We start from the raw sequence: 144,179 nt of genomic DNA, 5'->3' as shown, positions 1-144,179 counted from the left end.
CACAACCACACACAACTGCACACACACAACCACACACACAACCACACACAACCACACACGCAACCACACACACAACCACACACACAACCACACACAACCACACAACCACACCCACACACACAACCACACACAACCACACACACAACCACACACATCCACACACACAAGCACACACACAACCACAACCACACACACAACCACACACAACTGCACACACACAACCAACCACACACAACTGCACACACACAACCACACACACAACCACACACAACCACACACACAACCACACACAACCACACACACAATCACACACACAACCACACACACAACCACACACAACCATACACACAACCACACACACACACACAACCACACACAACTGCACACACAACCACACTCACACCCACAACCACATGCACACAACCACACACACAGAACCACCACCACACACACATACAATACACACACAACCACAACCATACACACAACCACAGACACACACACACACAACCACACACAACTGCACACACACAACCACACACAACCACACACACAACACACACATACACGTGTTACCATCCATGTGGGGACTATGTGTGAACACCTGCCTTGTGGGGACTAACCTTTCCCAATGTTTTAAAAACATACCAATGACAGAAAAATTCATTATATAGGATCCTGCTTCAAATCTGCAAATATATTGCTATTTAATCGCGTGCACAGAACCATCTTTGTGGGGACTTGAACATGTGTTACCATCCTTGTGGGGACTTACTCAATAATTATCATTTCTGAATGAATACATTCACAAACAAATGGCTAAATGTTGTTTTTCTTTGCTTCATGATAGTGTCAACATATGTGAATGCTTCTTTTTGTTCAAGGAGCATCCAACAAATGATTTTAATGATAATGCATTTCTCAGTAGAAAAATATAGTATATAAAGTCCACGTAAAGGGATTTACAGATATCTAGTCTTTTGCTGAGTTCTCACAAGCATTGAGGGAAAGAAAACAATGAATAGTTAAATTCCAGTAAAGGCCAAAAAGCATGCAGTGTGGTCAGATGGGAAAACCAAGTTGAGATTACCTTTTTGTTTTTGCATCTACTTCATCATTACCTTGGAATAGCTGTACAATAATAGTCCCCTAAGATATGGTGTGCAAAATGTTCTAGAGCTGACAGAGGTAGTGTGTTATAGTCATTTTCAAGCCCCCACAGAGATAGTGCATGATTATATTGATGCCCTGGTCTCTCTCATTATAGTCATGCTCAAATCCTCCAAAATATAGTGTCTGAATATTATAGCCATGTCCAGGTTCCTAGAGATATAGTATTTACTTATAATCCGTTTCAAATTCCCATAGAGAAAGAGTGTGATTATATTCATATTCAAGTTCCCCTCAGTGATAGTGTATAGTTGTGGTTATGTTCAAGTCTTCAGAGAGTGGGTGGGTACAATCATATTCAAGTCCCCATATAAAAAGTGTTATGATAGTCATGTTCAACTCACTAAATAAAGCGAGTTATGATATAAAGATTCAGGTTCCTGGAGAAATTGTGTATTATATTAGTCATGCTCAGATTCCAGCAAAAATGGTCTGTGATTAGAGTGATGATGAGGTGGAGTCACAGATATACGTGTGATTATAGTAATGCTCAAGTCCTGCAGAGGTATTGTGAGATTATAGTGAAGCACAGGTCCCCACCGAGATAGTGTGTGATAGCACTCATGTTTATTTCCCCACAATGAATAGTGTGCCAAGGATTATATTTGATGTCCAGGTCGCCACAGAGATAGTGTGTGATTATAGCATTACCACTGTCCCTAAAGAGATAGTGTGTGTTATTTCCAGGTCCCCACAGAGGTAGTGTGTGATTATAGGGATGTCCAGGTCCCCACAGAGATAGTGTGTGATTATACTCATGCCCAGGTCCCCACAGAGATGGTGTGTGACTATACTATTATCATGGTCATTAAAGAGAATGTGTGTTATTATAGACATGCCCAGGTTCTTGCAGAGATGGTGTGTGAATAAAGACATGCCCAGGTCTCCACGGAGATAGTGTGTGATTAAAGATATACCCAGGTCCTCACAGAGACAGTGTGTGAATATAGGGATGTCCATGTCCCCACAGAGATAGTGTGTGATTATTGACATGTCCAGGTCCCCACAGAGATAGTGTGTGATTATAGATATGTCCATGTCCCCAAAGAGATGGTGTTTAACTATAGTATTACTATGGTCGTCAAAGAGAAGGTGTGTGATTTTAGACATGCCCAGGTTCCCGCAGAGATAGTGTGTGATTAAAGACTTGCCCAGGTTCCCGCAGAGATAGTGTGTGATTAAAGACTTCCCCAGGTCCCAACGGAGATAGAGTGTGATCAAAGATATACCCAGGTCCTCACACAGATAGTGTGTGGTTACAATCATTTTCAGGTCCCCATATAAAAAGTATTATGATAGTGATGCTCAACTCACTTGATAAAGCGGGTTATGATAGAAAGATTCAGGTTTCTGGAGAAATTGTGTATTATATTAGTCATGCTCAGATTCCTGCAAAAATGGTCTGTGATTATAGTGATGCTGAGGTGGAGTCACAGATATGTGTGTGATTATAGTCATGCTCAAGTCCTGCAGAGGTATTGTGGGATTATAGTGAAGCACAGGTCCCCACAGAGATAGTGTGTGATAGCACTCATGTTTATTTCCCCACAATGAATAGTGTGCCATGGATTATATTTGATGTCCAGGTCCCCGTAGAGGTAGTGTGTGATTATAGCATTACCACTGTCCCTAAAGAGATAGTGTGTGATTATAGGGATGTCCAGGTCCCCACAGAGATAGTGTGTGATTACAGACATGCCCCGGTCCCCACAGAGATAGTGTGTGATTATACACATGCCCAGGCCCCCCACAGAGATGGTGTGTGACTATACTATTATCATGGTCATTAAAGAGAATGTGTGTGATGATAGACATGCCCAGGTTCATTCAGAGATGGTGTGTGATTAAAGACATGCCCAGGTCCCCACGGAGATAGTGTGTGATTAAAGATATACCCAGGTCCTCACAGAGACAGTGTGTGATTATAGGTATGTCCAGGTCCCCACAGAGATAGTGTGTGATTATAGACATGCCCTGGTCCCCACAAGATACTGTGTGATTATACAAATGCCCAGGCAGTAGTGGCCCATCGTGGGAGTGCTAACGGTTCCTGACGTGGGGCGGGGAGGGGCAAGGTGGGGGTAGTAAAGTATGGATTACGGACTTTTAGAGGTAAGTAAACATATAAATAAATAAAACGAATTTCGTAGCACGTGCTGCATCGCCAAATGCGATGCGGCGCGTGCAACAAAATTGGTTTTATTTATTATGTTTACTTACCTCTAAAATTCCGTAATCCATACATTACTACCACCCACCCTGCCCCTCCCCCGCCCCATATCAGCGCCCGTTAGCACTCCCACGACGGGCCACTACTGTGCCCAGGTTCCCACAGAGATAGTGTGTGATTATATGTCCATGTCCCCACAGAGATGGTGTTTAACTATAGTATTACCATGGTCGTCAAAGAGAAGGTGTGTGATTATAGACATGTCCAGGTTCCCGCAGAGATAGTGTGCGATTAAAGACATGCCCCGGTCCCACGGAGATAGAGTGTGATCAAAGATATACCCAGGTCCTCTCAGAGATAGTGTGTGGTTACAATCATTTTCAGGTCCCCATATAAAAGTGTTATGATAGTCATGCTCAACTCCCTATATAAAGAGGGTTATGATAGATATGTTCAGGTTCCTCGAGAAATGGTGTTTTATATAAGTCATGCTCAGATCCCTGAAAAAATGATCTGTGATTATAGTGAGTCACAGATAGTGTTTGATTATAGTCATGCTCAAGTCCTGCAGAGATATTGTGGGATTATAGCGAAGCACAGGTCCCCACAGAGATAGTGTGTGATAGCACTCATGTTTAATTTCCCACAAAGACAGTGTGTAATGGATTATAATGATGTCCTGGTCCCCAGAGATAGTGTGTGCTTATAGCATTACCACTGTCCCCAAAGAGATAGTGCGTGATTATTAACATGCCCAGGTCCCCACAGAGATAGTGTGTGATTATAGAGCTGTCCAGGTCCCCACAGAGATGGTGTGTGACTATGGTATTACCATGGTCGTCAAAGAGAATGTGTGTGAATATAGATATGCCCAAGATCCCACAGAAATAGTGTGTGATTATAAACATGCCCCGGCCCCCACAGAGATAGTGTGTGATTATACACATGCCTAGGTTCCCACAGATATAGTGTGTGATTATAGGGATGTACAAGCCCCCACAGAGATAGAATGTGATTATAGACATGTCAAGGTCCCCACAGAGAAAGTGTGTTATTATGGACAACCCCAGGTCCCCACAGAGATAGTGTGTGATTATAGGGATGCACAGATCCCCGCAGAGATAGTATGTGATTGTAGGTGTGCACAGAGAGATTACACAGACAGTGTGCGATTATAGTTATGCTCAAGTCTCCACAGTGATGTGTGTAATGATAGGGATGTTGAAGAACCCACACGGATCATATTGGTCTGGCGGCTTATTAAACTAATGAATCTTCCTGACTGATACGTGTTTGACCTCTCTCTCACATGTTAGGATTCTTGTGTTTCCACTCAGCCTTTCATACTTGCAAGGTTCATACAATAAGTACCATTTACTTGAATATCAATAAACATATGGTAGTCAGCACCTAGATATCCATAGGTGTGATTGTGTACTTTATATATACATATGAGATGATGTGATGTGATAATAGTGGTACTTAAGCCACCACCAGAGATAGACTGGAACTATCCCATATCTATCAATCCCAATTCAAGCACAGCATTTACTGATTTAAACTGTGGACCTTCCTTAAAACTCAAAGTATCTGAATTCTCATTCTCTTTTCTAGCTGCCATATTATGAAATCTAGTCTCCATCAGGACGATAAAACTGTATTTCTGATTGCAATAAACTCCCCATGCTGATTCATTCCGACCCTTTAGGATTATTCCAATTGAGAAATAGATTTAAGAACTACCACATCTTTATAATTTCTGTCTCTATAATTCAAGAATGTGATGGTCCTCTCCTCGTAAAGCTCTTGTTTCTCTCAAAGAATTTCTTCTACCTGCTCTTGTGGCTCTTTCTAGCTACCCAGGCTCATACTCAACAAGTATGTATATATGTTCATAAACCTTGTTTAACAAACTTAAAATATTTAATGTGGGTGCCCTGTCCTTTGTGCAAGAGTAGAAAAACGTCACATTGGCAGTGCTACATCCGCCTTTTTATGGTAAAAGACACATTCTCAAAATGTGCCCCGGTGAAACATGGGAAACTTTCACAAAGTTGAAACATCCATTTGAGAACCAACCTTTTATATTTGGAGTGTAGAATAGAAATTATCAAACCAGGCTTGTGTTTTTTGTAGCAGAGTAGAGAAAGGTAGTTTGGCCGCATGGTGCAACAGTCTTCTTTATGGAAAAAGGCACCTTCTCAGAAGTGCCCAAGTCAACTACAACAGACCTTCTCAGTGTGTAAGGTCTTGTTGGAAGGGCAAATCATATACAAGAGTCTTACAAATTGTTTTCCTGAACTGAACTTGCATGCTCCTTGTGTAAGTGTACAGAAAGTTACTTTGGCTGATGTACAGCTGTCTTTTTCATTGGAATATAAACCTCAGAATACTCCTACTTTAGTTACAGGAGTCTTTTGCAATGTTAACAAAAACATTTTTGAGGGGTGAGGCCAAATGTTGTACATCGGGGTGTGTGGGGTATACAACTAGTTTTCCTAAAAGGGGCTGGTGAATCCTTTGTTCAGGAAAAGAGAAACATGATTTGATAGTCATGCACTAGCTGTTTTTGTGCAAAAAGAATCCTTAAAATGTGCCCATGTTAAAGATAGGAGTCCTTCACAAAGTTGAAAAACATGTTTTCAGCAGTGTGTATTTTGTACATAGAGTCTTAAACACACATTTTTCAGTTAGGTTTGTGATTTCTTTTTACCGGAGTAGAGAAATTCACTTATAGTTGTATAACTATACTTTTTATGTGAAAAGGGACATTTTCAAAATGGGCGAATGTTAAATATGGTCAATGAAACACATATTGATTCCAAAATATGTGACATAAACATGCTGTCAAAAATATCACCTCTGTAAAAATATAGTGGGACAGAATATCAAAAGTAAGAATAGAGGTTTTATCATACCATTATACAATACTGTTATGAAGAAAATTGTAATTAATATTAAATTTGTAATAAACACTGATTTTAATTGAATATGTATATACTAATAATATTAGTATAACTGTCTTTTTTTAATATAGTTTGTAATATTCATTGAGTAATGTAATTTTTTTAATGTAATTAGTAGTTTGTAATTTAGTAGCGGTTATTTAGTTTGTAGGGTAATATGGTGGTAAGTTAAATACATTTTAAATAATTGCTTTTTAATGTTAAGTAATATAAGGTAAATTAAATACTTAATTGGTTCTTATGTAAATGTTTACATTTTTTAATTGTTCTTTCATATATTTGGGTTTAATTTTGGATTTATAATTTAAATTTTGTATAGTAGGATTAGTCATCCATAATTTAGTAGAATGTTGTATGGTTTGTAGGGGAATAGAGTGAGATATTATTTAAATCAAAATAGTTTTCTTTGTTTTATGTTATATAAATATTAAATTTATAAATCATTATATAATTATTTCCTTGATTATTTAATATGTAAAATTGTTGTTTTACTTAGACTATGTAAGAAATATGTAATAATATTCATAAACAAGTCCATATTGTATCTATCATTTATTATTTTTATATGTTTCTTTTATGTTAATTGTATTCTTGTTTTATTTATATTTCAATTTATCTTTTTGGTGTTTGCTGTATTTGTTCAGTGGTGGCAAAAGAAGTAAATGCTATGTATGTTTATTTCAATATTTCATTTATTTATACATTTATTTTGTATATTTATAATACATTTTGCATCTTATTTAAATTTGTCAAATATATATTTTTTAGTTTAAATATGGTTAATCATGTTATGTTTTTAGATATATATTTTCCCTCCCTAAATCCAAAACCTTCCCTACGTTTGCCTAGACCAGAGTGGGAATAGTAATTCCAACCCTTCTGAAGTCCAATACTTTCCGTACTGTTGCTTAGATTGGAGTGGTAAACGTAGCCTCTCTGAAGTCCAAAATGTTTTCTTGGGTTGCTTAAATACGAGTGGGAATACTAAATTCAACCTCTCCGAAATCCAAACATTTCTTTACTGTTGCTTAGATCGGAGTTCGGAGTCCAATATCTTCAATGGGTTTGTTTATGTTAAGTAGGAGTAATAAATGTAACACCTTTCAAGCGAAACACTTTTCATACTTTTATTTGAATTTGAGTTGGCTAATTTATTTTTGCTGTTTCTTTGACTTGCTGTTACATGTTTTACATTATATATCTCTTTCTATGTTTGTCATTGTTTAAATAATCTATTTTTGTATGAAATGTATATTTGTATTATTTTTATTTATTTACCTAATTCTGTTATGTTTTTAATGTTTTCTACAATTATTTTCATTAATGTTAATATTATTCATGTACCTGAACATTTTTGCACTACTTAAAAAAACGTTCAGTTCACCCTAAACTCCTATAGAATATATAGAAATGTTCAAAGAAATTTCCATCTATTACCAGTTAAATAAAGTGGTAATAGATAGTGAACATGAATAAAACCTAATACTTACCTATAAGTAACACCCTAACCTAGAATGCAGTGAAACACAGACTGCAGAAACCAGCAAAACTATAATAAAAACTACATGACTGCTTTTTACCTTTGGTAAACACAGAAATTAGCAAATCACATATACACTTCAAAGCCCCTGTACTGTTGTATTCCGTGAACATACCACGGTATAACGCGGCACAATATATAAGTACATTTTTTTAAAGTTATAAGTTTAGCGCTATATACACTATTTACACTATTCCACTTTATGTCAGTCCATTATACACCACTACACTATATGCTAATCCTCTATACACCACTCCGCTGTACTCCACCCCACTCCACTCTAGGCCTCTACCAAAAATGAACATTTACACATTAAAATGTATATTCCTGACACGTGACATTTACATTCATTCACACACTTTCACACTATGTCTGTTTCAATTAACACACTCCACTCTGACACCTCACTTTACACCACTCCACTCTACACTATTCCACTCTACACCATTCCACTTTATGTCAGATCATTATACACCACTACACTGTACGCTAATCCTCTGTATGCCACTCTTCTAAACTCCACCTCACTCCACTCTAGGCCACTCCATGCTACTCTGCTCTTCTTTATGCTATTATACTATACACCCCATTATTCTATTATACTCCAATCTATGCCACTTTACTGTACCCCCTCCACTGTACACCTCTCCATTGTCCGCCATTACCCTGTATGCTACTCCACTCTGACAGTACATTCTATCATGCTACTCTATGCCATTCCACTCTGTGCCACTTCATGGTACATCACTCTACGCTATTCTACTAGATGCCACTCCACTCAACGGCACTCAACTATACTCAACAGCACTATACCCCCCTCCACTATGCCACAATCCACTGTATACTACTACACTGTACAACACTACATTGTACGCCACCTCACTGTATGTCACTACACTCTAAGCTACTACAGTCTAAGCTATTCCACTGTATGAACCTGTATTCTATGCTATTCCACGATATGCCACTCCACTGTACATCACTGGACTTAATGCCTTTAAACAAAACACTACTCCACTGTATGGCACTCCACTCTATGCTACTTCACTATACTCAACAGTAGTCTACGCTATTCCACTCTTCCACACTCCAGTGTATACTATTCTGCTGTATGCCATTCCACTGCACGCCACTCTATGCTACTTGATTTTATGCCACTACACTGTACCTCACCCCACTCTATGCAAGTCCACTCTACACTACTCGACTGTACGCCTTGCCACTCTATGCCACTCCACTCTACGCTATTCCAGTCTACGCCACTACACTGTATGTGGGTCTACTCAATCATACTTCAGTGTACGCTAATGCACTGTATGACATTCCAGTATATGCTATTTCAATGTATGCCACTACACTGTACAACACTCCAATCTATGGCACTCCACTGTACGCAAACCCACTTTACACTATTCCACTGTATGCAACTCCACTGTACCACTCTCCACTGTATGCTATCCCACCCTATACCACTCCACTCCACTATATGCCACTCTACATATACGCTGTTCCTTTGTACATTAGTCCACTATATGCCACTCTGCTGTCCGCCACTCTACCCCACTTCACTGTTTGCCACTCCACTCTATGCCACTACGCTCTATGCCACTTTAGTGTATCTCATTCCACTCTACTCCACTCTACGACACTATACTGTACAAAAGTATACTTTACAACACTATTCTCCACTGTTCTGTACCACACTCCATTTAATGAAACACAGGTTTAAGATAAGATATAGTTAGGAGAACTTGATTTTTTTGCACACAAACCAAACAAACTACACAAACATTACAAATTCTAAAGTTAGAGTTATAACTTCAATTTGTAATTTGCGCACCACGTTCCAATTACTATACATCATAGTTATAACTCGCATTTATACTTACGCACCAACTTCAAATTTCTAGAAGTCATGCACTCTGTCTTGTCACCTCATTCAGACTAATGCACAAAAAAAGCCCTGAACACCACATGCATACTCAATGCCAGTACCATGTACTGGACTTTACAATGGAACTTTACATGATAGGGATTAGTAAACTGAGCGCTCTCTGAATCAAAAAGAAGGTCTGGATACACTATTGTGAAAAATATGGCATGTGCCACCACTGCTTTATGTGATGCACCCATGACAGGGACAGTAGTCCGCTGTTTATAAGACCAAGCGCCTCTTCAGAGGGCAGAAAATGTTCCTCATATTATCAGGCACAGGCCTAAACCTCTGCCATGACACCAGGACCAGAAGACAAGTCAGGATACCAGTTTCTTCTTCAACTGGGCACTCAGGCAGGAGATATCACCTGTGCACGATTCAAGGGGCCTTCTCGTCCCAGCACCCACACTCAGAACCACCTCACACTGGAACACTTGTCTATCTCAGTAGAAAGCCTAGAAGTGAATGAGAGACCACCAGATGTCACTGTCTCCTTCCAGACCAGGTTTTATGTGCAATGTTGGTAGCATAACACCCCACGCCTTCCATCCCCTCAAGTTCTAGGACATTCATTATGACTGCTTTGATCCCTTTCAACAAATTCAAATTGGTAAAAGTGGTTAGAGCCATTCACTTTCACAGTGCATACTTTATATTTAAAAAATGCCATATCTCTTGTCATGTATTATGATGCCTGCAGTAATGTAGCTAATGTTAACCCTGGGTGTAGTTGGCGTAGTGGGGCTAAGTGGAGGTCCACGGAGTTGCAAACAAACTCTGTGGAACTCCGCTCCGCTCTACCACCCGCCTCCACCCCCCCCCCAATTAGCAATGAATTCTATATTAATTAAAAGTAAATTAAAAACCATTTACCTGTACTGTGGTGTTCCCGGCCTGCCCTCCTCCTCTTCCTCGCCGTCTCTGGTGATCCTTGAGAAAACTGTGAATGCTCGAGCACCCGCGCATTTCTTGCGAGAAATGCGCAAGCGTGGGTGCGTGCGCATGTGCAGTTTTTGTAAGGATTACCAGAGACGGCGAGGAAGAGGAGGAGGGCAGCCTGGGGACGCTGCAGTACAGGTAAGTGGTTTTTAATTTACTTTTAATTAATTTACAATTAATTGTTAATAGGTGGGGTGGAGGCGGGGGCTAGCCAACTCCGCTCCGCTGCCGAGTGTGCAGAGATGTGCCTTCTCCGTGGAACACGGAGTAGGCAAATCTCGGCACACTCCGCTAGCTAAGGTGACATGGGCCCTAGTGCAAAGAAGAAAATAGATCCACAGGATGCTACTTGAATGATAAAGTAGCACAAAAATCAAGGTTATCGATCTGACTGCTAGATTAAAATACCGATGGTCGGAGCAATTTGGGCAGGGAGGAAGTCCCCCACATCCGACAGGCTGGAGGAGCACGTCGGGGCCACGGCAGTCAGATCTTAATCCTTACAATGAAGGCATGCCTGCAGAGGCACCGCCGTAGCAATTAAGATGTCAGTTTCCGACAGCCTTTTCATGGACTTCCTACTGGCATACAAAGGCTGTCAGAAATTGATTCTGGTGGCACCTAGCACAGCCTCAGTGTGCCTCCGCTATGTGGGCAGACTGGTACAGTTGATGCCCCCTGAAACATCCATGCACCGTGCATGGATGTTTAAAAAAAAATCCTTTTACTACTTTGGCTTGTGCTGCAGCCCTTTTCCAGGCCTCAGCACATGCCACAATAGTAAAAGTCATGTTTCTTACCGCCTACATGATGGTCGTATCGCAATTGGGCTTTTGGAGCTGATGACTCCTTGTCGGACGGTCTCTTGCCAGAAATGATGGCAGTCAAATGCTTGCCCGACTGCCATCGTAATGAGTCCCATAATTATTAATCAAATATATATTAATTTCATAGTAAAAAAAATATTCAACATAAAAATTAAAATAATTATAATTTAACTAACAGCCAATTACTATAGTATTAATTACTAACATCAATGTAAAAATTAAAATATCCATTAAATTTAACAAATTAAACTTAAATAAAATAACAATTAAACAACATACACAATTAATGATGCATTAAATATTACATAAACATTTTATTAAAATTAAAATTAAATTAATTACAAGTGAATTTACTTCCCACCCTATTTATCTGTACCACGTTATTTTTGCCCATTATTTATGGTACATGATAATTTTAATCTGATGTTTGTGTAATTTACCCAGCAGAATTTAAGATACACTAGGACTACTGTGCTGAGAATACCTTCAGCGATATGAAGCCAGAGAGAAGCTACTAAATTAGCTTGGCAACATTTCAATGCTGTGATGTGGAGACATACACTGAAAAGAAACTCTAAACTGTGATGCACGGTACTTGGTAGGGCTAATTGTTTCATTTTAAAAATATTTTCTCTTAATAAAATATATAATGTTAAAAAGGCAAACCTGCAAAACGTCCTTAACTGCCTGGCTTTGGAGTCAACCTCGGTGGTCCTCGGAAAAAGCTCTTGTCAAAGGAAGATCAGAAAAACTGCAAAAATAATAAAGAGAAAAGTCTGCTCTGTGATTTACACACTCACATCAAAGACCATCTCCTCCTGCTAAAAAGAAACAGCAAAATTGATCTCCATCTGAACTCCGAGAAGACTGCGCCTACCATCGCTGAGTGCTCTTTTATACGCAGGGCGTCCTCGTACCTTTTCCATGTCAGGCCTTCAAATAAGCCCTCAGACTCTAGAAACATTCTTGCTCCAATGACCTACAGAGTAGAAGAAGAAGAAGCAGTAACGACCAGCAAGGCATCAAGCCACTGACTTAGATCAATGTCAGCCCGTGGACCACCTGAATGAAGTATTGTCTGCAGGACCTACTAGAAGGAGGTGGGCGGAATGGAAAAGAATACCATCCTGGCCTATCAACTCTGCTATAATTCCTGGCATCAGGTTATGAGGTAGAGGTGGTTAAGGCAGTGGATAAAATAAGGAAAACATACAAAGTACAACAAGGTGCAAAAGAGGTTGCATGATTAAATCTATACATGTGAAGCTGTCCCTCAGTTTGAGATGCTACATATTTTATATATGTGCTAGACCTGGGTACAAAATACAACTTGGCGATGGCTGGAATATCTGAATTGATCCCAACCAATAATAACACCGGGCTGTATTCTAGTCCATTGCTTTTACCCACCGTACCTTTCTAGACAGAGGACCCTTTATCCAAATCAGTATTGACCCTGCTCCACATAGGAACAGTATATTCCAAACTGGAAGGCAGGGTCCCCTTCAGAATGGAACACAAGCAACCCCTACACTGGTTTCAGCCTATCTCAGTCGGGTGCAGCTTGAGTCTCATGGCACAGTGAGCATGTGATCCATGTCTGGGAATACCTGTCAAACTTTGGGTGTCAACTACAAAAACCAGTACAGTGATGAATGGAATGTCTGAATTAATTTCAGCCACTGGTGATCGCTCAGGGTAGCATTCTGGTCTATTAATCACCTGGGCATGAAGCATAATAACACCACTGAAACCTGTAAGATTCTGCCTAGGCCTACAAGGCTGTATATGGCATATAATGGTGGCAGCTTTCCACATGACAATATATTAGCTTACGCAAATGCATGTTTCTCATGCCAATTTGCTGCATTCTATCAAAAGAAAGCAGGCATGATCAATGTACAGTTGTCCCCTACCACTTTTTAATGTCAGCCATAGCTATTCCATCTTTTTTTACTAACCACTGCTCTGCCAAACCAAACTTACAAATTATGGGCCAAGTTGGGGTGAGATGCTACTAAAGGGATTTTTTTTTAATTCATCTTTTATTTGCTCCCTATTGTTGCTGCAATAAGGCTAACACTTTCTGCTATCATTGCAGTCTTCAAGTACCCATCATCTGTTCATATTTAGCTCTTTTGCAATGATTTGTATGCAGGCAGCAGGTGCTGATCCGAAGAACTTCTTTCTCTACTGGGAGAATGACTTGTTGTACAGTGAGCCTAGGTTTGCTGAGCCCAGTGGATCACGTACCCTGGTGGTACCCGCAGGGTTCAGAGACTTCCTACTGGGTCTGGCTCACGACGTGCCTCTTGCAGGACATCTCGGGCAGGACAAGACCCGACAAAGGCTTGCCACCCACTTCTACTGGCCCGTGATGAAGACGGACGTCGCTTCCTTTTGTAACTCATGCCAGACTTGCCAGGCAAGTGGCAAGGCTGGAGGAAAATGCAAAGGCCCTCTCCAGCCTTTTCCTGTAGTGAGCACCCCTTTCGAGCGGGTGGGGATAGATATTGTGGGGCCACTGGACCCCAGGACCGCCTTAGGCAACAGGTTCATCCTGGTCCTGGTGGATCATGCCACCTGGTACCCGGAGGCTATCCCTCTCAGGACAACCACAGCCCCGCTGGTGGGCCGTGCGTTGATGGGGATCTTTTCCCGTGTGGGTTTCCCCAGAGAGGTGGTATCTGACCGGGGTACCAACTTCATCTCCAGATATATGAAGTCTCTGTGGGAGGAGTGTGGGGTAACTTATAAGTTCACCACTCCTTACCACCCTCAAGGAAATGGGTTGGTTGAAAGGTTCAACCGGACCCTGAAGGGCATGATCATGGGGCTGACAGAGCCCATGAGACGGAAGTGGGACGTCTTTTTGCCATGCCTATTATTTGCCTACAGGGAGGTACCACAAAAATCTCTAGGGTTCAGTCCCTTTGAGCTTTTGTACGGGCACCCTGTTAGAGGACCTCTCAGTCTGGTGAAGGAGGGTTGGGAGTAATCCCCTGGGAAAACCCCCCAGGATGTGTTCAGCTATGTACTGGCCATCCGCAACCAGACACAGCGCTTCCGGGCCCTCGCTCAGGCGAACCTGGAAGCCAGCCAGGATGAGATGAAGAGATGGTATGACCAGCATACCACTCTGGTGGAATTTCAACCTGGGCAGATGGTGTGGGTGATGGCGCCAGTGGAGCCTTGCGCGCTCCAAGACAAGTGGACTGGGCCATATGAGGTGGTGGAGCGCAAGAGTGAAGTGACCTACCTGGTCAACTTGCGGTCTCCAAGGAACCCCATGAGGGTCCTACATGTGAACCGCCTCAAACGCCATTTTGAGAGGTCTGAAATAACAATGCTACTTGCTACAGATGCAGGGATGGAGGAGGATAGCGATCCTCTTCCTGACCTCCTGGAAGCTAAGGAGCAAGATGGGTCAGTGGATGGAGTGGTCCTCTCGCCCACCCTGACCCCAGAACAGCAGAGGGACTGTCGCCATGTATTGGGTCAGTTTACATCTCTGTTCTCCCTGACCCCCGGTATCACCAACTGGTGTGTCCATGATGTGGACACGGGAAACAGCATGCCTGTGAAACAAAAGTTTTACCGGGTGGCTGACAAGGTCAGGGCCAGCATCAAGAAGGAGGTTTCTAAGATGTTGGAACTAGGGGTGATTGAGCCCTCCAGCAGCCCCTGGGCTAGCCCAGTGGTACTCGTACCAAAAGCTGCTGCGCCAGGTGCCACTCCAGAACTTAGGTTTTGTGTGGACTACCGTGGGCTCAATGCGGTCACGAAGACTGACGCACACCCCATCCCCAGAGCTGATGAGCTTGTGGATCGGTTGGGAGCTGCCAACTACCTCAGTACGTTTGATTTAACTTCTGGGTACTGGCAGATTGCCTTAACTGATGGGGCCAAGGAGAGGTCTGCGTTTTCAACGCCAGAGGGGCACTTCCAGTTCCGTGTCATGCCCTTTGGGTTGAAGAACGCCCCTGCCACATTCCAGATGCTGGCCGGGCTGGAGCAATTCAGCGCCGCATATCTGGATGACATTGCTGTGTTCAGCTCCACTTGGGAAGAACACTTGCAACACCTCTGCGCAGTGTTGAAGGCTCTGCACAGTGCAGGCCTCACTATCAAGGCCAGTAAGTGCCAGATATGGCAGGGTTGGGTGGTGTATTTGGGACACCAAGTAGGAAGCGGCCAGGTGGCGCCCCTACAAGCCAAGATAGATACCATCCGGGCCTGGGAACCCCCCAAGACCCAGACAGCGGTGAGAGCCTTCTTAGGACTCACCGGGTACTATCGCCGTTTTGTTAAGGGGTATGGCACCATTGTTGCTCCCTTGACAGAACTAACTTCCAAGAAGTTACCGAAGAGAGTGATTTGGACCAGTGCCTGCCAAGAAGCTTTTGATGCCCTGAAGGAGGCCATGTGTACAGCACCTGTACTCAAGGCGCCTGACTTCTCCAAGGAATTCATAGTGCAGACAGACGCTTCTGAGCATGGAGTGGGAGCAGTGCTCTCACAACTAAATGATGAGGACTTGGACCAACCTGTAGCTTTCATTAGTAGGAGGCTACTTCCCAGGGAACAGAGGTGGAGTGCGATTGAAAGGGAAGCTTTTGCTGTGGTCTGGGCTCTGAAGAAGCTGAGACCCTACTTGTTTGGTTCTCACTTCCGGGTTCAGACGGACCACAGGCCCCTTAGATGGTTGATGCAGATGAGGGGTGAGAATCCGAAGCTGTTGAGGTGGTCCATTTCCCTACAGGGGATGGAATTTACGGTGGAACACCGCCCCGGTACAGAACACGCCAACGCTGATGGTCTGTCCAGGTTTTTCCGCCTTAGCGATGAGAACTCCCAAGAGGGTGGGTAGTTCTCCCCACTTTCAGCTGGAGGGGACACGTGTTAGACCTGGCATCTTTGGCGTGGTTACCCCTGACTTTTTGCTTCTACCACCTGTATTTTTGATGCTATGCTGGATTTCGTTTTTGCTGGTTTAGATGCTTTGGGCACTTTGCCACTGCTGACCAGTGTCAAAGTGCAAGTGCTCCCTTGGTAAATTGTTATATTGATTGGTTATCCATGATTGTCATATTTGTTTCACCTGTTAGCCCCTAGTAAAGTGCACTGGGTGTGCCAGGGCTGGTGATTCAAATGCTACTAGTGGGCTGCAGCACTGATTGTGCCACCCACAGGAGTAGCCCTAAAATGGTGTCTTAGGCCTGCTTGCAGTGCCTATGTGCAGTCCAGGACTGCCATGTCGACCTGGCCAGTGCACCCACTGACCAGGCCTTATCCTTCCCTTTCTGTACATGTCAGGCATCCCTATGGTGGCCCTAGGTACCCCCCTGGGCTGGGTGCAGTGTATCTGAAAGGTAGGGCATGTACTGAGGTGTGTAACATGCCCTGGTAGTGAATTACAGCCATTTTCGTTTTTCACTACTGAGAGGCTATCTTGCCCATAGGACAGAATGGGAGAGGCTGTTTACGTGCCTATCTTCCCATAAGGGCAAGATAGAAAATCCAAGTTTGGTATCTTTGCGTTCAGAATTTAATTATACATATTTTTAGCAAGATGGTTTTTAAATTCACTGTGAGTTCACTGTGAGAATAGCACTTTTTAGAAATTAGCTATTCTCCTGTTTAACTTTCCTGTGTGCCTGTGTGCGGGTTGGCTGACTGGTGTCATGTGATGGGCTAGGTGGCTCCAGGAGTCTGGATGAGTCAGCAGCAGGGTGAATAGGGAGATCTGCTTTAGATGGGTGGGAGGAGTAGCCCCTGGGTTTGAGTAGGGCTGCCTCTGCCAGCACAATGCTGGCTCCACCCCCTGCTGGCCAGGCTGAGGACTCTGCCTCTGCCAGCACAAAGAAGGCTCCACCTCCTGCTGAGCGTCTAACGACCCTGCCCCTCACTCTGAAAGGAACCAGGTGCTCCAGGGCAGAGCACACCCAGGAACCGGTTTGAGCAGGGGAATCCCCCCACTGAAACAAAGAGAGACAAAGACTTGGAGGGGTATAAGAAGAGGACCCCAGACACCTAAAATTTAGATCACTGTGGAACTAAGAAGGAACCTCTGCCAAAGGAGAAAGCTGGAAGGAACTGAAGAGGAGAAGACTGCCTGCTTGCTGTGTTGCTTTGCTGCCAAGGAGAGGGGAAGGACTTTGCTGTGTCCCCTTCTTTCGATTCTGATCTCCAAGGGCCTGAGAAGAGCTGGCTCCCTGTTAAGAAGTCCCAGGAACAAAAGGACTTCACCACCAGCTCCCCTGGAACTCTGCTGAGGGAGTTTTGACCTGCCTTGGAGTGCTTGCCTAGTCTTGGGGCCTCAGGAGGTCGTTTTGCTGTGTTTGGGAGCTGGAAAGCAGAAGAGTGAACAAGAGTAACTGGTACCCAACGCATCATCCGATTGCGAGTCGCAAGAGCGAGAGTGCGAGAAGAATTTCATCGCGGCGTCATCGCAGCACCCGGAGTCCCCGCATCGCCGAGTGCGTCGAGCATCGTCAAGGTGCGTGAAGATTCCTGACGCTGCGAGGGTCGTCGCGGAACCAGTTTGCGGGCTGCACCACTGCCGGTGCGTGAAAGTATCCAGTCGCTGCGTGTGTCGACGCAGAGTCCCGTCCCGTGACACATCGAGGGTTGCGGTGCCAGAAGTCAACGCCGCGCACCGCGACGCATCGAGGGTTGCAGCGCCAGAAGTCAGCGCTGCGCCGCGCATTGCGCCGCACCGAAGATCATCGCATCGTACCTGTGCGTGAAGCTTCCCCCTAAGAAACCTACGCAACGAAACCCAAAGTCATCGCATCCTCCCCCTACAGATCGGAGCCGGCGCATCCAACTCTGCTGCGTGAAGCAGGGCTGCTGCAAAGCCTCCCCAAGATCTCAGGAGTATCGCATCGCCTTTGCCATCTTCCTTGTTATAGCTTTTGGGAACCTTAACGCAACTACAGGTACTGTTGGGCACGAGAGTGTCGCATTTTGTGCATTGAGAGTCGCATTGTGCAGGACACTGATTTTTACATCCTGGAGTACTTTCTGCAAACTCTTGAACTATATTTAAAGTAACCTTTTTAATTGTATGTTGGTTTTTCTGTAGTATTTGGTCTTGTGAAGTTTTTAGTAAAGATACCTTATTTTTCTAAAACTGGTGTGGAGTAAATCTGTGGTGTTTTCACTGTGTTACTGTGAGTGTTGGTACAAATACTTTACACATTGCCTTTGATAGCCTAGACTGCTCAGGCCAAGCTACCTAGAGGGTGAGCAGGGGTTATCTTAACAGTGTATCCCCCTTTCCCTGACTAGAAGCAAGGGTCCCTACTTGGACAGTGGTACCTACCCTGCCAACTAGAGACCCCCAGATCTAACAATCCACTTAATAGATCAATGTAACAAGAGCTAACCTGCAGAGTCTTTTCCTTTCATCTTCCATCATATCTTTGTAAAATTGCACCTATATGTGGAATTATACCACACACTTCTATCAACCTAATGGATTGATGTACAAAGCCATTCAGTGGTTGCAAATCTTGCAATTGTGCATGGTGGGCAACCGCTAAGGGATTTTTTGAGAGGCTGAACTGAACCCTAAAAGGTATGATTATGGGTGTACCAAAACCCATGGGGAGTTAAGTGGGATGCCCTCCTGCCATGCCTTTTGTCTGCATACAAAGAGGAACTGCAGAAAGGGGTTAAATATCTGTATGGGCACACTGGGAGAGAGCTTCTCGGTTTGGTAAATGAGGGCTGGGAGCAAGCTCCTGGGAGAGCCCCCCAGGATGTGGTCAGCTACATCCTACCCCTTTGCAACCTAATAGACTGGTTCCGTAAACTTGTCCAGGAAAATCTGAAAACTAGCCAGGAGACATGAAACACTGGTATGGCCATAATGCGACTCTGGTTGGGTTTCAGACTAGCCAAAAGTGTGGGCAATGGAGACTGCGAAGCCCTGTGCTCTGCAAGACCACTGGTCTGGGCCCTGTGAGGTGATGGAGCGCATGAGCGATGTCACCTACTTGGGTGACCTTAAAACTCCTAGGAACCCCTTTAGGTTCCTGAATGTTAATTGCCTCAAGACCCACTTTGAGAGGTCTGAGATCACCATGCTCTTGGTAACGGATGATGGAGCAAGATGGGCCAGTGGAGGGTGTCAGCCTCTCCCCAACACTGACCCTAGATCAACAGGAAGACTTCCGCCAGTTGCTGGGGCAGTTTGCCTCGTTTGTTCTCCCTTACCCCAAAACTCACTTCATGGCGTCCCCATGATATTGATCCTGGGGACAGCACACATGTACAGAACAAACTTTACAGGTTGTCTGATAAGGTGAGAGTGAGCATTAAGGAGTAAGTCTACAAGATGCTGACATTAGAGGCAATTGAGCCCTCAAAGAACCCATGGTCCAGCCCAGTGGTGTTGGTTCCCAAGGCTGCCCCTCCAGGTGTCACACCTGAACTTAGGTTCTGTGTGGACTACGATGGGCTCAATGTGTTTACTAAGACTGATGCACTCCACATCCCCAGAGCTGATGATCTCATAGATCAGCTTGGAGTTGCCAAGTTCCTCAGCACATTTTATCTGAAATTGGGGTATTGGCAGATTGCCTTGACCAATGGGGCTAAAGAGAGATCTGCATTCTTTACACCAGAAGGTATCTTCCAGTTCGGGGTCATGCCCCTCTGGTTGTAGAATGCCCCTGCCACCTTTCAGAGGTTGGTGAATAAGGTCCTGGCTGGTTTGGAGAACGTTTATGCCGCTATCCAGATGACATTGCAGTCTTCAGCTCTAGCTGAGAGGAACACCTGTGCAACCTCAGAGAAGTGCCTCATGCTCTGCAGAGTCCAGGCCTGACTATGAGGGTCAGAAACCACTAGATTTGACAGGGTTCTATGGTCCACTTGGGTCACAAAGTGGGAGATGGCAAGATTGGGCCATTCTTGCTTGCGAACCACCCCAAGAGCCAGACAGAAGTGAGAGCCTTCTTAGGCCTCACTGGTTAGTACAGGAGATTCATCAAGGGGTATGGCACCATTGTAAACCCCCCTTGACAGAGCTGACTTCTAGGAAGCAGCCACATCATGTGATCTGGAAAGAGTCATGCCAGAACGCTTTTCACACTCTGAAGGAGGCCATGTGCATGGCACCTGTGCTCAAGGCTCCAGACTTCTCCAAAGAATTAATTGTTAAGACAGACACCCCACAGAATGGTGTAGGGGGCGTGCTCTCACAGCTAACTGAAGAGGGCTGGAACAGCCTGTAGCCTTCATTAGTAGGAGGCTACTTCCCAGGGAACAGAGGTGGAGCGCAATAGAAAGGGAAGCCTTTGCTTTGGTCTGGACGCTAAAGAAGTTAAGACCATACCTGTTTGACACTCACTTCTGGGTTCAGACAGACCACAGTGCCCTCAGAATGTTAGTGCAGTTGAGGGGTGAGAATCCCAACTATGGAGGGGGTCCATTTCTCTACAGGGAATGGACTTTATGGTGGAACATCGCTCTGGAACAGACCATGCCATTGCTGATGGACTCTCTGGGTTCTTTGCCCTTAGTGAATAGAACTCCCAAGGGGTGAAGTAGCTCTCCCACATTCAGCTGAGAGAACACGTGTTAGACCTGGCATCCTTAGGAAAGGTTTCTTCAGACACTTTTGCCCTCTGACCTCCTGTTTTACTAATTTCATTTTTGCTGGCCTTAGTGCGCTCAGATTACAAAAAGAAATTATGACACAGAAAAAAGGTCACTTGGATTTGAACATAATACCTACTTTATCACATCTCTTTGAAAGGATTTCCGGTTTCACTGTCATGGTGCCTCCTAGCGAAACACCTAAATATGTAATAGTAATATTTCGTAATGGAAAAAGGTGCATCCAACGGCTGTATAACATGAACACAGGATAAACTCGAGACACATTTTTAAACAGAAATAAGCACACATTTTATCACCGGTATGTATGTTCACGGAGGCATGTTTCCATGTGCAACATAAATGTTTTACAGAAACTATTGTAATCTAAGAGGTAGAAAGAACAGCATTAATAAAATGGTGTGCATGTATTAAACGGGTTTTGTGTATCACATATAAGAACACCCATTATTGTGAACAGAATTGGCTGAGTATCCTGTGGATTTTCTATATACACTGTATTGTGAGTCACAATGTCAAAATTGCTCAATAATAAGGCAATTGAACGGGCTGCATAGTTTGCTTTGATTTGCATAAGATGCCTCATTTTTGTTGCTGCATTATTGGTCTATTCATGGCGCAAAATTTGGTGAACCCTGACGGGAATCTTTCCTCCTCAGTACCTTTCCTTCGGTGGCCCTGTTTATATGCTCTTTACACTGTGTTCATTAATTCAGCATGCAGTTCTGTCTAATGCTGCTCTGATAGACGAGCTCCTTATTGGACATGCGGAGCATCACATCAGGCCTTCTGCACATCTTATTAATTATAAAGCAGAATATATAACAAATCCTGACTGCCCCACGTCTAGCGACTAGCTAATATTGTGTGATTGTACTGTAAATACAGCACAAAATAAAAATTAAATGTTTTTTCATTTTAATGAACTTTTTATTGGCTAGGAATTGGAAGAGGGGGACCCGAGAAGCAAAAGCACAAGAGAAGGCTGCAACTAATCCAGCAAATATCCTGCAATTATTTTTGTGATAAGCAACAGAAAATATTCTTTGCGACAATTTCACATCACATGATGCCCTGGCCAATATTGGGTACGTTAGGACTTCTGACTGTAAAATACTATGGACGTGTCCCAAGAGTTCTCCCAGTGATAAGAAGAGTATGTAACTCAGAAATGTGTCAATGTCTGCAGTAAAGAAATACAAATTTTAAAGCAAAGAGGCTTACAAGCTGGAAAAATAAGAAGACATTCTGGCTTCTGAAGAATCTGAGGTAACAAGGGACTTCTTGACAAGTGTCACTGGGCTTGTGAGAAGCTGCACCAGGAACTGGAGAACCTGAGCTTAGGGGGACTGAAAGTCAGCCAGAAGAGCACTGAAAGTCTGAAACAGACTGATGCTCTGGTTTGGCATCTGAAACTTTGCCTTCCCCAGAGCATGAGTTTGATTTCAGATTACCCAGAAGCACCTGCTCATTTTTAGGTCTCGCCTGACCCAGCACATGCGCTGGTCTGGCGAGACTTATTGAGAGGGCTCCAAAAAGTGCTACCAGGCCAGCAAAGAGCTACTGTGCATGTGCGCGGGCGCGCGCGCCGCGCTTCACCGCGATTACTTTCACTTTCGATTTGATGTTTGATCGCGATCACTTTCGCAGGGCCGCATTGCATTGCCAATAGGTCTCGCTTTTGGGACCTTATAAGTTTTTAGTTATGCAACTGTTGCATGGCTAAACACTTATAAGGTCCCAAAGGCGAGACCTATTGGCCATGCCAATGCTTGTTACAATTCCAACACATTTGCAATAAGTCTACTGTGCCTTCCATCACACTCCTTAAATAGTCTTTTCCTCTTGCCTCAGCCCAACCATTGAATGAAAATTGTAACTGAAGTATGCACTGGTTATGAAGTTCTTCTGCAGCTGTTATTGAGTGTCGCACATTCCTTTTTTCTGCTGGTGGGGAAATACAACGACTTTGCTAAGTTTTCTGATTTCAACAGCTTTGAGAAAAAGGCGAATATTTCCTCAAAACATTTGTAGAGACATATTTATCTTGGGAATCATTTTTCCCCATGAGAAGGCTTACATAAAAACAATATTGGCGTCAACTTCTCCAGCTAAAGTAGGTTTCTAATGGATACTGCTCAGTAGATCTCTTAAGTGAACACCCCCAGACACCAGAGTGGATTTCCATTTTTTTTGTTGCGGTTCAGAGACACCAATATCAGTTAGGGCACTCGGTGTTCCAAACAAAGTCTTGTGACCCAATGGAAAGTGACATATATTGGGTATGAAAGGCACTCGGCCGTTGGTGACAATAGGCCTTTTTTCCATGTCTCCATTGACTTGGGTTCCAATGGAACCAATATTTCTTCAGTCCTATTTTTTGTCTTTACTTCAAATTTGGGGAAATGTCCAATTTGATGTCTTTGGACTTCAAGGCCTGTGCAGCCGCTCCTCATTTATGGATCCGCAGTTGGGGGGAGATTCATCATTTTTTCAATTTACACAATGGAGCAAGACACCTTGCTGCGCTGCACTGTGTGAAAGGCAGAGAGCAGGAATGTGCCATATCTATCAAGATATGGTGCATTCCTGTCCTCTTCTTGCACTGGTGCACTCAGTGGTGCCTATCACTAAAGTAGGCACCCTTGCACCATGGTGCAAGGGTTCCTGCTTTATAGGCAGGGTTGTTTTTGTGTAGGAAAGGACACCTTCTTGCACAAAAAGAAATCCTTAGAGACCATTTCCTCTTCCTAAGTGTGCTGCAGTACACTTAGAAAGAGGAAACAATGAGGAGAAAAAATTATATTTCTCCTTGTTACGCCTCTGGTGGGAAGGCGTACAATTCTGATGCATTCCTAGGTCTACCTGTGTTGGCAAATCTGAGAATTCATCAGCATGAGTTGTGGATGCATGCGAATACCCACGACCCACTCATGTAATGCCTCCACTACACAGTGTAAAACAAGGCAGGGTGCCCTATCATGGCTTTGAATTTAGGTTTTGTGTTGCCCTGACAAAACATTTATAAATCTGCATCAAGGAGTGGATTCAACATCTTGAGTACTGTTATATTGCCTCAATTGTTCTTTCAGATCAGATCAAATTTAACTTTATTTATTTTGGGTTGCAACCCAAGCCTAGCAACACCATATATTCTCTATAAAATCAATTTCAATCAAAATGGAAATAAAAGCAGTTGTTTACATGACATTCTGATAGGCTTTGATTTCCGAAGTGAAAAAGATTATTAATCGCCATTGATAAATAAAAATATACAAAATTCATTAATAATGTAAAAGCAAAAATATGTTTTTGCTGCCAGCCATGCTAGTAAAATATGACATACATACTGATTTTAAATAGGGGTGGGCCTAGATGGCATAACCCAGCATAATTACCACGAAATTTCGAGTAAATATGCAAGAAGCATAATCCAGCACTAAATGCTACTTGACACAAACAGCAGTAGCCACTCACTCTGTCTTAGTTTGCTATTCCTGTGCTCCTGGGGTAGACGTGTTGCCCAAATTTACGCAAGCTAACATAATGGCGTAATTTTGCATCACAAGAATAATGCATAATTACTGAAATTACTCTGGCGTAATTAAAATTTTGCTCAGGCCTTATTTGAAACAGAAACCTTTAAACAGAACAATCCATTTCTTTCCTTTTTAACTGCTAAATTCATACATTGCAGAATATATGTTAGTATCCGTGGATGTAGGAACAGAAAAAGTGCATACAGTGGGAAGGAAATCCTACTAAATGAAGAAAAAATATTCTTAAAGCTGGCAGAACACACACACCTACAATTTGGGGTTAGCCAGGTTACGCTCTTCCAGGTTCTATGTCCACAACCTTGGTGAAGAGAAGGCAGTAACAATAGTTATTGGCATTACGTAAAGTCTAGCGGATTCGCTTTTGTTTGATAGTCCTCATAGGCCTCTGACTTACTTTGAGGGACATTGAACCAAAGTCTGCTTCTTGTGTGAGTCAAAGCAGGCACTGAACCTCCCAAATGGAAGAGGACAGAAGCAAGCCTAATTCTAGGAATAATCAAAGAGAACAATGACTTGAAATGGGGAACAATCAAAAGTGTAAAACATTGGGTTATTTAGTTTTTGCTTTTGCAATTTTTCTTGCTATGAAGACTTTAGCAATGTTTAATTTGGTAGGGAGTGTACGGGACCAAAAACATAAGGAAGATCACTATGTTTGTGACACTTAGAGGTAGGCAGTGGCAAATGACTGAATATTGATCAGGGGGCTCAACTCACTAACCACACACCAAAAATGTTGGCACTAATTAAGAAACATAATATAGACATGAAATTCCTAGAAGCAACCCATTTGGGGGACCCAACATGGATGCCCCTGTCTCCATTCTTTTTTAGTTTTATAAATAGATCCTCTAGCATCTGTGATAAAGCAGAACACATATTTAGTAGGCATTCCTTTCGAGTGTGAACATAAGATTAGCTTATTCTCAGATGACATGCAAATTAACTCTGAGGCAGACCAAAAGAGGATGAAGTATAGAGACTTTCCTTCTCAATTCTAATCCTCGAATGCATCCAAGACAACAAGCGTAGCAATAATGGCCAAACCTACCTTTTTTTACGGCAGGCACCTGGAAGGTAAGTAAACGCTCAGCATGTATGCTAATAATATAGGACAGTACCCATACATAAATCGTCCCCCCACTACCCCACCTGTTAGGGAAGAGGTGTGGCGCAGCGGCCAGGGCGACTGACACCGGACGCTGGGGATCACGGTTCGATCCCTGGCACCGGCGGCAGGTCAGCCCAGCACCATGTGACTCTGGGCGATAGTTCGCTTAATCTTCCCGACGGCCCCCAGCACTGGGATGTCTATGGGTAGTGTTATAATGAAGAAAAGTCTTAAGCAGGTAAGTTCAAGCGTCTTTATTCTGTCATCCACTCTCCGCAACTGACAGTCTGTCAACATTCCAATGTGAACTCTGGTGGAACGTTCCAAGAGGGAGGAGGGGCGGGGGAGAGAGAGAGGAAGCTACCACTGGAGAAGGAGAAGAGATTACAACACATCTCCCTACGGAGGGAAAGGAAAAACAGGGGAAAAGCTGGGAGAGAAAAGAGGAGGAGAGAGGGCATGGGAAACCTGTGAAGTAACAAAGCTTAACGTGTAGGATGGGAACCCCTAAATCTGGGAGGCTGGGGCGCCAGCAGACAGGGAAGGGGAAAAAACACCCAGATACACATTAAGAAACATTTAACTTGAAGGACAAATCAGGGGTTTATATAGTTGGCAATCGGATCTCTTCCCCTGATGGAAGCAAAAGGGGTAACCCCCGTTCTCCAATCAGCAGAGGTGTGATATGCCCAAATGCTTTCTCTTAACACCTTATCTACGTCCATATTGTTGGTACAAGCTAGATGAGTGAGATTTTTGATCCAAAGCATTGACATCCGAATGGGGTCATTGTCCCCTTGGCCATATTCAGTAGATTCCTCATGCTTGATGCCAAACTCACCAAGGAATGTCTTCATTTCATGGGATGAGAATTTGATGTCGTTGTTGGTGACTATGCAAGCTGGCACACCTTCGCAAGCGAATGAGTCTCTTAAAAAATCGATAAGGACTTTTGTCGATACCCGTGAGACACACTTGTATTTATTCCAGTGTGATGTGAAATCCATGAGAACAATCAAGAATCGCTTTACGACTCCTGTTTGTTCCCTGGGACAGATTATCTCCAATGCCAACTTAGTCCATGGAGTTTTTGGAACTGCTGTGGAATTGTTAGACAGATTACACATATATATTCTCTGCAGGCAACCTTTTCACAACATCCGTTCCTGATACACCATGAACCAACTCTGGCACCCCCCCTTCTACGGGGGTTTTGGCACTTTGTCTAGAAATGTTATACACTCCTGTGGGAGGTACGTCGCAGGCAATGCTATTTACTCTTTGGCCTATTCTAGTGAACAACTCAGAAGAATTGTATACATCCCTGCTGGTTTCATCCACCTCCTCAGCTACAAGAACTTGATCTTTACTGTTCGGGTCGAGTACAACCCCCAGCTCTCTTTGATGATGCCAACCGAACAGATTAGACCCTTTGCTTACCATGTAAACTTTGCCCCTTGTCGCTCTTCCTTTGAATTTAATACACACACTCATCATCCCTACTAAAGGAATATTCTCATCAGCGTACCCTACTGCTGAAATGTCAGGTTCCAACATTTTGAGACAAGAGGTATCAAAAATTTCATTTATGACATCAACATTGATTAAGGTAACCGGGGCACACGAATCGGCCAACACATCTATAGGCTTATCATTCACAAAGATTATTTATTTATTTATTTAAAACATTTATATAGCGCAGCTATCATCTTACAGGTATCCTGGCGCTGAAAGATAACTCCTAAAATAGATGCATTGGGAGCTAACAGTAGGATAGTGAACAATTAACTTTCAGGAAACAGCCAAGTTTTGACCCGTTCCCTGAAAGGAAGAAGTTCACTTGTTTGACGGACATCCAAAGGCAAACTGTTCCAAAGTTTAGTTGCTGCAACCTTAAATGATCTTCCTCCTGTCCTGACCTTTTTAAATCTTGGTACTTTGACAAGATAGGCCGCAGCAGAACGAAGGGCTCTGGTTGGAATGTACCAGTCAACTATAGCTTGTAGGGTGCCGGGCCCGACTCCATGTAAAGCTTTAAAGACAAGACAGAGAGATTTGAAAGCAATTCGCTGTTTCATAGGGAGCCAGTGAAGCTCGGCCATTGCCGCAGTAGCCGAAGCTCTCCTAAGCCAACCCAGGGCCAGTTTAGCCGCAACTGTTTGAACTCTTTGGAGTCTGTCTAGCAACACGGACGGGGCCTCGAGCAACAACGCATTGCAATAGTCAAGGCGACTAAGAATGGTACACCTGACTATTAAGGCCCGGGCCTGTGAGGGAAGGAGTGGCAAGATCTTGCGAAGCGAACGAATAAGGGCCGAGCAGGTGGACACTGTTTTCGCAACCTGGGCTTCCATGCTGAGTTTGTTATCCATCATAACACCCAGATTGCGAACCGTGGTGACCGGCTGTGGCTTTTCCGAAGTTTCAGGGGGCCAAAACTCCGCCGGGAACGGGCGGGCAATCCGACTTCCGGCACAGAACAAGACCTCGGTTTTGGAGGCGTTGAACTGTAGAGAATTATTATGTAGCCAGCCAGCCGTGTCTCGCAGACAGACATGAAACGATTCCAAAGGAATCAATTCCTCACCCTCCCAAGAGAGGATGAGCTGAGTATCGTCGGCGTAATTAATTACTTTTAGCCTGTGGGATTTTATTAACGTGATCAGTGGTTTTAGGTAAATGTTAAATAAAATTGGGCTGATGGACGAGCCTTGAGGCACTCCATGGATCACCGGGGAGAAGGCCGATTGAAACGGGGGGAGGGACACAGCCTGCTTCCTATCCCGCAGGAAGGAGTGAAACCAATGCAGGGCAGTGCCACCCACCCCGGCCTCTCTTAGTCTCTCCAATAGAATCACGTGATTGACCGTATCGAATGCGGCAGACAGTTCCAACAGGATCAAGGCTACTGCCTGGCCCCTGTCTGCACGCATACGAAGATCTTCCATGGCAGTAAGTAGAGCTGTTTCGGTGCCATGGGCTGGACGGAAGCCAAATTGTATTTCGTCCAGGAAATGATTCTGCTCCAGATGTTTTGAGAGACACGAGCTCACCCAGCGCTCGGCAATTTTTGCCGGGAATGGTAGCAGAGAGATGGGTCGATAATTCTGTAGACACTCAGGGTTCAGAGAGGGTTTCTTCAACAGTGGCCTAATGAGCGCCTGCTTCCAGGGAGCAGGCACTAAGCCACTACGCAGGGATTGATTACAGATCCTGCAGAGAGTGGGAAAGAGTTTCTCTCCGGATGTCTTCCAGTTTTTAGGGGGAATAGGGTCGAGAGGAGAGCCCGAGGAAATCCCTTGAGCCAGTTTATCGAGTTCCACCTCAGTAATGGAGGGAAACTCCCACAAGCAGTCCATAGGCTGGCACCCTGGGCTCACCACTCCATAATCAGAGAAGACGACCTCAGGGATGGGTGAGCCAACCAATGTGGGGGAGGTGCTCAGGTTTCGAATGATAGTCTCAATTTTTTCTTTAAAAAACAGCGCAAGATTGTCGCAAAGGGGTTGTGTAGGAGGGATTGACTTTTTAGCGCAGTCAGGGTGAGTGAGGCTGTTCAGAATCTGGAAAATACTTTTGGAACTGTTGGTGGCTGCACAAATTGTAGAACAAAAGTAAGCAGATTTAGATTTCATAATCTCAGTTTTGTATTCCAAGAGTTTGGTTCTCCAGAGTTGCTTATTGTCATCGAGATAACCCTGTCTCCATTTTCTTTCAGCCTGCTTACAGGCCAGTTTAAGGGCCTTTAACGAATCATCAAACCAAGGGGCAGATACTCTACCCTTGTGCTTGCATTTCTTTAATGGAACTAAAGAGTCAATGGTTGTCGATATCCTAAGACAAAAAGCCTCATAGTTATCCTCAACAGGACAATTTGGAGAGAAACTGTCCTCCACTTGAAACACGGCACCAGTAGTTCTCCGCCTTTCCAGAGCTTTCCAGTCTCTGTACATGAATTCAGAGGAGGTACTGCGTGCCGGCATTTTAGCCCCCTTACAGTTGATGTAGAATTTAAGGAGGGAGTGGTCAGTCCAGCCCATAGGCAGGATATCATTCAGGTGTACTAGCTGAGGGGTGGAGAAAATGAGATCAAGTTGATGCCCTGCTTTATGAGTGGGTTCCCTGACTAATTGTTGCAGCCCCACGCTCTCACAAGAGAGCAAGAGATTATGCAATCCAGCATCTAAAGGACCGTTCGGCCATAAGTTAAAGTCCCCTAGCATAATTAGCTTATTGTGAGAAATCGTCATATTGGAGAGAGAAGTAAGTAGCGATTGTTGATGCTGAGCGCTGAAGGCCCCCGGTGGACGATAACAGATAGTTACCGTAAAAGTAGCTCCTAAGTGACTATTAATTGAGAGGCCGAGGAGCTCGGTCCCGACAACCGGGTCCATATCTAGGATGTTAACGTGCCAGGAGGCTCTATAGATAATTCCCACCCCACCCCCCCCGACCTTTGGGTCTGGATAGATGCAGGATTTTATAATCCTGCGGGCATGCCTGTTCAAGTTCGATTTCACAATCAGAGTGGGTCCACGTCTCGGTACAAAAAAGAGCATCTAGCTGATGAGTTTCTACTAATAGTTGAATTTCAGTAGCATGCTTCGGCAATGATCTTACGTTAAGAAGTCCGCCCACTAGCAGACCCCTGATCGCAAAATCATTCAATGGGAGAGCAGTGTCAGCGAAAGAGAGAAGTCCTTCATACGCATACTCACTCAGATTGAGCAGAGTCTCCCGAGAATAAACTAAGGGGGAAGCTCCTTGACTTATGGTAAGTTGGGCAGAGTGGGCCGCGTTCGCAGCGGCCTGGTCGCGGACGGGCGCAGACGGGCTTGCCTTAAGCGCGCCTTTGGCGCGCTGCCGGCGCGCCCGCTGCGCTCGTCCGCTGCGCTTCCGAGTAGTGGGCATTCTTATTGGTAGAGAAGGAGGTGCGTGGCCTATCGTCTCGAGGGTGATGGCGGCGCTGTAGTGACCCTCCCTGCAACAGCGCTGGAACCGCTGTGCAGGTAACCCCAAGACTCAAGGAGCAGCAATGAACAAGAGCAAGTAAGCAGACAAGTGTTAAAATCAACAATAGTGCAAATAAGCAATTTTAAAAATATATCCAATGTGGCTCCCGGCTTCCGCCTCAGGAGAGCTATCTAAACGACGGCTCGTAAGTCAGCGCGACGTTTATAGTGCCGAAAAGGGGCGTGGCTTATTGGGGGGGGGGGCGTGGCCTATCGTCTCGAGGGTGATGGCGGCGCTGTAGTGACCCTCCCTGCAACAGCGCTGGAACCGCTGTGCAGGTAACCCCAAGACCCAAGGAGCAGCAATGAACAAGAGCAAGTAAGCAGACAAGTGTTAAAATCAACAATAGTGCAAATAAGCAATTTTAAAAATATATCCAATGTGGCTCCCGGCTTCCGCCTCAGGAGAGCTATCTAAACGCCGGCTCGTAAGTCAGCGCAACGTTTATAGTGCCGAAAAGGGGTGTGGCTTATTGTGGGGGCGTGGCCTCTCGTCTCGAGGGTGATGGCGGCGCTGTAGTGACCCTCCCTGCAACAGCGCTGGAACCGCTGTGCAGGTAACCCCAAAACCCAAGGAGCAGCAATGAACAAGAGCAAGTAAGCAGACAAGTGTTAAAATCAACAATAGTGCACATAAGCAATTTTAAAAATATATCCAATGGGGCTCCCGGCTTCCGCCTCAGGAGAGCTATCTAAACGCCGGCTCGTAAGTCAGCGCGACGTTTATAGTGCCGAAAAGGGGCGTGGCTTATTGTGGGGGCGTGGCCTATCGTCTCGAGGGTGATGGCGGCGCTGTAGTGACCCTCCCTGCAACAGCGCTGGAACCGCTGTGCAGGTAACCCCAAGACCCACGGAGCACCAATGAACAAGAGCAAGTAAGCAGACAAGTGTTAAAATCAACAATAGTGCAAATAAGCAATTTTAAAAATATATCCAATGTGGCTCCCGGCTTCCGCCTCAGGAGAGCTATCTAAAGATGGTGCATTTAGGATGTTCATTAGGCCTGTAGTCACTGAAATGCTCTTGAGAACTTGGGGAAGCTTGACAGTCCCTAGCTTTTACTTGGAAAACATACTTGGGAACCAAGTCCTCTCCACTGTGTACTACTTTTACTCGATGGTTTTCACTGTTGTTGCACACTCTACCCAGGTGCACCTTCTTGTTACATTTTACACACGTGTCATTCCGGGCAGTACAACGTACATCATTTGCAAGGTGATTACTGCTGCCACATCTATAGCATTTCAAGCTTCCCTTTTCACTGACAGGTTGGTCATCTTTGACATCTCCGGGTCTAAAATTGAATACTTCATTATCACGTGGATTTGCCTGTGCATCACTGCTATTGCGAACATTGGCAACCATGTCATTAGGAGTCTTCATCTCTTTGATACACATAGCAGTGTGTTCCACAGAGACTGCTATACTAACCGCTTCTTTTAAAGTGGGGTTTTTTGCCAGGAGCTTTTCTTGGATACGACTATTGTTTGTGCACCTAACAAGTTGGTCCCTGATGAGTGAGTCAGTAAGCTCACCAAAGTCAAATAGTTGAGTCAAACCTCTAAGTGCTGCAATATAATTGATGACCGATTCCTGCTTACCTTGGATGCGGCTAAAGAACTTATGTCGCTCCAAAACTACGTTTACTCTATCATCAAAATGTGTTTCTAACTTTAACAGAGTGACTTTAAACTCATCCGTGTCCTCTTCATCCTCTTCTAGATCTGGTTCAGGTAAGGTGTCGTAAATCTTCCTACCTTGTACTCCTAGGTTATGCAACAATATGTGTTGTTTGCGAACTGGTGAATACCTTTCACCGCCTATGGCAATGAGGTATGAGGCGAATAAATGTATCCATTCCTTCCAGTGAATTTCTGGCTCCCCGATTTCATTGAGGAACGGAGGAGGTTGGCTCATAGCTTGTACCGCCATAGTGGGAGGAGTGGGCTATCCAGGAAGGCTGCACCGGACTACCCACTGGACAGAAGGTGGCACCAGAACCTAGATATAAAAAGGGCGGAAAAGCAGGGCACATACGCCAGGACAGGGAGAGAGAAATAGTATAGCTCTCTCAATGCGTAAAAGACAACTACGTGAAGTACAATCTGGGCAAACGCAGCAAGGTCAGGTAGGTACCCTACTATACTCTAATTACACTCTAACCTGAAGCATGCAGGAAAATTTAGCATGTAGGAAGTACTCACAAGTCTAATACTCTGTATATACTCTAGACAATTGAACATGTAAGAAACTTAGTTATTCACACAGAACCCAGTAAGCACAACACACCCTCAGCGGCTCATCGCAACATGGTAATATTCACTTCTTGACACTCTAGGTGAAAAAACAAGCATGGAATTATAGATGATCAGTGGTCCAATGATGAAGGTGTGGAAGGTGTGCGTGTCACCGTGTAGTGGTGCACACACAGTGCTCAGACCAAGGAGGACAGCGACGTAGGACACAGTTGTACGGACAAGGAGTCCTCCCCTAACTGTGAGGGATAACACCCTAGGGGAACGAAACTGGAAGGAGAAATACTCTTCAGTGACTACGCAAAGGGTAATTAACTCTTTCATAAGCAGTGCAAAGTTGGTGTGTGTATCACCGCAGTAACCACACAATACAGTAACAGAATATGGCTAGTCTAAGTTAATATGGCCCAGAACGTTCCCCAAATGTACCCTCTTACTTAGGGCTGCCGCAAACCTCGTAATGTCAATTGCATGAATGGTGAAGTTGTCTGTCTCCTCTCCGTTGGCTTCTGATCAGTAGCGTGGGCAGTGCAGATGTACCCAAACTCAATCTGAGGCAGTTGAAACACCCTGCTTCCCCAGGAACTCACGCTGAAGGAGGCAACCACAGGACCGCCCACAGTATAGAAATGAAGTGAAGGTTGACGGTTCACACACGGCTGGGGCGCCGGACCTCCAGAGTGCACTGCGAGCTTACCGTGTAGCAGCACGGCCCTCAGAAGCTGGAGCGCCGGCCCCTCAGAGAGGAAATTACCTCACAGGACGTCCGCCGCCTTTGAAACTCCAGAGAAATATTTTCTCTATGAAGAGCTGCTGCAGCGCTGGCTCAATGGGGTGAACAATATGTAGTGTCCCCACACGGCGCTTGCCTCAGCGCGTCCTCAGATTAAGAAATGCCCACCGGGAAAACTAAAGCTGCGCAGGTTCAAGGACGCACACATCCACAGCCCTCACAGCAAAAGTCCAATACAGTGGCGCAGGAACACCCCCACCTTCCGCGGACTCCTGGGGGTGAGAGCGACGGCAGCGCACCTCACAGGAATGAGACCCACAGGCTTCAGCTCAAATTTCACTAAGGGATAAATCCTTTCTCCTTACCGCAGAATCAAAACAGCAAAGCAGTCTCAGAGCTATGCAGAGGGCTGAGAAATAAATGTAGCAGTCAGTGAAATCAACCAGACCCTTGCCCCAGGAAGAACTGTAAGGAATAAACTGGGGTGTCCCCTCGTAACGATACTTGTGGTGACCAACGCACAATAGTACTCAGCAACGGATCTGTAATGTAGCTGGAGACAGAGAGAAGACACTCTGGAAATACCTCGCAGCAGGTTCGTCGGATCCACGATGGTCTGGGGTCAAGTCAGGAACTCCCATGTACTTCATAAATTAGCCGGTAATAGTCCCAACTCAGCCTCCTCACAGGCACTGACCTGAAGAAATTCTCATCCGAATGCAGAAAGGAGAGAGCACTGAAAGGGGAGATGACAGGAGAGGCCCCCTTCGCCAAATCGTCGCCAGTGTTATAATGAAGAAAAGTCTTAAGCAGGTAAGTTCAAGCGTCTTTATTCTGTCATCCACTCTCCGCAACTGACAGTCTGTCAACATTCCAATGTGAACTCTGGTGGAACGTTCCAAGAGGGAGGAGGGGCGGGAGAGAGAGAGAGGAAGCTACCACTGGAGAAGGAGAAGAGATTACAACAGGTAGCTGTGCACTTTACAAATACTGGATTTATATTTTCGTTACACCATTCCCCTCCCCTGTGTTGCTTTGCCAATCCCCCCCACTCCCCAGTGTTGCTTCTGTTCATCCTGCCCGCCTGCATTAAAAAAAATACTTTTGGGTGTTTTATTGTCTATTTAGTTACTGATTCAACTTGGATTGTTAACTAAAAAGACAGAAAATTGTCGGAATCATTTTATAGGCTAGTGCATGCGTCGTGCATCGCACATGCTCTTCAGGTCAGCTACAAACCACTGGAAAAGTCAATAGGTTACAAATGTGAGACCTATTGACTTTGCCAATGCTTGTTATAAAGTGCCACCATACCACCTTACAGAATCCTCAGAGGACATAGACACGTGTGTCTACAGGACGCAGTCAGTACAATGTTATATGGAGCACTTACACTCCCTTGAAAACACAGCTTTCCCAGTGTTCGGACATGGCTCACTTTAAAATGTACTAGTGATGTTTAAAAGTTTGATTACAATTGAAATTCTATCTGCGTTGAAGAAAACTATAAGCCTGCATTTTAAAAGAAAGTGCCTCTATTGACTCAAACCGAAGCATGAAGAACAAAATAGGCCACTTAACCTGTTATCATTGGTGTGGAACTTTATTCACTGATTGTTTTAGGAGTTACTGGGATGGGAAAGTTTTGGATATAATAGATGAAAATTAGCTTCCGACGGGCTCAGAAACATTGAAAGACATAACACGTATGTATCCTCACTCATTGCTACCTCCTTATATAGATGCAGCTGGTAAAGACATGTTCTTCAATTCTAAAATAACTTCTGCTACAGCAATAACGTCTTCGGAAGCGTTTGCTACTTGCACTTCTAAACAGATATGTTGTTTTATTTGGGAAATAACTAGGCCTGGGCGAAGCACTACGCTACGCTCGCGTAGTTTGCGAAGTTCGCGCTACTTCGCACTACGCGAACTGCACGTAGCACAGTGCGAACACGCGTAGCGTAGTGTTGCGTAGTGCTGCGGTCATTTTTTGCTTGCTCGCGGTCCTCAACGTCAAGTTGGCGACCGCGAGCAAGCAAAATGACATCCTGGCGAGACTTTTTCCCTTGTTCGCGATCGCGAGCATGGAAAATAAACCTCCCGGCGAGATTCCCAACGCGAGGAGGTCAGGTTTCTCATTGCGAGGGGTCGCGTATGCTCGCGACCGCTCGCGATGAGAAACTACCAGTTCGCGTTGAGAAAGCTGCAGCTCGAGTAAAAATCTACTCGAGCAGCAGAAAACTACAGCTCGCACTGTGCAAGATGCCATTTTCAATGATTGCACAGTGCCGGTTGCTTGTCCGCACTGTGCAATCATTGAAAACAACATCTTGCACAGTGCGAACATGTTACTTCGCAGTTCGCGAAGTGCTACGCGTAGCTCGCGTAGTGCGAACTTCACTTTGCGTAGCTTCGCGAAGTGCTACTTCGCGAACTACGCCCACCCTTAGAAATAACTCTGCCCAGAAGCCTTGGATCAGAGAAAGCCCCTGCTTGGGCGCTTCAGCCTTCAGGCTGCTCCTCTGCAGAAAGGTGAGCTCTTTGATGAGGGGCCCATCCCCCAGGGTGAAAGAGGCATGAACTCCAGCAGCCGTCAGCGCGCAGGTCTCTTGTCCTGCTAATGCGCCTTTTGTCATGCGCAATTGCGCATTTGCAAGTCTGTGGCCCATCCTGAAGCCTTGTCTCGTGTTTGTTTGCAGGCAATAGTGTACTCGTCCCCTCTCCAGACACAGAGGAAAGGGCTAGGTAAAAAAGAGACGATTCATTTCCTGTCATGGAATTGTTTCTCGTTTTTGCAGAGTCGTGTTTACACTTACACCACCTGCATTGTTCTCAAAGGATTAGCTATTAACAGGCCCGAATTTCAAAGCAAGGATTTCAAGTTCGAAAGAATCCTGAACATCATGCATCTCCTTTTAATGACCGGTGTGAATGTTAAAATGTTTTTTAATCAGACTCGCATAGATATCACACGCACATTGAAGTAAAGTGTGCAATAATGTTCTGCAGGGTTGTTTAGAAAATATGGAGGTGCTTCCAGAGGTCCTACAGTACAGACACTCGGAAATTCCTAGACTGGTTGATTTTGATGGCAAGGTTACACAACTAGGAGGCGCATGTACTGCATTGTATTGTAATTGCATTTATGTGGCGCTTACTACCCCTAACAAGGCATCGACGCGCTGGGTGCACTTACAATCATGTTCATTACCTTCTTTTTAATTCAGCATAGATTGCAGTAGATTCACACAAGCTGCAGGTGCATTAAAAAAAAACACATGGGAGAGTTTTATCACAGATGTTTAATGAGTGCGTGCATTTGCCAATCCTAGTAGAAACATAGCACAACACTACAATCCCACCACTGTAAAAATGTAATGTTATAGTGTTTGCTCGAAAGACTTTTCTATGCTCAAATACCTATATTTACATATGTCTAAAAAGGACATCACTTATTTACTTGCTTTGTTTTCAGCTCATGGCCTACTCTCTAAATATAAAGACAAATGGTAGTCAAGTGCACTTTTAGCAGGCTCATTCTTATAGAATTTTGATGGGGTAATAATTTATTTGCTATGGCGTAGCAAAGTTGTCATGAGCCCTGATGCAGGCAAGAAAAACATCTTCCATTTATCAATGGTTGGGTTGGAAAACAGCCATAATCAGAGCCGCTGGAATTATTTGGCAGGGAGCACCAAATTATGCAGCAGGGTTGGTTAAATTATGCTGCCAGAAAAGGCAACGTATGTGGTAAAGTGCCACATTTTTTATAGCACTACTTCATTATTTTGTCATTTTTACACATGGTAATGCTGTTTCAGCAAGGATTTCACCACATTAGTACCAGTTTAACAACCAAATACATTAATAAGAAACTGAAAGATGAGCAATTAACCTTTGTGAAGGGTTTTGCAAGATGTGCAGATAGTAAATCTGGATCCGTCTGAGCTAGAAACAAATTGGTTTGTTAAAATCTGTACAATATGCATCTAATGATGGATTGTGTGGCAAATGCAGCAGATCCTTAATTATGGGGGGGAAAAGCCAAAGCTGAGGAATTGCATAATTTTAGTGTCCTTTGCCATAGTTGACAAACAGTGAATATTTCACACCACGGAGCCTTGGTACCATAGCATGTGCTGCACTAATAGTAGCTCCGCCCTTGTTTGTTTGGCGGTTATGTGGATTATGTTAAAAAAGTTCTGCCATGTACAGTTTATTTAATATGTTGCTTTCACATTCACCTCTATAAATGTACCATACTTTAATTTCACAAGAGGGTCTCTGGCAATGTTAAGTCTTGAACCCCTACTTACACAGAAGCCGTGTTACATTCAGCTTGTGCAGTGATTTGCATCATGAGACGATGCCACTCGGAGCACCCGTCAGGCTACACTGCTTATTACTGCCTCCCCCTGGAGTCATTTAGTAGAGTGCAGATGGTCACAGGTGCGCCAGTTAGCCACTGCAGGTTTTAACCTCAGAGGTCCAGCAAACATACTGCACAAATGAAGAGTCCAGCCCCCACTCGCATGTTCTTGCAGCCAGTAACAGAAATCTATTTTAAGATTAACATTGGTTTTAGAACTTGGGCTTGAGTATCCACGGCAAACACAACAGTGAGGGTCTGATATGACAGGTGCACTTGCAAGTGCGAAGTGCAGTTCAGTCCCAGAATAGAACTGCAGGATGTGGGTTAGTGTTTCTTGGTGTAGAAATCCTTAGGGCTCAGATAGGACCTGCAACAGGTGAAGAACAAACCATACATTCTAGGTCCAGTGCAGTTCCTGCAAGCATCCCCACAGATCACTCCAATGTCAAGAAGGGGACAGAGGACCACCTAAAAGCTCAGGGGAGACAACCAGGCATGCACACTCATAGACAGAGGCACAGGGTTAAGCCCAGAGTCCTGCAGGTCTGCTCCTTCCAAAGGCGTCCCTGAGCAATCATAGCTGGTAGGCTAACTTAGTCCATTTCTTTCTGGGCAGCAACTCCACAGGGTTAGAGCCGGATTCTCCTCTGGGCAGACTCCTCTGGCAGGGACACCTTCAATGTGTCTCTCATCCAACAGGGTGACTCTCCATACAAGTAGGTCCTCAGTTTCTCCAGAAGCAGATCTCAGGATGTCACCTGGGAAGCTGGTTAACAGTGTCACCAGCTGTGATCTTCAACAATTCCTCCAGTGTTTTGTGGGGAAACGCTTCCACTTGTCAGCCAGATGTCCTGGAATGCATGCTTCCGTTCTCTACTTACACTCATACTTCAGATGGATACTGTGCAAGGGCGGGCAAGAAAAGTAAGAGAACAAGGGCAGGCGAGAGAAGGAAGAGTGCAAGGGCAGGCGAGAGAAGGAAGAGTGCAAGGGCAGGCAAGAGAAGGAAGAGTGCAAGGGCAAGCAAGAGAAGGAAGAGTGCAAGGGCAGGTGAGAGAAGGAGGAGTGCAAAGGCAGGCAAGAGAAGGAAGAGTGCAAGGTCAGGCAAGAGAAGGAAGAGTTTCAAGGGCAGGCGAGAGAAGGAAGAGTGCAAGGGCAGGCAGGAGAAGGAAGAGTGCAAGGGCAGGCAAGAGAAGGAAGAGTGCAAGGGCAAGCAAGAGAAGGAAGAGTGCAAGGGCAGGCGAGAGAAGGAAGAGTGCAAGGGCAGGCGAGAGAAGGAGGAGTGCAAAGGCAGGCAAGAGAAGGAAGAGTGCAAGGTCAGGCAAGAGAAGGAAGAGTTTCAAGGGCAGGCGAGAGAAGGAAGAGTGCAAGGGCAGGCGAGAGAAGGAGGAGTGCAAAGGCAGGCAAGAGAAGGAAGAGTGCAAGGTCAGGCAAGAGAAGGAAGAGTTTCAAGGGCAGGCGAGAGAAAGAAGAGTGCAAGGGCAGGCAAGAGAAGGAAGAGTACAAGGGCAGGCAAGAGAAGGAAGAGTGCAAGGGCAGGCAAGAGAAGGAAGAGTGCAAGGGCAGGCGAGAGAATGAAGAGTGAAAGGGCAGGCAAGAGAAGGAAGAGTGCAAGGGCAGGCAAGAGAAGGAAGAGTGCAAGGTCAGGCAAGAGAAGGAAGCGTTTCAAGGGCAGGCGAGAGAAGGAAGAGTGCAAGTGCAGGCAAGAGAAGGAAGAGTGCAAGGGCAGGCAAGAGAAGGAAGAGTGCAAGAGCGTGGGAAAGAAGGAATAGTGCAAAAGTAAAGTAAAGAACGAAGTGTGTAAGCATGGACACTAGGTAGAAAGCAAGTGTGGGGCAGAAGAAGATAGCAATTGTGAAGTAGTACGAGTTCGAGGGAGGTGGAAAGAAGACCGAGATGGTAAAAGAATAAAATAGGTGTGTTAAATGATTGAAGGCATGGGGAAATATGCAAGAAGTAGGGCAGTGGGAAGATGTAGAATAGGATGAACCTTGAGGGACAAAGTGGGCCAGCAGTACTAGAAGAATGTATAAATAGCATGATCTTTGATACACAGTACTAGAGCTGCCCTCACCTCATCTTAGGAAAGTCTGTATACCAGTTCCATGAAGGTCGACATGGAGCTTAATCAAGAGGGGATTCTGAAGCATTCCCAGATTCACCATTACTGGTAGACCTGAGAATGCATCACAATGGTACACCTTCCCAAGAGAGGCGTAATGAGGAGAAATATATTTGTTTCTCCTCACTACTTCCTCTTTCTATGCGTGCTGCATTCTCCAGCACACACAGATAGAGGAATATGCCTCAGGGAATTGTTTTTGCACAGGAAGGTGTCCCAATCCATAATATAGCGCAGGCACTCTTGCATCATGGTGCAAGGGTGACTGCGTTGGTGCTAGGCAGCCTATTGGGCGTCAGCGCTGAGAAAAGAAAGGAATACGTAGTATTATGTTTAATATGGTGCATTCCTGCCCTAGCCATGCAGCGCAGGCATGGTGACTTGCTGTGCTGCGTGACGTTTTGGTAAATATGCCCCTATATCTGTACGTTAGGGGCAATAGGTAGAATGCTATAATAAAACCTAAGAAGTAAAACTGGGGATTGCATGCGACCCATGTTATTATAAGTTGTCCATGTTTTCTTTCTTTTTCCTCTCAATGGTGCTGGCATTTTCATTCAAGGAGAATGTGCGTAATTATAAAGATTACGAATATTTTAATTTTTTAGACAGTTTAGGGGTTAGACATAGATTTGAATTAAAACCGAAGTAGCTTTTGTGTATTACAATAATTTGAAACGCTGTGGCTTGCAATATATATTCTTAGCTGGCATTTTAACGTATTTCTGATTGCACCATCAATTAAACAAATATTTGCCTAGTTACAAAATCATTGTGACTTTGTTCAGAGCAGTAATATTAGTTGAAGCATACTGAAGAGGTCACTGTTTTAAAATGAAATTTTCGTCACACTGCAGTAGCAAAATGCATTTTTAACTGCTTGTTAGGCTAAAATACAAATAGAAATGTTTGCAAACATGTGGCCGTGTACCTGAAAATTATCTGCCTACAGCCCTTATTTCCGACAGGATATATACACCTGCCAGACTTCTCTGTGGAGCTCACTTTACACCGCTCCAGAGAGGCCAAAGGCACAGTGCATCTTCCTGTCAATGCTTGGAGATTCTGGTGGGGCCTGGGGGATGGGAGCAGTTGCTCAGCAACTATAGATATGTTAATGAAATCGATTAACTTTTGTTTTGTGCTACTGCTGAAGGAATGGTGTGCCTCACAGCTCAGGACACGTGAAGGAATGTGCTAGTTGCCTTTGTTGAGTGTAGCTGTCTCGTGCTATGCACTGGGGTGCTCAGTCATAATGGGGTCGCTTTCAAACCAATTGCAATTTCAAGGAATCCTAGCATTTTAAAAGTCGCATACTCCAAATAAGGCCAGCCCCATTCAGGAACATACCTGGAACATTTAAAATAAGTTAACCATATTTCTTTCTGCATTATATTTCCTTTAAGGTATTAGAGCATCTCAACAGCAAATGATGAAAATAATTCCGGTTTATTTACATAATATGTGTAAACACTTACAAAATGTTTAAGGGCACCTTATGAGGGGAGTCCATTATACTTAGATGTTATGCTGGTTTCCTATATGCAAAATATCCCGCCATTATAAAGTGGGGAGTACCCAGATGAAGGGAGATAGCATAAATATGTAACATTTAATTTAGAAAATGACAGATCATTTAAAAAGTCAGCCCATTTTTGCCAGTTAAAAATAGTGTGTACAGTACCCTGTTGCACTCGTATGGGTTTATGGACACCCACTGAACGGCTGCAGAGAACATTTGCTTCTATTTCATTTGTGTCTTGCAACTGCTCAACATCTAAATCTAGTTTATTTTAGAAACTGACAATCTAGCTAAACTAAGATTTATTTATTTTTTCTAAAAGCAATACGCTGTGTTTGGTTCCCTGTTTTGCTGCTCTCTTTTGGTCTGACGTTGATGTGTCCGTTGAATGTGAAGCAAGCAGATGAAGATAGGGATATTGTTGATCCAGTTCAGTGGTAACCGTTGGTTTGTACTGATTGGTTGGCACTGTTGAGAGGGCAACATTGAGGATGTGGCCTTTGGAATAGCTTTGCTCAGTGAAAACTGAATAACCATGAATTTCCCAAAGCGGTTCACAATGGTGTCAAATGCTTTCTTTGTGCTTTGTCTGGGAGTTTGAAGTCACTGAAGAGGATGGCACGGTGTGTTGACTGGATAAGGTAGTAAGAAAGTCAGGTTTTTTCCTCTATCGAAGAGATCTGTAGGTGAGATAAAAGGTTCTGGATTGGTTTGTGTACACTGGGAAGTGGTGTGTTAAGAGCATTCATTATTTCATTTTTGTTATTTACTAAGGTTGCAGGGCCAGGCAGGGTTTGTTGATGTCCTCAAGGCCTCCTTCTTTGTAATGTGCATGTTGAATATTTTAATCTCTAAGTAAGAGGATGCATAGGATGTGTGAGAATGGGGCCAGGTTTCAAGGATGAAGAATGTACCGAAAATGTGGCCTGTGATAAGGTCTGCAGTGTCTGGAGCTTGGTGGGCAACAAAGTGTGCTTTAATGAGCATGAGTTGAGATGTGTGTTTGGTAGTTTGTGGGTGTGTGGTGTTTAGTAAGATATATATCTGGTTGGAATTGTGTGCTATGTTGGTGTGGTATGTCTTTGATGTCTTGATCTGGATGTGATAGAGGGGATGAGTAGTGTAAGTGCTGGGTGAGGCACATCAGGTAGGCGCTTGGCGCTGTTGAGTTTGGGGCAGTGACTATGGCCCTAGGGCACACCAGGAAGCCTGGTTGAAGGGAGACTGGGAACTGTTTATGGTTTCAGTGTACCTATGAATGGCATTCTAATGCCAAACATATGACACATTGAATGATAACACTTTATAGTGAGTAAAACCAAGAAATGAAGTGCATGTAAAGAGATACATATCAGAAATGAGCCACTTTTGAGTATTGAAAAGCTCTAAAAGGACGTTACAATTACTGAACCTCCCCCCAAAAAAGAAGGTCATTAACCCACTTCCCCTTTCTAAGATGATCATACTGAAAACAATTTGCCATGTTGCCAATGAACATTGAGAATTTTACACAAATTTTTTCTCACCTACAGCTTTTGACCTTGCAGAATGGCAAAACTTAAAACAAATGGCTGCTTTTTTTCTGCTAAACCTGGGTGGCAGTGAACCCTAGTGTTGACCACAGGTGTATTTCAGCATTTCACAAGTCAGTGACAGGGCCCTAGCTGGGTGCACTAAAAAACTTTACTTCTTGTCTTTTTATAAAATCTGTGCATGATTCAGTTAGCTGTGAGTATGAGAACACCTCAGTACATGGGTCTCTGGGGGATATATCTGGATGTCAGTGTCCTTACTGCTTCAGTTGACCACCTCTGTCATCTCTAGTGATACTGTGTGTACTTGTAAGTGTCGGGCTTGCCTGGTGGTGCTGATGTTAATTGAACTGGCCTCTGCAGAGCATGAAAGTCGCTGCCTGAGTGCTGCTGAAATTGCTATTGAGAAGTTGTTCAGGCTGCAGCTTTATAAAACCACAGCTGGCCTCGACAGCCCTAGGCCGGTCATAGTAACTGGGAAAGACTCTTACCTGTCTGGATAAAGAGATGAAGGCCACACATAATCTCACTGTCAGGCCACCAGTAAGAAATATGTAACACAAATATCCTGCACGTCGTGACTGCCCTGACTGCATGATCAAGTGTTCTGCAGCAGGGGGATATGGCTGTCTGTATGGAGTTACTGCCACAATGTTTGTTATTATGATCCAATGGCTCTGTCGCAACATCCTATGGGTGGCAAAAATGCTGTACTGCGCTCCGTTGCACGACACGAAAGGAGCAGGAGAGCACCATATCTACAGCAAAATGGCTCACTCCTCCACTCTACCTAGCGCCGGCACAGAATTTTGCTGTTGTGCCCCACCTTTGCTTATTTTTATAACAGAGAGAGAGGGACCCCTAGACCAAAGGAGAGGGGTACCAGAAATGACCTTAGTAAAAAAACAGACCTCCTTTGGATCTATATATTTCACCAGCCAATAAACCACACAGACCACACATTAACCGGATGAGAATGGACATCAAAAATGCAATCAAAAAGATAATGAAAATGATTTTTTCACAAATTTATTCAGATTTCACGAATAGTCACATATATCACAAAATATATAAAATATTACAAAGATATCTAATAAAAAACTGACAGTCTCCAGACTTTATACACATAGAAATAAAAGATAAATTAAAATAATTTTTTCACGATTCAAAGACAGATAAAATCAAGAAATACACCAATAATCATACAAAACAGTGTGCCACCTTTGCACCAAAATGCAAGGGTGCATCGAGAGTCTAGCATAAGCTTTGTACTGGATGGATTCCCTTCCAGTACAAAATACTATGACCAGACCAGTTTTCAAACTTTTACTTCCTTGTATGTGTACTGTACAGTGCAGCACACATGAAAAGTCAGAAAAGGGAGTTGAAAGGAAAATATTTCTCCTTTTAACACCTGCTTTCAAATAATGTTAATTTTTGATGCACAATACTGTCTCACATTTTTGGTGAATAGGGTTTTTGTCAAAAAGCATGGGTGGTTGCATGGGAGAGTCCATGTAATGCCCCTTTACGCTAAGTAATGCAATGCAGTGCATGACATTACTTTTAGGCAATTTCGAACACAAAACTTGAAAGTAAATATTAATAAAAACATTGTGCTGGTTTGCGTCACTTTTGTGATGAAACCAAATTGCTTTAAATGTTGGTAAATCTGCTCCTAAATGTGCACAGTAGCAAGTGCAAGAAATTAAGGCCCTCATTTATGGGGATTTGATGTAGGGCAGCAAAGCAAGTCAGCTTGCTGCAGTGCTCTACGTCAAAGCGAAAGGGTAGGAATGTACCGTATGTATGCAATACAGTGCATTCCCGTCCTTCCCACCTGCACTGGCACCCTTTTGGCAGTCTATCTCCAATGCATGCACCCTTGCACCATGGTGTAAGGGTGCTTGTGTTGTCAGCAGAATTGTTTTTCTGCAGGAAGTGGCACAATTCTGCACAGAAATAATCCTAAATGGAGGAAAAAATCAGGAGCAATAAAGTTATTTCTCCTTGTTACGTCTCACCTCAGGAGGCGTAAGGTTTTGGCACTTCCCCAGGTTTACGCGCTCTAGTAAATCTGGGAAAAATTCAGCAAAACCGATGGAACGCCTCCTGAGTGCAGAGTAAGACAACTCAACGATTTGTGCTGCCTTGCATTACTCCACAGCTATGAGGCCATTCAAAGCCACGCATTGTGGGTTTGTGTGGCCTCATAAATATGATATTGTGATTTGCACCACTAGAGCGTCACAAAAAAGTGACAGTCCGGTGACGCAAGGGGCTTGTAAATATCCCCCTAAGTAAACAAGTCCAGGCCTATGCAGACAGGGCTGTACCCGTAGCAACCAGTCAACTCTTCTCCAACTGGGCCCGGCTCAGATATTTAACCTTTACCATGATTTTCTTTTTACCCTGCATGACAATTACCTATCCCTATTTACCAAACAATAAGTAATACGCAGGTAAATGATGCTAATAGATTTTTACTCTTACCATGAATCCTTTACCACTCAGTACTTTACTTCACAGGTAAGTATATTTTTTTTAAATAGCAATATGTTATTTTAAAGAACGAAACAGGGTCAAGGTATAAGTAGAGGTAAAGGGGTTATGAGTGATTTTATGGTTACAAGGTGCATAGTGGATTTTAGGGTTAATGTGTCAGTGGAGGTAAGGTGATTTTAGAGTTAATGTGTAAGTGTAGTGTGAAGAGGTTGGAAGCGGTATAGAGAGGTGAGTGATTTTAGGATTAGGGCTGGTAGAGGTAATTGGAGGTTAGGGTAAGGTTAAGCTTAGGGTGAATGGGTTGGAAGAGGTAAAGCAAGGTAAGGAGGATTTTAGGGTTAAAGGATAAGGTCAAGGGAGGTAAGGGTGATTTTAGGGTCAAGGGATGGATAGAGGTGAAGGAAGATAAGGGTGATTTTAGGATTCGGGCGCAGGTAGGGGTAAAGGTAGGTTTTGTCTTAAAAAGGGGGACTTGGGATTACCCCCAGAACATACCAAAAAAGGAAAGAGGGCTAGGGCCTAACCTCTCAAAAAACAACACAATTTGATAGATATAGATATATACATCTAGATATAAATTTCAGAGTGCCAGTAGCCACTTTGTAGTTCTAGTTAGGAATCCCAGAGATAGGAATTCCTTGGAGTTTTGCTTTCTAATAACTTTGCTCCCATTTGATGAATCTCTACAATACTTTCCTAGCCTATAGCTAAATTGACTGTTAATGGCAAGTTTTGTGGTAATTCATTATGAGGGTGCAGAGAAAAAACCAGGGTCCCAAAACAGGTTTTTCCACCAATGTAATTTCCCTAGACTTTGGTGTTGCATATAGCACAAAAACGGCTGCACTGATGTGGCTGGAGTAAAGATTATGGTGTTTAGATGATCCTTTTGGGTAGTACAGATAAGTAGGGTAACTATTTCTCAAATTTATAAGGCATTTTAACTTAGTGATAACGGTGGCTGTTGTAGTTACACAAAAGTTTGCGAAAGTACTGTGGTGAATGCTAATGTCTGCCTTTACAAAATTTAAAGGCAACCATGTTGGTTTTACGTACACTTCAGCTTTTCTTATTTAGGCCTTAGATATAGGTGAGTATTAGGTTTCATATATTTTCCCTACCTATTACCACTTTAACAAAGTGGTAATAGGTAGGGAAAATTATTTATAAGTTACTCAATATTTAAAAAAATATCACAGCACCGCAGTCCTACCTAGGCATACCTGCAGTACTTAATTTTTTTTAATTAAATATGTAACAAACTTTACAATACACTGTAGTATACTATATTTTGCAAATATGGTGTACTACAGTGCACTTTAACACGCTACTTAAAAATAAAAGATATGGTAGTAAATTTTAAACACACTCTACTACATTATATTTCACTAATATAGTGTACTACATTGCATTTTTTTGTAATGTTGTAATTTTTTTCCTGAACTACCATGGTACTTTGTTGGTTCTAGCGTAGTTCTCTATAAACTGTTTTAAAAATATAGCAAAAAATATAAATTAATTTTCACTACCTTTTACTACTCTAATACATTGGTAATAGGTAGGGTACAACAATAAAAAACACTACTTACCTATATCTAAGGCCCTAACCCAGAATGGAACAAAAGTGGGCTAAAAACTACATAGCTGCCTGTTATGTTTTGTAAACACAGTTGCTAGCCAGTCATATGCTACCTTGTTATCGGTATTTACCACGTTATACTGCAATGTTACCATAGTATGCCAAGGCACAGTATATAAGTAAGTATTGTCAGATCTATAACTTTAACACTACTTAAACTATTTACATCTACTACCAAAAATTACCATTTACACTGCCACATTACATCTACATCCATTCACACACTTTCACGCTACGTTTAAAGTAACGCGCTGTACTCTCTGCCACTCCACTGTATGCTATTCCACTCTACTCTAATGCACTGCACATCAGTCCACTCTACCCCATTTCACTGTACTTCACTCCACATACTGCTCTGTCGTGCCGAGACCCTTCTGAACCCATACTGTATTGGGGGCAAGCTACCTTTTTCGGCAACCCAGGCCTCCAAACGGGCTAACAAGATCCTTCCCAAAACCTTTGTTGCTTCAACATGAAATACCTTGAAAAAACAAGAGACAAGAAGCTTCTGGCAAAACAGAACAGTCTGTTCTATTAAACAATGCAACCGGGAGAACTGCCACAGACATAGGGTCTGAGGACTGTCTCAATTTACAATTGGTAGAACATGGATTTTTATACAGTTCCTTGAATGCAATAAAACAGTTCTGGTGATACTTTTATGGTAAGGAATGTGAACCTCTATCTTTGGAGACATACATTTATGTATTGGATGAGGAATCCAGGTGAGCTTTGAACTTGCGTAGACACAATGCGGTCAGTGAGTAATGTGTCTAGATTTCCAGCATGGGGAGAGCATGACCACTGTGTGTGCTGTGTCCTACTTGGCTATGTGTTCCTAACTTCATGTGGCATCATCCTTTATGGTGTTTTGGGAGCGCACGCACCCCTCCGGCTTTATTGGGGCCAATCTCCCTGGACCATTGTGGTGTCTCTGCACCTATCTGTGGGATTGATCTGCTATGTACCACCCCACCTGTGACCTGTCAATTAGTGACCTCAGGCCTGTGTCTCAGGGCCTAATAACTTCGTATTTCTGAGTCAGGGTTGACATGGAGTTCACAAACAGTAAATTTGACAATAAAGATGCGATTTCATTTCTATACATGAATGTGTCATTATTCATATTGACATCGGCTTGCATGTGGAATCGATCAAGGAAATAGGGCGATAGAAACATGTATCTGATCTGTCGCCCTTTTCAAAGATGGGAACGATAATAGAAGTGGACCAGGATTTAAGTGGACCAATGGCAGCGGCACTTCTTAGCTTGTTCGTGATAAGTGGAGCCCAAAGAGTGATTTTATTACCAAATATGTACATTGGTACTCCATCCCATCTTTGAGCCTTACTCATCGTACTCTGCTTAATTACATTTCTGACCTGGGCACAGATCTTCAGTCTGACCTAGTCAAGAGCATGCAATCTGAGCTGGTCAAGGGTCTGAAGTCTCAGTTCTGCCCCTGGCTGCAGGATGATCTGGGGACAGGTCTGCAGGTAAAGATGCACACAGGGCTGCTGTTTTCCCTTGGTACAGAGCTGCAGTCAGAGCTGTGCACAGACCTATAGCTAGAGCTAGGCACAGGCATGAAGTCTGAGCTGGGCACAGGCCTGCAGTTTCTTCTCAGCACAGACCTGCGGTCTCAGATTGGAAACAGGTCTGCAGCCTGCAAAGGGTGCAGGTCTGCAGGAAGAGTTTGGTACGTGGCCACAGTTAGAGTTGGACACCGACCTTTAATCAGGGCTGGGCATGGGAATGAATTCTGAGCTGAGCATAGTTCTACAGTCTGGGCACAGAAAAAAAGTCAGAGCTGAGCACAGGTCTGCAGCCTCAACTGGACATAGACAAGCAGCCTGAGCTGGACAAGGACCTGCAGTCTCAGGTAGACATAGGACTGCAGTTTGAGCTGGACACAGGGATATAGTCTCACTTGGGCTTAAGGGCTGAAGGGCTGTAGCTGGAGGTAACTACAGGGGTGCAGCCTGACTTGTATTGTAATGAAGTTATATTTTAGCTAATGGATGGCTTGCCCATGGTGGTAGAGGTGTGTGAAATTCACATAATTCCCATTTGCATAATTATGACGACTTTATGGAAAATTATATGAAATTACACACAATTGCATGAGCTGAAAAGCTGGTATTTAGTGCTATCTTTTAGTATGAAATGCATCCTCATGTCCACTTTGACATGCACATTGCACATGACTTGAGCAGCAGCTGCTCTCTTTCGATTCGTTCATGTTATTCCAGTACTCCCACAATAGGATTTTTCTCCCCAAATAAATGTAAAATATCACAGTGGCATAACGGTCTAATTTCAGCTAAAAAGCATAAAGCAAAATGCAGAAAAGATTATGCCGGGCATAACAACATTTTGTTCAGGCCTACTCTCTTGTACAGACTGTCTCAACATAATTGTGTAGCTCTACTTTTCAAAGTATCAACAAGTTCCTACAAAAGATTGTGTGCTAGGAGCCCAGCTGTGGCGGCCATACTTTTGTGGACTTTGTGACAAATTACTATTTCTACATTGGGAATATTTAGCAATGATTCAACCTGGGGTGCTGTCTCTTATGTAAGAAACCAATGTCTAAAATTGGCAAACACCAGCATCAATGACAAACAGCAACATTTTACTTACAACCACTGCCACTATGAACCATAATAAAACAGTTATATTTTACATTTGGACATGCATGTTGCTGAAAGCGAAGAGTTTGGCATCTATTATAAATAAGAATGTTTATGCAAGAAGGAACATCACTGTCAGTTTGTATGAAACATCTGTGTAGGCAGTAGCAGGTCTCATAGGGCGTGCTGCGCGGTGGAAGGGCGGGGGAAGCAAACACGGACATACAACGGTTCGGAGGAACGTAATAATTACTTTCCTCCGTTCCCTCCTATGTCCGTGTTTGCCATACCCCCACCCTACCCCTTCCCGCCTCACCACCCCACAGCACGCCCTATGCAAGCCGCTACTGGGTGTAGGTAAGGTACAGTGCCCAGAAATCCCAATTTGCCAGGACGGTTCTGTTTTTTCAACATCTGTCCTGGCAATTTATTTGAATTCCATATATGTCCTGGTTTTCAAAGATGGTCAACTAAACACACAGGAAGCATGTCTTAACGTGCACCAGGGCAAGAATAGTTAAGATTCCTTATAAGAAATTATGTAATTAAATATGATATGGTGTGTAAAAGTTACATTTAATTTATGCTCAGTGCCTCTATGTCATCCGTTTTCTATATTGGTGAGTGTTACCCAGAACCCCATTCTATGCCCATGGGCGCTGCAAAATTGTAGCTCTCCTTTTATGTTTATGGTATGCCCCAGTTTTTGGCTTTCAAAATTTGGTCAGTCTCGGCCAAGGTTTACAAGGAATAATGCATTTAGAAATATAACTTTATCATATAATTACTAATACCTCTTTTGAAATAGATATTTACCCAAAGTGCATCCAGCTTTCAGCACTGTTATGAAAAATGACTGCATGACATAAGTCAATGGTATCAAGGGGAAAAGGTGGCGTCAGCCCTGCCACACGTGTAAACTTGGAAATGCACATCACATTATAATCTCTTGAGCGCATGTTCAACCACTGAGCTCCCATACCATTCTGTTAATTAATATTGGTGAAACGGACTAAAGAAAAGGACAAATATTCTGAAAGTCTACTACTTACCAAAATCACTTGAGTTTGCAGTGCTTTATCTCAATGCAAACATCAGTGCTAAACTGCCTGTGTACTTTACTGCATTAGAAGAAATACAATTTTGCAATTTGTAAGAAACAGAATACTTCTACTGAGGGAAATCAGGGATCAGTTTTAACCATCTTTTAAATGACAGATGTAGTGTATTGCCAAGACAGCATTTTTTTATAATTTTGTTTTATTTTGATATTTTAGGCTATGGTTAATGATATTAACCATAAACGCATTTGGAAATATAACCAATAAATGTGTAGGAGGAAGAAGCCAACGACAAAAGTGACTTAAAAATTTATAAAAATCTTGTGAAAACTTGAATTCTAAAGCAGTGTTACTTATACTTATTCTAACATGGTTAAGTAGTTACTGTGTGACTTATTTGCAACTTTATAAAGATGTCATTTGAAGGGGAATTTTGCCATTACTAGTTCTTCTAGTTTTATTGATTAAGTCTGGTTAGGATTTGTTTTTTAACAAATCGACTATGCTGCTTTTTGAAGACATGGGCAGATGTACCAACATTTTGCACTGGGTTTGCTTTACAAAAATGAGGCAATCGAGTACAAAATGTTTATTTTTAATTTACTATCTTGCTCAAAAAGCGATTTGTCATGGAAATGTGCCTGTAAGTAGCGCAATGCAGTATTTTGCATCACTACATCAAAGGAGAGTGCCATGGAGGTACATGGACATTCGCATGCAACCACCCATGTTTTTTTATGTAAAACCCTATCTACTATCACTATTAGGCAGGGTTTGGCCCAAAAAATGATGCATCCTGGAGGACAGGGTAAAAAAGAGGAATGCTTTTATTTCTCCAAAACCTTTACAGTGCAGCACACATCTAAAGTGGGTACATTTTTTAAGTTTGTCTAGGCAAAGATCTTGTACTGGAAACCTATGCTAGACATGACACAGACCCCTTTGCACTATGATGGAAAGGTGTGTGTCTGGTTGTAGGAAGCCTGATTGTCCTCCAGTTTTAGTCGCTATGCAAACAGTAACTTAGTTAAATAATTGGTAGTTTTCATACAAGGTGAAATGTAAAGTTCCATCGTAGGAATCTAATTTTCTCTATGGCTTGGCTTTTGTGTATGAATATGTCATCATGACAAAGCAGTGCTTTTTTAGGAAGAAGCCAACGACAAAAGTGACTTAAAAATTTATAAAAATCTTGTGAAAACTTGAATTCTAAAGCAGTGTTACTTATACTTATTCTAACATGGTTAAGTAGTTACTGTGTGACTTATTTGCAACTTTATAAAGATGTCATTTGAAGGGGAATTTTGCCATTACTAGTTCTTCTAGTTTTATTGATTAAGTCTGGTTAGGATTTGTTTTTTAACAAATCGACTATGCTGCTTTTTGAAGACATGGGCAGATGTACCAACATTTTGCACTGGGTTTGCTTTACAAAAATGAGGCAATCTAGTACAAAATGTTTATTTTTAATTTACTATCTTGCTCAAAAAGCGATTTGTCATGGAAATGTGCCTGTAAGTAGCGCAATGCAGTATTTTGCATCACTACATCAAAGGAGAGTGCCATGGAGGTACATGGACATTCGCATGCAACCACCCATGTTTTTTTATGTAAAACCCTATCTACTATCACTATTAGGCAGGGTTTGGCCCAAAAAATGATGCATCCTGGAGGACAGGGTAAAAAAGAGGAATGCTTTTATTTCTCCAAAACCTTTACAGTGCAGCACACATCTAAAGTGGGTACATTTTTTAAGTTTGTCTAGGCAAAGATCTTGTACTGGAAACCTATGCTAGACATGACACAGACCCCTTTGCACTATGATGGAAAGGTGTGTGTCTGGTTGTAGGAAGCCTGATTGTCCTCCAGTTTTAGTCGCTATGCAAACAGTAACTTAGTTAAATAATTGGTAGTTTTCATACAAGGTGAAATGTAAAGTTCCATCGTAGGAATCTAATTTTCTCTATGGCTTGGCTTTTGTGTATGAATATGTCATCATGACAAAGCAGTGCTTTTTTGTAGTCTGGCTGAACATAAATGTGGTATACTCAGCCAATCAACATCTTTTAATCCTATTTGTTTAAGTGCATGTAATCAACCCATTTCCTACAAAAGAAACCCATAATTTTCACAATTCTAACATAATACATGTAAAGGCAGAAATTCGAACATTCTGTTTAACTCTCTAGTCATAAAAAAGATGCTCAGGTGTGCTGACCTACTGCAAAGGTATCAAACAACTTGGCACATGGCAATTCGTTCATCCCACACTGTTCCTTGTCACACATTTCTGGTGCTCGCTCTATTCTCTGCATATTGTTCTGCTCTTTAAATCACTCAAAATAAAGATTATTTTGATAATCGAATATATCTTTCAAGAAGTAAATTAATTTTAGAAGAGCATCCCTTGCCTTGTAAATAGCTACTTCCACACACTGCGTGCATAACATTGCTTCCGTTCACTGTATGCAAATACGTAGCCCTTAGCACAATACAGCGCTAGTCACTCACACATCTAGCCATCATCTCAAAGAACATATATCATAGTGCATCATAGTATGTGAACAAAGGCAACGCAACATAAAAACTCAGAATTCCTGATACAAGCATTAAAATGTAACAATAGGCATTTATGCCTCAAGGTTATTTACAAAAAACACTCAGATCAGTTTATATCCTATCTCAGCGCAGTGCACCATCATTCTTTAATTGCAGATACAGATCAAAAGACAATTGTGAAGTATCCTGGGGTTAGAAACTGACCCTAATTGCCTTTAGCAATATTTATAAAACCTCAAACAATTTTCAGACACAAAAAGTCCAAATTAAATTGCTTCATGTAAATAAAAAAATTAATTTTAATAAATAGAAAAATTGTTAATTTTCATTAAAATATTTGAATAATCACATGGCAATGCAGCTTTCCCTTTGAAATATCTGCCCTTTCTGCTGCTAGCATGAGATTCTGGTGAGCAAAGTGTGTTTAAATGCAAATTGTGTTTAAGACTGCAGTACCATCTCCAGTCTACGGGGGCAGAGCTGAGCACAAATATAAACACACTTGATGAAACACAGGTCCCCACAAGGCAATTTTTTCAAAAGTTGTAAAAATCGACACAGATGTTCCTGAAGCCATTTTTTATCATTTAGAAAACATTGCCTTGTGGGGACCTGGGTTCAGGTCCCCACAGTGCACTCAAGTCCCCACAGCGTGAGTGTGTTATCACACCTAAGTCCCCACAATGATAGTAACACAAACCCAACCACACAAACAACCACACACACACAACCACACACACAACCACACACAACCACACACACAACCACAACCACAACCACACATACAACCACACACACACAAACACACACACAACCACACACACAACCACACACACACAACCACACACACAACCACACACACACAACCACAACCACAAACAACCACACACACACAACCACACACACAACCACACACACAACCACACATATAACCACACACACACAACCACACACAACCACACACACAACCACACACACACACAACCACACACAACCACACACACACAACCACACATACAACCACACAGACACACAACCACACACACACAACCACACACAACCACACACAATCACACCCAACCCCGCACCCACAACCGCACCCACACACAACCACAACCACACACACAATCACAACCACACACACAACCACACACAAAACCACACACACACACACAACCACCCACACACACACACAACCACACACAACCACAACCACACCCAACTGCACACACACAGCCACACACACAACCACACACACAACACACACAACCACCCTCAACCACACACACACAGCCACACACAGAACCACACATCCACACACACACCCACAACTGCATCCGCACCCACAACCGCACCCACCCCCACAACCACACTTACACACACAACCACACACACAACCACACACCACACACACACAACCACACACACACAACCACACACACACAACCACATACACACAACCACACACACAACCACACACACACACAAACAACCACACACACAACCTCACACACACACAACCACACACACACACACACAACCACACACAACCACACACACAACCACACCAAGCATTGGCATAGCCAATAGGTCTCGCCTTTGGGACCTTATAAGTGTTTAGCCACGCAACAGTTGATGTGGTTGCACCAAGAATATTGTGCTGCATAACTAAATACTTATAAGGTCCCAAAAGCGAGACCTATTGGCTATGCCAATGCTTGTTAACTATGGTACCCTACGCCTCTATGCTTTTAAGTGTTCCTTGCTGCATGCACTGGCTTAAGTTACCTAGGAAGGGTATACCCAAAAAAAGTCTCTAGGTCAGACGCAACAGAAGGTTAAGGTTAGGGAGCTACAACATTGTAGTCTGATCAGATGTGGCACACCAGGTGCACCCCTAGTGGAACACTTTAACGCAATGAATCACAAACCAGATGAAATACGATGGCTAGTGATAGAGAAAGCCTCCCTAGGACCCAAGGGAGGTAAAATTGGAACCATCCTCAACCTCAGAGAATGTAAATGGATGTACCACCTAGACTCTATAAAAAATGGATTGAACGAATCTGAAATAAGCCATGCCGATTTTGCCTGCTTGACACTTGACTAACTTTCATTTATCTGTCCTGTGGATTATTGCTAACGACAACTTTGATTTATACTAGCATTCAAAACTCTGCACATTCTGTGACTATGTTGTGCTTTGCTGAATACATTTTCCCTTCGCTATCTGTCTTTTTGCTCTACATATGGATTGTTGCAACTATACACTGCCCATAATTGTAATTATTTTTAGCAGACAATTTTATGTTAGACTTTCTTGTCTTTAAGTATATATATGTGATTCCACAATGCCGCTAATGCTATACTGTATTATACTGCACCTTACACCGTTAATGTTTTATGATGATTTTGCCATGTTTTCAAATATGGATTTTCAATCAGGATCGTATCAAACAACCATTATGATAATTCATATACCTTTGATGGCCCTTTTACACTCAGGGACATGTTACACAATATACACATTTTTGGGTCTTTTTTCCTCTTTACAAACACGCTAGTCTCTTTTCTATGTCCTCACGTATCCATCGAGAGTTGACAGGCACCCAGGGCATGCGCGCACCATGTTAAAATGCCAGGATTACATGGAGCTACCCCTCACGTTTCCGGTTCGCTAAATTCAAACTGTCCGACTTTGAGATAACTTCCAAATAGGTGAGTCTCTATATGGATCCCGATCCCATGTTCCAATTTGCATTAACCTCACTTCAGAATCCCTGATTTTCCTTTTCGATCCTTTTTCAGCTTAAAACGATACGGATTCATTTTCCGAAACAGCGGAGGTAATCTTACTTTCTCCCCTTGTCATACTATTGCCATTAGATCTTAGGTTTTACCTGTCCCATTCCACATGCATGATCTAAATCACCACCGCCCCCTTTGATCCGTTTTCCCATTAACTCTTCAACCGCACTGCGATGTTTTTGCACGATTAAACGCGCACTCTGTGCTTTATCACCTAATGAGTTTTTGAGCGTAACGCACACCCTACTTCACTAATCCTACGATCTCTGTTGTTTTATTGAACGCGATGGTTGTCCGCGCTTATCACACGATGCTTTGCCATTGTTTATACTGGAATCACAACTCATCTAACCCACAATCTCTTTAGTCTTTCAACAATGTCCATTTGTCTTACACCAGTACGCACTAAGGTGTTTTTATTCTTTGAGGTCTGTTATATTAACTTCGCTTTATGGACACTCCTGATTAATTTACCATTACGACGTCCTATTCCCACCAATTATCCGATTGATTGTGAGCCCCTCTATATATATTCTTCCCATCACTACCCTATCCTCACGAAGCACATTCATCCACCTTTCCTCCCCCCTCATCATGTTCCATTCTAGGGACATTGCTATTTACAATTACATGATTATGTACATTAAGAGAAAGATGCCGAGTGTGAATTAAAACACTTAGCATTATCAATGTTTTGAATATATTTTTTCAGATTTTCATGAATGATCGCTACTTTCTGGGACCATTGTCCTTATGTACTGCACTGGCTTAAGGGCATGTTTACTTGCTTTGTTGCTCTGTCATTCCTGGACTCAGCAGCATGCTTGAGCTTGAGCCCACCACTTCTTGTTAAAGTGCCTCTCGGCAATACAGACACTGGGAGTAGGCTGCTTACTCACGCATGTTACTGTCTCCTCCAAGTTATGTTTTTTATATCCACTTTATGGGTATGTTAAAGTATTTGCATGTATACCGTGTCTATATTGGGATGCACTGTCTGCGTCAGTATGCTCTACTGTGAGGATGGAGCTCTACTGCCAATGTTTAGGTCCAGCCCTCTCGTGGCCTTCCTCTCCTCTTTTCTAGATAGGTTGGGAAAATACGGCCTTCCGGCATTTCAAGGGATGGATAATGGGCAGGATAGGTTTTCGCATTCTACTTTGTTTAAGTTTACCTCTCTCTTCTTCTTTCTTCTCCTCTTCCTTTCTCTCTCTCTGTTTCCCTCATGATGGAATCTTTGAGGTGCATGGTTCCCTAAGTAGGTTTGCAAAACATTTTAATTGACCCCTGCTCTCACTCCCCCACTTGCCAGACATCAACCCAGAACCTATGTTACCATGGCTGTGTCTCCCACTCACCTCCGCAGTAACTTGGTTTGCTTGCCGCTCCATCAAATCATTAGGTCTCCTCATACACTTTCTGGGGCCTGACTTGGCCCTGGTCTCCTATAAGAGCTACTTGTCAACACCCCTCTGCACTCCTACATTGACTCTCCATTAACCCCTCACTACATGATGGCTGAAATCGGAATTCTTTCATTAAAAACTAAAGGTCTCTCACACCCAGTAAAGTGAAAAAAATGGCCTATTACTCTAACAAACTGAAAGGAGACATAATTCTACTACAGGAGACTCACATTGAGTCGGTCACAAATGCCAGATTCTTTTGCCCATGGATCGTAGACACACTTCTCTGCCAAGCATAGCAAAATAAGAAAAAAAAGTGGCACCACCTTAATTACAAAAAAGTCCAGGTTATCAGTCATTTCTCACTCTCAAGACAACTAGGGAGAATGGCTAATCACAAGGTTACTAAAGATTAACAGGAAGATGGCAGTAGTGAATATCTATACTTCTAACGATAACACAATCACCTGCTGGCAGGACTTGGATAAGAGCCTCTCAGAAATCCCAGACAATGTTGGCATCATTGTGATGGGGGACTTCAACCTTCCAATCGGCGCTATTATAGGTAGAATCTCTGCTCTAAAATTTCATGGCAGCAGGTCTCATAAAAGGATAAAATTATGCTGCAAAAACAACAATCTAATCGACAAATGGAGATTATTTAACCCGGGCGGCAATGACTACACATTTTACTCCTCACCACACCATACCTTCACAAGAATTGATTACATCTCAGTTGACAAATTTCTTGTTCCCACGACACAGAACCTCAAAATTGAGCCAATACTAATTAACAACCATGCATGCATTTTGCTTGAGCTTTCACTCGGGGATACCCCACACCCTCAAAAGTCTAGTGCCTTAATGATGCACTCCTGGAAGATGAAGTATTCAAATCCAAAATTGGCAAAACAATCCAATAATTCCTGCAAGAAAAACAGAGTATGTGACACCTTGGAACCGGTTAAGTGGGACGCGCTAAAGGCCACTCCCAGAGGCTGTCTAATGAACTTAGCTGCTTCCAGAAAGAAATCCATGAATAAAAGTCTCGAGTCTTTCAAGTCAGAGATTAAAACTTTAAATGAATCCACCAGACACTCCGCTGGATCTCATGCGCAAACTACAATATGAGTACAACCAAATACTAAGTATCAGAGTGCTGAAATTAGTGGACATCGCCAACGCGGAAAAAGCAACCACTAAAAACAAAGCCGGTAAGACTGTTGCCAATTACCTGAAATGCCCTAAAATCAGTACCATCATCTTGGCCATTAAAAGTGAATCAGACCGCACAGTTGCCTCTATTGAGATTTTGGTGGAATTTCGTAGCTTCTACTTAGACCTCTACTCCCCAAACAATACATTTGACCCTAAAGACTGCGTTTCTTACCTGAACTCCTGCACACTCCCATCATCTTCAGCAGGAAACATATCTCTGCTCAGTGCCCTGATTTCTTCAGAAGTAAATCCACTCAGCCATGAAAACCCTCAAATCAGGAAAGGCTCCAGGTCCAGATGGTTATATGGTGGCCTACTACCAGACATTCCCTGCCATCCTAGCAGAATCCCTTCTTGCCTTGTTTCAGCCTTACGCTTCTTCTGGCCATGTTTTGGGCATGGTCGCTGAGGCCACAATAGTCGTCATCCCAAAAGAAAGGAAGGATACAATGGATAAAAAAAAAAAATCACAGGCCGATATCACTACTCATTATCGACTATAAATTATACACCAAAATCCTGGTGCAAAGACTAGAAAGAGTGTCATTGCCCCAACCGAAACTGGATTTCTGAAGGGTAGGCTTGCCGCAGACAACCTCTGTGTCTTCTGCCACGCTCTTGAAAAAGCTTTGTCATTGCCCTCGCCCACCTAGGCGATGGCTTTCGACATGGACAAAGCCTTCAACAACGTTTCATGGACCTTCCTATTCGAGGCTCTCCACAAATTTCAGCTTGGCGAGTGCTTCATCCAAATGGTTATAGCCCTATACGCAGCTCCGGTGGCAAAAGTTAAGATAAACAGCCACCTATCCAACTCTTTTCCCTTAGCCCCAGGCACCGGACAGCGATGCCCCTTCACTCCCCTCCTCCTATTCACTTTAGTTATCGAACCCTTCTCATGCTTCCTGTTAGATCTGGGGGTCTCTAGTTGGCAGGGGTAAGTACCACTGTCCAAATAGGGACCCTTACTTCTAGTCAGGGTAAGGGGGATACACACTTTAGATAACCCCTGCTCACCCCCTTGGTAGCTTGGCACGAGCAGACAGGCTTATCAAAGGCAATGTGTAAAGTATTTATACCAACACTCAGAGTAACACAGTGAAAACACCACAAATGGACTCCACACCAGTGTAGATAAATAAAGTACTTTTATATAAACTACACAAGACCAAAACAACAAAAATCCAACTTACACAGTTCAAGAATATGGTTTCAAAAGAGTTCTTAGCTTAGCGACAAAATAATCCACATTAGCGTCGATTTTAGTCAACAGTACCTGGTGATGCGATAAAAGTTCCTAGCGGCGCTCAGGCGTCGAAAAACAAGCAACAGCGTCAGTCCTGAGACCCTGGGGAGGCGATGCGACAAACCCGCTGCACGCAGCGGGCGTGTGCGACGAATCCGGCCTGTATGGGGAGTCAGGCGATACTTGTATGGATTACAAGGCGTAGCTTCTCCGGTAGAAATTTACTCGCTCCGGGGGCGATTGCGCTCCGAAGCTGAATGCGGCATTGACGTGGCAGCGGCAACAGGCGCTGCGACGATCTTCGTGGTGACGGAAATGTTCTCGCTAAGCCGGCGGTGCGTGAAAAAGTGGCAGATCTTTTACTTCTTTTCTCTTGGTTAGCTTCCCAACAGCAGGCACCACTTCCAGAGGTCCCACAATTGGATCAAACACTCTAGGAAGGGCAGAACTCACACAGCAGAGTTCAGGGGGAAGCTAGGGGTGAAGTCCTTTTGTTCCTGGGACTTCTTCCAGCTTTCTCCTTGGCAGAGGTTCCTTCTTGATTCCAGGATGATCTAATTTTCTGTAGTCTGGGTCCCAATACTTATACCTCAAACTCCTTTGTCCTCTGAAGGCAAAGGGGCCTTGGCCTAGTCAGAACCAGTTCTGGCCAGTCCTGGAGCACTCTGTTTACTTGGTTTCTTCTTTCCTTTGAGAGAGAGGGGCAGGGTCGCCAGCTGCCCAGCAGGGGGTGGAGCCAGCATTGTGGAAGGCAGGCACAGCCCTATTCAGGCCCAGGTGCTACTCCTCCCACCCATCTACAGGGGAATTTCCCTATTCAGCCATGGGCTGACTCATTCAGCCTCTGGGAGCCACTCCTGTCCCTGTCACTCACAAACAAGACAGTCAATTCACAAACAGGCCAAGGCACACAGAAAGGGCCGAAAAGGAAACAGCCACTTTCTAAAAGTGCTGTTTTCACACACAGGATTTAAAAAACATCTTTCCTAAAAGATGTGTTATTAAATTCTGAGTTCAGAGATACCAGACTTTAATTTTCTGTCTTGCTCCTATGGGAAGATATGCAGGTAAACATTATACTCAGCATTCCCCATTATTGCCTATGGGCAAGATAGCCTTTCAATAGTGAAAAACGAAAATGGCTGTAATTCACTACCAGAGCATGTCACCTACACCAATACATGCTCTACCGGTGGACTGAGAACATGGCGGCCGTGAGCTAAGCGATCGCTTGCCGCGCTGGAAGCCTCTCCTGCCTCGATGTGCTTCGAGTCGTGGAATAACGCAGTGCACGCCTAGGGTGTTATGGCTGTGCTTGTGCATCATCACGCTACTATGCTTAAAAAATTTAATATTTACTTACCGGCTGTCGATAATTTGTGTTGGGGCCTCGGAGGACCTGCCGCGCTGCCTTGTCAGAGCATCAGAGCTGAGGAGGAGCTGGAGGTCTGACACGCTCTGGCTGGTTCGCGTCGGACGGCATCGAGCTGCTTCCTGGTGCGCGAGCGGTAGAGACCGCACCTGTTGGGCGGTGGGAGCTGCCGCTTTCATGCTGGACGAGGAGGCAGTCTTGCAACAAGCCGCTGCTGAGGAAAGTTTTACAGCAGAGCTTGGTGAAGTGGCGATTTCGAGGGGGCAGCAGTACCGGGCACAAGGTGACTTAGGGCACTCCTCAGTGGGAGAGCCCCCAGGCCATTGTACTTTACCATACTGCCTTAGAAGGAAGGGTAGGGGCAAGGGCAAGGAGGTTGGGCAGTTAGAGACTGCGGTTGGGAGAAAAATCAAAATAAATAATTTTGGCAACCCAGGCAAAACAGGTAGGCCAAAAAAACCAACAACAGTTAAAAGTATATCACAGGCCAAACAGGAAATTAAGGAAGGTAATGCCCTTAAAAATATCACAAAAGGGTCCCTCGGTAATGTACAGCTATTTGAGGGGGGGTCAGTGAGAAAACTTGATTGAGAAAATCGATGAAAGTCTCCCCCGTCAAACAAAGGCCTCTCTTTGGGGGCTAAAGTTAAGGTGACCCCCTCATTGAGGTCATACTTCAAGGTTTTACCTCAAGTTTTGGACGTGGTAGGACAGGGTGAAGCACTCAGAACAAACAGTGTGCAGCTCGATACTCCCTCTAACATGGCAACCGAAAGCCCTCAGCCGGGGCCTTGTCCTCAATTAAGAATCAGTGTGGATATTCCACAAATTCCTGCCCTGCCCCAGACTTCTTCCATTGCTTTGGAGCCACAACTGCAGCCGCAGCTACAGTTACAGCCGCGGAGTAACTTGCAGGGTGAGCAGGAACTAGAGGTATTAGTATCCTCCAAATGCAATGAGATTTCAAATTTGGAAATTCTTCCTGTGGACGAAAGAGAGGAAGCTGATGTGGCCCGTGGAAGGTCGGAAGTAAATATAGATGTGGGGACAGGGGCAGGGGGGAGCAATGATCCTCCTTCAGGCACTGGGCTGGAGTCCTTATTCCTCATCATGGCATCTGATATTAAAAAGGGTTTTGCAACGTCGGAGGCAAATCAGCGGGATATTAGGCTTTTTTGCGAAACCTTAGAAAAAAAGTTAGACATTTTGAACTCCAGGACGGGAGCTCTAGAAAACTCGGTAGAAGAGCTTAAGACAGAACTGGGAGCAACTAAGTATGATATTACTCTACTTAGAAAAGAGGAAACTGCACTCAGAGACCGAGTGGAGTTGCTAGAAAATTATTCTAGGCGCAACAACTTGCGTCTCTTGAAGGTGCCAGAGGGGAAAGAAGGAGAGGACTTAAAATCCTTTATTGCAGCCCTCATCAAAGAAGTGGTGCAGATTGATACATCAGAAGAGGAATTGAGGCAAGATATCCAGAGGGTACATAGGGACCCCTATAGGAAAAATCCAAATTGTACAAAGCCAAGGAAGATTCTTATTAACTTTCTCACTTTTGAAATAAAAGAAAAAATCCTAATGGCGGCCCTTAAACTAAAATCTTTGAAATCAAGAGACTTCATCTTTGGGATTAGGTCTGATCTCTCGCGTGCCACTCTGGATCGTCAGTGGGAGTTGGGGAGGAGAATGGAGGACTTCAGGAAGTTGTGGGCAGTGGTCCAACTCAAGTTTCCAGCTCAACTGAGGATTATGCTGAATAACAAGATGCACAATATAAGAACAGTGCAGGAGGCAGACGATCTGTTAGATAGTCTTAAATAAGTTCCCTTCAGACTATGGCGAATAATGCATAGTAGGTAATCACCCACCTTCTTTATGGTCAAGTATTTGTTGAAATGTTATTAACTAAATCCTATATTTTATAAGTACAAGCACTGTCACAAAACAATTTTAAAAAAGAAATAATAATAATACACATAATAAATAAATAAATAATAAATTAAAAAGCAGAGAAGAGGCTACTGGCCGGCAAAACCTGGAGACTCCAGGTAAATAGGGGTGGGGTTCTCTAAGGGGGGGGGGGTGGGGTAGGTGCAAGGGGTGAGGTGGAGGGGGCACTGGGGAGGGAGCAGAGAGGTAAAATAAAAAAAATTAAAAATCCTCATTAGAATTCTAGCCCCATTATGTTCTTTTTTATTAGCTTGTTATAGCTGTAGGTTAATAGTAGGCCCTATACAGGATGGGGTAGGCCTAAAACTGCGGTTCCGTTAGGTTGCCATGAAAACGATACAATGTCTATCATGGAATATAAATGGCCGTAGAGTCAGAAGTAGAAGAGAGACAATTTTGCAATATTTGAGAGATTCACCAGCACAAATAATCATTCTGCAGGAAACCCACCTTATTAAATAGGAATTTATTGAAATATGCTGTAAGCTTTGGTTGGTGGAACATTGTCTCTGTTCTGGTCAGCTATCCAATGTCAGGGGGGTTGCTATATTAATCAAGAAACAAGCCAATGTTACCGTTAAAGACACAAAGACAGACTCCAGTGGCAGATGGGTCATAGCAAGGATCTTAGCAGATAACACCCCCTTCACTATAGTCGGATATTATGGTCCTAACCAGGACGACCCCTCAACAATAAAAACTATTTTTTCACACTTATTAGAACTCCCTGATAAAATGATTTTTGCTGGGGACTTTAATATAGTTTTAAATCCGCAATGGGACAAATCACCAAACAGTAGAGCTAACATTCCGTCCAAATCTAGAGCCTTCTTAAAATCCATGATGAAGCAAAATGCTTTAACTGATATCTGGAGGGAGAGGTCTGGCACCCAATTGGGAGTGTCTTTTTATAATAAAAAATATAGACACAAATCCAGGATAGACTCTATCTTAATCAGTAATGATTTGAGAAGTAATATCAAACATATAGACTACCTGACTACTCACCTTTCGGATCATGCCGCTGTTTGGATGGAATGGGATCTAATAAAGAAACCCCAACAAAGAGCTTGGTCTTTTGATCGAACTATTCTTTTAGATATAGAGGGTATTGTTTTTCTGTCCCAAGAAATTAAATCTTTCTTAGATATCAATATTGGCTCTGCCGATATCGTAGTTGTGTGGGACACATTAAAAGCCTTTTTGAGGGGGCTGGTTACAAACAGAACCTCATATAAAAATAGGAAGTATAGGGAGGAAATTTCACAATTAGAGGATCAAATAAAAGAGCTGGAAAAGGATATAATCCAAGGGGTAGATCAGGAGCTAATTCAAAACTCTATTGATAAGCTAGAATCTCTCAAAGTATCTCTAGAAAGCATAGTTCAGGCGAGGATTTCCAGCGGATGGGCGGTCAGCAAACTAGCACATTTTGAATATGGTGAAGGGGCTGGCAGATTATTAGCTTGGAAGGCTAAATCGGATAGGGTGCGAAATTTGTCTAAGGAGATACAAGATGTAGACTCTAATATAATAACAGCTAATGAGGATAAAATAGGAGATGCTCTCCACACGTATTTTGAGGGACTATATGACGAAGATAACTGTTTAGATTAAACTGTAGCTATAGACTGGTTAAGTTCAATTCATCTCCCAGTTTTGGGATTTACAAAAAGGCAAAATCTAGAGGCAGAAATTTCGCAGCAGGAAGTAATGAAGGCTCTGTCAGCCTGTAAGACTGGCAAAGCAGCAGGGCCGGATGGTCTTCCGGTGGAAGTCTATAAATCAGTGGGAGAAGTCATAATTCCATATATGACTACACTTTTTAATAAAGTCGTTTTAGAAGGGGTTAAACCACCTTCTTCGTGGGGAAAAGCAAATATCACCTTGATTCTAAAACCAGGTAAATCCCCTATAGATTGTGGGTCTTATAGACCCATTTCGCTCCTTAATTCTGACTATAAGGTCTTTACTAGAATCCTCGCTGATAGATTAGGAGCAGTTGTTGGAGATCTCCTTAACTTAAATCAGAAGGGGTTCCTAAAGTGTAGAAATCTTTTTGACCTTACTCATGATCTGATAGGAGCGATTGATTTCTCGTCTAGTTTTGTTCTTCCATTGGCGGCCATGACCCTTGATGCGACAAAAGCATTTGACAGGGTAAATTGGAATTATCTCTCTGTAGTCCTGGAGAAATTCAATCTTGGCCCGAAGTTTTGTCGAACTATAAAACTTTTATATAGCGATCCGTCTGCAAGGCTGGTAGTTAATGGAAATCTGACAAAGCCTTTTAGTATCAAGAGAGGAACACGACAGGGCTGCCCTCTCTCTCCCCTTCTTTTCGAACTATATATAGAGCCATTTGCTCAGAGTATAAGGGAGGAGCAAACTATAGTACCATTCAAGAGTGGCTCATGGGAGAGAAAGGTAGCCCTGTATGCAGATGACATCTTAATTTTGCCATCCGACTTGGATACATCATTTCCTCAAGTCATTAGATTGGCAGAGGATTTCGGCAGAGTGTCGGGCTACGAAGTGAATGTTGAAAAAAATGAAATTATGACGTGGAACCTGCCAAGGGGTCCCCACCAAACTAAGGACTATGGGCCATATGTAGGTAGCATACAATTTACCACTTCTTAAATACCGAACTTTACCGATTCGGTATTTAAGAAGTGGTAACTTGTATGTAGGTAATCATTCGGTAAATATTACCGAATCGGAGAAATTCGGTAATTACCGAATTGGTATTTACCGATTCGGTAATGAGGCATACCTTCCCATTGATTCCTATGGGCCTGGAGGCCCATAGGAATCAATGGGAAGGTATGCCTCATTACCGAATCGGTAAATACCGATTCGGTAATGGGGGGAGTACATTCAAGGGTGGCAGGGTGTCACATTGACACCCTGTTGCACCCCTGATTCCTGCATGTGTGCACATGTGGCAGACATACATGCCCTAAGGGCATGTATGTCTGCCACATGGCACTCTTTTTTCACCAAAATATTGCTTTTTGCAATGTATTCGGTATTTAACACCAACCTATATTTGGTGTTAAATACCGAATTTCAATTCCCTCACAACACTCATTAGAGTGTTACCTACATCTCCTTTCAGGATTCGGTATTTACCGAATCGGTAAAATTACCGATTTGGTAATTTTACCGATTCGGTAAATTACCGAATCCTGAAACATGCCCCCTACATAGCAAATGCCAAAATACCGGTCGGTAACAGGATAATTACCGAAAACCGGCCGTTACCGACCGGTATTTGGCTTCCTACATATGGCCCCATATGAGGTACTTGGGGGTCAAAATTGTCTCCAATATCGAGGAGATAGCAAAGGTAAATCTTTCAAATATTCTTAAAGAGAGCCAAATTCAAATGAAATCTTGGGCTCATCTCCCCTTAACCATCTTATGTAGAGTAAATTTGATAAAAATGGTTATTTTACCAAAAGTAACTTTTCTCTTCAACACTATCCCTTTACATTTTGATAAGCAACTTATTGACAAATTTCAGCAGGCTATGAACTCATTTGTATGGGCCTAAAAGGCAACCAGGATCTCGTGGAAAAAACTTAGACGAAGAAGAGAAAAAGGTGGTCTCACACTCCCGGATATCCAGTATTATGCATGGGCATTTCAACTAACCTATTCAAGAATGCTGTTAAAACACCCAGATGATTTGGATAGGGGGAAAATGTTTGAAGCAATGTTTGACCAATCAGAGCAGCCGCAAGAAGGCTTCCTCTTTAAATATGGAGATAAAAAAACTCTTCAAGAAAGTCAGGTTGAAGGTTTTAAGGGGAGCATCCCAAATGTGGGCTAGAATAAAAACATAAATGGGACTGGAGTTTTATTCAAGATTAGCCCCGTGGTGGGACAGCCCAGGGTCTCCTAGTTGTCTCAAAGATGCGCTTGTCATACCATTAAAAACAGCAGGCTTAACAACATGGGGAGACCTAACCGAAGATGGTTTTTTATTGCCTTGGGCAACTCTAAATGATAAAATCGAAGGTGGTATGTCAAGATTTAAATATATACAGCTAAAAAGTTGGTCCCAGAATCACAAAAAACCTATCGGTTTGGGTAACGATCTTGAAGAACTCCTGGTCAAAAAGCCAGCTGGCAAGAAGGAGGTAGCCTTTTTTTATTGGGCTATTGAGGGTGCAATAGACGGAGATTTCAGATTAGCTGGTGATTATGGGATGAGTCGATTGTGGATGGGGACAATACTGACTTATGGCAGATTTCATACAACATCCTGTTTTCCGTGGTGAAGCCAGCTTGGCTGAGGAGAAACCATTACTTCACAACGCATAGAGCCTATTTGTCCTCTGCCAGACTCTCCAAGATGTCTAATCCACCGGCAAGATGTAAAAAATGTAATAAGGAAAGTGTACCAGACACACACATGTTTTGGTCCTGTCCGGACATTTTTTAATTCTGGCAAAAGGTGTCTTCCACTCTGTCGTCTATTTTAGAACAGCCAGTTCACATCACCCGTAGCCTAATAATCTTTGGTATTCAAATGGAAATTACTGGACATTTTAGAAGTTTTCTTTTCTTTGCAATTCTGCTGGCTAGACGAGAAATATGCAAAAAATGGGCAGAGGCTTCGCCTCCCATATATTCAGAATGGCTCTCATCAGTTTATAAAACATCGATAATGGACTTAGCTAGACTGAAAAACAGTAAAAAGAAAGCAACTTGGGACTGTCTATTAAAATGGCATTTAGCCCGTACAGCAGAATAAATAACCTATTCCATTTATGAAATTGGTAAAGATCATTTCTCTTCATATTCTTTGTCCAATGATTAGGCCTCGCGGAAAGCTCCTTGACTGAGACGGCTGGTTTCCCCCTCCGTATTTTTGGGTCAACAGATAACAGTGTTCGGAGGTGCGTTCTGTCCATTACTCTGGTCTCTGTTTTTCTTTTTTTTTTTAATCAGAAGAGAGCATGACCACCCTCTTACAAACAACAAGAGGTTAGCAACAGGTCGGATGCAGATGTACCACTGGTAGGCTGGCGAAAGAGCAATCTTTCTAAGTTAAGAAACCTACTTCTCCATAGTAAGTAACAGTGGAGACCTGCAGATTACCAGTTTGCTGGGGTCAGAGGCTAATGAGGAAAAAAAAATACATGCTCTACCTTTCACATACACTGCACCCTGCCCAGGGGGGTACCTAGGGCCTTCCATAGGGGTGTTCAATGTGTACAGAAAGGGAAGGGTTATTTTGGCCCGTGTGGTCACTGGTCAGGTCAGCATGGCAGTTAGCAACTGCACCCAGGCACTGCGGTGGCAGGCCTGTGACACCATTTTAGGGCTACTCCTGTGGGTGGCACAATCAGTGCTGCAGCCCACTAGTAGCATTTGAATCACCAGCCCTGGCACACGCAGTGCACTTTACTAGGAGCTAACAGGTGAAACAAATATACCAATCATGGATAACCAATCAATATAACAATTTACCTAGGGAGCACTTGCACTTTGACACTGATCAGCAGTGGCAAAGTGCCCAAAGCATCTCAACCAGCAAAAACGAAATCCAGCACAGCGTCAAAAAATACAGGAGGTAGAGGCAAAAAGTCAGGGGAAACCACGCCAAAGAGGCCAGGTCTAACACTCCCTAAAAGCAAATGAAGATATCAAAGGCATTCATTTCCAATCAGGCAGGCAACTAGTTACAGCATTTACCTACCGAAAACATCCTGATCTTTACTGAAGATGATGACAATGCAATCGCTCATATCATGACTGAAATTGATAAATACTCAGGTGTATCTGGCCACACTCTTAACAGTTCTAAAACAGAGATCTTCCCCAGGAATATTCACTGTGCCCTCTTGATCCATGGTGACTCTGGCCTAAAATGCCAAACTGTGGCACTAAAATAATTCGACATCTGGTTTGGCAAAGACTTACACACCTCCACCTAAATCAACAATGGTAAAACACTCTAAAATAATTACTGATCTGCTGTCCTCCTGGCCCCCAAACTCTTAAACTGGTGGAGAAGATCAGAATCAGTCAAAATGATGATAGCCCCCCTAGTCAACTTTCTCTGAAGTATGCTCCCCATAAACTTATCAAACCACTTCTTTAACGCAGTAGACAAGTCTATTTCGAAGTTCTTATGGAGAAAGAAGAGGGCTGGGATCACCGGTTCTACCCTAAAACTGAACAAAAAACCAGAAGTGACCTAAATATGCCTGATTTTCGAGATATCAGCAAGCTTTGCTGGCAGCTCTGTGCAACTGGTGGCTTAGCAGGATCATGGACTCCACTCCTTCCTGGCTACAAATCTCCCCACTCCCACTCCAATCCACACTAACGGTTCGTGGCCTCTCAAAACTACCTTTCCCTATAATAGCAGGTACGGTTGCTGCCCCTCTACATGTTGATAAATCTTTGTCCACCTGCCTCGGCAACTCCACTCCAGCTTATCGGTGGCATAACCAAAGAATCAAACTCGATGGCAGAACCCTATTTGGGAATCTTTTGGCGGAAAAAAGCATTAACACCAATGGAGACCTCTATACAACATTTAATCCCATTCCCTTTGCAGACTTAAGTTCCGTTATGACCCTCCTAATCAAATTTTACAGTTTCTTAAAACTTAAGTTTAATGAGGAGGCTTCCTTAACCACACAGTCCTGACCTCCCCGACCTCCTAAGTAAAATCAAAAGAACAGGTCATGTCGGATTTTATATCTATAAACTTAGAGTGTCCACAAACTCACCTCGTTAACAACCTTAAAAAGAAATGGTTCCTCACATACCAGAGGATCTAAGCTCCACTCTGACTCAACATGGAATAAAATCTGGCATTCTCCTTTCCTAGCGAAAATCTCACTGACAATAGCACAATCCAGATTTTGGTTGATTCACAAATACTGCTGGACCCCATCTAGGCTACACAAACTGGGGATAGGACAAATGCTGGCTCTGTGAGGAATTAACTGGGTCAATATAACACATGTTCTTCACATGTAAAATGATCATGTCGCTATGGTCCAAGATACAACAAACCATCCGAGACATCTTCAAAATCCACTTCTCCCTGACCCTATTGACATCTACATTAGGCCTAGCGGCGTGCCTCCCAAACATCAACCTGTCTCCACAAGATTAGTTTCTACTCGACCTCATGCTAGCCCTAGGTACAAAAACTGTTCTCCTAGAGTGGAAATCCACCATAGAAGTCCCATTTAAGAGATGGTAGAACATCATATGTGCCACCAGAAGTGCCAACAACATCATGTTTAAAAAGTACACAATTTCCCACACTCACGCAGTCTATGGAACACCCTCCGCTATTATCTCCAAAAAGAGAAGCCTCAATAGCCTCCATCCACCAGAGGGAACATCTTATCCTCATATCTCTAACATCAGAGCTAATACCACACCCTCATATTCTACGCCTTGCGGACCTGCCTTTGCCCATCACAATCAGCCTTTGATTCAAACAGGAGGCTATCCCTAATTCCCCCCCACCCCACCGTCCCTCTCTCTTTCTAGTTTCTATGTTTCTTTGTTTTATTCTCCCTTCTAGATGTAGGAACATTGACATCCTTTTACCAATCAGTGGACCTTTATCTCTCTCCCTCTCCCAATGTATTCTCCTACGTAATTTACCCAAACATGAGTCTACTTCACCTCTACAATTGGTAACCCCCCAGCCATCCGCCCCATTATTGTCAACCCTACTTCAATGACTTGGTTTTGTGTGACAAGGTTCTCCAGAAAATTGTATACTGCTCTATACCATATACCTAGTGTGCTTATACCTCCTACTTCGCATCAGTCTTGTTTGCTTTTCCATATCTATACTTCTGAAAATAAAAAACCGTTTGCACTTAAAAAAATAAATACAAAAACAGTGCCTTGCTGATAAATAGCACGTATACACTTTCCCATCCCATTCCTGCTGGGGTACTTATGCATAGGAAACATATGTCGGAGATGGTATGGGGAATACTACTTAACCCATATGTCCCCTGGAATACCAATGTGTGCAATACATAATCGGAAAACTAGTAACGGTACCGTACAAGATGGAGGGCACAGAGGGTTGAGTGTACACAGGTGTTGTTGAGACTGTTTGAAACCTTGTTTGATAAAATACGATTATAATGCGGTTTTGTGATATGACCGCTCCATGGTAATATAGGATCACAGTCCGTATGCACATCTGTAAGGGCAGTGATTGCACCGATGACAATGACTGGCATGTGCATGTGGTAATGTCAATATCTGAAAAACCCATAAAGAATTAAAAAAAAAAAAAAAAGTGGAAAGGTTGTGCAAGGAAAAGCTGCAACCTGTTGAATGTGTTTATTATGTTTATGTGTTTATTGTATATTTTTGAAAGACTAAATCATCGTTTCCCCTATTTTAAAAGTTGCTCAAGTGTCTTGCTTTGCAACAATTATGTCCTTAACAAGAACATATACGTTTCCTAGAGATTTAGATCTTAATTTTCATGCAGCACTTACTAGTATAGTTTTGACATTATATAGAACTATCAGTAGAAGGTTAACTATTACCCAAATTAGAATTACCCAATTTGTCGACCTTAGTAGGATGAACGGTTAAATAGTAGCTTTTGCCATGTATAAGCACTCTTCTTTCCTGCAGTCTACACAGTGACCTCCACAGCAAGTGTTGCACTCATTGAACTGCTGTTCCCGCTGTAAAAACGGACACATTTGGATTATTTCATAAAAATCATTAAGGTTCCCCGTGGCACGTTTTATTGTACTATGGGTCTGAGCCCTACACAACTCTTGTGTAGGATCCCATGAATGAACCCTTCTTACGCACAGACTGGAACGTCGCTGACGATTTGTTGAATTTTCCCCCCTTCTCGGCAGTATCTCAAAGATTTAAATGTAAATTACATTGGAATAATAGCAGTGACCGTCAAACACATCTTAGCACAGCGAGACACGGGGTTCCGCCCACGCCTAGTAAAACAGAGATAAATGCGCCTACATTTTCCCCTTCCCTCCTCCCCTTTCTCATTAAAAGCCTCCCTTCTGCTTTCTAAGCTCAAAGTAACTTCTGCAGGATTGTTTGAAGTAGCCATGTACCGCCTTCCTTCAATGGCAGATCCAATGGAATAATTAATGAGTATATGAACCCAAATGGACGAAGCGACCTTCCGAGGACATATAAATGCTCGCAGAGGAGGCAACTGTGAGGCCAGCCACTGCTTAAGTCATTACAGCTAACTGCCTGGGCTGCTGTTAACTTTTCTTGCACTATTATCTAAGAGATAATTCCTTTCTCAGTTAACATGTTGTGCCAAGTTCATCAACTATGCACAGTGTTTCCATCAAGGATGTCATTTCAGATGTTGAACTTATTTTATCAGGAGAGATTGTAATAAGTAAATAAATTAGCAGTGCATGGCAAGAGCGTGAGTTACAGTTACTTTAGGGTATGAGTTATAGGTAATTGAGATCTCTATAACTGGTGAATTTCAGTGTTTTTTTTTTAGTTTAAAATGGTATGTTTTAACTGACATTTTCATCTAAGCACAACATCCCTTTGATCTTTCATTCTTCAGTGAATTTTTATGATTTTTTTTAACAATGTTTTTGGCTGTGCATAGCATGTGGTTGAGTGCTGGCATAAGACCCTCCTCCCTTAACCTTCTGAAAGCCCCCTGGACGCCAACCCCAGGGACATTCACTTTTTCTTCATTTTTTAATGGGAAAGTGATATTGCGGCCCCCTGTCCCGAACCTTTTAAAGGCCCTGTGGAAGCAATCCATGTTGGACTTGGCCCATTCTGCAATGCCATCCCCAAATTTCTGCCTTCACCCTCTGTTTTCTGAACACACTTTTGTTGGCTTTTTGGCCTCTGTACACTTCCACTGCCAACCAGTGCTAAAGTTGTTGTGCTCTCTCCTTTAAACATGGTAACATCCGCTTACACCCAAAAGGCACATTTAGTTTATTTGCAGTGGTGCTACATGTATCCAGGCCCTGTAAATCAAATGCTACTAGTGGGCCTGCAGGACTTATTGTGCCACCCACTAAAGTAGCCCTTTAAACATGTCTCAGGCCTGTCATTGCAGCCTGTGTGTGCTGTGTTAATCTGCCATTTTGACCTAGCAAGATAAACCTCTTGCCAGGCCAAAACCTACTTTTTTAAGTCACTTAGTCCAGTGTCAATGTCAAATGTATTGTTTACCTAATACAAAAAATATAATTCTTTTACATATATTATTATGGGTACAACAGCCATTGAAGTCCAATTTTACTAAGGATGCATTTCACAATACCAGTAAAATTGACTCCTAATAACTCAGAATACATCCCAGTCACCCATGGAATGAAATTGATATTTGAAAAAACATTAGTCATAGTTGGACATAGCAGTGTAAGACAGGTGGCTGTTGGCGGTGTCATACGGTTAGGTGTTTCTAGGTTTCTTAGTGCAGTAATCAGTTATACGTTTTTGAGAAAAGTTGATAGACACTCAAGTAATGGAATTGATTATGGAAAAATCATTTAAAATACTACAAAGATCAAACCCAAGTCAGGGTAGTGAAAGTGCAGTGGTGGAGGATTGAACATAAGTAATAGTTAGACAGAGCAGTGTAAGCCAGGTGGGTTGTTGGCAGTGCAATACAACTAGGTGTTTCCAGGTTTCTTAGTGCAATAATCAGTTATATGTTTTTGAGAGTAGTTGACAAAATAAGAGTTGATGGAAAGTTGTTGAAGGTGCGTTCTAAGGTCTTTAATTAATGTTGTGCACCTTGATAAAGATCTTACATCAGATTAGGAAAAACATATCAAAGAGGATTTCAAGCATGTACGGGGTCCCTTCGTCAGGAATATTGCTTTTAGTAGGACTCTCCTTGCAACATCGAGAGGGGGACAGCACCACAGAAGGTGTAGCCATTGTGAGAAGTTGACCTGGTATATGCTGTCCACTAATTAAAGTGCAATATAAATACAAAGACCTGTTCATTCAAGGCTCCTCTTTTTGAGGATGTTCATATAAGTGGAGGTGGGGACTCCATCACTCTTTTCCCCTACCACTCCTCACATCAAGGTAGTGTCCTTCCACTGTACTGCCTGAATTTTCAATTCTTTTTTTTTTTTTGCAAATGACAGTCAATTCCCACGTACCCCCTATATATAAAGGGGTGTACCTTTAATAGTGAGTCAAACACAGGTTATACCAATATATGTGTTACCCTTTTACAAAAAATATGTGAAAGGACAAGACGGCACCTCACGTACGCACCACCAGTCGAGCTTGCTGATTGGTACTCACCAGGTATGCTCACTTTTCTCATCATTGGTAACCATCTTGTCTTAAAAAATCAAGATGTGTCCCATACATTAGTGGCGAAAGTTATAATACCACTGTGATGTGTATATTACGACTACCACAAAAACAAGACCCCGTGAAAATGAAAATTGAAATAAGTAGCACAATTAACACCTTTATTCTTCACTTGCGCACTTATTCAAAATTTACAACCGGCTGTATTTATGCAGACCACTTTATTACTCAGCCACCAAGTTTCATTGCCAACATTACTTCAAGGCAATTTTGTCAGGGCAGGGTCATCAATCACCAATCTTGGACACTGATGTCGTTCTATAAAATGATTGTCAAATGCACAAAGATAAGGCTTGGTTACTAAAACAAAATTCTCACTCTCCAGAATTCAACACACATCATTACCTAGTTCAGCAAGTGTCATTACCATGTGGGAGCCCAAGTCACTCGTACCAGGTCTCCACTCCGTCACACTAAGGTAGCCTGCAAATGTGAGTCCCTCCTTTTGGGCATGCACTCTACTGTAGTACAAGTTGAAACACAAAGGAAAAACTAATAATTATTCACACCCCTGTTTTTCCGTTTCCTGGTCATAGCGGTGACTGCCTCCACATCTTAGCTTCACAGCCTTCAACAATAGTTACCAAATCCTGGCATCACCTTAAAATAGGCTGTCCTCAGTATTACCGACAGACCTCGTCATATCAATTACTCATTTTGAGCCCCAAGCTCACCTCTAACAGCCTTACCGCCTTCTTCACAAGGAGCGTGTTACAACATCCCTTGCTCCCGGCGGGGAAGCGCTGCAGTTTACTAACATATCCGGCTACGTCTCACGTCACGGTCATCATGTCATGTGACTCTTATCCCACCCATGGGGGCCATCTTGAACTTAATGAAGCCCAACCCGAATGCCATTATAACACAGGTACAAGGGTGTTTTCTCTCTTATTTTCTGTCAAAAAAACAAAAACCACACACACGGCAACTTTAACACATTTTTCAGCGCGGAGCCAGTTCCATCACCCCTCACTCCCGGCGATAACGAGTTGTGGTATAAGAACACATCTAACTCCCTCCACCTCACCATGTCATATGACTAATATCCCACCTTGGGGGCCATCTATAACATTGTGTTGCCCGACCCGAATGCCATCAGAATCAGGTACACGGGTTAGAAAGCTGGTGTTTTCTACCTCATTTTCTTTCAAAAGGACACCATAGAAATTTTAAAAGATAAAAACAACTCTATAAAGGACACATGTTGTTTGCCCCACTCTCTCAATTTTCGGTTGTACGATCAACATATAACCTGACCCCTTCCCTCCCTCAGTGGCCATTTGGGAAGGGGAGTGTTCCCTTAACCAACTTTCTTGTACAAGTGTGTTCATCACAGTCTCTTGTAATGCGCTAAGGACTCCCTTCACATCATTAACTCCCTCAATAGCCATTTTAGTTTGGGAGTATGCTCTCAACAAACTTTATTGGACCAATATATTCATCACATAGTCTCTTGTAATGTGCTAAGGCTGCCCTTCACATCACAGCCGAAAAACCCTAACAAAGACTGATAAACAAGTGCTGATAGAAAGATATCACCCTCTCGGACACCAAAAGAACTGGAAGTTTTCAAGCATAGATAATCTATGATGTTTAATTTCTGACTTTATTCCATTCGATAAAATCATTTAATCCAATTTGATCACATTTTTCTTGGAAAATCCAACATGCCTCTTTAGTGGCCAAAACCCTATCTATACTGTAAGGGTCCCCAACCACTTTTTCTAGCACCACCCACGTGAAAGAGTGCTTATATTCATTGCAGTGTTGTACCAGTTTGGTTGACAATTTACCTGTTTTAATGGTACTCAAATGTTCCTGTACTCTCACTTTGATTTTACGTGTAGTGAGCCCTATATAGTGGAGTCCACACTGATACGTCAGCCTGTAAACAACATTCATCGTATTGTAGTTGCTGAAGTGGGTCAAATGCCATACTTTTTCAGAATTCAAGACCACATCCAAAGTCTTTCTTGTAAGGTTACACACCGAGCATGTACCACAAGGGTAATGTCCAGGGGGGATAGTGGTTTCTTTCTGGAGTGGTTTAGAGCGGGAACGCACAAGTTTATCCTTAAGGTGCCTTGACCGTTTAAAAGCAAATCTCGGAGGGGGCATTTGAAAATCGTCGTGAACAATAAGACCCAGTGTTTCCTTATCGACTGTCGAATCTGAGTCGCCAACGGATCAAAGGTCATGATAACTGGCAGGCAGTCTTCCTTAGCCCTTACATTCTTTTCCAATAACGCACTACGGGGGGTATTGAGCGCTCTTTTTCTAGCTTAGTTCACAATTTTGCGTGGGTAACTCCTCTGCCTAAATCTCTCACACAGTCCCTCCGATTGTTCCAGGCATGATGCTGTGGTGGAGCAGTTCCTGCGGTAACACAAGAACTGACCCACTGTCAGGTTATCGCGTAGAGCCCTCGGATGGTATGATTGATAGTGCAAAAGAGAGTTCTTGTCAGTCAATTTCTGATGTACCCCAGTACATAATGTGTTATTCTCCACCGTAATGTCTAAATCAAGGTACACAACCCCCTGACCACTGTAAGTCCATGTGAAACGTAAACTGGCATCTTGGCCATTCAACCAGTTGAGAAGCTCCAGCAGAGACTCCTCTCCACCAGACCAGATGCACACCACGTCATCTATATACCTCTTCCAGATGCGGATATTCCTCTAGAAGGGATTAGACTGATGGCAAATGCAATTTATCTCAAGCTGGCCTACATTGATGCAGGCCAGACTGGGCGTAAAAGTTGCGCCCATAGATGTACCCGTGGTTTGTAAATACAGGTTATCTTTATAGCAAAAATAGTTGCGATTTAATGTCAATTCGATACATTGTAGTACAAAAAACTGTGGTGTATCATAGAACCACTCCTGTTCCCTCAAGGTGCGCGCTGCTGCCACCAGCATGGCATCTTGAGGAATACAGGTGTACAGTGACTCTATATCAATTGTTACCAAAAATTCGCAAGGAGAGACAAAGTGGGTATCTTCCAACACATTTAAGACATCTGTGGTGTCCTGGATAAATGATCGTTGGTTCACCACTGATACTCTGAGAAAAAAGTCAGCAAACTGCGATAACGGTTCTAAAACCGATTGAATCCCAGATACAATGGGTCAACCAGGAGGGGGACGCTGGGGTTTATGTATTTTTGGCAAGATATAGAACGCAGGAGTTCTTGGCTTATTGTTAATAAGAAAGTGAGAATAGCCAACGATCATTTATCCAGGACACCACAGATGTCTTAAATGTGTTGGAAGATACCCACTTTGACTCTTCTTGCGAATTTTTGGTAACAATTGATATAGAGTCACTGTACACCTGTATACCTCAAGATGCCGCGCTGGTGGCAGCAGTGCGCACCTTGAGGGAACAGGAGTGGTTCTATGATACACCACAGTCTTACGTACTACAGTGTATTGAATTGGCATTAACTCGCAACTATTTTTGCTATAAAGATGACCTGTATTTACAAACCACGGGTACATCTATGGGCGCAACTTTTGCGCCCAGTCTGGCCTGCATCTATGTAAGCCAGTTTGAGGAAAATTGCATTTACCATCAGTCTAATTCCTTCCAGAGGAATATCCACCTCTGGAAGAGGTATATAGACGACGTGGTGTGCATCTGGTCAGGTGGAGAGGAGTCTCTGCTGGAGTTTCTCAACAGGTTGAATGGTCAAGATGCCAGTTTACGTTTTACATGAACTTACTGTAGTCAGGGGGTTGTGTACTTTGATTTAGACATTACGAGAATATTAATAAATAACACATGATGTACAAGGTACATCAGAAATTGACTGACAAAATCTCTCTTTTGCACTATCAATCATACCATCCGAGGGCTCTACGCGATAACCTGCCAGTGGGTCAGTTCTTGCGTTACCGCAGGAACTGCTCCACCACAGCATCATACCTGGAACAATCGGAGGGACTGTGTGAGAAATTTAGGCAGAGGAGTTACCCACGCAAAATTGTGAACCAAGCTAGAAAAAGAGCGCTCAATACCCCCCGTAGTGCTTTATTGGAAAAGAATGTAAGGGCTAAGCAAGACTGCCTGCCAGTAATCATGACCTTTGATCCATTGGCGTCTCAGATTCGACAGTCGATAAGGAAACACTGGGTCTTATTGTCCACGACCGATTTTAAAATGCCCCCTCCGAGATTTGCTTTTAAACGGTCAAGCCACCTTAAGGATAAACTTGTGCATTCCCGCTCTAAACCACTCCAGAAAGAAACCACTATCCCCCCCGGACATTACCCTTGTGGTACATGCTCGGTGTGTAACCTTACAAGAAAGACTTTGGATGTGGTCTTGAATTCTGGAAAAGTATGGCATTTGACCCACTTCAGCAACTGCAATACGATGAATGTTGTTTACAGGCTGACGTGTCAGTGTGGACTGCACTATATAGGGCTCACTTCCCATAAAATCAAAGGAACATTTGAGTACCATTAAAACAGGTAAATTGTCAACCAAACTGGTACAACACTGCAATGAATATAAGCACTCTTTCACGTGGGTGGTGCTAGAAAAAGTGGTTGGGGACCCTTACAGTATAGATAGGGTATGGCCACTAAAGAGGCACGTTGGATTTTCCAAGAAAAATGTGATCAAATTGGATTAAATGATTTAATCGAATGGAATAAAGTCAGAAATTAAACATCATAGATTATCTATGCTTGAAAAGTTCGAGTTCTGTTGGTGTCCGAGAGGGTAATACCTTTCTATCAGCACTTGTTAATCAGTCTTTGTTAGTGTTTTTCGGCTGTGATGTGAAGGGCAGCCTTAGCACATTACAAGAGACTGTGTGATGAATATATTGGTACAATAAAGTTTGTTGAGAGCATACTCCCATTCTTAAATGGCTATTGAGGGAGTTAATGATGTGAAGGGAGTCCTTAGCGCATTACAATAGACTGTGATGAACACACTTGTACAAGAAAGTTGGTTGAGGGAACACTCCCCTTCCTAAATGGCCACTGAGGGAGGGAAGGGGTCACTTGATATGTTGATCGTACAACCGAAAATTGAGATAGTGGGGCAAACAACATGTGTTCTTTATAGAGTTGTTTTTATCTTTTAAAATTTCTACGGGGTCCTTTTGAAAGAAAATGAGGTAGAAAACACCAGATCTCTAACCCGTGTACCTGATTCTGATGGCATTCGGGTCGGGCAACACAATGTTATAGATGGCCCCCAAGGTGGGATATTAGTCATATGACATGGTGAGGTAGAGGGAGTTGGATGTGTTTTTATACCACAACTCTTTATCGCCGAGAGTGAGGGGTGATGGAACTCGCTCTGTGCTGAAAAAGGTGTTAAAGTTGCCGTGTGTGTTTTTTGTTTTTTTGACAGAAAATAAGAGAGAAAACAACCGGTTTCGTAAACCCTTGTGCCTGTGTTATAATGGCATTCGGGTTGGGCTTCGTTAATGTTAGATCTGGGGGTCTCTAGTTGGCAGGGTAGGTACCACTGTCCAAGTAGGGACCCTTGCTTCTAGTCAGGGAAAGGGGGATACACTGTTAAGATAACCCCTGCTCACCCTCTAGGTAGCTTGGCCTGAGCAGTCTAGGCTATCAAAGGCAATGTGTAAAGTATTTGTACCAACACTCACAGTAACACAGTGAAAACACCACAGATTTACTCCACACCAGTTTTAGAAAAATAATGTATCTTTACTAAAAACTTCACAAGACCAAATACTACAGACAAACCAACATATAATTCAAAAAGGTTACTTTAAAGATAGTTCAAGAGTTTGCAGAAAGTACTCCAGGATGTAAAAGTCAGTGTCCTGCACAATGCGACTCTCAATGCACAAAATGCGACACTTTCGTGCCCAACAGTACCTGTAGTTGCGATAAGGTTCCCAAAAGCTATAACAAGGAAGCTTGCAAAGGCGATGCGATACTCCTGAGATCCTGGGGAGGCTTTGCAGCAGCCCTGCTTCACGCAGCAGAGGTGGATGCGCCGGCTCCGATCTGTAAGGGGAGGATGCGATGACTTTGGCCTTCGTTGCGTAGGTTTCTTAGGGGGAATCTTCACGCACAGGTTCGATGCGACACGCTTCGATGTGGCACGATGCGCGGCGCAGCGTTGACTTCCGGCGCCGCAACTCTCGATGCGCCACGGAACAGGACTCTGCGTCGACGCACACGATGACTGGAGACTTTCACGCACCGGCAGTGGTGCGGCTCGCAAACTGGTTCTGCGACGACCCTCGCAATGTCAGGAATCTTCGCGCTTCAGGACGATGCTCGACGCACTCGGCGATGCGGGGACCCTGCGTGTTGCGATGGTGCCGCGATGAAATTTTCCACGCACTCTCGTCCTTGCGACACGCAATCGGATGATGCGTTGGGTACCAGTTACTCTTTTCACGCTTCTGCTTCCCAGCTCCCAAAACACAGCAAAACGACCTCCTGAGGCCCAAAGACTGGGCAAGCACTCCAAGGCAGGTCAGAACTCCCTCAGCAGAGTTCCAGGGGAGCTGGTGGTGAAGTCCTTTTGTTCCTGGGACTTCTTAACAGGGAGCCAGCTCTTCTCAGGCCCTTGGAGATCAGAATCAAAAGAAGGGGACACAGCAAAGTCCTTCCCCTCTCCTTGGCAGCAAAGCAAAACAGCAAGCAGGCAGTCTTCTCCTCTTCAGTTCTTTTCAGCTTTCTCCTTGGCAGAGGTTTCTTCTTAGTTCCAAAGTGATCTAAAGTTTAGGTGTCTGGGGTCCTCTTCTTATACCCCTCCAAGTCTTTGTCTCTCTGTGTTTCAGTGGGGGGATTCTCCTGCTCAAACCGGTTCCTGGGTGTGCTCTGCCCTGGAGCACCTGGTTCCTTTCAGAGTGAGGGGCAGGGTCGTTAGACGCTCAGCAGGAGGTGGAGCCTTCTTTGTGCCAGCAGAGGCAGAGTCCTCAGCCTGGCCAGCAGGGGGTGGAGCCAGCTTTGTGTTTGTCAGGGGCAGCCCTATTCAACCCAGGGACTACTCCTCCCACCCATCTAAAGCAGATCTCCCTATTCACCCTGCTGCTGACTCATCCAGGCTCCTGGAGCCACCTAGCCCATCACATGACACCATTCAGCCAACCAGCACACAGGAAGGTTAAACAGGAGAATAGCTACTTTCTAAAAAGTGCTATTCTCACAAAGTGAATTTAAAAACCATCTTGCTAAAAAGATGTATAATTAAATTCTGAACACAGAGATACCAAACTTGGATTTTCTATCTTGCCCTTATGGGAAGATAGGCATGTAAACAGCCTTCCCCATTCTATCCTATGGGCAAGATAGCCTCTCAGCAGTGAAAAACGAAAATGGCTGTAATTCACTACCAGGGCATGTTACACACCTCAGTACATGCCCTACCTTTCAGATACACTGCACCCAGCCCAGGGGGGTACCTAGGGCCACCATAGGGATGCCTGACATGTACAGAAAGGGAAGGATAAGGCCTGGTCAGTGGGTGCACTGGCCAGGTCGACACTGCAGTCCTGGACTGCACATAGGCACTGCAAGCAGGCCTAAGACATCATTTTAGCGCTACTCCTGTGGGTGGCACAATCAGTGCTGCAGCCCACTAGTAGCATTTGAATCACCAGCCCTGGCACACTCAGTGCACTTTACTAGGGGCTAACAGGTAAAACAAATATACCAATCATGGATAACCAATCAATATAACAATTTATACAGAGAGCATATGCACTTTAGCACTGATCAGCAGTGGTAAAGTGCCCAGAGTCCTATTGCCAACAACCACTGGTCAGAAAAAATAAAGGAGGAAGAAGCAAAAAGTTTGGGGATAACCCTGCAAAAAGGGCCGTTTCCAACAGTTAAGTTCAAGATGGCCCCCATGGGTGGGATAAGAGTCCCATGACATGATGACTGTGACGTGAGATGTAGCCGGATGTGTTTTTAAACTGCAGCGCTTCCCCGCCGGGAGCGAGGGATGATGGAACGCGCTCCTTGTGAAGAAGGTGGTAAGGTTGTTAGCGGTGCGCTTGGGGCTCAAAGTGAGTAATTGATATGACGAGGTCTGTCGGTAATACTGAGGACAGCCTATTTAAAGGTGATGCCAGGATTTGGTAACTATTGTTGAAAGCGGTGAAGCTAAGATGTGGAGGCAGTCACTGCTATGACCAGGAAATGAAAAAACAGGGGTGTGAATAATTATTAGTTTTTCCTTTGTGTTTAGAACTTGTACTACAGTTGAGTACATGCCCAAAAGGAGGGACTCGCGTTTGGAGGCTTCCTTAGTGTGACAGAGTGGAGACCTGGTGCGAGTGACTTGGGCTTCCACATGGTAATTACACTTACTGAACTAGGTAATGATGTGTGTTGCATTCTGGAGAGTGAGAATTTTGTTTTATAACCAAGCCTTATCTTTGTGCATTTGACAGCCATTTATAGAACGACACCAGTGTCCAAGATTGGTGATTGATGACCCTGCCCTGACGAAATTGCCTTGAAGTAATGTTGGCAATGAATCATGTTGGCTGAGTAATAAAGTGGTCTGCATAAACTCAGCCGTTTTTAAATTTTGATTAAGTGCACAAGTGAAGAATAAAGTTGGTAATTGTGCTACTTATTTCAATTTTAATGTTCACGAGGTCTTGTTTTTGTGGTAGTCGTGATATACACATCACAGTGGTATTATAACTTTTGGCACTAATGTTTGGGACACATCTTTATTTTTTAAGACAAGATGGTTACCAATGATGAGAAAAGTGAGCATAGCTGGTGAGTACCAATCAGCAAGCTCGACTGTTGGTGCGCACATGAGGTAGCATCTTGTCCTTTCACATATTTTTTGTAAAAGGGTAACACATAGATTGGTGTAACCTGTGTTTGACTCACTATTAAAGGCACACCCCTTTATATATAGGGGGTACGTGGGAATTGACTGTCATTTGCAAAAAAAATTGTTTTAGAAAATTCAGGCAGTAAAGTGGAAGGACACTACCTCTGATAAAAGTGAGGAGTGGTAGGGAAAAAGAGTGATGGAATTATTCACTTATATGAACATCCTCTAGAAGAGGAGGCTTGGATGAACAGGTCTTTGTATTTATATTGTATGTTGAGAGGAGGGCGACCTGTTGATTTCTTTCCCTCTATAGCTCCTTATTGATTGAGCACTAATTAAAGTGAACAGTATTAGACTACAGGAGGTAGCCCATATACCCTAAGGAGACTAAGGCAAACATCTGTAACATACAACAATGTCTCAAAAGGGTGTTAGGTTACAATAATGTATATGGCATTGGCAAGTGGGTGCACTGTCAGAAGTCCAGGTGGGGCAGGATCCAAGGCAGAGGGCAGGGAGAATCCATCCAGTCTCGAGGGAACCACCGCTGCTGGTCGGATTACTTGTTGGTGTCAGCTAGACGCGTGCATAGCGTATCACGGGGCCGGCAAGAGTCAGGCTCTGCGATACTTCTGACAGTGCGCCCACTTGCCACTGCCATATACATTTTTGTAACCTGGTCCTGATGATGACCTTACACCAGGCTGAAACGCTGTCGATTTCTACAGCGGAACTCTCGGTGTTCCCCTCAAGGATACCCCACATGATTACTTTTGAATTCATTATCACATATTGTTCGGTTATCCTATTTATAACTTCACTTGTTCTTTGTTGCACCCTTCACTATCGCTGTACATACTACCTCACGTGTCATTTGCGTCGTCACAATCCTTCATGAGCACTTGTGCACAGTTTCCAACAGGTTACATGTCATTCAATGTAACGCAGTGCTACCCTTCTATATGTTTGATCATATGAAGCTTAATATATCAAATATGTATATTCACTAATAACATTTATATTGCTAAGAATTCTGTCTCCCTGGTTTTCTCCCCTTTTTGATTCAATTCAATTCTCAGTAAATAATTGTGCTATATGCAATTGACCTCCAACTAACACCCCTTTGAGACATTGTTGTATGTCACACTGTTATTAAAATGGGCACCTTGTACAGTACAAACGACCCTTATGATGTATGATGTCAAAGATAACCTTTAGAAAGCTATCCTAGTGGTAGTTGTGGAGAGCAGCCTTCAGGCATAATCTTGAAGGAATGTAAAACAGCTTGTTTTACCAGAATATCACCTCCTGAATGACCAAATGAAGGGGAACCACTCAATAGTTATTAAAAAAATATGTATTTATTAATATAACACTCTCTATTATCCTCTATGCGGGGGTAGACCACAAATCACACCAAACAAGATCAATAGAACAGTTGTAAGTAGCACAATAAAAAGTGGTCTCCAGGGGGAGACCAAACCATACACTAAAATAGTGGTATAACAGTCACAACTGAGATCAAGACAAGGTCGGGAGCACGTAGAATCGCTGGGATCCCAAGGAACCACCCAAGGTGAGTAGACGTGGGACCCCACGGAGGCCAGGTGCAGTGTGGGAACACAACTGCGGGCTTTGTACAATTCTGTGGGGAAGTCGCGATTACACTTTTAAAGTTTAAGGACCCTTATAGGAGGACTTTGAGTGAACCCCATGGAACTTAAGAGTTTGAAGAGCCGCCCACCCGTGGATAACAAAGTTCCGAGTTACCTATCCCAGGGGAGCAGGGTGCATAGGTCTGAAGTGGCATCAGAAAGTGCTGTCGTTCTGAATGGAGAGCTGCAAAGAAGTACTGCTGCCGTGAAGGTGAAAAGGCTCCAGTGGAATCCAAGCCAGCAGTGACCAGGGGCTTGGGAAACGAATGCCCACCGATGTCGGGTGCTTCAGGTGTGAAGAAGAGATGTTTGACTCTGCAGCCACGAGGACCAGGCAACGTCGCGGATGACCAGGAGCTGTTGGTGAGCTGTCCCACGGAGGAGGTCAAGTGCTGAGGGGTCGGAGTCGGTGGGAGCACTAACAAGCCTTGGCAAAAGGAACCCATTTAGGAAGGTCAAGCAGGTTACGGTGTGGACCAGCAAGATCCAGGGGACTCTTCAAGCAAAGGAGAGTCAGAGCACTTCTGGAGCAACCAGGAAAGCCCAAAAGAAATCAAGATGACCCTCAGGAGAACCCACAGGCCGAATGACCAGGAGTCGCAACGGGACCTAGAGTAATATTGCAAAGTTCCAGCCCCACGGAGCACTCGGTGCGAGGAGGCCAGAGTTCTTTTGGTGCACATACTGCTCAGGGTCAGGACTACACGGAGTCCAATGCACAAGCTTGGGAATTGCCAACAAGCATATGCACTTGCAAATGGGCGCGGTGCACAGGGTTTCGGGTTATGCAGTCCCCACGAGGCATAGTGGCCTCAAACTTGCTGAGCGGGTAGATCCACCTCAGGGACCTTCAGAAACTCACCTCCTGTGTTGCTGAATTCTTTGGAGTCCGCAGGAGCTCAGGAGCAGCAGACTGGTCAGTTGCGGTTAGGTGCCTGAGCATGCAGGGGAGTGACTCCTTCACTCCAAGAGAGATTCTTCAGTTGTTGTAAGTGCACCACAGGTCCTGCATGGAGCCTGTATGGTGCAAAGGCACAAACTAAGCTTCGGACAGAAAGGAGGACGAAGTCGAGCCCAGTCGAAGTCCAGCGAAGTCAAGAGTGTCCAGAATGTCGAAGGTCAGTGGTTTCTTCTTGTAGAATCTTGTCCATGTAAAATCTAAAGTCTTACAGACAGGTAAGCCCTTTTGTACCCATGGGAGAGGGTTGGATAGATTTGTGGGACCCTCCTAGGAGCAGGGTCAGGACAGAGGGGTGGTTACACACATGTCCTTAGTCCGGTTCCGTGCCAGAGCAGGAGCCAATGGCTCCTAGAACTGGTTTGAGCTGGACTTTGCACAGGGACACCAAATGTGTCCCCCAGTGCAGACTTTCAGGCACTCTCAGAGTGCACCCACCCAGCCTCAATACACTAAATCCTGTCTGGGAGGTGGTCACAGGATGCCTCGTGTGCTGCCTTCCTCTGCTCGAGCTTGGCTCAGCAGCAGGGGGGCAGAAATGTGTCTCTGGTCGGCAGCATTCATTTTGTGCTGTCCGGGTCGAGCAGGCTGGCACCGGTTAGATCAGTGACCCCACAAAGCTCGCTTCAGAAGGGTGGAATCATACCTCCCACACCAGTTACTGGTGTGGAGGTATGAATTCCAAGGCTTTTGATACCAAACACAACATGTTTCTATGCAGCCATTTTCTTGCTAGCATTTACCGCAAGGTTATAATGCACCGCTACCTATATGTCCGGCTGAGTCACAGACAACCCAGGAGAATGGTCTCCGAAGGCTGCAGAGAGGCTCTGCTCATGCAGGGGCACTCTGTCACATAAAACCCAGCACCCTGCCTTCAGGATTGTTAAGGCCTGCTATGGGGTGACTTATAAGTTTTAAGTGTAGTGACCAATAGATATAGGGAACCTATATCTAAAGAAAGTGGTGCAAGCACCCGCTTACACAGGTTGCAGTAGCAGGCCTGTAGATCCATTTTGCATGGCCTCTCATGGGTGGCATAATGCATGCTTCAGCACATGGGAGGCCTCTGGGGTACTCATGCCCTGGGTACATGGGTACCATACTCCAGGGACTTATAAGGGTACCCCAGTATCCAATCTGGAGTGTACCAAAGTACATGCATGACAATTGAAGGGAGAAAGCAGATAGACTGGGGTCCTGATTAGCAGGATCCCAGTCAAACTAGTCAAAAACAGTGAAACACCAAGCACAAAGTGGGGGTAACCATAAGAAGCAGATCCTACTTTCCTACACAACCCCCAAACGAAAGGACAATAGACTAGTCTTTACCAGTTGAGTCTTAATTTTCTAAGTGGAAATATCTGTAGAGTCCATCTGCATTGGCATGGTTACTCCCAGGTCTATGTTCTACTGTATAGTTAAACCTATGTAGGGAAATGGACCACCTCAAAAGTTTGGGGTTTTCACCCTTTATCTGTTTTAGCCATAAGAGGGCCTTATGGTCTGTCTGAACAATGAAGTAAGTGCCAAACAAGTATGGCCTCAACTTCTTCAGAGCCCAAACGACAGCAAAGGCTTCCCTCTCAATAACTGACCAACATTTCTCTCTTGGGGTCAGCCTTCTGCTTATGAAAGCTACTCGCTGATCCTGACCCTCTTCATTCAGTTGTGATAACACAGCCCCTACCCCAACTCAGATGCATCAGTTTGAACAATGAATTGTTTGGAATAGTCATGACTTTGCAGAATGGAAGCAGCGCACATAGCCTGCTTCAGGTCATCAAATGCCTCCACTGAACTTTCTTAGGCATTCTTTTAGAGATCAGATCATTCAAGGGGGTCACTATGGATCCATATCCCTTGACAAACCTCCTGTAGTACCCAGTCAGGCCCAAGAAAGCTCTGACCTGGCTCTGGGTAGTTGGAGCAACCCGGTCCATTATTGTCTGGATTTTGTTCTGCAATGACTGAACCTGACCTCCACCCACAAGGTGGCCCAGGTACACAACCTTACTCTGCCCTATCTGGCACTTAGTGGCCTTGATAGTAAGGCCTGCCTTTTGCAGGGCTTCCAGAACATTTCTCAGGTGGATCAGGTGATCCTCCCAGGTGGAACTAAAGACAGCAATATCATGAAGATAAGCTGCACTATAGTCTTCCAGGTCTGTGAGAACATTATTCACCAACCTTTGAAATGTGGCAGGTACATTCTTCAAACCAAAAGGCATTACAATAACTTGATAATGCCCACTAGGGGTTGAAAATGCTGTTTTGGGCTTGGCATCCTCAGCTAGTCTGATCTGCCAATAACCAGCAGTGAGGTCAAATGTACTCTAAAACTTGGCTGAGGCCAAAGTATCAATAAGTTCATCTGCCTTTGGAATAGGATGAGCATCAGTCCTAGTGACTGCATTGAGCCCCCCCAAAACCTCATCTCTTTCTTGCCACCCTGGGTGTGAGGTTTGGGTACCAGGACTACTGGACTAGCCCAAGGGCTATCTGAGGGTTCAATTACTCCCAGTTCCAGCATCTTTTGGACCTCAGTCCTGATGCAGTCCCTGACATGGTCAGGTTGCCTGTAAATCTTATTTTTAACAGGCAGACATTCACCAGTGTCCACTTCATGGGTATACCAAGTGGTCTGACTAGGAGTCAGGGAAAACATATGTCTGTACTGATTGAGGACTTTTCTACAATCAGTCTGTTGCTGCCCAGTGAGGGTGCCTGCTAAGGCTACCCCATCAACTGAACCATCATCCGGGTTCTGTGAGAGGAGGTCAGGGAGTGAGTCACTCTCTTCCACCTGTCCCTCATCAGTAGCCATGAGCGAACCCATGTCTGTCCTGTCAACATAAGGCTTGAGCCAGTTTACATGGAGCACCCTGTGGGGGCTCCTGGGAGTTCCAAGGTCCACCAGGTAGGTAACCTCTCCCTTCTGCTCAAGTATGGTATGGGGTCCACTCCACTTGTCCTGGAGAGCTGCTGGGGCCACAGGCTCCAACACCCATACCTTGTGTCCTGGCTGGTACACAGTCAGAACAGCCTTTTGGTCATGCCAAGCTTTGTGATTCTTGGCTAACCTTAAGGTTTTTAAAAAAAAAAACATTTTTATTGTTTTTTCCCCTTTATTGGTACTGATTACAGAAATCAGAAATTGTAAGTACACACAGAGTACATAGCTGTGCCAACACTTAAGTAATGTCTGTATAAATTTGCAATGTTAGCATCTCTCACATGACCCCCATCTTATGCTCACAGTAATGACCGCTTTCTCAAAAGTAACTCTGATTATGTCCATTAGTCGCTCAGGTCAGGGTCCGACTCTTCAAGCGGTGGGGTACATATATTCCCTCTGAAAGCATTGCACTTCCCCCACACCCATGTGCATTTCTTGGGGCACCCTCAGTGGATAAAGACCACCTTCTTTGCCACCATTGCATTACATGTCGCTACACCACTGTCGATGTGTGGGGATGGCCTGTGGTCCCCAGTATTGAGCTACATTATGTTTAGCCAGCATCATACCTAAAGTGGCCCAGTCCCGAGAGGCATGGTTAAGATCTGTCGGCTTTCAAATATTAAGCAGACATCTCTTGGGTTCCGGGGGGGACAGTAGGTCCACAAACCTGTGTAATTGTTTCCATGATAGCCTCCCAGTAGAATGTGATTTTGGGACAATCCCACAAGGTGTGATAGAAAGTACCCGGTGTCCCGCAGCCCCTCAATCCCAATGGGGTGTCAGCTCTTCCAATTTTGTGTAATGTCATTCTTGTGTAATATGTTTGGTGCAGTATTTTGAGTTGCACTAGTTGTAATTTGGAGGACATGGCCCATTCACGTGGGGACGCGAGCGCTTCCTGCCAGTCCGTTTCATCCAGTACCCCCAGCTCGGCCTGCCATTTCTCACAAAGGGTGGCTGTGGGACCCTGCTGGTTATTTATAATTTTACGATATGTCAGGGAGATGGCTTTTTTAGCCATGTAGTCTGTCAACAATCTGCCCTCAAGTGGAGAGGACTCGGGGAGATCGGTGCCTGGTGGAATAGCTTTTGTGAGCGCATGTTTGATCTGTAGGCAGAGTTAGTGTTCGGTCGCTGCCATTTCGTATGTCTCCTGAATTTGGGAGAATGAAATGACCCCACCTTTTCTCCACAGGTACACTACCCTTGATAAACCTATGAGGTCCCATCGGGTGAAGCCCTTGCTAATATGGAGTCTACCTAGTCGCTGGGTGTCCCAAAGTGGTGTGTATTGTGTTAAGACCCCCTCCGACCCAAGCGCTCTGAGCGCAGTGAACCAAATGTGTACGGTATGTGCAGGTGGTCCCAATAGTGTGTTTCTACGGGATTTGTTGTATAGTGCCCCAGAACACCTTCATTACCAAGAGTGTGTCTATCCATGCGAAGCGCTGGTTCGTCTTGCGGGGCATGTAGCCACTGGTTTACCACAATGAGCTGCGATGCCAAATAGTATGTTTTGATATTTGGTTGGGCTATTCCACCGTCGTAACAGGCCCTTACAAATTTTTGCATTGCTATGCGGGCAGGCTTCCCATCACAGAGAAGATGACTGACTTCTGCATCAACTGCTTTGAAGTAGGAATGAGGAACCGGGAATGGAGTGTTCTGTAGGGCGTACAGAAACCTGGGGAGTGCCAACATTTTGAACAGGTTGGTAATATATATTCCAAGATATTTGAACCCCCCCGTTTGCGACCTGGATCGTGCAGTCCGGCGGCAGCCGTGGAGGCGGGCCACTAAGCACATAGAGAACCTACTTGGCCCAGTTGATAGTACAGCCCGAGACTCTACCATAGGACACGCAAGTATCTAACAGTCCAATTATTGATTGTCTGGGGGAAGCCATGTATAGTAAGATGTCATCAGCATATAGAGAAATGCGATCCTCCCATCCCTCCGAGGAATGTCAGCAGAGACTCGGCCATTCACCACCACATGTGCCGGAGGCTTTGTGTAAAGGAGTTGGATCCAGGCGCAAAATTTGGGGCCAAAGCCAAAGTGTTGTAACACTGCAAAAAGAAAGGGCCATTCAACTAGATCGAAAGCCATACATACGTCCAAGGAGAGTATGACAGCCTCTTCCTGGATAGTGGGTATGCGGGCCATTACACTATGAAGGCGCCTCAGATTAAGTGCCGTATTTCGGCCCGGCAAAAAACCTGATTGGTCCGGGTGCACTAGGGTTGTAAGGTATGGTTGGAGCCTAGCAGCCAGTGCCTTTGCTAGTATCTTGGCTTCTGCATTAAGCAGCAAGATTGGCCGATAAGATGAGCATTCCTGTGGGGGTTTACCAGGTTTTGGAATTGCTACGATTGTCGCTGTGCGCTGATCTCTAGGAAGTGTTCCCACCTCAAGACTGTCTTCATACATTTTGAGCAAGTGTGGCACGAGTTTGCATGCTGCTTTTTTGTAGAGTTCAATGGGAATACCATTGGGACCGAGAGCATTCCCCGATTGGAGCCCGATTATGGCGAGTGTTAGTTCATCGGGTGTCAAGTCTGCCTCCAAGGCCTGAAGTTCGTGTGGTGCAAGTCTGGGCAATTGTATGTCTTTAAGAAATGCCAAATTCTCCTCTAGCAAGGTAAAGGCTTTAGGAGTATATATTGTCTCATAATGTAGTGCAAGCGCATTTACTTTCTTTTGCGAGTCTGTAATTTCTCCCCGGTGTCTGAAGTCAGTTGTGCCACCCAGCGACCAGCCCGCTCCCTTTTATCCAACCAAGTTAGAAGCTTGCCAGCCTTGTCGCCAACTTCATATATAGTGTGCTGTATTTTGGTGACTCTGGTTTTAGCCTCCTCCCACATGTAGTCCCTTTATTCCTGCTTTGCTAAGCTCAGCCTATGGATTGTGGTATCGTTGGGATCTGATGAGTGTTCGGCTTCGGCTTGACTCACTGCCTGCTCAAGAGTCTGCACCTGTTGTACTTTATCACGTTTATGAGATGTGGTTAAGGATATTGCTTGGCCGCGTAAGACTCCCACAGGATTGTTGGGGAGGATACTGAGTGTTCATTTTCCATGAAGTATTGCCTTGTGGTGTTATGTAGGCCTCTCCAAATAGTTGGGTCCTTCAGAAAGCCGGGGTAAATGGGATATATGCAACACCGCCCCAGGAAGCGAGACGTGTATTTTATCATAACAGGGGAGTGATCGGAGATACCTCTGGGGAGGTGTAAGATTTCTGACACTCTCTCCAAACCAGATGATAGAGTAAGGATATAATCTATCCTGGAAAGGCTGTTGTGTGTGCCTGAGTGGAAAGTGTATTGTCGTCCCTGAGGGAAACGCGAGTGCCAAACGTCTATAAGATCAAAGGCGTCAAGGAATTCAGCCAGACGAAGGTGGGTCCTGCATTGTTCCCTGGGAGGTTGTCTGTCAAGCGTAGCGTTAAGCGTTGCATTAAAGACACCCCCTATGACCAATTCCCCCTGCGGGCGTTTGAGCAGGAATGCACCAAGGGCCGGGAGGGCTAGACTATGTAGAGCAGGCAGGATATAGACAGAAACTACGTTGTATACTCGCCCCTCCCATTGACATGAAATAACTGCGAAACGTCCCTGGTCGTCCGTCCAAGACCCGTTTATTACAAGTGGGAAGTTCTTGCGAACCAGGATCCCCACACCCCGCAAACCTGAAGTGAACTCAGAGTGTGCCGCAATTTTAAATCCCCTTCTATCCAAGGCCTTACAGGCCGAACCCTTTAAGTGCGACTCTTGGATGAGGGCTACTGCTGAAGTTAGGATTGTGCAGTACCAACGCCCTCTTTATCTTGTCACATAAGCCGTTTACATTCAATGATATGATTGAGAAAGAGGGGCTCAACATATTGGAGGTCTCGGGCTGTGTTTGCATGAGGCTGGTTAAGTCGTCCCCCATTGTCAGTGGGTGTAGAATTGACTCTGGTGCATGGAGAGCAATGAGATACGGTTAGCGTGCACAAACTGCGTATATACTTAATCAGCATTTGGTGCACCAGTGTGAACAAAGTGAATGTAAACTTAAACTTGTCCCCTTTCCCCACCCCCTCCTGCCTCCCTGCAAGATGGACATACAACTACCCACCACCCCAACTTAACAGAGTGCTCATTCCCCATAACTTGTACTTGCGTGAGGGGGGAGAGTAGTCTAGCGATCGCCCCTAGCCATCCCCTCTTTCAATATCATAGCTGTGTGATTAGTTCCGTCTCAGCTTAGAAAGCAATGCATCAGTGCTAAGACGCCCGGAGGGGCAGAAATCCAAGGTGCACTTGGCCAAGAACGGTAGTCCAGTAAAACTGTTTCAATGGTACTGTATCTCTATTCGTTCTCCTCGCTGGCCTTTAACCGTGTTACCGATCTGGAGCACGGGTGCCCAGAATGTCCTCATATTTCGGTCTCCGCCTGCGTTAAGTCCTCCGTGGAGCCTGTGTCTCTCCAGCCCTGCGATGTCGCCTCCTAAAGTCGTTGCTGGTGATTCCTGCCTGTTCTTCGCGGCCCGGGGCCTGTCTCCCTCCCTCCAGTCACTCGTGGGCCTCCTCAGGCATCCCCAAAAATCATGTGTTACCGTCCACTACTACCCGCAACTTTGCCAGGAAGAGCATTGAGTAGTTGAGTTCCCAGCGTCTGAGTTCTTTCTTCACCTCCAGAAAACTCTGTTGTTGTTTAATGACAGCTGCCGTGTAGTCCGGGAAGAATGAAATTACAGAGTCCTCTAGGCGCAACAGAGGAGCCACTTGCGTCGTTTGTAGTATTGCATCGCGGTCACGAAAATTAAAGATGCTGGCTAAGATTGATCTGCTGCCCGGTACTCGATGGGCTCTCTCCACCGAGAAGAAGCTGGATAGTCCACGAGGCTGGAGCTGGGTCTTGATGAGATCTTCAACAAATAGATTCAGTGCAGGGCCCTGTTTACCTTCTGGTACGCCTATAATTCAGGCATTGAGTCTGGAGCGGCCTTCCTGATCGTCAAGTTAGCCTCAAGGTTTTACTTGCCTTCTTCATTTATTCAACCATCCTGGACATAGTCCACTATGTCTTGATTAGGTGGTTTGAGAGGTAACTTCGATCCCTCCTTCACTAGATACAAGGGACCCCTAACTGGATGTCCAAACAGAAGTTCAAAAGGGCTGAAGGCAACCCCCTTCTGAGGAACCCCTCTATAGGCAAAGAGGACTCCCATTTTCGCCTAAGCTTTTCTGGGAGGCCCATGATTATGCCCTTCAGGGTTTTGTTGAACCTTTCAACTAACCCATTGGATTGTGGGTGATAGGGTGTGGTGAATTTGTAATTCACTCCACACTCCTTCCACATAGCAGTTATGTAACTTGACATGAAGTTTGCACCTCTGTCAGTTAAGACCTCCTTAGGGAAACCCACTCTAGAAAAATATCCCAGGAGGGCCCTGGCCACCATAGGAGCTGTGGTGGTTCTAAGGGGTATGGCTTCTGGGTACCTAGTGGCATGGTCCACCACCACTAGAATATATCTGTGCCCAGATGCAGTTGGAGAATCCATGGGACCAATTATCTCAATCCCAACCCTCTCAAAAGGAACCCCTACCACAGGTAGTGGTATCAGGGGGGCCTTTGTGGTACCACCTGCTTTACCACTGACTTGACAGGTGGTACAGCAGCGACAAAACTCCTTTCTGTCCTCTGACATGTGAGTCCAGTGAAAGTGAGGGACAAGCCTGTCCCAAGTCTTACTTTGTCCTAGGTGTTCTGCTAAAGGGATATCATGTGCCAGTGTCAGTAGGAAGCCCCTACACTTCAGAGGTATAACCAATCTCCTGGTTGCACCAGGCTTGGGGTCTCTATCCTCTGAATAAAGGAGTCCTTCATCCCAGTAGATCCTGTGCGACCCACTGGAACCCCAGCAGCCTCAGCTTGCTGTCTGAGAGGTTCAAGAGAGGAGCAGTTGTGCTGCTCCAGACTCAGATCTGCCCTGGAAGGCCCCCCTGTCCCCAAGAACTCAACCTGATGAGATTCAAGTTCCTCTGAGACAGTTCCTTCACAAAGAATGGGATCATCTTCCTCAGGAGACTGATCCTCACTCTGAATCTGGGGGGGGGGGGAGACACTGCCTTATCCTTACTGCTCCTTATCTTGTAAGGTACCTGGTCCATTTTTCCAGGATCCAGGGACTGTTCAGTGGAAGACATTTTTGCTTGTGACCTAGTCACAGCAAACACATATGCAGAGATGCCCAACATTGCTGCATGTGTCCTGAGTTCCACTTCAACCCAGGCTGAAGTTTCCAAATCATTGCCCAACAAGCATTCCACAGGGAGGTCTGAGCTAACCACAACCTTCTTAGGGCCAGTTACCCCTCCCCAGCTGAAATGAACAACTGCCAATGAATGGTCTGTCCTGACATCGCTAGCATTGGTCACTTGGTACATCTCACCAAGTATGATCTGGTCAGGGCTTACAAGATCCTTAGTCACCATTGTGACACTGGCTCCTGTGTCCCTATATGCCACGGCCTCCTTTCCATTTATTAAAGGCTGCTGTTCGTATTTGCCCAGATTACTGAGACTGACAAATAGGGAGGCAATATCCACACCTCGATCACAGACTAGAACAGCCTGAGCTGGAGTTCTGACTAGGCCAGAAGCCATCGCAGATCCCAGGGTTAACCCTACTATACCCTTGTTTCCTGTACCACCACTTGGAGCTGAACTAGGGGGAACAGTTGCCTTAGGGGCAGTGGTGGTGGTGGGAGAATCCTTGGCTTTGGCACAATTGGCATCCCTAGGCCAATGTGTCTTTTCCTTACACAGAAACACCAAGGCTACTTTCTGCCGTTTCCCTTATAAGATTGTGACCCACCCTCATATGCTGGTTTTTGTGCCCTGAAGAAGACTTATGGTCTTTACCCTTCTTCCCACCCTTATCTTTAGGTTTAGCATCTTGCTTCTTTTGGTCACCACCTTGGTTCTGATTTTTCTGCTTCACCCTGGTTCTGACCCATCTATCTGCCTTCTTTCCCAATTCTTGGGGAGAAGTCAGATCGGAGTCAACCAGGTATTGATGCAACAGCTGATTTTGACAATTATTAAAGATCTGCTCCCTCATAATCAATTTGTACAATTGCTTGAAATCATTCACTTTATTGGCAAGTAACCAGGAAGCCACCTTAGGAAATCAACCCCTTAGTATCACACTGTGAGAAAGTGCCCTCTTTCTGCATGATTGCCCCCACTTTTTGCTGAGCTGCTGATGTTCTTTGACTAAGTGTGCCCTGGGCTCCTGCCAATCAGGTACCCAGGGCCTGTGTTCTTTCCCTAAAACTGCATTGAAAACAAAACCCAATTGGCATCTCTGGCCACCGGTCAGCCCCTGGTAAATGGTACAACAGGTACCAAGGGCACTGTGACCAGGGAAGACCTCTAAAGGCTGCAGCACCTATTGTGCCTCCCTTAGAGGCCCTGTACCATTACACTTACATGCTGCCTTTGCATGCTGCATGTTTTGGTGCAGAACAAAGTGAAGAGTCGACATGGCACCCATCCCTGTGTGCCATGCCTACAACCCCTCTAGCTGGGTGCACTATACCAGTGGTGACAGTACAGGTGCATGAGCCCTGTACCCCTGCAGTGTCTAAGTCCATTCTTAGACATTCTAAGTGCAGTGCTGCCATTAAGAGTATATGGTGCTGGGAGATTGTCATTACGAACTCCACAGCCCCATAATGGCTACACTAAAAACTGAGAAGTTTGGTATCAAACTTCTCAGCACATTAAACCCACACTGAAATGAAAAATGCACACAGAGGTCATCTTAGAGATGCCCCCTGAAAAACAACCTACCACTCGTGTTCAGGCTGAATGGCTGCTTTCAGCTGCCACCACCAGACATGTTTCTGGACCCCTGGGTCAAGAGCCTGCTGCTCTCGGGGGCCTGAAACTATGTACATCCTGGGACGAGGTTCCAAGCCTCCTGCCCCAGGATGGGCAGGGTCCACAAAGGGGAAGCTTCAAAGGCTTGCTGCCTTTGTGAGCTTCCCCAGACCACTGGATGCTTTCAGCAACTGGTCCCCACTGGTTCTGACCCCCACTTTGGGCTGGAGAACTCTGCCAACTCCACCCCTCAGGTGGGGGAGGCGAGGTGAAACACAACTCTCAGTCTCCACCATCTGGCAGATGGGGGGACCCAGCCAACCAAGGAAAGGCTTATTCCCCCCTCCCACTGGAGGGTTGCATAATAGGTGGTATACTCACCCCGGGGCAGGGCAACATTCGTCCCAACCTTTTACCTACCTGTAACGCCCCTAAATCTAGTATTTAGGGGCACCCCTGAGCCTTGCTTCCTCAGACAAGAAAACAGAAAAGAAGAAGGACCGAACAGCCGTGCCAAAGCTAACAAGAGGAGGACGCCCCCTGGCTTGGCTCCAGCCCTACTGACTTGTCCCCACCTCAAACCTACTGCAACGAAATCCTGGTGTGTCCAGCAGCCAGCAACCTTGAGGAACCCGGGGAACCAGCCTGCCTTCCATTCCAAAGACTCTGTCTCCTGTGAACACCGGATTTGTTCAACAACAGACTCCAGCTCTGCAAGGATCCCTAGGTCTGCCCCCCTCAGCACCCGACGCCCACGGCCCGAGTTCGAGTGGCCCATCACCAAGAGGAGATCTCCCCGGCAATCCTGACCCAAGATACGGTGATCCCTGACCTGCCTCAAGCCTCCAGCCGACGCCTGCAGCCTCAAACCGGAAGGTCCCCCCAACCGTGACCAGGAGCTGGTAAGAAGATCCGACCCTAAAAGGCCCCCTTGCATCCTACGGCCTTGGGTGGCCCTACCGATGGTGCCTAACCAACCCCCAACATCCAAACTTACCTCTCCAAGTGGTGGTCGCACCCAGAAGACCTTCGTCCCTGAGCCTGCAATGTGTTTGCAAACCGCAGACTCCCCATAGAAAGCTACAGGGCACCCAATGCCAAAACAGCACTCTGCACCCGGCCGCCCCAGTGCCGCTGAGGATATATCTTTTGTGCTAGCCTAAACCCCCATTTGCCCTGAGATTAAGTCCAGGAGCTTTGCTCCCAAAACCCAGTGGCCTGCTCATCAGCAGCCACCAACCGGAGGCCCCCATCCCCAATTGGATAACATTGGGCCTCAGCACTCTGCACCCGGCCACCCTAGTGCCGCTGAGAGTGTAAGAAGAGTGCATCCTTGACCCTGGGGGACCCCTGAGTCTAACCCCAGAATACCAACTCACACAACAAAGTACTTACCTGTTAACCGATAACACTATTTTCCTCAATAGGATAACATTCACTGTTTTTCTATGAAAAGATTTTAAGTGTGGAGTTGGAAAATCTAAGACATTCTTTAAAACTGTAACTAAATAACCAAAACGCTTTTACTTACCTGTTTACAGGAAATGTCCCAGTGCAGTATCCAGGTATACTGCACTGTGTAAGAAAAGTAATCTGAAAATTAACTTACATGATATTCTACTAAAAATCCTATACAAGTATATGTACTGTATTCTGAAACTACTGTAGTCAAATCAAAGTACATTTACAATTCAAACTGTCTACAAACTGCATTACTACTGTAAAGTATTTATTGCTTACCTGATCCAGCTTGCTTGGTTCTAGAAAATAAAATAACTAAAAGAATTTTTTTATACAAAAACAATAGGTCTGAAGTTCAGTCTTCGAGTGTGTGAATTCATTGTCTGACTTAGGGGCCGCGTGTTTTCCGGCCGACTCGTACAGCTGTACGAGCGAGCAAGTACGATGCGAGCTACATGAAATTCACCGACCGAGTCGTTTCCGGGTCCCAACCGCTCCGTACGTCTCGGTCGTAAGCTAACCGTGTGTAGTATCCTCAGGTTATGTTAATATGTTCCCTTTCATCCTGTACCTAGCTGCTCAGCCAGTGTGAGTGTTCCGCGTAGAATGTTAGTGTGAGTGGAATGCTTGGGTGCCTGTGTGTGTGTGAGACAGTTGGGAAGATGGGCTGAGCAGCTAGGAGGCTGCTCCTGGTGGGGCTTGTTCTAGCTTGCTGTTACTTCTACTTATGGATTTAATAAACTACATAAAATCATCTCGGATACGTCTACTTCATCTCCTGAACATGTGGGGCCTGCCCACTACATTTTTGGCGACGATCTGGAGCTCATCTCATGCTAAAGGTAGTTGGATACCAACTAAGGATGTGGAGTACAGCAAGACTACGTGTAGGAAAGGACCTACTACATTTACTAACAAAAAAAAGAAACAAGTATCAAGAAACTCAAGGAAAAGAAAAGAAACCAGTCAAGCAGGAAACCAGTCAAGCACGCCTCGCAGCGCCACCAGTGTCCAATACACCGGACAGCCCCAGCCCAGGAGTGCTGTGTTTCCATCTCTGTGTCCACAACACTGGTAAATACGCTTTCAAGCCTGCTTACACCTTGCAGACAAACCTACGCCACATGAATCTTCTACAGTGCTTCACAAAACAAGGTAGTCAGTGGCTGCTTATGTTTCTGCCTCCAGTGTGGGGTTAAAAGATTCTGTTTGGCAAAAGACACCTAGTTTTTCATTTGTGACTGTGCGCTTTTTCAAGACTTTTATTTCATCTACAAATGTCTACAGTGCCTCTGAAAATTTTTATAGTGCCTCTTGAACAAAGTTAACCAGTGGCTTCTTCAGTTTTTTGCCTCCAGTGCTAATTGCAGTGTTTCTAGTGACAGTAAGGTTCATTCGTGACTGTTTTAAGGTGCTATATTTTGCCTTCCTGAGAGATTGGATGTGTCACGTTTTTAACGTTTCTCCTGCCAGCGCTGCACCGTTTGTGTGCTGATTTAATTTTGAAATACTGTTGCCTAGTGTTTTCGCCAGGTCTCTTTGCCTACTGCAAATGTGGGAACTACACGCTGAAGAAAGAGTATGTTCAAATTTTTTTTTATTGGTGTTTGCTGTTCCTGCTACGTGGCAAGTAAAAATGACAGTTGCGCTTTGTTTAAAGATTCAAAATTGCCACGCGCAACTTACCTTGAGCACAATGCCGCACGGATCCGCTTCAAAGCCATTCATGACGTCTTTGTTCCCTACTGAACAGAGCCCTTTGTGATGTCCAACTTCAAAGCTGACTTGGGACGTTTTAAAGCAGGAGCGTGCCAGGAGCCACCCGGCATACGTCTCCTGTGCGTGCCGCCATCTTAAGGTTCACTACGTTTCCTGCTGCAGACCGCGATGTATTCTCTGGCTTCTTCTGTGTCTTGGCAACCACGATTCTTTGTTCTGCCAACCACGCTCCTGTCTGAACAATAAAGTTTGTATAACGTTGAAGCTTTCAGGCAACCCCGAGGGGCGAGGAACATCTTCTCTTCGTGGCTTTTTGCTTCTTGCTTGTTGGTCTTTGGGGATCAGCTTGTAACCACAGTTACACTCTTAAGCATTGCACTTAGTCGTGGGCCAGCTTTAGTCTTGCTCTGCTGTTAGCGCTGTTGTTTTTCATGATGTAACTCCTTGTGCAGCGTATTTGCCTCCAGAGATATTTGTGCAGCTCTGACAGAGGAATATCAATTCCTAATGTGTACACACTTCAAAGGATCTTTATTGCCACAGCTTATGGCACATTATCGATTTTGAATAGCACCAGTGTTGTGACAGTGGAGTTATTTCTCTTGTTATATGGCCTACCTGTCATTAATCCAACCAGTAACTTACACTTCTGTTTGCCTACTTTGACCACATTTGCTGTGACAGGCAAACCATTGTCATTTTTGGTGCATGTCTACTGTATTTAATCCTAAAATGTTTTATTTTACAGGAAAAAGTAATGATGCATTTACTATGTCTTACTATTGGTGTATGCCATCTTTGTTAATTTGCCTTTCACACATATTTTTTTGTTGGCATGGGAGTGGTTACTAGTCCCATCTCTCTTATTTACGCATTTTCTCGTATTATATATAGTATCCCTGTCTTGGGATGGGAGTGGGTTCTCAGTCCCATTTACCCTCGTCACAGATATGTTATCCCTGCCTAGGGATGGGAGTGGGTTTTAGTCCCATGACCCCAAGTTCACAGTTATTTACATTTGGGGTGGGTTTCAGCCCCATTTCCTTGTTATTAGTCTCCTCACCTTTGTTCAACCCGCTTGTTGTGGAGTTATGGGGTGTTTTCCCATTTACACAGCTTATAGGGGGTTACTGTCCCACCTATGTCAGTAGTAATGGGTGTTAGTCCTATTTGCTTAGTGGGTGTTAGTCCCACCTTTGTTATTTTGGTGTTGGGTGTCAGTCCCTTCACTTCCTTGTACGTTGTCATGTGTGTGGGTAGTCCTCTTGTGATGCCACACTGTGCTGCATCTGTATTCCCATGCTGCACAAGTCCTTGGGGGTTAGTCCCATGTGATGTAATCTGTACATTTGGGTTTCAGTCCCAAACATCGTTTTTGTTTTTTTCACTTGGGTTTTAGTCCCACAGTGTCCCTCACATGAGGGGTGGTGTATAGTGTTTTCACCACAGTCTTCTCACGTGAGGAGTACTTCCTTGGGTGTCGTTCCACCCATTGCATTCTAGTCTGGGTTATGTTATCACTCTTCTTCTGTCATGTGTGTTATGCTCACTTGTTGTATGTGAGCTCTTCTTGGTCTTCTTATATTTTTATTTGTTCACTATTAAAGGAGGAGGATGGTGTTAGTGTGTTTTTCTATCCTTTCATCCTTCTTTCCTCCTTAGTGTGTCTGTTATGTATTTCACCATGCATCCCTGGGTTTATGGACTGTTTTCTTCTTTAGCAGTGTGTCTGTTTTCCCTCTCGTGATGTATTTCACCATTCATCCCTGGGTTTATGGACTGTTTTCATCTTTTGTACATTTCTGTGTATAGTTGTTTTCATTTTAGTTTGAGTCCTATTAATTTTCAGTGTAAAAGGGAGAGGATGTGTAGTATCCTCAGGTTATGTTAATATGTTCCCTTTCATCCTGTACCTAGCTGCTCAGCCAGTGTGAGTGTTCCGCGTAGAATGTTAGTGTGAGTGGAATGCTAGGATGCCTGTGTGTGTGTGAGACAGTTGGGAAGATGGGCTGAGCAGCTCAGAGGCTGCTCCTGGTGGGGCTTGTTCTAGCTTGCTGTTACTTCTACTTATGGATTTAATAAACTACATAAAATCATCTTGGCTACGTCTACTTCATTACCTGAACATGTGGGGCCTGCCCACTACACTGTGGCGTGCAATGGATGCGATTCACGACCAAGCCAGTACGATGCATGCATGGGACAGCCTGTGCGAGCCGGCAAATTGTCCGGGTGGTTGTCTTTGGGGGTCCGCGTCGGACCCCCTGTCACCCGCAGCTCTATGACTTGGACACAGGGGGAGACCCATGGGTCTCCCCAACACAGGCATGTACGTTGCGGATGGCACCGACGCGTACCCACTCTAGGGGGCGCCCTTGTCCGCAACATACCCATTCAGTCAATGGGAGCCCATGTACACGTCGTATGACCGGCTCCCATTGACTTCTATGGGAGTCCGACCGAACCGAGTCCGACAGCATACGGCCGCATCGTACTCGTTCGGTCGGACTGCAGGACTCCGGCTCGGTCGGAAAACACTCCGGATCTGGTTTGGTCGGAGTGCTTTCCGACCCGGATCGGAATCGGCCCCTTAGTGTGTACAAAAAATGCTTAACACTGTCCTCTGATAAAGCCTTACTGCTCGACCACACTACCACAAATAGAGAGTGAGGTGCTATCTACTTTACCTCTACATACCTTTTGGGTTCCACTGGACTCTGTGCACACTATACCTCACTATGCTATAGTATATACAGAGCCAGCTACCTACACACACCACTTAGCAAAGTACCCCAATGGAAATCGTGCAACCTGTGAGTTGAGGGCTTGAGACAACCAGATGGAGGTGGCAACAGCCTCTAAACAACCCTGCTCTAACAGAGTCATCAACCCAGCAGCCAAAAATCCCAAATTGACCTTCTTGGCCAGGGAATTGAAAGGGACTCCGTCGCCCAGGATCTCTGAGTGAGAATGAAGGAGCTCAAGAGGGAAAGAAAAGCACTGCTCTCTGATGAGAGCAGGTCTAGCTAGGGCTATCCAAACCTGACACATCTCCTGAAAGATCCTGAGAGAGAGCGACACAGAGATACAGACAATGGGAACCTCTGACTGAGCTGGTCCGTAGGCCCATTCCCCTTCCTCAAAAGATAGACTGCTGACAGAGAGAGAAGTTCCCGCTTTGCCCACAACCCCATCTCACGGGAAAGAACAAAGAGGGAAGGAATTATTCCCCCTACAGGATAACTGAAAAAATATTGATGTTAAAAATATAGAAGTAAAAAATATCGATGCAAAAATATCGACTGCCTATACTTAAACAGGTAAGTACAAAAATATCAAAAACAAAATATTGATGTAAAAAATATAGTTGTACAATATATTGAATTTTATATATATCTATACATCTATATAATAAAACATATTAAATAGGTTAAATAATAAAATTTATGTAAAAAATAAAGTAGATTTGATATAAATTAAAAAAATATAATGAATAAACCTAATTTAAAAAAGGTAAACATGCATACATAATAATTCAGACATATTTACTTTAAAATAATTAACAGGAATTAAATATTAATTTTAATGTATTTTATCATTTTGAAAGTATATAAAAATGTTCAAATATATATGTGTGTGTGTATATATTATCTACTGGCGGTCGCCAGTAGATAGTTATAGTTAGGACCCTGTTTCCATAGGAAATCCGCAACATTCTATTTGGAATAACTTTGGCGCCGGTTGACGAATCCTCGCGAAATTTTCAAAATAGGTGGGGCGCTACGCTCCACTCCTACCCTGAAAGTCTCGGGGGGATTCGTCAAGCGGGGGCTGAGAAAAAAGGGGGGTCCCAAAACGCGTTTTTCCCATGCATTTTTCCATAGGACCTTTAGACACAGCTACAGCCCGAACGGCCGAACAGAGTTACTTGAAATTTGGCAGAGAGGTAGTCTACAGGTCAAGGAAGTGCCTTTTGCAGGTCTGGTGTAAATCTGTTCAGTATGTCCTGAGAAAATAGCATTTAAAAGCATATATATATGTGGGCGGAGCCTAACCACACATCTCATCCTGAGATCTGATTGGCTGTCAGCACTTCATCCAAGAAGTGTTGGCAGCCATCTTGGGACCAATATACATGATAGCACCTCATTAAAAAGCATTGCAGTTAATAGAAGGTTTTAAGACTTTAGTTACATTATAAATCATTTGTTGATGGTACCATACTCATTTTAGGAATTGTGGTATGTTCTAAGGTGATTTTACCATGTGAAAAAGCCTTCTGCTGGGATATCATGATTGAGAGAAAAATATTTTCTCATGCTTTTACCACAGAGGTTTGGAAGGTGATCTATAAGCTAAACTGAGAGCTTATTTTCTGTAAATTCACATTATCTTTCTCAGTCATGTGAGAATGAAGTCTGACATTCTCAGTAAAACATGTACATCCAACAAGGGCAGAGACTGTCAGTTGATTCCTTTGTGTTCTACTGCAGCTTCCCAGAGTGTTCCAAAGAACTACTAGAGCGCTAACAGTCCTACTTATGATAAACGTATGGCACACCTGAAGCCATCTTGCTTGGATTAAAGTGGTAACTCTTAAAACATTTAATTTAAAAAGGAACAAAATGAGGGGGTTCATTTTTCCATAAAAAGTATGATTAGTGCTGCAGAAAGAAAAATTAGGGCACATTTTGAGTGACTTCTCAAATCCTCTTCTATTTCATTAAAACATTCTGACATGCAGACTGAAACATGCACTTTCAATACCAGCATCAGTTTTCCCCGGTGAGCAGTAGCTTTACTACAGTGATCTAATGAGCAAAAAGAGTGCTAACATTCTGAATTTATGGCAAATGTGTGACACATCTGAATGCCTTCTTGATGGAATCAAAGTAAAAAACTGAAAGTATTTCCTACTGAGGAGACTGCAGTAAATGAGGAAATTAGGAAACTTCATAACAAATAAGTCTCCCAAGATGGCCACCAGAGACAAAAGAGCCCAAATGTAGCCCAAATATCACCCAGATGTAGCCCAAGTATAGCCCAATGACAGAATGTCCCAGAATGTTCTTAAAAACAACTAGAGCGCTTACTGTCTTCATTATGACAAAAGTATGGCATACCTGAAGCCATCTTGATTGGAATAAACTGGTAACACTTAAAACATTTAATTTAAAAAGGAACACAATGAGGGGGTTCATTTTGCCACAGAAATTATGATTGATGCTGAAGAAAGAAAATGAGAGCACATTTTGAGTGACTTCTCAAATCCTCTTCTATTTCATTAAAAAATTCTGACATGCAGACTGAAACATGCACTTTTAATACCAGGAGCAGACTTCCATGGTGAACAGTAGTTTTACTACAGTGATCTAATGAGCAACTAGAGTGCTAACATTAAGAATTTATGGCAAATGTGTGACATATCTGAATACCTTCATGAGGGAATAAAAGTAAAAAACTGAAAGCATTTCCTACTGAGGAGACTGCAGTACATGAGGAAATTAGGAAACTTCATAACAAATAAATCTCCCAAGATGGCCACCGGAGACAAAAGAGCCCAAATGTAGCCCAAAATCACCCAGATGTAGCCCAAATATAGCCCAATGACAGAAGTGTGCAAAACACTTATTATTTTGTGTTTTTGCAGTGTTATATAGTGCAGACTTGTCAGGTATTGGAGTGCTTTACATGAGCATTAGTTACATCACACAAGAACAAATTCATTTTGGTTGTAGACATGGGGAGACTAAGTGATTTGACCAGAATCACAGAATGTCGAGCTGAAGCAGAAACTTCAACCTGGTTCCCCAGTTGCAAAGTCTGCAGTTCTGGAAGTAACACCACATCCTCTCCCCTAAGTGCAACATTTAATCAAGTGTTCAACTGGATAAAAAAACATAAAGATAACAAATAATTTAAAAGTGCTTTGTCGCTATTTGAAAACTCAGAAAATATGTCCTTATTTTAGTCTTTTAGAGCACTAACCATAATTTTGATGCCAATAAGACCCTCTCATATATGTAATTTCTAAAGGAAATGCTCTAGGTATTACAGTTTTGATTACATCAAGATCATGTCAGGCGTTCCACACTTTTGTAATAAATATAGAATGTTAGCAATCTAGTTGTTCATTAGGATACTGTTGAGAGGCAGAGGCCAGGGGCACGGACTCTGAAAATTGAAGGCAGGTAGGAGGGTGCAAAGGCAACAATTTAACCACACTGAGCAGGCAGGAAGGGCCATGGAAGCACAACAGACTATGGAGGGCAGTGGAAAGGGGGGCAGGGGCAACAAACCAACAATACAGGACTTGCAAGAGAGGCTGTTGGAGGGAAGATCTATTACGGGTCAAGGAAGCTAGGGGCGGTCCCCAGAGCCCCGGGAGCCACCACAGAACTGAGCAGGAGAGTGAGTCAGGGACAAAAGGGGCACCTTAATTTGAGCCGGGGTACCTAGGAACGCTTGCTCCAAAAATGAAGAAAACAGACATATGAGACATGGAATTGGAGGCAGAATACAATGGCAGTTTAATGAGAATATGCAACTTCAAAGAAACCGCAGAATAGAGACATAAAGTACAAAATACAGAATCCAGATAATCATACAGCTGTCATGATATTCTCTGTATCTCAATTAATGTACTGACAGAGAGAAAGAGAAAACACATCTATAAATGCATCATGAGAAACAAGTTACACCAAGGAAAATGTTACCTAGGAACACTCACGTTTACTCTTAGAGCAAGCATTCCTGCAATTACAATACAAAATCTTTTAAATGCAAAAGTAAAGAGAACAATGGTTAAACATAACATGACATTTCATATAGGTAAAATAGAATAAGATACTTCAAGCAAAGCAGAGCAAGACATTTTAAGCAAAGGAAGACAAGAGCTCCCAGCTCTTGGGGAAAACCTGCACAGCCTGTTAACCTACATACAGACGGCGAGGTAGTCCGTCGATATCTGTGGGTGCTTCCTTTTTATATCATTTTGTGGGCTCCTTTGCACGCTACATCTACCTACGTATGCTACCCAAAAGCTTTGTCTGCAGATTTTACCAGACATTTCGTCATTTACCCACTTAATGCTGACAATGGACTGGGTGAAAAGGTCAGTCTCTCAGGCCAATCGCTTATCGTAAGTTCCATAGAGCAAGCAGAAAATAATGGGTATTGTACGGGAATTCAATATATTCATGTATAAAATCTCCTCAGTTCTCCTAACTTGACGCTCTGTGGTTGCCACTTCCTTAAAAGCGGGAAACCTGCCCAGGTAGCAAGTACCAGTCCAGGATGCAGCCTACTGTATGTCGACAGCTTCAGGGGGATGTTGAACTTTGATACCGAGCACGGAGCACTCGGGTAGGGTGGGGGCTACTAGTTTGGAGCAGAAGGCCTCGCAGACCTGCCTTCAGACTGCTATACACTAAAATTGCAGAGCTATGGTCAATTTAACAAAGAGGCCTACATATTGAACAGAAGGGCCTACACAGGGGTTTTATGCTGGCTGAGTGGTAAGGATGTCTCAGGATAATTATATAGCAACACAGGACCCGCTGGTCAATTTAATACGGCCTACAAATGCGGCTGGCAGGGCAAGGACAAGGGTCTCATACTTGAGGTGTGGACAGAACGGGCCAGGGGCCCCCTGTGATACAAAATCTACCCTCCTTCAAGGCTTTGGCAATGTAATAGACCATTGTGGGCAGAAGGAAGAGGCAATGGTAGTACAACCATACATGCCAACAGACCCGATTCAGCCAGGAAATGTCCAATGTTTTTAAGCTCAAATGGGCTTTATTTGATCTGTCTCCTGTCTACAATATCCTCTTTTTCAATGTAACTCAAAGGGGAAAATCAATACCCCAGTTTTTTTTCAAAATCTCCCTCTTACCAAGTTCAAAATGTTCGCAAGTATGGTACATTGGATCATGGAAGGAAATGGGATAGGGACATAGACTTGGATAACAGAGGACAGGAGGGACATGGAGAGGTGCACCAAACTGACCCTGCAGGGCAGGCATCAGGGTTTGCAGCAGCACAATACACCACACAGGGCATGCAGGACGGGAGTGCAGCACAAAAATCCATAGAAAGCAAGAGGGAGGGGACAGGACCATGCACATGGACAACAGAGAACAGAGGGGCAAGAGGCAATGGTAGCTAGCTGACCATAATGGACAGAGAGGAGAGAAAGCTGCAGCATAACAGACCATAAAGGGCAGGAGGGACGGATCAGGGGCATTACAATGGAACAGACAAGCCAGGAGGGAGGGAGTAGGGGTCTGCACATGTAAACAGAGGGCTGGGGGCAAGGGGGCAGGGCAGGAGCAGCAAGATAGCCATGAAGGTCAGGCAGGATGGGCACTAGAAGCAAGACACACCATGAAGAGCAACAGTGAGACTGTGATGGCATACACACAGACCGTGGAGGGAAGGTGGGAGGGGGTCAGGGGCAGCTAACTGACCACACAGGGAAGGTGGGAGGGGCCATGGCAGCACAGAAGACCATGCATGGCAAGTGGGAGGGTTAGTGGCAGCACAATGGCTATGATGGGCAAGAAGGAGGGTGCAGGGGCATGCACAAAGGACGATGGAGGATAGAAGGGAGGGTCAGGACCTGTGCACAGACAAGAAAGTTCAGGGGAAGGGACCTCACAACAGACCACACGGGGCAGGCAGGAGGAGCAGTTGCAGCACAACACACCAGGGAGGGCAGAAGGGTGTGGCAGTACAATGGACCATGTAGGACAGGAGGAAGAGGATAGGGGCATGGCTTGTGGACAGGCAGGGTGGAGGTGGCAGGGAAAGGTTACAGTCATCTGACAATGCTAGGCAGGTGGGAGGGGAGTGGCAGCTCAACAGAACACTCAGAGTAGATAGGAGTGGCAGGTCCATGGGACATGGTGGGCAAAAAGGATGGAGCAGGGGCATGCACAACGACATCGGAGGGCAGGGGGAAGGAGAATAGGGGCAGCAAGCTAAGCACAGAGTTTAAGCAGGAGGTCAATGATGGGACATAGAATTGGGCAATGGAGGACAGGAGGAGTGGACTGGTACATCATACTAAATTGAGGGCAGTGGCAGCACATCAGACCATGCATGGCAGGAGGGAGGAGGCTAGTCCATGGATTCACACAACAGAGGATAGGGAGGAGGGGGATGGGGCAGCAAGCTAACTGTTCAGAGAAGGCGGGTATTAGGAACTTTATTGTTTTTAAAACATTGTGTCTGTGCGAACTACTTAAAATATGAACAAGTATGCAGCATAATCTCACTTTTATTCAGGAAGAAGAGGACGTTTGTGACTGTGACTCCGGGCTCACTTGGCAGAAACACCCCCTGACCCTCCACCCCCTATCGCAAAATGTAATGCCCGTGAAAAGGGTAGGTGAACACAGTGTTATATAGAACATAGTCCTGAGAGCAGGATTGAAAATGAAAACTAGATATAGTGTATGGTATAAACTATGCACCAAAATGTGTGATATAAGATGAACCGGGCGTGAAATATAATATGCAATACATTGTGCGCAATGACAGATTCATTGGAGAGCGCGAGATAGCACAGGCACTAGCGCGTGCTATGCGATATGCGCCTTGGAATGTAATATGCACAGGGCAGTGTTGTGTAACTTAACTAGTCTCTAAAGTTGTAATATAAAATATGTGCTGGGGAGTGTAACGTTGCATATGCACTGTGACAAAGATATGGATCCCAGATTGTAATATGTATGGCATAGCACTGTGCGTTATAACATAGGCATCGAGGAAGGCACGTTAGATGGGGCAATATAACCCGTGCGAAGACAAGTGTGGTATGACATATTCACGGGGTGGTGTTACAGTGCACATGGGCTAGAGAGTGTCATAGCATATGCACTAGCTAGTGGAATACAACACAGAGGTGTGTGGCACTCGGCAGGCAATGGTGGGTGTAACACAGCATTGGGCTCTGTCAGGAGCGCGCTGTGACTCTCAAGTGATGTTCGTCCCCTTTCCAGAGAGTAAAATAAAAAGTATTACATATCCAGCAGTGGATGTGTGTTTTATTAACCGTGAGGGGGGTTTCTTGCATAGTTTTGGTCGAATCTTTGTTGAATCCCCTTTGAATGGCTTGGTGTGCATGTGTATTAAATGTGCCCGTCAATAGCTACCCATGTTTGTATAAATAAACGACAAGGGTGTCTGCCGGGATTAGGCACGGTAGGGCATCAGACATGTCAGAGCTTCACTAGTGGTGTAAATACATTCCACGTGGATTCATTGCATGCATAGTCGCCTTTTAATGAATATCACGCAAATCGTCATGGTGATAGGTACGTACGGTTTGTCCAGCATGTCCTAGGTGTGTCTATAAATATATATTTTTTTAAAATAATAAAAAACAGTGGCCGGCCCTGGGGATTGGGGTCAAAAAAATATAATTAGGAGACAGGCCCTGGGGGATGGGGTCATCAGGGCCAATACATTAGAATAAGAAGGGGAACCACACAGCCCCCCTTCTTAAAAAATTAAAATAAATAAAAGGCTGGCATCGTGCCGGAGGCCATGACCCCTCCGTGCAGCTCTCTGCAAACGCGCCCCCAACAGGCATCTCCAGTATGCGCCAGGGAGCTGCGCTGCAGACAGGTGTTCTGAGGCCAAGCCCCTTTTTACACCTCTCTGCAACGCAGCTCTGTGGCGCTTACTGGAGGTACCTAGTGGTCTAGTTTGACCCTAGGGACCCTTAGGATTCAAGGGGACTTAATCTCTCAACTTAGAACAGCCACAGGGCGCGTTTACACAGTGATGAAGGGAGGGGACGGGGCCTGAGGTGACGTGTGCAAACACGCACTATGGCACGTTTTAAATTGGGGATATAATTTCCCTTCAATACTGAGGGCCCCTGGGGGCTAACTAGCCCACCAAGTGCTTCCCGTAAGCGCCACTGAGCTGCATTGCAGAGAGGTGGTCCAGGCCGTGCCACTTTTTACACCTCTCTGCAACGCAGCTCTGTGGCACTTACTGGAGGTACCTAGTGAGCTAGTTGGACCCTAGGGACCCTCAGGATTCAAATGAGCTTAATCTCCCAACTAAAAATGGACACAGGGCGTGTTTACACAGTGGTGAAGGGAGGGGACGGGGCCTGAGTTAACGTGTGCAAAAACGCCCTGTGGCCTGTTTTAAGAGGTAGTTTTAATCCCCATGCCCTATAATATACTAGGGGCTTACAGAGGAGGTCATGCTAATCACAGGGGGACCCCAACGCATAATGTTCCCTAGTGTATGTAGGTGTTTTCACTGTATTCTAAGTGTCTTTTAACATAGCACTGGCTCTAGGACTGGTTAGTCAGACTCAGTTACCACCAGTATCCGTCTGAAAAAGTTGAGGGTACAGGATGATTTTGCAACAAGGCTTCTTTCTGCTCTTCTTTTTGTTCTTTCTGCACGTTATCCTTCTTCCTGCACTTATCTTCGTATTTGAGGACATCTGTTGCTTCTTTCTGCACTTCTTTTGTTTCTTTCTGTGCATTTTTTCTTCTTTCTTCACATGTCCTATCTCTGTAGGCATAGTTAGAAATTAGCATTTAAAAAACCTTTGAAATTCACAGAAAAAAACGTAGGTTTCAGGCACGTTATACTTAGGAATTAGCATTTAAAAAACCTCAGAAATTCTCTGAAAAAACCATAGGTTTCAGGGGTGTTATAGTTAGCTGGACTTTTCACTTGTACAAAACCATTGAAATTCCCCCGTTATAGTTAGTTCAGCTAACTATAACTCGCGCGCCCGCAATGCACTGCTGATGACGTCACATATTACATCACTCATGACATGGTCAGTGACATCACTCATGACATCACTGATGACATCTCAAATGACATCACTGATGACATCATCCTTGTGATAGAGTGGCAGACCTCCTCTCACCCTAATATAACCTTTGATACACACATTCAAAAATAGAGACTAAAATCTTCAAAACAATGGACATACCAATACCAGTTACAACAACCTCTTCAGTAATTCTAAGATCCACATACACATCCACTCATTCACCAACAGTCCTATACAGTCACTCATACATGTATTCACTCATCATATGTACTCATACACCTATACATCCTGTTACACAATGCCACTCATCCATAGAGTTACTCACACACATAGTCACTCATGCTAATAAAGAATCAAACATACATTTACTTGCATATACAGTTATACACACACCACCACACTTACTTCTACGGAAACTTACACATACTTAGTCTTTTAAACAATCACGTATAGAAACACATACTTATTCATACAGGAACTCTTTCAATCTCTCACTCTCACATATACTCACATATATACACCAATAGTCACATATACTAGTTTAAAACATATGTAGTTACTCATAAAGACACTATTGAGACAGTCATTCACTCACTAACACACCCATACACACACTCATCCACCCATACAGTCCTGCACACATGCTGTGTTCAACACATACAAACAGTGAGTCACTCATTCATGCACCTATGCACTACGTAATACCCCCCACCGAACCATGCAGACACTCAGACTGATACTCAAAAAACCAACTAATAACCTATATAGACACCCATGTAGCTACTCACCAACCCATGCAGCCACTTACACACAAAGTGAGAGACTGATACAGATATTTACATATTTAAACATTACTCACTAAGCCATGTATTCACTATGATACACTTAATCAGTCAGTTACACAATCAATTTTTCAAAAACAAATCATCCATTTAGACACTTATATACCCATTTATTCTTCCATCGACCTTGAGATATACATATATAAAACATATTTAATTTTCAGAAAAACACATATTCTTTGGATGATGTAATCAGTGATGTCATCAGTGATGTCATTTGAGATGTCATCAGTGATGTCATGAGTGATGTCACTGACCATGTCATGAGTGATATAATATGTGACGTCATCAGCAGTGCATTGCGGGCGCGCGAGTTATAGTTAGCTGAACTAACTATAACGGGGGAATTTCAATGGTTTTGTACAAGTGAAAAGTCCAGCTAACTATAACACCCCTGAAACCTATGGTTTTTTCAGAGAATTTCTGAGGTTTTTTAAATGCTAATTCCTAAGTATAACGTGCCTGAAACCTACGTTTTTTTCTGTGAATATATATATATATATATATATACAATATATGTGTACCATTAACATAAAATGTAATTTCAAAAAACATTCTATGAAAAATTAAAACATTAAACTATTTAAAAATCTTCAAACTTAAATTTCCTACTCCAGTGAGTGCAACAGTAGGCACAGTGTTGGCTAGCTGAAGGGCAAAAATTACTATTTCACCTCCAGTGAGTTTAACAGTAGGGAAAGTGTTGGATAGCAGAGAGGTAAAAATTACCATTCCCACTCCAGTGAGTATAACAGTAGGGAAAGGGTTGGATAGCGGAGGGGTAAAAATTACTATTGTCACTCCAGTGAGTGCAACAGTACAGAAAGTGTTGGATAGCGGAGGGGTAGTAATTACTATTCCCACTCCGGTGAGTGCAACAGTAGGAAAAGTGTTGGACAGCAGAGGGGTAGAAATTACTATTCCCACTCGAGTGAGTGTAACAGTAGAGAAAGCGTTGGATAGTGGCGGGATAAAAATTACTATTGCCACTCCAATAATTGTAAAAGTAGGGAAAGTGTTGGATAGCGGAGGGGTAAAAATTACTATTACCACTCCAGTGAGTGCAACAGTAGGGAAAGTGTTGGATTGCAGAGGAGTGACAATTCATAGTCTCACTCCAGTCAGTTCAAAATTTAAAAAACAACATTAACAGCGATAAAAATATTTAAACAACAAAATTAATTAAAAAATATATAAATATGTAAACAATGCAAATACAAATATATTTAATATTTAAAAGAAAATTGAAACATATCATAATGTTAAATACATATAATACCTACAATTATTATATTAAATGAAATAAAAATAATTTCCAAACCAATAAATATTTCTAATTCAAAATTATTCTTTAAAAAACATATTAATTATTACATTAAATTACTTTTTTATTTCCTACCCTATAACACCACACAATTCACAACACAAGTCTAAATTAAAAAAAAATAATTTCCTCAACTAACATAATTGAATACCAATTAAAGCAATATTATTGAATAACCCACAGCTAAAATGAAACTGTTAAAAAAATAAATTATACAATTAAAACATATTTTCAATTAAAAAACTAATAGTATTGAGGGGGCGTGGCTAGGTGCCAGAGAAGCTGGCCGCCGTCATGAGGAGCTCAGTCGGAGCGTAACCGCAACGGGAGCCTCCAGGCGATTCGCGTGAGCACCCGATCTTAGAAATGCGCCAAAACACAGCGGAACGACTGCACCCTCGAAATTGAAAATATGAAGTGACGAGGTGAGCGGAACAGGCTGCTTTTTCTAATCTTCACCGCCCGCGGATCGGACATAAAACACGGCCGCCATTTTGCAACATCCTCATTCCTGGTGATTTATACCTCTCGTCTGCCTCGCGCCTCTTCTTTTCAAGGAGCGCTACCTCTCCCTTACCACGTCTTAGGCAGGAACCATCGTTATAAATAATGGGGTAAGAGGATTTTCATTTAAAACAAAGGAAATCTTTCTTTTGATGTCTGCCCCTCACAGACCAACCGCCATTTTGTGGTGTTTACAGCCTCACAGATTTAATGCCTATTTCTGATGTCATGCTGGAGGCTAAATAATGTTTTGCTTCATAAAGCTGACATTATAAAGTATGTAGCTGAGAGAAGAATATTTGTTTGCTGTTAAAGTTTTTTGCCTTTTCAGAGAGTAACTGGCAAATACTTGGCATTTTGTTTTATCTCACACTTCCTGTTTTTTGCTTGAGGCAGTATCTTTCTCTTTAAAACATTGTTAGAGCTTGGTCTCTCTCTTCATTTGCTGTTTGTTACCAGTCTCTTTCTACTGTTACGCTGGTTTCTGATTGCCACTTACAGGAATTCTAACTTAGGTGCCGATTAGGATCCTGGAAAAATTTTCCCCGTACGCCTCGTATCCGGTCTTTTTACCGTACGAATCGTACAAGTGCCGTACAAACTGCCAAGTACGATTCGCATGGGAAAAACTCCATACGTGTCGCATTGGGAATAATTCCCAGCACGTCCTCGGGTCGGAAAATGTGTCCGACACTTCCCCGGACGATTTACCGTACAAACGTGAACAGTAAAGTCCGACCGCGCAAGTACGATCCATCCCGTGCGTACGATGTCACAACCGTATGGAAAAAACACCGTCCGCACCGAACTCCCATCGCAACCATGGAGACATGTGCCCACATACGCGCCGAACCCCCCCAGCCCCCGTGAGTACGTGCCGAACCCCCCCGTGTATGTACACCCGTGTACGGTCGAGTCGAACCCCCCCGTGTATGTACACCCGTGTACGTGTCGAACCCCCCCCGTGTATGTACACCCGTGTACGTGTCGAACCCCTCGTGTATGTACACCCGTGTACGTTCGAGTCGTACCCCCGTGTATGTACACCCGTGTACGTGTCGAACCCCCACCCGTGTATGTACACCCGTGTACGTTCGAGTCGTACCCCCACCCGTGTATGTACACCCGTGTACGTGTCGAACCCCCCCGTGTATGTACACCCGTGTACGTTCGAGTCGTACCCCCCGTGTATGTACACCCGTGTACGTGTCGAACCCCCCGTGTATGTACACCCGTGTACGTTCGAGTCGTACCCCCCCGTGTATGTACACCCGTGTACGTGTCGACCCCCCCATGTATGTACACCCGTGTACGTTCGAGTCGTACCCCCCGTGTATGTACACCCGTGTACGTACACCCGTGAGTCGTACCCCCACCCGTGTATGTACACCCGTGTACGTGTCGAACCCCCCGTGTATGTACACCCGTGTACGTTCGAGTCGTACCCCCGTGTATGTACACCCGTGTACGTGTCGAACCCCCTCGTGTATGTACACCCGTGTACGTTCGAGTCGTACCCCCACCCGTGTATGTACACCCGTGTACGTGTTGAACCCCCGTGTATGTACACCCGTGTACGTTCGAGTCGTACCCCCACCCGTGTATGTACACCCGTGTACGTGTCGAACCCCCCTGTGTATGTACACCCGTGTACGTTCGAGTCGTACCCCCCCGTGTATGTACACCCGTGTACGTGTCGAACCCCCCCGTGTATGTACACCCGTGTACGTTCGAGTCGTACCCCCACCTGTGTATGTACACCCGTGTACGTGTTGAACCCCCCCGTGTATGTACATCCGTGTACGTTAGAGTCGTACCCCCGTGTATGTACACCCGTGTACGTGTCGAACCCCCGTGTATGTACACCCGTGTACGTTCGAGTCGTACCCCCACCCATGTATGTACACCCGTGTACGTGTCGAACCCCCGTGTATGTACACCCGTGTACGTTCGAGTCGTACCCCCACCCGTGTATGTACAGTGCATACCCCCAGCGCTACGCGCTCAGGGTACGCACCGTACATACACGGGTGGGGGTACGACTCGAACGTACACGGGTGTACATACACGGGGGGTACGACTCGAACGTACACGGGTGTACATACACGGGGGTTCGACAAGTACATGGGTGTACATACACGGGGGGTACGACTCGAACGTACACGGGTGTACATACACGGGGGGGTTCGACACGTACACGGGTGTACATACACGGGGGGTACGACACGTACATGGGTGTACATACACGGGGGTTCGGCGTGTACTCACGGGGGCTGGGGGGGGGGTACGGTGCGTACCGGGCCCCCTATTCTGGTCGTTTCGCGGTGTACTCCGCTTTTCCGGCACTTTTTGGGTGCCGTGAAAATATTGCCGTCCGGACTGCTGTCGGTTCGAATCGTACTTCCTGGGTCGTGAAACGCTGCCTGACAGCGTCCCAACGTCACGTCGGCGCATTCCCGGATCACATTCGTATGTATAATTTCGTCGGACGGTGTTTTTTACGATTCGTACGGAAATGGTGTTTCCGTGCGAATCGTACCTCCATGTTTGTAAAGTTTTACAACCGGGTACGAGTCGGACGGAGAAAACGCTCCGACTGACGGTTCGTACCCGGTTTTTCCAGGATCGTAATCGGCACCTTAGCGTTTCCTGTATTAAATTTTCACCGTCATTTTAATCTTTTGGAACTTGATTTACTAATTTTTCTCGCCTCTCAATTTTTCAATGGCGATGTCACGGCATACTCGTCGTACTCCTCAGTCAACCAATGCGACCACAGTACCTTTGGAAGATATTAACCCTTTCAGTGTACTACTAGACTGCATGGTAGAAGCAACTAACGACTCCCCTGCTGCTAAAACGTCCTCTCCTCAAACTTCCCGCCCAAGCTCTAAAATCTTGCCTAAACTATCCTCTACTTCTACTTCTGCGCCAGGAAAGCGAGTGAAGACAAATCCTCCCTCTTCTACTAATACTCCCTCTTCTATCTCAATGGAACTCCTACTTGAGGAAATTCGCTCACTCAAACCCTACATGACAGAAACAAATTCTCGTCTTCAAAGTCTCGAAGATAACTGGTCACACACTGAACAAAAAGTTGAGGATTTGGAGAGAAAAGTGGCTTCAGTTCAAATAGTTACAGAACAAGTTCCTTGCCTGCATAGGGAAATTCAAAACCTTAAGCAACAAGTCAAAAATTTAGAAAATCGAAATAGGCTTAACAACCTACGCATTTACGGACTTGCGGAAGGCCTTGAAGGATCAAATCCTATATCCTTTTTTCAATCTTTTTGGCCCACGCTTCTTGGTCTCCCAAGTTCTCTAACTTTAAACATTCAACAAGCTCATCGTTTAGGCCCAATCTCTCGTTCTTCCACTGCCTCTTCTTCTTCTTCAACAAAACCTAGAGTAGTTATCCTGTACTTTCTAGAATATACCGATCTACTTAAGGTTCTTCAAGCTGCCAAACAGTAAGGGAAGATTACTTGGAATGGCTCTAATCTTTTCTTTGCACAAGACTATGCCAAACTTACTGCTGATCGTCGGAAGAAATTCCTGGATATGAGGCCTGCTCTTCGCTCCTTGAATGCTCGCTATGGCTTATTCCACCCTTGCCTCTTTAAAGTGACTTATAATAATACAACGACGACTTATGAAGATCCGGCGATGCTTCAACAATTTCTGAACTCTTGTAGAGGTGATTCTATGGACATCCCTCGAGCATAATTATTTTGTGTACTTACACGTTCTTTTTTTTTTTTGTCCTGAAGTTTGTTATCCTATCCTACCTGCTGTATTTTGCTCCGTTGTGAGTTTATGTGGTTAATGTTTTTTTCTTTTTGGTCTCTTTTAGATGCCGTTATGTGCTCCTTTGATGTATGTTCTCGTCATATATGCCTGGAAGTCGCTCTCCCTCTGCCGCGTCCTGATGGAGTCTCCAGTCCGGTGTGCTACCTTCCTCATGTGGCTCCACCATCCCCAGTCTCATTGTCTTTTTGTGGAATGTCCTTTCGACACCTTTTTTATGGTCAACTGCTCGATTTGTATTGTATTTTTGTTTTGTGTTTTTCTCTACCTCAATTGTTTTTTTCCTTCTATTCCATTCTCTCTTCTTCTCCTCTTACTTGGAGACACCTTACAACATTATTTTTATGTTTATCTTCTTCGTTTATTTCTTCCTGAGTTTCTTTCTTAATTTTATTTCCATCAATTACAATCTCTTCTGTAATGTAATTTCTAACTTTTATTTTGTTTTCATATCAACTGTTCATGTTCTATTTGATGATTTATCTTTAGAGTTGTAACTTGGAATGTTAAAGGAGTAAATAATCCCATTAAAAGACAACGGGTAATAACGCATTTAGCTAGACTAAATGCTGACATTGCACTAATTCAAGAAACACATTTATCTGACAGCGAGGCTTCTAAATTGAAACGTGGCTGGGTAATCAATATCTTTTCTTCCCCTGCTTTAGGTAAGAAAAATGGAGTTTCCATCTTATGTCATAAGAAATACCAGATTACAGTTGTACATCAAGAGACTGATTTAGATGGTCGTTGGGTAATTTTTAAACTTCTTATAAATCAAATTCCTCTAATTCTGTTTAATGTATATGCACCAGTCAATGTGGATAATACCTTTTGGATACATGTCTCTGATAAACTTCTTTTGTTTGATGAGGAATATATTATTTTTGGTGGGGATTGTAATCAAGTTTTCGATCCCATATTAGACAGACACTCTTCTGTTAAATTCTCCAACACAAAGATGCACTCACAGTTTACTTCCTCCATACATCGTAAATCTTTAGTTGATTTATGGAGGCTTTGCAACCCTGATACTCGCGAATACAGCTTCTACTCTCCTCCACATCACTCACAATCTCGTATAGACTACCCTTTCTTTAGTAAATCCTTAACTCAACAAGTTTCCCACTCTGAAATTGGTTCTATTTTAATATCAGATCATGCTCCAGATCTAGTTGATTTTGACTTACTCCCTTTTACCCCTCATGCAGGAATGTGGCATTTTAATAACGTGTTATTATTGGATCCTAATTTTCCATAAGCCAATTCACCTCTTTTGCTTCTGAATTCTTTTCTTTTAACTCTACCTTGGATTCATCTCAGGTAATGATTTGGGACTCTTTTAAAGCGGCCGCCAGAGGCTTTATCATTAATTTTGTTTCGCAAAAGAAAAAAGCTTTTGAACATAAAAATTCCCAATTACTTGCTAAAATCAAAAAACTTGAATACACTTATTAACATTCGAATTCCGAATCTGCATTAAAAAACCTAATTGAAGCAAAATTTAATTTCAATAAAATGTCCATGGAAGCCGCTTCCTCTTATCTTTTAAAAAGCAGCGTTCAATACTATGGAGGCCAAATAGGATGGGGAAACTGTTAGCAAATTACTTGAAAATTAGACGTGAACGGACTAAAATAGAATCTATACGGCATGACGCGGGTTTATCTTTCTTTAAAGACAACGATATTTTGAATTAATTTGTCTCTTTTTATAAAAAATTATATATACCTGAGCATCAACCAAATCAGACAGATCTGTCTACTTATTTTCAGTCCATTGAAAACCCTTCTTCTCACGATATCGACTTTTCTTCCTTAGAGGCAGATATCACTTTATCTGAAATTACTTGCACTATTTTGATATTGAAAAGAGGGAAAGCTCCAGGTCCTGATGGTTTTACCATTGAATTTTACGCTCATTTTGCGAATCTCTTACTCCCACACCTCCTATCGCTTTACAATGCCTTTATTTCTAGCGGATCTTCGTCTGGAACTTTTCAAGAAGCCATGATATGTTTAATACCTAAAGAAAATAAAGACCCTTCTCTCTGTAAAAGTTATAGGCCAATTTCTCTAGTTCATTTGGATTATAAGATCTTTGCAAAAATTCTCGCGCTTCGCATAGATCCTGTTTTACCCACTCTTATTGGCCCAGAACAATCTGGTTTTGTAAAGGGTCGTCTATCATCTGATAACTCCAGAGTATCTTTTAATATCCTTAGTAAGGCTTCTTCTCTTGATTATCCCATTGCTGCTATAGCATTGGACGCAGAAAAGGCGTTTGATAGAATAGGTTGGGACTTTATGTTTCAGACACTAAAATGGATAGGATTTCCTCCTAAACTAATATCTCTTATTTCTATTTTATACTCAGGTCCCAAAGCTTCTATTTTTGTGAATGGCAAGATTTCGGATTACTTCTCACTTTCTAGAGGAGTGCGTCAAGGTTGCCCTCTTTCCCCTCTTTTATTCATAATAGCTTTAGAGCCCTTTTTAACTAAAATTAGATTAGATGAAAAAATCACTGGCTTTCAACTTGATTCATCTCATGTTTAATTATCCGTTTATGTGGATGATATTCTTTTATATTGTTCCAATCCCTCTACCTCCATCCCTTCTTTTTTATCTTTGGTTGACACTTTTTCTCAATTATCTGGTTATCGTCTTAACTCCGACAAATGTGAAGTCCTGACTTTAAATGTTTTTTGTCTTAAACATGATTTCATACAAACAGGCTTTTCCTGGCAAATCTCTAAGATTAAATATCTAGGCTTGTGGTTTTCCTCTAACATTCCTGAAACATTAAAAATAAACTTTGATAGTATGATTAAAACTTTATCTAAAGCTATTGACCGCTGGCATCCACTTTTTCTCTCTTGGTGGGGACGATTAGACTCCATCAAGATGATGCTCGCTCCTTTGATTCTTTATCTCCTCTCCATGATTCTGGTACACATTCCTGTTTTTTACTTTAAAAAAATTGATTCTCTTTTGACCAAATTTCTTTGGAAGAATAAACCCTCTCAAATTGCTCTGTCTGCTTTAAAAGCAGATAAATCATCTGGAGGCCTTAAATTTCCTGATTTTAAATCATATCATCATGCTTTCTCTTTAAACCAATCTTCTCGCTGGCTTTCTGATGATCAACAGATTCATCCTCCTATTTGGTTAAACATAGAAAAACATTTTCTATCTCCTTTTGAATTCAAGGAATCTCTTGCCATCACTCATAACATCTCCCTTTTTCGCTCTCCAGTCATCTCTCATACGCGTAAAATCCTTGCACCTCTTCCTTCTTTTTATCCTTCTTTGTCCTCTTTAGATCAACAGCCCATTTGGCAGAATAATTTACTACGCATCAATAATTGCGCCATTTATTGGAAAACGTGGAGACTCACAGGATTGCTCTGGATCTCCCAATTACTAATTAATAACATTCCTATTTCTTTTTTGGATCTACAGTCAAAATTCTCTTTACCATCCTCCTGTAAAGATAAATATGTTTTATTGTGTTCTTCTCTTTCTCGATACCTTCATTCCTTACCGTCTCTTTCCACTCCTCCGTCTAAATGTTCCATTATCTTTCCTTTACTCTCATCCTCCACATCAGCATCTTCTTTATATAGGTGTTTATATCTCTCTTCCATTAGGAGCAAGGGGAAGGTTGAATTGGCTTGGGGGAATGATTTGGATGTAAGTTGGACTATCCCCCTTTGGGATAAACTATGGCTAAAGATTCACAAGACCTCCAGAGCTGCTAACAATTCTCAAACCCTCTACTTTATTTATAAACTTATTTTATTCACTCCTGCAAAGTTGGCTTCTATTTCTCCAGATTCTTCCTCTGCTTGCTGGTCCTGTCCTTGTTTACTGGCTGACTTAAAACATATGCTTTTTAATTGTCCTCCCATTTCTCGCTTCTGGCTATTAATTTGGTCTCAAATTAACAAAATCTTTCATACTGAAATTCCTTTTTCATTTACTAACATTTTCTTAGGATCACTATCACCTTCATGGTCTGCTACATCTCCTAACTCCAAATTAGTTGATTCATTATTAGCAAAAGCTTTCCACCTGATAACTTCCAATTGGAAACAGGCAGATAAAGTCACTTTTAAAGCATGGTGGAATGCTGTTTGTTTTCACCATAGACTGGATACTAGTTATGTTACTCCCGTATCGCTTTCCATTAAAATAGATCTTTTATGGCTACCATTATCCTCTTATCTCACACTCGCTGCATCTACCAACTCTATACCAGCTAACACTTCCGATAATGTCCAGAAACCTCCTTGAGGTAACCGTTGGTCTTTTATTTAAATCAGAATATGTGTTGATGATTACTCCTTTTGTTGTATTGTTAATTACATTTACTTATATATTTTAAGAACCTTCTTTTTCATGCCTATAAAGTTTGGACTCAGGTGTTATTTCTAATTTTTGACCTCTCCCTCTCCTTCTTCCTTTTTCCCTTCCCGATCTCTCCCTCCCTGTTTTCCTCTGTTATTTCCTTTTTCTTAAATTGGTTTTGCTAAAATTATAAGTTTATCATGTTATATTGTATAGTATATGGAGTTCTCTTATGTTTAATTAACTTTTTCTCAATAAACTTAAAAAAAAACTAATAGTATTTAACTAATTATAAAGTAAGTACAATTAATTTACTCCCCACACTGTACCAGTATAACAATAAAACCCACAAACCAAAAAGTATAACCAAAATACACAAATCAAATATAAATGAATTAAGTAATATTCATGATCAACTAATTTTTAATTAATTTTAAAAAAAAGTATTTCCCACCCTTTACCCCTATGAACCCCACACCTAAAATGAATTACACAAATTCCATATTTAATTTTCAATTAATATTGAGAACTCATTACCAATTAATTAAAAATAAATTACTTCCCACCCTTTACCCCATAAACCCCACAACCCACACCTAAAAAAAAATCACACAATTACCATAGTTAATTATCACTTAATTAGTCAATATAAATTAATAACGAATTATTTATTAATTAAACATAAATTACTTCCCACCCTTTATCCCTATGAATCCCACAACCCACACCTAAAATTAATAACACAATTTCCTTAATCAATTTTCAATAAAATAATGAATATAAATTAACAACTAATTATTAATAAATCCAAAATAAATTACTGCCCACCCTTCACCCCAATAAACCCCACAACCCGCACCTAGAAAAAAATGAAACATGTACCATAATTATTGATCAATTATTCATTAATATTAATTGACAACCAATTAATAATTAATTACAAATAAATTACTTCCCACAATTAACACTATGAAATCTAAATTAAATAAATACAAATTTTATCAGGAATTAATTATAATAAAATTATTACCACCCTGAGCTAAAAAGTGCAAAATGTAATTAAAATAACATTCATAACTAAAAAAAATGTAACACACATATAAAAAAACATAAACAATACTTATACAAAAAAATGAATCACATGCATTTAAAAAATAAACTAAAATACATAACACTAATTAAAAAATCGATATTTTAAACATCTATATTTTTGCAAACAATATTAATGACTTCTATATTTTTTTAAATGTTATTTCTTACCTTAAATTCGATATTCTTCACTACGATATTTTTGCTGTCTATTTCTGAATCATGATATTTTCAACTGCATATTTGTGTAAGTCGACATTTCCAACTCAATATTCTGGTGCCGATTACGATCCGGTAAAAATTTTCCCCGTACGACTCGTATCCGGTCTTTTTACCGTACGAATCGTACAAGTGCCGTACAAACTGCCAATTACGATTCGCATGGGAAAAAGACCATACGAATCGCATTGGGAATTATTCCCCACACGTCCTCTGGTCGGAAAATGTGTCCGACACGTCCTCGGACGAATCACCGTACAAATGTGAAAAGTGAAGTCCGACCGCGGAATCACGATCCATCCCGTGCGTCCGATGTTACAACCGTATGGAAAAAACACCGTCCGCACCGAACTCCCATAGCAACCATGGAGACATGTGCCCGCATACGCGCCCAACACTCCCCCCAGCCCCCGTACGTCCGAGTCCTACCCCCCCATGTATGTACACCCCCACCCGTGTATGTACATCCGTGTACGTGTCGTACCCCCGTGTACGTTCGTGTCGTACCCCCCCGTATTTACACCCGTGTACGTTCGTGTCGTACCCCCGGGTATGTACAGCTGTGTACGTGTCGTACCCCCCCGTGCATGTACACCCGTGTACATTAGAGTAGTACCCCCCCGTGTATGTACACCCCCACCCGTGTATGTACACCCGTGTACGCGTTGTACCCCCCCCGTGTATGTACACCCGTGTACGTGTCGTACCCCCCCCGTGTATGTACACCCGTGTACGTGTCGTACCCCCCCCTGTATGTACACCCGTGTACGTGTCGTACCCCTTCGTAGGTACACCCGTGTACGTGTCGTACCCCCCTGTATGTACACCCGTGTATGTGCCCTACCCCCCTGTGTATGTGTGTATGTTCTTTGACTGCCACACCCGCCAGATAATTGTTCAGGCGACTATTCTTTCGAGACTGGACTATGCCAGTTCTCTTTTATTAGGGGCGAACCTCGCCGAAACCTCCAGACTACAGAGAGTCCAGAACGCGGCTGCCAGGGTGCTGGTAGGTCTTCCTCGCCAATCTTCAACGACCGGGGCCTTGAAAAAATTACACTGGCTTCCGGTGGGTAAAAGGATACAGTTTAAGGCACTTTGTTTAGCCTTTAAAATCCTTAAAACCGCCTCTCCCCCGATGCTATGCCCCCTCTTGTCGGAGTATACTCCTAGGAGGTCGCTCCGATCAGAGGGACAACATCTTGCGATCATTCCCCGCACTAGACTGGCCAGAGTAGGCGGCCGATCCTTTAGCTTTCTAGCTGCCAAGTTATGGAATAGTCTTCCGGAATCTATCCGTGGCATGCAGGATCTTTTGACCTTTAGAAAGGCTATCAAAACTCATCTCTTTCAATAATTGCTTCTCTTTCTTTGTGTTCCTTTCTTTCTGCATTTGGTTTTTTTTCGCAGCGCCGGGACGCCCCTTGGCTGGGGCAGCCGTGCGCTATACAAATCAACATAACATAACATAACATGTACACCCGTGTACGTGTCCTACCCCTACCCCCCCTGTATGTACACCCGTGTACGTGTCGTACCCCCCCGTGTACGTTCGTGTCGTACCCCTCTGTATGTACACCCGTGTACGTGTCGTACCCCCCCTGTATGTACACCCGTGTACGTGTCCTACCCCCCCGTGTATGTACACCCATGTACGTGTCCTACCCCCGTGTATGTACACCTGTGTACGTGTCCTACCCCCCTGTATGTACACCCGTGTACGTGTCGTACCCCCCGTGTACGTTCGTGTCGTACCCCCGTGTATGTACACCCGTGTACGTGTCGTACCCCCCTGTATGTACACCCGTGTACGTTTCGTACCCCCCGTGTACGTTTGTGTCGTACCCCCCTGTATGTACACCCGTGTACATATCGTACCCCCCTGTATGTACACCCGTGTACGTTTCGTACCCCCGTGTACGTTCGTGTCGTACCCCCCTTGTATGTACACCCGTGTACGTTCGTGTCATACCCCCGTGTATGTACACCCGTGTACGTGTTGTACCCCCCCTGTATGTACACCCGTGTACGTGTCGTACCCCCCTGTATGTACACCCGTGTACGTGTCGTACCCCCATGTATGTACACCCGTTTACGTTACAGTCGTACCCCCCCCCTGTATGTACACCCGTGTACGTGTTGTACACCCGTGTACGTTAGAGTTGTACCCCCAGGGAGGGATCAGGAGGAGGAGGAGGAAACATCCGATGGAGCATCCCAAACATCGTCACGGCCTGCTTCTGAGGGTCCCCGCAGGAGGGCGGGTCGTCCACGTAAAAGACCGTGAGGGTCGGCGCTACAGCACCATCTCCCAGGACACCTGGCATGGCACCTGGCCCACTGGACCAACAGCAGCACAGCATCAAAAGACATTCTCTGCCACATGGCCTTGCTGGTCACTGTCTGACCAATGTTGACAAAGACTGTGGCATGGACTCCGAGGATTTCAAATGGCAAGGACACCAACTCCCCTAGTGAACTTTGGATTCCACACACCCAGAAAGCCCCTCATGTCAAACCCCCCCCCCCCCCCCCCCCCCACTAAAATAAAAAGTCACACCATGAAGAGAAGATGTCTACTGGTTGCATTATTACCTTACATGTGTCTTGTAAAGTCTAACCATGCCTGAGTTCTCATTTGACTTCAACCATCCACACCCTGGGGCCTGAGTCTGGCACAGGACACACGGGTCACAGTGTATTAGGCAAGACAGACATGGAGCACCATACACACCCATGATGGGCCCAACCAGCTGAGGGGGTGGCCGCACAACCGTGCCGACAAACATATTAAGTACAGCGACAGCCATGCGCAGAGGTCAGGGATTATGTGGAGTGTCCGGGGGGGCACCCAGGTATGTGTGGACAGGTGGCAGAACCATGTCCTGCAAGCTTGAGTCAGGTGGATGCAGAGAATGGTGGCCTGGCCAACGTTGGATGAATGGGGATGGCACATGTCACAATACCCACACAGTCATGGACATCATGCACAATACACAGTCTAATCACACACAAACAGCTTGCATCTTGCTACTCTACACATAGACACATAGCCACTATCACGGTAAAACATGCCAGACATGCCGGATGCCCCATGGCAACACACCAGCATTGACTGAGAAGAGGCACCTTGGAGGCATAGGGACACCTTTATTAGTCATGTATTTGGGATTGCAGAGGCAACTCGGAGTACACATGAACAGGTCATGTGGAGTAACATGTGGGTCCAACACTGGCACCCCCCTTCTGCACCACAAATGCGTGATATCCATGGAACTGGCACACAAGTGTCGGCTAACAGCTAAACACCCCCTGCTGCTCACGGAGAGCCTGCCATACACCATAGAACCGCTGATGTGGAAGTCCCACACCATGTCAAGCCAATGCAAACCGTATGTGTCCGAGGGCAGTGTAACACACATTGATGCCATCATCATATTCATTCCACAATCCCATCACTGATGACTGTCAACAAGTCTGACCATCTATTCAGGTGTACCCAGCTGCATGTAATGTGTACCATGGTGATGCGACATGTCTGCAGAGGAACCAAACCACGACAGGGGCAGTGTGCACACATCGTAAACAACTGCCACACCCAATACACCCCTGATGCATCCCTTACCCTAAGGAGACTTCCAAACTTGTCCGTGCGTGTAACGCTGAGTCAGCACACAATGACGTGCCCATGAGGAATAGCCGTGCCACAACAATGCAAGCAGCAGACGGCATGCGCAAGTACCTGGGGAAGAGAGACACACAAGAAGTCAGCCACAAAAAGCACAGCCACTTGCATGTGCATGTACTCGACACATGTAAGGATGACAACATGCTAGGTCACAATTATGACTGGGGAAATACACTCATCACTGGCACCATCACTCCAGTGACACATCCACACACACCTCTGACTCACGTGCCACACATGCAGATGGACGCACACATCGCAACACATGCCACACGGGGACCAATGCGTGCACACTCAGACACTGGTACTCACCACTAAGCAAAGAAGTCACGTATGAGCCGAGTCTGGATGTCCTCTTGCGGCTCCACATCCTCCACATCACTAGCCCCATTGCCAAGCCCTTCGTCCTCCACGGGTGGATGGTACTGATCATCTTGAGTGGCAAGCTTTCTCAACTGCCATGTTGTGCAGCATGCAGCAGACCATGAAGATTTTGCAGACCTTCGCCGGGGCATATGGGAGGGCGCCGCCGGTCTTGTGGAGGCATCGGAATCGGCTCTTCAGGAGGCCAAATGTCCTCTCTATCACTCGCCTTGTCCGGCCATGGGCGGTGTTGTAGCGGAGCTGGGCTGGCGTGATGGGGTTGCGGAGAGGTGTGATCAGCCATGGCATGTTTGGATAGCCAGCGTCCCCTACATGGAAAGCACATGGACATAAGTAGGACAGGAGAAGCGGTCGTGCTGGAAGTCTACGCAAAATACAGGACAGACAGAGTGTACCCACCAACAACACATGCTCGTTCGTTGCGCAGCTGCGTCATCATTTCAGGCACCCTGCTACGCCTCATGTTGTAGGCATCGTGTGCTGATCCTGGAAAACGAGCACAGACATGTGAAATCACCATGTTGGATAGACACACCACAAGGGCATTGATGGAGTGGTAGTGCTTGCGATTCCTGTACGCTACCTCCTGTGCCTGTGGTGGTACCAAAGCCACATGTGTCCCATCTATGGACCCAATGACATGGGGCATCCCTCCCAGGGCATAGAATCCACGCTTGACCCCAGTCAACAGTTCAGGAGTTGGGAAATGGATGAACTCATCCAGGTGAAGCAACATGGCCTCTAAGAAATCATGCAGATATGGTATTTTGTATTTTGAAAGGTACCCGTGGCAAGAAAATTTAGGGCTGCCATTACCTTCAGCTTGGGTGTCAGTGCCGTAGGATACCTGTGCAGCGGTTGCAGGTGTGGTGCCAGTCTCGCCGTCCACTCCAGAATCAACCGTTGGGGGACGCGGTAGCACCGGATACAGTCATTCTCCCGCATGGCAGCCAAGTCCGGAATTGGTCGGGGAAGAGGCGGCGCTCTGCAGTAATTTGGAAGTGACAAGGAAGAGTGAGTGCACCACAACAAAAATGTATTTGTACTGAGCACATGTTAATCTGTCAATACACATATGCTACATACGGAGTCAGGTATGTGCCACATGCCCTGGATACGTATGGCTGCCAGGTGACACTCCTACCAAGACCCAGCTACACACGGAGATTGTGAACCTCCACATGCCATGGCATGGGATTAGCTGTGTCCCAGTGTAAGTGAACAGCCAGACGCAACACAGGAGTGACATACATCCACACATCAGCAGAAGTAGGATGTCGATTGCAGAGACTGTTAGCGGAACACTAGAGCCACAGGTCACATGACATGACACTAGGACAGCCCACACACCTTGCCATTAAGGTGTACATGTGATGACTCACCACACATTCATAGAGAGGATGCAGACATGTCCTAGTTACGCTACTCTATGTCCCATGCATACATACGCACCTCACATCCGATACCACATGTGGCATGGTGTGCGGAACAGTGTGCCATGTCAATCTACACACAGACACATGTTGGTTGCTGCAACAGCTGCTGCTTTTGAGGGAGCTCCAACATCAAGCTAATGGGAATCCCCCACACATACATGACAGAGTCACATCGTGCACCGTGGGTAGTGACATGTCAGGTGTGGTAACCCCTGTACCGGACCTCAGGGGACACTTCCGTGTGTTTTTGTCCGTGCCATGCCAGTGACGCTCATCCCAAGTGTGCAGTACGACATGCACACATGTCAAAGGAGTCAAGGGCATGCCTGGCACACATTGCACCATCACACATTACATGTGTACACATCACATGTGTACACATCTCATCATACATCTGGTGCCTTCTCGACTCAGGAGTAATGTGCCACATCACAGCCTTTCACACCTGTGCCCCACACATGTAGTACTGCCCAGACAATGCCTTGATGTCCATCCATGGACAAGTATGTCAGCCCTATTCCTGCCTGTCACCACTGTGATGTGTGAAAACCACCGTACTTTCGCAAAGAGGGCCTGTGTACGTTCCCGTATCACTATGGGAGTGCTGCCATATGTGTACCCATAGTGATGGTGAGCGTACAGGCGTGTGTACGCTCCGTACCACCATGAGTACGCATACGCGAGCACACCCATAGTGGTACGGACCGTACACACGCCTGTACGCTCACTATCACTATGGGTACGCATACGCGAGCACACCCATAGTGGTACGGACCGTACACGCGTGCGTACGTTCACTATCACTATGGGTGTTCTCGCGTATGCGTACTCATGGTGGTACGGACCGTACACACCCCTGTACGTTCACTATCACTATGGGTGTTCTCGCGTATGCGTACTCATGGTGGTACGGACCGTAGACACGCCTGTACGCTCACTGTCACTATGGGTACGCATACGCGAGCACACCCATAGTGATAGTGAACGTACAGGGGTGTATACGGTCCGTACCACCATGAGTACGCATACGCGAGAACACCCATAGTGATAGTGAACGTACGCACGCGTGTACGGTCCGTACCACTATGGGTGTGCTCGCGTATGCGTACCCATAGTGATAGTGAGTGTACAGGCGTGTGTACGGTCCGTACCACCATGAGTACGCATACGCGAGAACACCCATAGTGATAGTGAACGTAGGCACGCGTGTACGGTCCGTACCACTATGGGTGTGCTCGCGTATGCGTACCCAAAGTGATAGTGAGCGTACAGGCATGTGTACGGTCCGTACCACCATGAGTACGCATACGCGAGAACACCCATAGTGGTACGGAGCGTACACACGCCTGTACGGGCCGTTGATATGCATTTGGGGTGCCCTAGGGCCCTGGAACGCACCGTACCTGTGTGTGAAGCTCCATATTACATAGGGGGCACATGAGGGACAAGTATAAAGGCCTACATGCATGCTGGTTGTCATGGAGACCAAGTTTAAAGTTAGAATTTGTTCTGGAAGGTACACAGCAGAAGTCAGTTGGAATGAATCTACTTTGTTGCAATGTGTTTGTGGGGTTGACATCATGCTGAAGAAAAAAACACAATAAGAACCCACTGACTGTGCTAGGTTTGAAGGGATTGGAGGAAACATAGGATGCAAATGTGAGTGACCAATCACTCTGTACTCCTGTGCATGAAACAGGCCAGCAAGGCAGATATAAGGCAGCCAGGTCCCATGAGGGAGCACTTGCCTGCACATCTTTGTATTCCACGACCCAGCTGCTGCTACTGATTCCCTGGAACCATGTCAAGGTCTGTGGAGAGGTCACAGCCCTTCACCCTGGAGGAGAACCTGGCTTTGCTGGATGTGATCCTCCCACAGTACCCCATGCTGTATGGGCGACCAGGGTATCAGGTGAGTGCAGAGTCCACCAGCACAGACTGTGTCCCTTTTATGTGAGTGTGACTTCTGGCATTGTGTCCAGGTGTGGCACACATGCTATGTACTGTAGGGGGGGGTCCCGGGGGGGGGAATGCCTGATGTCTCCCAGCAAGTGCATGCTGTGGTGCATGTCTGCCGTCCTCACTTGCATTGTGTTTACGCATGGTGCATGCCACATTCTGCCTGTCTTGTCCTCCTGGGAATGTAGCCTCTACAGTCCTGATGTGATTCTGTGCTCACACCAGTGTGACAGGTGACTGTACCCACAGATGTGTGTTAGTTCTGTGTACCTGTGCTGAGAGTGTCCACATGATGTGTTTGTACCCTGGACATCGGTGTGTGTGTAAGTCCCCTGTCATGTGGGTGGGTGCATATGTGGGGTGTGGCACCCGGGCTGCATGAGGGATGGATATACCCTGGCCATGTGATGTGACCAGGGAGCAGTGCTGTGTGTCTGACGTGCAGAGCCAGCCCCACACCTGTGGGCCCCCCCCAGTCCAGTGGCACATGTGCAGAGTGAGGTATGTCGCTGCATTTGGCAATGGCAGGTGAATGTCCTGTGCCTGTGTGTGTCTGTGTACTCTGCTGCGGTAGCGTCAGTGGCCTGTGGCATGTGACTGCTTAGAGGTGCTGCACATTATCCTGGTGTAGCTTGTGATGCACAGTGTGAGCCTGGATCATTGATCGTGTAGTTGCCCTCATTCCACCTGTGTCCTTTCAATGGCACGTACTGCTTTTGCCCTTCCCCAGAGGATCATGTCCCTATGACAAAGGTGCAATGTGTTGGATGCATACTATGCCTTGTTGTAAACAGCAAATGTGTTCTAATATGTGTCCCTGTGACATGTGCCAGGTGTATTGATGTAGTGTCACTTGTTCATCCTCACAGGTAGGCGCCTCTGCCAAGGAGCAGATATGGCTGACCACCGTCAGCGCCGTGAGGAGTGCGGATGGTCGGAAGCGGCGCCTGTCCCAGGTGAGGAAACGCTGGCAGGATATCCGGTGCTGGAAGCGGAGGATCGCACGGGTCCTGCTGGGGGACTCACCTGAGAGCCATAAGAACCGCGGGCGCCGCCGACTGACCCACATCCACAAGCGTGTGCTGCCGGTGGTATTTCCAGACTTGGAGAGGCGCTTACAGGAGAAGCAGCAGCAGGAAGGGGGTAGGTACATGTGTGCTTGTTGTGTTTCACCAGCATTTGTAAGTGCACAGTTGCATGGATACACTGCCAGGGTTTAAAGGTGCTGTGCAGATCCAGTTACCCACAGTATAGCTGTGCTCTCCTGCCTCCCTTCCCCTCCTTGCAATGTGTTCCCTGGTCTGTGTGTAGTCACTCCTTCACAAGGTAATGTAGGCTGGCGCTTTCTCCACGTGAACTATGCCTGTAGCATCATGTGTGGGGGTGGTGTGTAACAGGTTTGGGGACCTTGCCTGTGCCCTGTCCAGTTCAGTACATGTGGGTTCCATGTCAGTTGGCACTGATGCAGAGTCCAGACATGGGAGTTAGTCTCACAAGTGTCATGCCTTACAGCGCGCATGTCCTATGTTGTGGCCTGTGACATGATGTGCATGAGTGTGCGATACGCATAGTGCAGGGATGGTGGCAAGTGTTGCAGTCATTCCCATTCAGGACCATGGAGTTGTGTTGCCACTACTGTCCCCTGGGGCATATTTTCATAGGTGTCATGTGTGTCATCACAAAACGTGGACACTCTCAGTGTCTACAGCATAGGTTGTGCTCTGTGCCATTGTCCCCTGGCACCATGTACATTGACGTGAAATGTAGTACAAGTGTCCACTGTACAGCCTGACCTGGTTTTCCTTGTTCATAGTCACAGTGGACAGTGCCTGTGTGTCTTGTTACAATCATCTGATGATGGCCATTTGTACATGATTATTTGGACAGGCGCACCTCGGGTATTTGGCGTCCAATCTTGCATGTATGCATCCCCTGTGTATTTCACCCAGACTAAGAGCTGTAAGTGCCACCTGTGTCTCAACAAATTGTCTCATGTAGGGGGTGGTTGGTGCGGGCCAAGCCTACATGTCAAAACCAGAATTCTCCTTGCTAGGTCTGGCCAGTGTGTGATGTTTGTCTGGACATGCACTCAAGGTGCAGTGAGCCAGTCATGTTGGGCATGTTTTCAGTATCACCTATGCAGCATGTGCCTCAAGCTCATGGATTTGGTCCCTCCTCATCCCTATTGTCGGCAACGCTGTGTGGTGCAGATGCAGTGCTGGATTGTCCCCAGGGCATGGCTCCTATGTCAAACTCCATTTCATGTAATTTGCTATTGTGTCATGCTCTCCATGGATTTTCTGTGGCATGGTGGGTCAACCAACTGTGTGTTGCATGCCCTACATCTGTACCTTGTTTTGTAGATGTTACTTAACTTTCTTTGCAGGCTATGCACTGTAACCTATGTAGATTGGACTCATGTGACATATGTATACAGGTGTGTGATTAATTGCTGTCTCTTCACCTTGCCCACACCATCGTCGGGGGACACGGAGGGAGACATGAGCACAGACGGAGCGGAGGGACCGAGCACCAGTGCCAGCGTTGACATCGTGGCTGGCACATTGAGTGGTACAGAGGCGGAGGAGAGTGAGGCCGAGGACCTGTCCAATGGCACCACCGAATATGAAGCCGACGGGTCCGAGGATGATCTCTCCGAGTGGGCGGAGGCTGCACCAGCAGCTGACAGCGGAACAACATCGCACCCCGCCCCCTCCATTGCCATCAGCCGCCTCCCACTTGCTCGTGTCCCTTCCCAACGTCCACGGTCACCACATGTCTCCTTCCTGCCAGGCACCGCACCCCCTGCCCCTGTCTCCACTGCGGCCGCCAATACCGAATCTGTGGACATCCAGCGGCAGTTGCAGATTGGTCAGGCTGCGATCCTTAATGTCCTCCATGGCCACAGCCAAGTGCTGCACAACATGGAGGCATACTTGGAGGGCATTTTTTCGTCGCAGGCTGACCAACGCCAGTTGCTGAGGTCCATAGACTCGACACTGACTGCAGCAGTGGGTCTCCTGCAGCGCTACGTCCCACCCCCTACCCCTGCCCCATCCACACTTCCCACTCCCATGCCTGTCCCACGTACACCCAGACGTCAGCATGCACCCACCACAACAGACACAGGCACCACACCAGCAGGGAAGGTCATACGCACACCTCCTGGCACGCACACACAGGGTGAGGTAGCACACCCACTGGGTCGGGGGGCAAACGTAAGACACGCAGCCAAAGTGGGAGTCCGCATTCCACCCAATCCACTCCCTCCAAATCCCCTCCCCTCAGCTCTCCTGGCCACATATCCGGCAAGGACTCCTTCATGGCCGCTCTGTCCCTGAGCCCCACTGTGACACCACCCCGCAAGCGGTCAAGGGAGTCCCCGTTCAGGGTGGTTGAGTCCCCCCCCCCCCTGTCCACACCCTCCCCCAGTGGCGCTGCGACCCATCCCTCCGCCCCCCCCCCCCTCCTTGGGGCTTGTGGTTCCTTCGGGTGCAGGGGAGACGCTGGAGGACCTTGCAAAGGTGTGCAGCGAGATCCTGGCCTCCGCCTTTGGCCCTGCCCCGCCCCCTGTGGTGGAGTCCTCCATCCCTGCACCCACGACGCCTACCCTTCGCCCTCCTGTCCCTGCGGTGCCTGGTCCTTCTCCCCCCCCCCCCCAAACATGATGCCCTCCCCGCTGTGGAAGACAAAGGAGTCTGACTGTGCAGGCAAGCTAGGGGACACGTGTCCCACTGTGTCCCCCATCCAGCTCTGACTCATGGACTGCCCTATGGGCTTTGTAAATATTGAACTTTCTACGAACACACTATTTAAGATCATGCTGATTAAAGCCATTTTTGTTTCCTTTGAACACTACTGCTTTTCTGATGTTGCTGTTGGTGGGGCCGCTACATGATTTTGGGTGGTAATCATGTGTTGGGTGTGTGGGAAATGTAGTAGTGTGCTGGTCATAGGGGGACCCTGGTATCTGTGTGCCGTCACACGGTGTTAGCTAGGTTTCTCTGTTCATGTAAGCAGTTACTGCATGGTGAAATTGTCCCAAGGTGTATTCCTTCCTCTGCGTACCCTGACATCTTCCCTGCAGGGTGTTCCCAATATTTAGCGCTGAGCTGTGTGTACATTAGCTGGGTGTGTGACGGACTCCTTCAACTTTGCACATGCATGCTGAGCGATGTCTCCACCTGCATCATTCGTGGCATCCTTGGTAGTCATTGTACTTGTGTATGTGGACTATTGACATGACTTCATGTGGACATGTTTTCTTCTCGGCGCTATGCATGCGTATACTCCCAGCCTCGCACACATGTGGTACATGTACTGCAGGGTCTTCGTGCACCTGACTGACATTTGTGGGGGTGGGGGTACTGTTGGGGTGGGGGTACGCTCCATACGTCCGCGGGTGAGGGTACGGGTCGTACTTACACTGTTGGGGTACGCTCCATACGTCCGCGGGTGAGGGTACGGGTCGTACTTACACTGTTGGGGTGGGGGTACGCTCCATATGTCCGCGGGTGAGGGTACGGGTCGTACTTACACTGTTGGGTGGGGGTACGCTCCATACGTCCGCGGGTGAGGGTACGGGTCGTACTTACACTGTTGGGGTGGGGGGTACGCTCCATACGTCCGCGGGTGAAGGTACGGGTCGTACTTACACTGTTGGGGTGGGGGTACGCTCCATACGTCCACGGGTGAGGGTACGGGTCGTACTTACACTGTTGGGGTGGGGGGTACGCTCCATACGTCCACGGGTGAGGGTACGGGTCGTACTTACACTGTTGGGGTGGGGGTACGCTCCATACGTCCGTGGGTGAGGGTACGGGCCGTACTTACACTGTTGGGGTGGGGGGTATGCTCCATACGTACGCGGGTGAGGTACGGTTCGTACTTGCACTGTTGGGGTGGGGGGTACGCTCCATGCATACTGGGTGGGGGTATGGTCCGTACGTACACTATTGGCATGGGGGTACGCTCCATACGTCCGCGGGTGAGGGTACGGGTCGTATTTACACTGTTGGGGTGGGGGTACGCTCCATGCATACGGGGGTGGGGGTACAGTCCGTACATATCCGTCCCCACGCTATGTGATGCTTGTGCGGGCCGTACCCAGGCCTTTGCCACGTGGGTACAGCCGTCCCGCCATTGTTGGGGTGACTTAGGTGTGGGCGTGGTACGACTCGTACCCATGCTCTTAAGGCGTGGGTACGGGACGTACCTGTATTGTTGTGTTGCCGGTTCGCGTCGTCAAGCACTTCCGTTGTGGCGGACGCTGGCTTTGCTGGACACGCCCCCACCCCCTCGTAGTGACCAGGGCCTGGGGGTCAGGTATGTCCAGGGCATGTGTGCTGTGTGACTTTGGTGGGGGTTTTGTGGCCTGCCCCTGTCCTGCCCCCCCCCCCTCTCCCCCCTTTTTTTGTTGTTCTGACCTTCTGCGGCGTCTGCGTCCGAACCTGTAGAGGAGGTCGACTGCTATGAGGGCCGGGATGACACGTAGGTTCGGGTCCATGTCTGTCCGTCGCGTGCAGGTACTCTTTGTTCGCGTCGTCCTGATTTCCCGGCAGTTTTTGGCAGCCGGAAAATATTCACCGTGCGGGATGACGTCGGTGCGAATCGTAATTCCTGGTTCGTGAATGGCAGGCTGGGTGCGTCCCGACGTCACGTCGGTGCTTTCCCGGATCGCATTTGTATGTTTATTTTCGTCGGTCGCGGTTTTGTACGAATCGTACGGAAATGGAGTTTCCGTGCGATTCGTAATTCCATGTTTGTAAGTTTTGACGACCGGGTACGCGTCGGACGGAGAATATGCTCCGTCCGACGGTTCGTACCCGGTTTTTACCGGATCGTGATCGGCACCTCTGTCTCATTACCCCCCAGATGACAAATATAAAACCTTGTGAGCTGGTTGTCTGTCTGGTTACACTCTCCATAACCCCTGATGGATGAGGGAAAAGGAAAAAGAGCAGCCCAAACTGCAGCCAGCTCCTTCCAGTTAGAAAAATTGAGAGATTCACCCGTTACACAATCCCTGGGCAGTAAGACTCCCTAGGACCGCTCCCCAACCCTGACTGCTGGAATGGTGGAGATGATCACAGGAGCAGGAACACTCAACTAATGACCCTTGTTGAAATTGTCCGGGTTAAACCATCACTGTAAGTTCTGCATAGCCTGGCGAGTAACTGGAACTTGTGCTTTAAAATCCTGAGACACTCATTCCATTGATGGAGAATATGAGGTAAATGGGGTTGAGATGCAAATGGTTTCACGGGACCAGAGGCAAACTGGATGCCATTTCTCCCTGATTCCGCATCCACAGGCTCATGGGAGCAGACTGGAGAGACAAAAGGGTTGAAAGGTTTGTCCCTTCATGCCATAGCCATAAACATCTACCCCAAGTCTATCCAGAAGAGGGCCCCTATAAACTGCAGAGACGTATGATTGAAGGTGGGACTCTGCGGTGTTGAGCAGAAATCCATGATTGCTCAAAAGGATACATGCCACGTCAATGTCTTGATAAGCCTTTGAAAGAGAAGAGGCAATTAACCAATCGGCCAGGTAAGGAAACAACTAAATACCTGAAGAGTTCAAAATACCCACCAGTGGATCCAGTACTTTGGTGAAAAGTGTGGGAGCCAATACCGAACCAAAGGAGAGAGATCGAAAGTGGTAAAGGCGGCCATACACTGAAAATCTTAGGAATTGTTGATGAAGATGACATACTAGGATGTGCAAATATGTGCCCAGCATGTCCAAAGATGCGAAGAACTTGACCTTTTTCAACAGGGGAAAAATATCTTGTAGGATGGCCATTTTTAAAGTTCTTGTGACCAGGAAACAATTTAATGCCTTTAAATCCAACACAGGGTGGTTATCCCGCAATACTTTTTGCAATAGAAGAGAATTGAGTAAAATCCCCACCTGTGTTCCATCTGGGGATGTTGAACAACTGCCTCTTTGTCCAGTAGTCGCTGGATCCCATTCAAAAGGGTAAAGGAACGTACTGAATCTCGTGAAAGAGGAGTCTCCCTGAAGAACGAACCTGGGTTCTCCGCAAACCCAAGTGATACCCCTAGGACACTATTTGCAATGCTCAGGCATCCAAAACGTCTTTCTGCCATTGTCCTCGGAAGTCCAGAACTCGTTCGCCCACTGGAGAGGCACTCAGGTAGTCATAGCTTGGGAGGCTAGGAGTTGGCAGCTAGGAAGGAAGAATAGAACTGGAATTTGTCTGGATACAGGGTGCCCCGGCTGCCAACTTTACTACGAAAAGGCTGGGATGAACCCCTCGCTGAGCCAGATGGAAAAGCCCTTTTAAATGCAAAACCTCTACCCCTTTGAAAAGGTCTTGCTGGTGCCATCAATTTCTTGATTTCCATATACTTTCTGACCATTTTGTCAAGCTGTTCCCCAAACAGCTTGCGACCTTCAAAGGGCAGTTTCATTAAATAGCTTTTTTAGCTGCACCAGCTTTCCTATTGCGCATCCACAAATGTCTATGAGCCGCAGCACTCGCACCTGAAATAGCTGCTGATGCATACTAATTGTCAAAGGACAGGTCAGATAAAAAGCGTACCTGCTATTCCATCAGTGCCAGAAAAGCTGAAAAATCCAAACCCTCAGACATATGATCTGCCAAGGCCTGAATGTCTTTGAGCAAGGACTGCACAGCAAAAGTCCTGTAAGCATTAGCACGAACAGAGAAATTTGCAGCAGCATAACACCGCATTACAGCTTGATCCACCTTCATATCCACTGCTTCAGGGGAAAAAGACTGCTTGGAAACCACGTTTCCTTGAGTGGACATGACAGCCATTAGATTATCCACTTTGACAAGAGATGGAAATTCCTCTGCAAACTTGTCCACTGGATAACGTCTTGACAGAAATCTAGGAACAGCAGATTGGTCCACCTCTTTCCACTTATGTGAGAGCACCTGCTGAATTGCATTATGTAAGGGCACAGCCTCAGGCTCTGTCTGCTGTTTATTGACCAAGAAATCATCTTCATCAGCCAATGCGCAAGCAGCAGAGAGATTAAAGTTCTTCCTTACATGCTTCAAGAAGTCTGCCAGCACACAACCTTGAATATATCAACCCCTCAGATTCTCCTCTTTAGCATCACCCTCAGGCTCTTCAATATCTTGCCTGAGAGTCTTAGGTAGAGGCTGCCCTCCCTTCCCAGGACTTAAAAGCTGCCTCAAACGTAAACTCTATTATATGTTGCAGCGACTGTAAGGAGGGCTGCACAGAAGGACCATTTTCTTCCTCAACAGGTTCCATACTCCACAAACCAATACCAACTAAAACCAACCTCGGTGGATGTCGAAACATGGGGAGTCTCAAGCTGATTCCTGTTTATAATGGTGTGCAAGGAAACCAGGTCACATGGCTTCACGAGATAATGGAGAAGGGGCAGCCTTATTTAATGCCTATACGCTTTGCAGGGAAAAAGAATCTAGCCAAAATGCTACTTCTAGTCTGCCAAAAGGACCGCTCAGCGAGTCCTAGCAAGAGGGAAACAAAAACGCCCGCTGTAGCAGGGCGGACCAAGCCAGGAGGTCAATCTGCCCCGCCCGCTATACCAGAATGCTCTGGGAAACAGAAACATAATGCAGGAGTGCCTCGTTCTGTCCGCTAAAGCAGAACAACCCAGGCCAGAGACTCCAAACAGCAATGCGTGCTGGAGCATGCAGTTCCCGCTAGCCCCGCCCACTAAAGCATGACTCCGCGGGTGGGTAGCCACAACACTCCGTGCTGAAGTGTGAGCTTCAAAAAACACAAAGCCTGCTGGCAAAAGCTGAGCAAAGGGAATAACAAAAGGAATGCCGATAACGCCAATCCAACATCAGTTATATACTTCAACTACAGAAATAAAGAGGATTACTTACCCATACCAAAAAAGATGTTTCAGCATAGGGTCCATTCCAGAAAGAAAGAAACAGGAAGTGATTCCTCTCTTTTGTGATGACTCCTGGGTAACAGGGGCCATCTTGGGGTGAACATTTTGGTTTCAGCTAGAGAATTGATTCTGCCAGAAAAGAGAAGTATCCAGGTGGGACTACAGAGTGGTAAGGAAGTCAGGCAGCGGCCATCTTGGTGAGGGCTCGCGCTGCACGTCGCGCTTCGAGCGCTTAAAACCATACGTCCATTGCTCCGCGCAGCGGACGCGCATTGCGGGCACGCCGATCGCGCGCCGGAGTCAAGCCAGAGTCCTGCCCGTCTGCGCCCGTCCGCGACCAGACGGGACGCGGGACAGGAGACTCAGGCCACAGGGGCAACACGCAGGCATCCGAGAGAGCGCTCTTTCCTAAGTCAATCCGCTACACTCGCGAGGCGATATTTGAAATCGGTAAGACCCCCACCTCATCATGTCATCACTCCATAGATCCTAACGTACTATCATCTCAATGCAACTCATGCTACTTTCGCCTTGATGATGCCTCCATCTCTAATAACCCTGTAACCTGTCTTAACCTGATGCTACTTAATTGCAGATCTATGGTTAAACACAAACTGGAACTTCGCGACCTTCTACTTCATAATGATTTCGATATACTGTTTCTAACAGAAACCTGGCTAGAAGAATCTTCATCTCCAGACATACTCGAGGCTGTCCCTCTTAGCTACAGCCTACTGAGAATTGTCAGGCCGATACAGCGCGGTGGTGGCCTTGCAATGATCTTCAAAAAAGAACTGGAGTGCACCCTCACTCATAAAGGCATCACTAATAGCGAATGCGGCATTTTTACCATTAAAGTGACCCCTAACATGTCCATAACTGGGCTTCTTATTTATCGGCCCCCTGGCAATGCTACTCCTTTCTGCAACCAACTAATTGAAATAGCGACGCAACTAGCTATCAAATATAACAACTTCATGATACTAGGCGACCTGAATCTCCATTTTGAAGATCTACTTGCCAAGGAAGCTCAACTCCTTAAGACAGCCTTGCACGCTCTGGGGATCACTTTGCTTTCCACTTCACCCACACATAAACAGGGCCACCTCCTCGATCCCATTTTCGCGACTTGGGAAGGCATTAATATACAACCTCCGGTCCCTATCATATGGTCAGACCACCACATGATCACGTTCAATATACCCAAGACCAGGATTAAGGATAATGCCCACAAACCTGTATATGCCAAACGTCGAAATTGGAAAAACTATACCCCAGAACGCCTCTCTGACGAATTAAAAATTCACCCCCCCCCCCCCAAGGTCTATCCCTCCAAGACACCTGGAATTCTTACGAACTCTGGTTGGGTAAGGCACTTGATATAATCGCCCCCTGGACTTGCAAACCCCCAGCAAGGCGAACAAAATCTGAACCGTGGTTTTCAGAACAATTAAAGGCAGCTAAAGCCCGGTGCAAAGGGATTGAAAGAAATTGGCGAAAGAACTACTCCACGGAACTGAAGGAAAACTACAAACGTGAATTAAAGGCCTATCGGAGACTTATAAGAAAGGAAAAAAGTCTCTTTTACCAAAATAGAATTGAACAGTCTATAAATCCCTCTAAAGAACTGTTTCAGATTTATAGACAACTAACAGACACATCGAGCCTGGATACGCAAGACACATACTCTGATGAGTTATGTGAAGAAATTGCTGATTTCTTTGTCAACAAAGTAGACAAAATTCACGCTACTTTCTCCGCTCCCCCCACTCTGGGTACGACACCTCCCCGCCCTCATAAATCCACTCTTACCCATTTCTTCACTCCGGACAAAGCAAAACTGTCTAGCATAATCAACAGTATCCACTCAGGCTCCCCAAACGATGTGTGTCCATTAGACAAATGCAAAGACATCATGGACAGTACTCTCTTGGATCAAATATGCCATCTCATCACCCTATCCTTCAAAGAATGTCACGTCCCTGAGGCTTGGAAAAACGCCCAAGTCATCCCCCTGAAAAAAAAAACGAACACTCCTATTACTCACTTTCAAAACCTCAGACCAATATCTCTATTGCCTCTTTGCGCCAAAATAATAGAAAAAATAGTGAACTCCCAACTCATGGTGTATTTAGAGCAAGAAAACATCCTCCATCCCACCCAATCCGGCTTTAGACCCAAATACTCCACGGAAACTGCTGTCTTGTATTCCACGGAATTTATCCGCAAGACGGTGGACGAGGGTGAAACTGCAGCGCTGGTCATGCTGGACTTAAGCGCCGCTTTCGATACGGTGCTACATGCCACGCTCTTGTCCCGACTCTCCGACATTGGAGTAAAAGACGGTGCACTGGAGTGGATTAAATCCTTTCTCTCCAACAGAACTTTCCAGCTTCACTGCCCGCCTTTTAAATCATCCTCGCGGACCGTGAGTTATGGGGTTCCACAGGGCTCTAGCTTGAGCCCTACTTTGTTTAACATCTATATGGAACCCCTGGCTCAAATCATAGAGAACTTCGGCGTGGGCATAGTTAGCTACGCCGATGATACGCAGTTCATGTTCAAGCTTACTCCGGATACTGACAAGTATGCCTCAAACTTCTCGGAGTGCATGACTGCTGTCGCTAGGTGGATGGACAGTAATTGCCTCCGGCTAAATGGTGACAAAACTGAGGTGCTTGTGATTGGGAACAACACCTCCCTTTGGTCTCAAGCATGGTGGCCTACATCGCTTGGCGAATGTCCTCAACCGGTTGAGAAAGTCAAGAACCTCGGGATCATGATCGACTCGGATCTTTCAGGTAAATCCCAAGTCCACAAGATCATTGGCAAATGCATCGGAACACTAAGAATCCTTAGAAAAATCATTGACCTTATACCTATTACAGCCAGGAAAACCATTGTACATGCTCTTATCACACCGCACCTGGATTATGGGAATGCCCTTCTTCTGGGCATTAACCAAAAACTTCTTCACCAGCTGCAATGTGTACAAAATGCAGCCGCCCGGGTGGTACTAGGCCTTCCGAAAAGAATCTCGGCCAAGACTGCACTGTCCAAATTGCACTGGCTCCCCGTAAGGGAAAGAATAAAATTCAAGAGCCTCTGCTATGTTCACAGGATAGCCCACAACAAGGGCCCCTCATACCTAAGAAGCCTCATGACCATCCATCGCCCTACTCGTCATCTGAGGTCTTCAGGAATGTCCCTTTTCAAACTACCCCGCGTTCAAAAAGCT

General features: G+C 44.8%; 1 long non-coding RNA gene across 1 annotated transcript; it reads left to right on the top strand.

Moving 5' to 3' along the window:
* Positions 1-56,393: 56,393 nt before the first annotated feature.
* Positions 56,394-119,199, top strand: LOC146870452 (uncharacterized). Its single transcript, XR_014959392.1, has 3 exons — positions 56,394-56,516; positions 56,607-56,644; positions 118,966-119,199. It is a non-coding gene; the product is annotated as an uncharacterized LOC146870452 (long non-coding RNA).
* Positions 119,200-144,179: the final 24,980 nt, after the last annotated feature.

The sequence above is a fragment of the Triturus cristatus genome, chromosome 1_1 (genome assembly GCF_964204655.1).
Source record: "Triturus cristatus chromosome 1_1, aTriCri1.1, whole genome shotgun sequence".
NCBI classification, from domain to species: Eukaryota; Metazoa; Chordata; class Amphibia; order Caudata; family Salamandridae; genus Triturus; species Triturus cristatus.
This window is presented reverse-complemented; position numbering and strand designations above follow the sequence as displayed.